The sequence below is a fragment of the Eubalaena glacialis genome, chromosome 1, assembly GCF_028564815.1.
Source record: "Eubalaena glacialis isolate mEubGla1 chromosome 1, mEubGla1.1.hap2.+ XY, whole genome shotgun sequence".
NCBI classification, from domain to species: Eukaryota; Metazoa; Chordata; class Mammalia; order Artiodactyla; family Balaenidae; genus Eubalaena; species Eubalaena glacialis.
In genome coordinates, this window is record NC_083716.1 from 32,346,689 (window position 1) to 32,463,779 (window position 117,091).

At 37.3% G+C, this 117,091-nt stretch overlaps 1 protein-coding gene across 1 annotated transcript; it reads right to left on the bottom strand.

Moving 5' to 3' along the window:
• Positions 1-11,580: 11,580 nt before the first annotated feature.
• On the bottom strand, positions 11,581-107,368 carry CC2D2B (coiled-coil and C2 domain containing 2B). Its single transcript, XM_061194873.1, is given in 34 exon segments — positions 11,581-11,769; positions 13,657-13,834; positions 15,674-15,732; positions 20,167-20,289; positions 20,686-20,820; positions 22,875-22,988; positions 25,595-25,684; positions 28,815-29,012; positions 29,155-29,337; positions 31,471-31,569; positions 40,199-40,295; positions 45,392-45,501; positions 46,270-46,390; positions 47,617-47,787; positions 52,279-52,370; positions 55,408-55,500; positions 61,118-61,321; positions 62,456-62,594; positions 66,522-66,669; positions 67,838-67,988; positions 70,657-70,834; positions 73,131-73,249; positions 73,445-73,553; positions 78,792-78,932; positions 83,380-83,477; positions 89,090-89,299; positions 96,509-96,637; positions 96,738-96,874; positions 97,205-97,403; positions 101,103-101,190; positions 103,860-103,933; positions 104,295-104,371; positions 105,621-105,681; positions 107,327-107,368. Coding segments are annotated over 34 exon segments (4,356 nt in total).
• Between the last annotated feature and the right edge of the window lie 9,723 nt (positions 107,369-117,091).

The window sequence follows — 117,091 nt, forward strand, 5'->3', positions numbered from 1 at the left end:
GAGCGCCGGAGAAATTAAAATGCTGATCATCCTTCCGTTGGCCAATCCGGTCATGCCTCTCACCTGCTGAGAACCTTCGATGGCTCCCCGATGCGGAGGAGCAAAGTTCCGATGCCTCAAGTTGGCTTTTTAAACCCTTATCGGCGTGGATTGAGTCGGCCTCATCTCGCGTTACAACAGCCCCGTACATTCGAGGGATGGGATTATCAGTCCCTCCATTTGTGCTTTACCCGTTTCCGAAGCCCCTAAAGTTGCTTTCTTTGTGAAATTCTGTCTCTTAAGTTCCACCTCAAAACCTATTCCTTCTAGAAACCTAATTAATCTCTTCGTCTTCCTTATTTCCTTTGCTTTAGAGATTCCCAAAGCTTTGAATGAAGGCGGTGAAGATTACCTTTAGTAACCTAGCTTGTCAAATCTGTAGCGGATGTAATTAACCATCTGCGGTCGTAAATCAGGAAAAAAAAAAAAAAACCCTGTGGAAACACTCCAATTAAGGTGATGTAAGACCTGAAGTGTGAAATCTAATCAATTGTACTTTAACTTGTTTAGTGGAATATCACAACAGAAGTAGATGGTCAGCCCAGGACAGTGATCCTCACTTCTGAGAATGTACATCAACCTCTTTAAATGTTAAAATATAAATCATGAAACCCTAACCCTTTTACTTGGAATCCTTTGTCCCAAAAGATGCATGATAAAGATCTACAATTAAGTGATGAATGTATGTTTCATGAATCTGAGTTTTAGTTATGACCTCTTCATATACTTGAAGAACAGCTACAAATATGTATGTGAGCCACGTGACACAATGCTTATGCTCAGGAGAGTAGGGCTTCAGGAACCAATGGCAAGACAAGGAAAACTCAGAAGCAGAAGTTGGCAGAGCCCAGTCTAGCCCAGCATCATTCGGGGAGAGGCTGTCTTGGCCTATCTTAGTTCCCTAGAGAGGAGATGGCCACATCAGGCTAAAAGCTTCATGCCATTTATAATGGCGTTTAAATAGTACCTACCTCCTCAGGTTCCAATTCATGTGCCCTAAGCAACTTTATGACAATAATTTGGCTTCCCAGTAACTTAAGTGTCCAGAGCCTATTTAAGAACACTTTCAGAAGAATGGGTCACAGGCTATAATAATCAGTTTAATATGTAGGCTGTCTCTCATGGCTTCTACTTTCAAGATGTTTTTCATTGGGAGATATGTGTTCAGAAATCATCCTCACAATTTCTGGATTTCTGGATATGATGAAAGGACTGGAATGTGTATGTGTATTCATTTTAGCGTGTGTGTGCATGTGTGTGTGAGAGAGTATATATAGATAGATAGATAGATAGATAGATAGATAGATAATTTTCCCAATGTGTCCCTAAAATGCAAAATTCAGGTTTATTACATTTCTTCATTAATTCCTTTAGGGCAAGCTGGATACAATTTAGGTATTTACTTAATTCCTAAATAAAATAGAGTCTGCTCCCTATATAGAATATAGAGTTTATATTCTAATGAGAATAAGTGAACAGCAACAACAACAAAGTCACATAGTGACAAGTGCTATGAAGAAAAATAAACATAAAAAGAGAAACGAAAGTAAGAGTGGCTGGACATTGTTTTATGATAAGTAGGGTATGCCAAGTCCCGAGGGAGGTTAGGGAGCATGCAGATATCTGGAGGCTGAGTGTTCCAGGCAGAGAGAACAGTAAATGCAAAGGCCCTAAGGAAAAGGCATGTTTGGAATGAACATGAAGGACAGGGTATGCCTGGAGTGTAGAGGAGATAGGAAGTCTTAAAAGCAGTGATCAGTAAAGGTATGAGAGGGTAGAAGTTAAAAAGGCAGAACTTCTACTTGATGAGCGTAGTAAGGAAACTGCAAGGAGCCCATGTGCCTGCAGCATAAGGCACAAGATGGGTTTGGCAAGAGATGAGAGGGTACCAGAGTCTGCAGGGTTTTTGTAACTCACTGAACTTTAGACAGTGAAAAGCTACTGATTTTAAATTGTTTATTTAAACAGTTCACTCATTATTCAAATGAATGCATGCAAAAGGTAAACCATTCAAACAGTAGAAGACTGTATCTGGCGACTAGCATTTCTCCCTCCCTCCCTTGATCCCAGTTCTTCCTAGAGGCAACATTATTACTATTTGCTTTTCTTTCCTTCCAGGGATATCCAGATATTTATAACCATGCATGTACATTATCTCCTTGCCCCATTTTGTCACAAATGGTAACACATTACACCGTGTTGTGTCCCTAGCTTTTGTCATACGATATATTCTGGTGAACATTCCATAAAGGAACATCCAGAATTCCTTTCAATGTCTACATCATATTCGACTGGATGCAAACGACTTGAAGTCAGAAGCCCTGGGCTCTGGTTCTTGGTTCTTGATTTGTTGCTTCTTAGTGGAGTGGCCTTAAGGGAGGTCACTGCCCTCCTCATCTATAAAGTGAACTAAGTGATGACTGAGATTGCTTCTGACTTTAACATTTTAGGTTCTTTGCTCTTGCAAAGACATGAGAGGACATTTTGCAAAGTCCTCTACAGTGAAAGAGGCCTAACACTCCCCATAAAGCTCTGATCATTATCCAGTGGTAAAGGTTTTAAATTTAAAGCATATCAGCGTGGCCCGAGATTAAGATGGTGGAATAGAAGGACAACGAGCTCCCCCCCTCCACGTACACATCGAAAATACATCTACACGTGGAGCAATTCTCATTGAAAACAAACTGAAGACTGGCAGAAAGACTCTTATACAACCAAGGCTGTAAAGAAAGATCCACACAGAGTCAGGTACGAAGAGAAGAGAATTGGGACCTGTGCCCCTAGAAGGGGACACAGAAGAGGAGGGAGATTACAAGGGCTCAGAGATCCTCCCTGGGGAGTGAACAGTTTGAACCACATATTGGGCACCCCAGCCCTGGGGTCCGACACCAGGAAGAGTTCCCTTAGCTGGTTTGAAAACCAGTGGGACTAACAGGAGGGCTATACGAAACCTAGACTCTGCTCAAGAAAAGTGCACCCATGCTTGTTTACTACTGGAAAAGGTGGAGGAAACAGACTCAAACTGCCCAGGACTCTGGTCAGTTTCCCATGACCACCCCAGCATGGGCCCCAGCCCACGCCAAGCACCCGCTCTGGCACCTCTACCCCCAGTGCAGCTCCCCACTAGGGTGAAGGCTGCTGTGCCCAGGAGAGTGGCCAGCTTGGACCCAGCACTGCATCTGAATGGGGCAAGGGTGGGCATTATTGGTGCCCACAGAAGTGGCGGATGCGGAGCTGTCCTGAGCTATGACTGGTGTGCTGGAACCACCCCAGCACAAGCCCCAACCTGCACCGGGTGCCCACGCTAGCCCTCCTTGCTCTAGTGCTGCTCCCCTCGAAGGTAAAGATGTTGCTGAGAGCAGGGAGAGTGCACACCTAGAGGGAACAGAACCAGCTCCTACCCAACCCTCAGGGCTTCTGCTCCAGTACCTTGGGACCTGCCATTGCCCCCACAGGGCTGTGACAGCCACTGAGGATAGGAGAAGCCCTGGCTCACACCTGGCTCAGGCTCTAGCCTCTCCCTCTCCAGCCCCATCTCCCACCAAGTGATAGCTGCCAGCACACTCTGGGGGGAAGACATGACCTGTGCTTACTTCAGATCCAGCTCTCCCACCGAATCCCACGTGTAGACTGCAGAGGAATGCTCCCATGCAAGGACAACACTTTAAGACTGGAATAGGTAACTGTTTCACCTAATTTTTTTTTAAATTAAATTTATCTATTTATTTATTTATGGCTGCATTGGGTCTTCGTTGCTGCGCGCAGGCTTTCTCTAGTTGTGACGAGTGGGGGCTACCGTTCATTGCGGTACGCAAGCTTTTCATTGCAGTGGCTTCTGTTGTTGTGGAGCATGGGCTCTAGGCATGCGGCCTTCAGTAGTTGTGGCGCACGGGCTTTGTTGCTCTGTGGCATGTGGGATCTTCCTGGACCAGGGCTCGAACCTGTGTCCCCAGCATTGGCAGGTGGATTCTTAACCACTGCGCCACCAGGGAAGTCCCTCATGTAATTTCATAGAGACAGAGGAAGGTAGGCAAAATGAGAAGCCAGAGGAATTTGTTCCAAACAAAATAACAGGAAAAAATTAAAAACCTGAATAAAACAATTAATGAAAAAGAGATAATTTACCAGATAAAGAGTTCAAAGTATTAGTAATAAGAATGCTAACTGAACTAGGGAAAAGAATAAAGAAACATACTGAGAATTTTAGCAAGGAACTAGAAATATAAAAAGAACCAATCAAAACTGAAGAATACAATAAGTAAAATAAAAAAACACACTAGGAATTAAGAGCAGACTAGGTGATACAGAAGAACACATAAGTGATCTGGAAAATAGAATAATGGAAATCACCAAATCAGAACAACAAAAAGAAAAACAAATTTTAAAAAAATGAGAGCAGTTTAATGGACCTCTAAGACAGCATCAAGTGTATGAACACTTGCATCATAGGGTTCCCAGAAGGAGAAGAGAGAGAGTAAAGGGCCAAAAAGTATTTGATAAAATAATGGCTGAAAAAAATCCCAAACCTAAAGAAGGAAATAGATACCTAGGTCCAGGAAGCAGAGAGAGTCCCAAACAAGATGAACCCAAATAAACCCACACCAAGACATATAATAATTAAAATGGCAAAAGATAAAGATAAAGAGACAATTCTAAAGGCAGCAAGAGAAAAACAAAGAGTCATATAAAAGGGAACCTCATAAGGCTACATCAGCTGGTTTTTCCGCAGAAACTTTGCAAGCCAGAAGGAAGTGGCATGATATATTTAAAGTGTTGAGAGGGAAAAACCTACAACTTAGGATACTCTACCCAGCAAGGTTATCGTTCAGAATTGAAGGAGAGAGAAAGAACTTCTCAGACAAGCAAAAACTAAAAGAGTTCATCAATACTAAACCGACCCTAGAAGAAATATTAAAGGATCTTCTCTAAGTGGAAAAGAAAAGGCTACAACAAGAAGTAAGAAGTTATAGAAAAGGGAAAATCCCACTAGTAAAGGCAAATATACAGTAAAGGCTGTGGATCAACCACTTAAATAAGCTAGTACAAAGATTAAAAAACACAAATTGTAAAATCGACTATAACCACAATAAACAGTTTAGGGATAAACATGAAAATGTAAAATATGACATCAAAAACACAAAACAGGGGAGAGAGGAGTAAAAAAATGTAGATCTTTTAGAATATGTTTGAACTTAAATGAATACCATTTAAAACAAGTAGATACAGTTATAGGTCAACATATATAAATCCCATGGTAACCACAAATCAAAACCTACAATAGATACCCAAAAACTAGAGAGAAAGGAACACAAGCATACCACTAGAGAAACCACAAGGGAAGAAACTAAAAGAATAGAGAAGAACTACAAAAACCACCAGAAACCAAGTAACAAAATGGTGACAAGTACATGTCTATCCATCTGTCTATCTATCTGTCTATCTATCTTCTTAATGATTTCAGTTTGCTAATATTTTGTTGAGGACCTTTGCATCTATCTTCATCAGAGATATTGGCCTGGAATTTTCTTTTTCTTTTTTTTAGTGTCTTTGTCTGATTTTGGTATCAGGGTAATGGTGGCCTCATAGAATGACTTTGGGAGTTTCCCTCCTCTTCAATTTTTTGGGGATAGTTTGAGAAGGTAAAGTATTAGTTCTTCTTTATATGTGTTTAAAGGGTTGGAACTCTCAGCCCTATTCCCTGACTTCCAGGGAGAGGAGACAGGTTGGATATTGAGTTAATTACCAATGGCCAGTGATTTAATTAATCATGCATTGGTTCCAGCCCCCATCCTGAAGCTATCTAGGGGCCCACCAAGAGGTACCTTGTTAGCATGAACTCAGGTATATGCTTGAAAGGGGCTTATGAATATCAAAAGATACTTCTCTCACCCCCATCACTCAGGAAATTCCAAGGGTTTTAGAAGCTCTTGTGTCAGAACTGAGACAAAGATCAAATATATATTTATTATATCATAATATCACAACTTCCTAATGTGGGTGGCCCTCATTCAATCAGCTGAAGGCCTGAATACAACAAAAAGGCGGACCTTTCTGTGAATGAGAAGGAACTCCTCCTGCCTGACTGCTTACGAGGTGGGACACAGATCTTTATCAGCCTTCAGACTCAAACAGAAACACTGACACTTTGAGGGTCTTGAGCCCCCTGGCTTTCAGACTGGAACTTATGCCATTGGCTCCCCTGGGTCTCTAGCTTGCCGACTGCAGATCTTGGGATTTCTCAGCCTTCATTATTGCATGAGACAATTCTTTATATTAAAAAAAAAAAAAAAAAAAAATATATATATATATATATATATATATATGGCATAAAGGCAGAAATGTAAAGAAATATATAAGGTGGATGGAAGCAACCTAAATGTCCATCGGCAGACAAATGGATAAAGAAGACATGGTACATATATACAATGGAATACTACTCAGCCATAAAAAAGAATGAAATTGGGTCATCTGTAGAGATGTGGATGGACCTAGAGACTGTCATACGGAGTGAAGTAAGTCAGAAAGAGAAAAACAAATATAGTATGTTAATGCATATTTGTGGAATCTAGAAAAATGGTACAGATGAACCAGTTTGCAAGGCAGAAATAGAGACACAGATGTAGAGAACAAACATATGGACACCAATGGGGGAAAAGAGGGTGGGATGAATTGTGAGATTGGGACTAACATATATATACTAATACGTATAAAATAGATAACTAATAAGAACCTGCTGCATAGCACAGGGAACTCCACTTCGCTGTACAGTAGAAACTAACACAACATTGTAAAACAACTATACCCCAATTTAAAAAAAAGAAAGGAAAAAGAAAAATATATATATATAGATGTCTCTGTATAAGTGAATCAAGTTACTGTACATCCAAAAGAAACACAACATTGTAAATCAGCTATACTCCATTATAAAATTAAAATTTTTTAAATATAAGGAAAAAAATAAAAACCTAAAAAAAAAAACATATAAGGTGGTAATAGCTCTACAATCCACTTAAAGTGGTAAAAAAAAAAAATTCTAAGTAGACTGTGAAAAGTTAAGTATGTATACTACAATCCTCAAAGAAACCTTTAAAAATATATACAGAAAGGTATAGTAAAAAATATAATAGATATATTAAAATGAAATACTAAGAAATGTTCAAATAACCTAATAATGTAGGAAAGAGAAAACAGTGGGACAAAAACAGATGGAACAAATGGAATACAAATAATAAAATGGTAGACCTAAGTCCAAACATAAATAATTGTATTAAGTGTAAACAGTCTAAATATTCCAATTAAAAAAGAAATTGTCAAAAGGTATTAAAAAAGAAAACATAACCCAACTATATGCTATCTACAAAAAACTCACTTCAAATATAATTATATAGATACATTAAAAATAAAAAGATGAAAATATATACACCAGGTAAACACTAATCCAAAGAAGCTGGAGTGGCTATATAAACATCAGATAAAATAGAGTTCAGAGCAAAGAAAATTGCTAAGGATAAAGAGGAACATAGCACAATGATAAATGGGTTAATTCAACAAGAAGACATAAATTCTAAATCTGTGTGCATCTAACAGCAGAGTTTCAAAATACATGGAGCAAAAACTGATAGAACTAAAAGAAGAAATGGACAAACTCATAATTACAGGTGGCAACTTCAATTCTCCTCTCTCAGTAACTGATAGAACTAGTATACAGAAAAACAGCAAGGATATAGAAAAACTAAACAACACTTTGATCAACTGGATCAGAAGCTATTCTTATCGGTAGGAGAATGATGAATAAACTATAATAGATAATATTCACAACCAGGGCTGTCACATAATATACAACTCCAGGGGTCCTTGCACATAAATTGTGAGTTGTGTGGCACACAAACTGCTTAAGTGCACGTAGTGGTCCTGCCCACACTTTAGAATAATATGGATCTTTTAAGAAGAATGAATTAGTTTACTTGGAGTATTTTCACTATTTTTGAAGGAGAAAAATAACATGCAGGAAAGCATACGCAATGTGGTCCCATTTTTATAAAACAAACAGGAACATATGCATATATGTATATATGTATACATGAGAATGTTGGTAAGTGGAAGATACATGTTGGTAAGGGGGTGGGTGGAGTGAATAATGTGGGTGGAGGAGGGGAGAATAGTAGCACAGGGACCCAAGCAGAAAAGGAAAAGGAAAAGAAAACCTGCACTTTAAAACATGATCATTTTTATGCACAAATAATAAGTATCTCCAAAAATAATTTTAAAGTATTCTCAAATATAAAAAAGGAAAAATACTACTTTATTCAGTTATCTAAAATCTTTCAATGATTGATTTGCTATTATACTTTAAATAAAATACAAACTCTTTACCATGACCTATGTGATCTGGTCCTTGTCTACCTCTCCAATCTTATGTGCTACTACCCTTCCCTCTCCATACAAGTCTCTTTCTGGACTAGAGGCCTTTGTAATTGCAGTCTCCCCTGCCTGAAATGCTTTTGCCACAGGTCTTTGCATGACTGGCTTCCTCTCAACTGTGGAAGCCACAGATGCCTACCCAATAGCCACCCTCCCCTACTTCCTCACCAACAGAACCCTGATTTTATTGGGAGAGCAATATGTCCATTTAAAATACTTGATCTCCGGCCTCTCTTGTGGCTAAGAGTGATGCAATTCTGGCCAATGGAATATAAGTAGAAGTTACTGGACACAGCCTCCCGGAAAGCTTTTTAAAAGAGCTAAACCAGCGGCCTTTTCTACCTCCTCCTTCCCTTTCTGCATTTTCTTGCCATGAAAATGACTGCGAGGCTACGGCCTCTGTGGTTCCCAGGTCAGCAGTATAAGTATCAACTGGGAACTCGTTATAAACGCAAATTATCAGGCCCCACCCCAGATCCCACTGAATCAGTAACTCTGAAGGTTAGGCCCAGCAATCTGTATTTCAACAAACTCTTCAGGTGACTCTTAGGCATGCTGAAGTTTGAGAGCCACTGAGAAAGAGGATAGAAGTCTCCTTAGAGATGGTGAAGAAGACGGATGAAGACTAGTACACTTCTGACATCACAGAGCTACTGCACTAGAGTTGGACTGCCTCCTCCGCACTTGGCAGTTGTGTAATCCCTATTTGGGTACGCTACTGTGATTAGGTTTCTGTTACATGCAACTGAATGCAATTCTATTTGATAAATCATCTTTTAAATCTCTGCTCAAACATTATCCCTGTGGAGAGGCCTCCCCTCACTACTCTGCTTATATCCTCCATCCCCTTCAAAGTCCTTCTCCATCATGCCAACCTTTTTGTTTCCTTTATAGCAGGAGTGCCCAGCCTCCCGTCAGTGGCCTGTTAGGAACCGGGCCACCAAGCAGGAGGTGAGCGGCGGGCGAGTGAGCAAAGCTTCATCTGCCGCTCCCCATCGCTTGCATTACCGCCTGAACCATCCCGCCCCACCCCCTCCACTCCCCCAACGCCGTCCGAGGAAAAATTGTCTTCCAAGAAACCGGTCCCTGGTGCCAAAAAGGTTGGGGACCACTGCTTTATAGCACTCATCATACCCTGAAATGATCTCACTTACTGTTTATTTGCTTATGATCTGTTTTCCTTGTAAGAATGTAAACTTCCCTTGTAAGAATGTCTTTTCACTACTGTCCTCCAGCACATATAAAGTGTCTGGTACATAATGGATGCTTTGTAATTATTTGTGGAACGATTCATAGAATTTTATAATTCCATGTTACATTTAATATCATGTATTTTTAAAACAGTAAAATGAAAAAAATGGTTCATTATAGACAATCACAATTTTTAGGAAGAATTTTTAGTTGAGAAACACATACACATATTTAAAAATGCATATAATACAGAATACAATACACACTTGCCTATGAACACTTTCTACCTTACTCTTAAGTGGCCTATCAATTCTAAAACCATAAACGATTAACAAAATAGCTATGTAAATATTCAGCGTGTCACAAAAATGAACTGCATGAATTCAGCATTTCTTTGGCAAACTTGCCTTTTCATAGATACAATTTTGTGCTACCCCAATCAGTGTGGGAGACTTGTTAATAACAAAACTTCCTATAGCATTTAAACACAAACATTCAAATAAAAACAAAAATTCTGATCATTTTTGTCATGCATGCCAGAGGACATACATAACTAGGTTTTAACCTTGCAGAGAAAGCATTCTCTTTACCCACATACCCACTCCTTCTACTCTTCTAGTAATCTTGAGTTTGGTCCGAGACTAACACCCTGCAAATAAATGAGGTCTTCTCTGGCATCAACCTATGCAGGTATATTGGGGGAGGGGATACAGATTGAGGGTTCCCTGAGGATGAATTTGGTATATCTGCTCTCTGCTTGTGGGAGTGACTCAAGAAGCCCCAGTGCTACCACAGTGGGAGAAGTGAATTTTCTTTTTCTTACTTTTACCTCATATAAAACTGCTCTCATCATACAAAACCTTTGGGAATCTGTATCTTCTGATTAAAAAAAAAATAAGTTGTTATGTAACATTTAAATAAACTGTATGAATACTCTTCTCAATGAAGCACAGAACAATCAAATACAAGAAAGTACAGTGTTTCCTACTTAGATACCTATCCACTCTTTCTTGAGGCCCTAGATGGGTCTCCTTGGGGCCACCGTTGTGAAAGAAGAGCAGCAGAAAAGTGCCAGAGGCAGAATGGGGGGCTCCTCAATAAGAAAAAAAGGAGCTCTGAGATCTGGTAAGACCATTTTCTCCCTTTCTCACAGAATCAGGAAAGCATTTAGGTAGTGTTTCCTGGGAGTCCCTTCCAAATACTTGGAGATGAAATGACTTCAGGTCAGTAGCATCTAAAGAGAAAATTTTTGAGAAGCCCCCAGAAGCTGTCCTCAACCCAACATGGCATATTTCCCTCTTATTCTTAACCAGTGAAATAATCTTTTATCTCATGAGAAGCAATGACCTTGGGTTTCTATTTGAATAACTTCTGCCTGGAATTCCATCAGAACCAGCATCAAATGTACTAGCCTCACTTCAGTAAAGACAACACTCTAGCAGGGTTCTCACTCTTAACTGGTCAAGAGAATTACCTGGGGAGTTTGTTTAAAATAATGTAGGTTCTGGAGCTGCACTCCCAGAGATCCCGATTCAGTAGGTCCTGGGTGGGATGTGGGATTCTGCATTTTCAATAAGGCTTTCCAGGTGATTTTGATGGAGGTGGTGTGGGGCCCCCAATTTGAGTAACACTGGCTCAGAGAGAAGCCAGAATTGCTTCTTTCCCAGAATAAGACCAACCGTAGACAGCGATCCAAGGCGCCAGACTTCCCAAAGTGTCCTCCCTGACGAGGTCTCCGGTGAGGCGGTCATTTATGCTTGTCCTCAAAGACTCAGGGAGTGAGTCTTGTGCCCAACTCTATAAGTGAACCAAAAATTGGGCTCACACTTGTCTGGATTTGAGGATAAATAGGAAAATCCCAAGTACTAGAAAAGTTTGGCTTCTGGTTGGGGGCCTATGTACAATCTTTTCCTTTTCCCTTATTCCTTTTCACTGATATCGTGCTAATGAAGCCAAATAGACCCAAACAGATAATATGTTGTTTGGGAAGGGGTGAATATACACAGCTAGAGCAAATTCTGTCTGTGGAAATTCAGAGGAATGAATTCCAGTTTGATACACAGCATCAATAACTGACTGTACATCAGTGTATGGCATCTGGATAGGAAATCCTGCGACCTAGACAAATGACAGAATAACACGTAAAACCACATTACAGTCACGTAGGTGATGGAGAATTACTGTATGCAAAGAGATTACAGAAGCCTCAAAGAAATGGAAGTCATAAAATAATAATAATAGTTATCATTTCATGGGTGCTTACTCTGTTCTAGGCACAATGCTAAATACTTCACATACATATTTAATCCTCAAACAACCCTATGACGTAGGCTTTGTTATAATCCCCACTTTACAGAGAGAAGAGCAGAACCAGGTCTGTCTAATGCCAGAGCCTGCACACTTAACATTCCATATATTTGCACCCTTTCTGGAATAGCAAACTGCCAACAAGGAAACCTTGATCCTATAAGTGACAGATTTAAGGGAGCATTTTGGAAGAATTTATTTAACATTGATTCAGTTTATATTTATTGATAACTATATGGCAGGATTAAAGGATACGGAACATGGTCCCATGTAAAAGTATCTATTTAAGAATATACAAAGGACAATCATTAGCTTCTTTCAAGACTTAGTTTGCTTGCTTCGGGAGGCTTTTCCTGATCTTTAAATCTGTTGCTGTGCTCTTCTCTTGTGGTTGCATAGGACACTGTCCTTTCCTAGCTTACTTAATAAAATATACTGCAATTACTCGTTTTCTGGTCTATTTCTCTAACTAGCCCACAGTCTCTGTGAATGCTCAAGATTGTATCTGTCTTGTTTACTGTCATAACCCCAAGTGTCTAGTACAATGGCTGCCACATAGGATACAAATTATAGTTAACATTTATTAAGTGCTGGGTGCTGTGGTTAAGCAGCTCACTTAATCCTCACCACAACCACAAAGCAGGTAACCCTTTTTATCCCTGTTTATCTTGAGCAGTGGGGTAGAAGGTATAGAGAAGTTAGGTAATCTGGTCAAATTTAATGAGTGGTTGAGCCAGGATTTGAACCCAAGCTGCAGGATTCGGTCTAGGTTTATGAATGTGTGTTATTGAATAGCAGATAATTTTACAAAGGAACTCCAACTTTTAAACCTTGGCTTATACTTAACTATGCTATGCTTATCTCTTTACCCCCTAATTCTATTAAAAAGAAAGCAAAACAAAACAACTTCCTCCCTATTCATGAATGAATAGTGCCTGCAGATCCCTCCCTGGCAGCCTGAGTATAAACTCCCAACAGATTCCTTCCTTTCTTCTCTTAGAGGGTTTACCGAGGAGACATCTTCTAGTCTATGGGATAGTAGGGGGAAGGAATATCACTCTTGGGAGGCTGGGGCTTCCAAAAACCCACTGGAACAATTCAGAGGGAAAAGGAGGTGAGAGGATTCCAGAACTAAGGATATCATAGGGGAAGAAAAGAAGGACCCTAACAATACACCAGATGCCCACCATGTTTGATTATGGATTTCACTGAGTTTGAAATGCCTTTCTACCATCCAGGATGATGTCAAATGTGCTGGTGAATATATGAGAGGAGGTCAGAAGTCCAGGCTGGATGTATAAATTTGAGAATAATTTGCATGTAGAAGATATTAAAGCTTGCCTGTAGTCCTCTTGCCCAGAAGCAAGGACATGGAACCCATTCTATTACTACCACCTAGAAATCATTTTTTAGTTTCTTAGTTGCAGGTGGTTTCCTTTTGGGTATCTCTTTCCAAAGTTTGTGGTTTATACATTAAAAAACTGATTCCAAGAAAATGTCATGCAATCTGGTCATGGTACTAGTTACTCATTACATTTGAAATTTCTCAGTCTATAAGTAAATGCATTTTAATGCCATAGCATGTATCACCTAAGATCAAGATAAAAGGCATTTCAGGGATATTTAAGATTAGTATCATCTGGCAATTAATAACATAGATAAAACAAATGACATTAATGCATTAAATCATATACAAACCCAATAAAATTGTAGCAGTCTTTCAAATTCACTCTCTTCTTCAGATGAAACAAAGTTTCCGGTGCCAAGCTCTAACTTAGGAAGGATTTGTCTTAAAATGAAAGTACATTGTCTATTCCAACGTGTTGGCTGTTTAGGTCGCCATTCCATTATTTTATATTTCAGAGTTCTTTCAATCCTAAGGTAAGAATGCAAAGATTATTTTATGATAAATTACAACTCATTTAAATAAATGTGAAAAAAGTTTTGTCACTTTTTCTCAAGTATGAGAATGATACTTTTTTTTTTATAAGCAGATATTCATTTTAAATTATTATTTATTTATTTATTTATTTATTTTGGCTGTGTTGGGTCTTCGTTTCTGTGCGAGGGCTTTCTCCAGTTGTGGCAAGCGGGGGCCACTCTTCATCGCGGTGCGCGGGCCTCTCACTAGAGAATGATACTTTTTTGATTAGGAGAAAACCAGACCTCTATCTATGGCTAGGGATATCTGCCATCATTCACATTAGTCAAGTCCAGGGGAGAGCAGGCTCTTGCTTGGCTTGAGAAAGCAAGACGCTTCCTGGGGTAGCCAGCAATTAGCTCTCAAAGGCACATCTTTTTTCCAGTTACCCGTATGTAGGCAGCTGCCTACTGGGTGTGATTTGCCTACCATCTGATTACTGGGTTGGCATTCCTATTCTCCAAGACCCTCCTTTGACATAAGACATTGTGTTTCCAAGAAATGCCTTTATAAAAATTCAGATATCTGGTCTGGGATAATGTTAGCAGGAATGGGGTAACTGGATCAGTTAATTCAGCAAGCAGAACTGGGAGGAAATGAAGCACTGGACTGATCGGTGTGATGAGCAGTTTCCCCTACCAGAATGGATGCTCCACAAGGGCAGGGAGTTTTGCCCACCTGTGCCGCCTCTAAAACAGTGCCTGCTGAGGAACTCTTTCGGGGAGGGGAGAAAGTGGAGCACAGTGTGAGTTGGTTGATGGAAGCTTCTCCTCTGGGCAGAATCATTGTGTGCTACAGAAGAAGCTGCTGGGCCTCTCCTCTTGGCTGAGTCTATAAAGTAACTAAGTGGTTTCAAGTTTGCAGAGAGTCTCAGTCACGGCTATACGCCAGAATCACCTGTAGGACTTTATCAAAATATTTCACTATCTTCCAGATAGTGATTCAACAGGTCTGGTCTTGGACTCTGGTACCTATATTTTAAAATAGTTCTAGAAGCAATTTCTGATAAAAACCAGAAGTTGGGGACCATTTTCCTAGTGCTTTTCTTCCTTTTTTTGTTAAGAGTTGGGGAAGAAGGAGGGGAATAAGAGGTGAAAGTTGTGTGCTAGTGAGAAAAGGGAGTGGCAAAATGATTTTTGTCATATTCTGTTTCAATTAGTTGGTAGCGGCTTACATGCCAGCCTGCTGTGTCAGCATGAGTCACTGGAGGTAGTCAGATCTAGAAGCTTCTGACACATCTGGAGTAGGAGTGAGGTCTGCTGCAAGGCTGTGACCCTTTGGGCTTGACTCAACAACTCCTCCAGACGTGTGTGTGTGTGTGTGTGTGTGTGTGTGTGTGTGTGTGGTGGGGGGAGGGGGAGGGGTGCCTACGAGGGACAGTGGTGATGTTGCTGCCACCCAGCTTGGCTGTTTTTACCACACACCAAGTTGTGGGCCATTTACCTTCCTGTCCTTGCAAGAAGTGTTAGCTACCGCATTGTTATTACTATACGGCTCAACAGGTGTCTGTGTTGAGAACTTCCTAACAGCAGCCCACAATGTTTTCCAGATGCAACCATATTTAACTTGGCATGTTTTTTCAAGGAGTGCCGTGGATAGCAGAGGGGCTGATTTTTGATGCATGCACCAAGAGACAGATGATTCAGTGGAAGTAACTATTATAATCTCCATTTCATCCTTCTGTTGCTGAATCTAATGGGTATTTTGAGAGACTGGGTTAGAGGACTGAAGGGTGGCTGAGTGAGAGATTAGAGAGAAAACATGATAATCATAATATATAAATAAAGATCATACCTGTTCTTTAGATCTTCTACCATGCTTTTATTAGTATCAGAATAAATTATTTCTTCAGGCTGAAATACAGAAAACTGAAAGTTAGAAAAGATTCTAGGGAGACCACCTTTATGTCAGTCGCCCCTTGGAGTGCTGATTATAATGAGGGTGAACCTAAACCAGTCTCATGTGGCAAAAACACTCAATAGTAGAGGCAAAGGTAACACAGATCACAGTGTTCCCTTTGATTTTAATACTACTTCACCAGGGCATGGAAGGGAGAATGGATTTACAGAAGATATTTTTCATGACAGAAAAAGACAGATCTGCTATCCCCATCTGTTTATTCAAACAAGCATTTGACATGCTTATTGATTCTACCAGATAATCTTGGAAGCTGCACTGGTATCTTCCACTTATTAACTGTGACCTTGGTGAAGTCACTTAACCTCTGTGAGTCTCAGTTACCACCTCTTTTAAAGAGGGACAATAACAGTACCTACTTCCCTGGGATCCTGCAAAGATTTTAAAATAAAGTAATACATGTAAAGCCTGGCACATACTGCTCAACAAAGATCACATACTGTTGTCATTATTACTCTTGTAACATGGTGTATCGTCTTCCTTCTTTGATTATTTGTTCCTTTCAGCAGGCAGGAGTCAGGTCTCTGTGTTTGCATGTACGCATGCGCACACACTTGCACATACACGCAGAGTCCATTTCAATCTCCCCGTCTCCAAGCCTTTGCTCCAGGCACCCCAGCAACAGCAGAGAGCAATGCTCTCCCATGTTTCCCCATGTTGCCCCCTGAGCAGGATTTTCTGGGAGGAGGAGAGGACTTCTCCAACCCCCTCCCCCCTACTTAACCCGTTCCCCCCCCCCCCCCCCCTGCAGGGCTCATATAGACAAGAGCGAGGGGTTGGGTTTAGACGGTTTTTACTTTGGATATTTCTGAGCTGAGAAATAGAGGAGCTATAGAGACACGGACAGATGTTTCCCCCTCATGAGTGGAATGAGGGTTGTACGAAAAGAAGGAAACATTTGCTAGGCCTCTAGGTCTTAGAAAATTTCAGGAGTGATTTGAGGAGGCTCAGTCTGTCAGGTGATGATCTAAGCCAGTGGCTCCCAAAATGTGGCCCCCAGACCAGCAACCTCAGACCCAGTGATTCAGGAACTCTGAGGGTAAGGCCCAGCAATCCATTTTTCCACAAGCCCTCCAGAAGGTTCTGATGCCTGCCGTGGTTGGAGAACCACTAGATTAGAGCATAGGCTCAAGCACAGTGAATTTCCCCACAGTGAACACGGCAGGAGACGAGAGGTACTGGAGAAAGGGAAGCATAAACGCCAGCACCATCTTACAGGGGCCACCAACTATCACAGACAGGACAGGTAAACTGAATTCCCTGAATGCTGTCACCAACCACTGTCTGCCTCCAAAACAATCCCCTGCACCCCTATCCTGGCAACTCTTATGGATTAGTTAGGCCACTTTCAGGCCTGAAAAAGAGGCCTGGGTTATGTTGACTTGATAAGTTTATGGAGTGTTAATCTATTTTCTTTTCAGGCAAAGGCCCCTTTCAGGGAATTCATATCCTTTAAAACTTCGAGAGGATTTCCCTGTTAACTCCATCTCTGAATACCCATATTCTCATCATACACACTCAAATTTGTGTTCTCAATTGTGATTAAGAAAAAAAAACCAACAGTGTTCACCACAGATAGTGGTTTATTCCGGTATGTGTGTGACAAGGCAGAAGATCAAGGGCCATTAACCCACAGGAAAGAAATCAGTAGGGATACAAGTCAAATGCAGCTATGAGTTTTATATTTATATATTCAACTTGACAAAGGGTTTAGTGGCTTTTAAAAATACAATTTTGATTATGGCTGCCCTTGCCTTGGTGATGTTGGCTTCTGATTGTCCTCTGCTCACTCCCTGGCAGCAGCCAAGCTGGTCTTTCAGCTCCTTGACAGGTCTTGATGCCTGCTGTTCCCGCTCTGTGCTGGGACCATTCTCCTCCTTAATTTTCACCTAGACCAGCTCCCGCTCACCCTTCTTCACTCTACTAGTCATCACTTTTTTCCCCAGGAAGCCCCTGCAACTCCCCTTCACCTCAGGTCTCCTGCTGAGTGCTCCCAAAAAGCACATTCATTTCTTCTATAATAGCATTTATCGCTCTGTACAGCAAGTGCCTGTTTCCTTCTGTTTCCTCCTCTAGAACACAAGCTCCAAGAGCACTGAGACATGTCTTTTTCCTTGTGGTACCTATACCTAAAACAGTGCTGGCCCGCTGCAGCACTCAGTAAGCATTACCTGAATTAATAAGAGAATGATTAATAGAAACAAAAAACCTCAACTCTAAATATATCATTCTCCCCCCTAGGAGGCAGCAATACTTTGGTCACAACTTTGGGATGGGAAAAGTAAGCAAGGTCTGTGGATGCCATAAATGTGGTTTGCTCTAGAGAGATAAGCACGTTTCCCCTTCCTTATAATGACTTTGCAAACATCTGCAAGGAGAATGTTCAGAAGGATGCACAAGAAGCTACCAACAGTGGCTATTTCTTAGAAAGTGGGAAAAAGATGTTGAAGAGGAGAGAAACTCTTCACTTTATACACTTTGATACTGTTTGATTTTTCTCCCCACAACCACCATTCCTTCTTTTTGATATTATGAACTATGTCAAACATTCTCAGATAAAGCACTGAGAATAATGTAATGAACATCCACCCAACATACGTACCACCAAGCTATATCTAATCTTTGCATTCTTCCATACTTGTTTTAGGTTTTTTTTAAAGATGTAAAACATTACAGATAGATTTGAAGTACTCTGTATACTGCTCCCTGATATCATTCTTTTTTTTCCTCTTTCCAAAGGTAAACTTTACCCTAAATTTGGTGTTTATCATTCCCATGCAAGCTTTTACACTATCACTATATATCTCTATATATGTAAACAACATATATTTTTCAAACTTCATATAAGTGTGTCATTGCACATATTCTTTACTTTGCTTAACATTACATTTTTTATATTCATTCATGTTGATAACAATGGCTCTAGGTTAGTAGTTCTCAACCTTGGCTGCATGTGGGATCACCTGGGGAGCTTTAAGTAATACCAATGCATGGGCTCTTCCCTCAGAGATTCTGATATAATGCATGTACAGCCAAGTTGAGAACTATAGTAAATTAGTTTCATATATTCTTTTTTTTACTGCCGTATAGAATATTTTATAGTATGAGTATTCATAACTCATGTGCCCATTTTCTGGTTGATGAATTGTTTCCTTTTATTTATTTATTTATTTTTTGCTATTTCAAGCAATTCAGTAATGACCATCGTGTACTTGTCTCCCTGTGCGTGTATCTCTAGGGCATATACTTAGAAGATGAACTGGTGGATCAAAGGCTGAGTTTCTTCAGCTTTACCAACCTTACCATACTGCTTTCTAAAGTGTTTATAGCAATTCACACTCCCACCATTTCTCTGCCTCTTTGCCAATACTAGATGTGATCACACTTTTTAAAAAGTTTTGCCAATCTTCTACATGTGAAATAGTGTTTTATTGTTTTAAATTGCATTTCCCTCATTATGAGTGACGTTGAGCCCTAGAGTTTCTGCTTCTGTGAATTGTCTTCTTCCTATTTTTCCATTGTTCTTTTTCTCATCCCCCTTCTCTTTCTTCCTCTGGGTCATAGCTCCTAGTTTTTGAATTTTGCAATTGCCTGCACACTGCCATACCATGGCTCTCAATCCAGAAACAGCTGTTGAAATGGAATTTGGGTGCCTGCCCAAAGCAGTAGTGAGTACATCATAGATCCCCTGGACAAGCCGTCTGGTGATTAGGTTGGTTCCTGATTCTCAGCTCTGTACTTTGGTCTCTTACCTCCTGAGCCCCAGGCAGTGAGTCTGCTGCTTTTCTTTCCCATCTTCTCTCAAGAGCAGCAAAGTAGGGGAGCCACAGCACAGTCCCTGGCTTCAAAAAGTGAGACTGGCTCTGGTTCTCTGGATTTCATGAAGCATTTTCAGACCTTGGTGCCATCTTCTTTGGGCCCCACTCACTGCTAGTGTTTCTGTCCTGTTTCTATTCCATGAGATAACTATCATGGTTTGGAGCCCAGATAAGCCTTCTGTTTTTCAATTTTTATACTTTATCATTGTTATGGATATGTAGTAGAAGGGCTAGGTCAAAGTAAGAACTTATTACACCATCTTGACATTATTTTTTATGTTTCATGATGAACATTTTAAAATTTTTATTTTAAAACCTAAATTCACAATTAAGATGATACCTTCTTCTCAATTCCTCTTTTCTGCAAGTAGAGAAAAAGGATCACAATAGCCCAAACCCAGGCTGGATGGCAGAGAAAACTAGGTTTTATTAATACTGCCAAATAATTCAATAAGCAATCAGCTGTATAAACATAATAAGAGCTGTCACAATTCCTAAGATTAGAACCAATGGTAACTTTCATAGAGACACACCTTGAAAAGTATAATTTACCTGTATGCTTTGTGCTTTCGCCCCTTGATAATTTTTTGGAAGCAACTGTTTCCAGAAACTTTCCTTTGAATAGTCAAAATATACAGCCCTTGGTGAATTATTTTGCTGAATATTAAACCAGACCTATTAATACAACAACATAAAATCAGTAGAGGCCCACAGGAGTACTAAGCCCATAGTGGGTTAGGACGGAGCAAAATTTTACAGTCCTACTCCCCAGTGAAGTGGCAGAAGCCAAGGATGGTTCTGAGGCAGGAGGTACAGAGATTCCAGGGGTGTGTGCACACTAGACTGCTCGCTGGTTCTCAACCTCAGAGGCACTGCAGAATCACGTCAAGGAGACTTGGGGAGAAAAGATTCCCCTGGTCCTACACCCCAGGGACTCTAGCTGAACATCTATAGCTTCTTCAAAGTTCCCACATGATTCTAATATATGGTCAGTGTAGAGAAGCACAGGTTTAACTCTTGAGGAGATAACTCAAGATCCACCACCACCCCCCCACCCCGCCATATACTTACATTTTCACCATCAAACAAACAATCTACACTTTGTAAGGGACAAAATGGGTCAAACTGCTTATGACATTGCCCAGTTAATGGATTCCAAAGCAAATATTCATCAGTTTCTGGCGTTAATACATAAGCCACATGCCCCTGTACGAAGAAAGAGTTAAAGTCATTTTTGGTGGATGATTGATTTAACTCATTTTCGTATGTGGAAATTATAGTGTAAGCATATGATATCTCTGATTTTTTAATAGATAATATTGCCAGTTACCTTAGTTATTCTTTATTCCTGTATTATTTATTTATTTATTTATTTGCCTTGCCGCACACCTTGCAGGATCTCAGTTCCCTGACCAGGGATTGAACCCGGGCCACGGCAGTGAGAGCCCAGAATCCTAGCCACTAGACCACAAGGGAACTCCCTGGTATCTCTGATTTTTAAAAGCCTTTTTTAGGACCTTTACAATTTTTTTGGAAAGGATAAAACCAAAGCAACCGAAATCCTCAGGCCCAGGCTAGCATGTGGATTCAAATGAGAGAACTTTTGAGCTACTGCTGCCATGTATGGTCCTGAAGGGTGTACCCTCATAGCAATAAAATATGTTGCTCTAACAAAATCAGTAATATTATGACCAATTCCCAATAGCTAGTACTAAAGGGTTTTGAGGTAGGGGCGCTTTTGTGTAATTCACACAAAGGTGCTATATGGATTAGCCCTGCTTTATGTAGAATATACTTGGAGACCAAGGGTGAACACCGTGCAGAGCTAGGGAATGGAATTTTGCCTAAGGCTCTGAAAAGCCAAGTGAAGTTGAAAAGCCATAAAATTAATTTTGTGAACAAGATACAGAGTTAGAGGCCAGAGAGAAATCATACAGGAAAGCATCTGAGGAATAAAAGTAGTCATTATGTTGTTATTTTGCTCTGCACATACTTTTGAAGTATAAACCTTTCTTACTTAGCAAAGAATAAAAATTTCAGGTAACAATAATAACGACTATTTAACATTTATTGAGTATTTCTATACCCCAGGTACTGTACTCAGCACTCACACTAATCTTCTCACATGAATTCCAGATTCTGTGAGGTAGGGATGATTATCATGCCCACCTTTCACGTGAAGAATAAGAGGTTAAGAGCTTGTCTAGGGTAACAGTAGATGGAATTACTCCTTTTCGGGGAGGAGATAAGTGAGGCTCAGAGAAATAAGGCTGAGATCGTACAGTTAGTAAACGTCATCGCTGGGTTTTAAAATCCTCTTTGACTTCCAAATCTATACTCTCAACACTGTGCTGTGTAGCCTGGCTTCCCGAACTCCAAAGCTCCTGCTCTTTAGCACTGTGCTCATCTTCTTTACAGTAAAGAGGTTTCATTCACCTCAACTGGTAGCTGAGGTGAAACGCACAGATGAGTGCTGCCACCCAGTGTTGACTCAGAGGTAAAACTGTAAAAATGTTTGTTGACATATTGTTGACCGTTTACTGCCATCTAGTGGCACTCAAAACTACAGCAGGGGGATCATATGGGGAAATTAAGGGAATATAGAGAAATAAATGATCATGACAAAAACCATAAAACAAGACTGGAAGTTTTTGACACTTATCAAGATATTAATAGTAGAAATAGAAACAGTCCAAAAGAAGACAGCCTTCTGGAGGTTTGAATGCAGGTGTATATGATTAAGTTGTAAAAATTTCAGGTAGGTTAACATAAATTTCTGGCCCACAATAAAAAATTGAGCAGTGGAAAACGGGAAGAAGTACTTCTTAAGGATCTTAAAATATAGTGTTAGGGACACATAAAGATGATCGTGGTGATTATGGTTAACAACCACTATAACTACCACTGTAACTATTACTACATCACCTACCACCACCATTTATTGAGCATTTTCCACATAAACCAGGTGCTGTTCCCAGTGCCATATACTTACTATGTAATTTAATATTTTTAGCAGCTCCATGAAGTAGCACTATTATCTGTACCACTTTATGAAGAAGAAAAACAAAAGGAAGTCATTCTTTACATTGTAGAAATTTTCATGAACGAACATTATCCTCCTAAGTAAATAATTGTTCGCCTAGGATATTTCCTAATTAGCTTGTGAAAAGAAGGAAACTTGGGGTTGAAGTCTTTGAAACTTGCAGCTAAAAGCTAATTAGTTTTGTTTACACTATTTAAATATTAAGTCCAACACTTACTTCCAACATCGAGGTTCCTAGGAGGACCAAAGCTTTCTTTCCAAAATACAGGAAGAAGTTACAGAGAAGTATGGCATGCTCCTCCTTATTTCCAATAGCCAAACTGATGCAGCGCTAAGGCAAAACAAAAGCAACAAGGACACAGAAAAGGAGGGGAGGAGAGAAAGTTGAGTAATGCAAGCATCCAACAGATTTAGAGTCCCTCCAAACCCTCACACACACATTCTTGCTGGGTCACTAAGATGACTGCAAAGCCGAAAGCTCCAGCACCCTTTGCCTGTTAAAACACTAGGGCATTAGAAAGAGAGAACATTAACTTGGAACATAAGGGTCACCTTTATCATGGGATAATTAATGTGGATACTGTGTAAGTGACCCAATAATTTTATCCTCCAAAATGGGGCATTTTTGTTTGAGACAAATACCCTGGGAAAACAGGGATATATTGGCTGATATTTTAAGGAACTTCACCTGATGGGAAATCACATAGTGTTTTTGGAGGAAGGGATCCTTTGGTCAATGGAGCTACACTCTGTCCTGTACCAATATAGTGCTCTCAACTGAAAGAGAGGAAGAGATCTGAGTTGGAGCCCAATCAGAAAGAGTGATGGAAACTTCTTTAATTGAAAGAGCTGAACAGTTGGGCTGGGTGTAATCAAATACAGGGTGCCTAGTAAAGCAGTGGTAGCAGGAGAGAAAAAGCACAGCGGAGGTGGCAGACCAGTGGTCTGTAACCTAGTTCTAGTTGATAGGTGTGTTTCGTTTGGCCCCGAAATGCTTTTAAAAATTGGAAGATCTCATATAAAACTCTGGATTTCTGGCTTGAAAAATCAAAGGATCTAATAAAATATACAGGCCCAAATGTTCATATGGCAATGATGTGTTATTGCTGAGTAGCGGCTGCACCATTTAGACTGCACATGTGCTTCCATTTCATTAGTCCCAGAGAAAGGGCTGTGGTGGTCAGGGAGCTTGGGGAGGGGGCGCTCAGGGAGCTCTTGGAGTGACTATTTACCAGTCTGGAAGCATTTCAATGTTTTAACAACTGATATGGCCACATCAGTACACACCGGCTGAATGTGATGGTGAGGGATGGAGGCTAGGGAGGATGGTAACGTGGCTCTTCTGAAAGATGTGTGTGAACAGGAGAATGAAGAGCAGATTATGAGTAGTCTTCAATGTCAGGCCAAGGAGGTTCCCCTGACTGGATTTCATAAGAGAAGGAGGGAATGGATGAGAGCAGGTAACTAACATACTGCGTTCCAGGTGCCTATCCTTTCAAAACCCCTGTATGACACAGATGAGGAAACTGAGGTCCAAAGAAGCTAAATAACTTATCTTAGGTCACACAGCTATCAGATGGTTGAAGTAGGATTTGAACCAAGGTTTGTTTGACTCCAAGACTGTATGTTGGGTAGGAGAAATAACTCTTGTCTTGTGACAATCTAATTAGTCATTCACTCATGGGTATCCCAAGTCCAAACAGTTCATGTCAATGGGAAGACATTAGGCAAGAGGAAGCCTATGACTGTGGTAACATGTTGATTATGGGTATTGTTTGGATTGGAGGGCACTCGGGAGCACTAGTATTTGTCTGAATGGTTATTTTATCGTTATTTTTAGCTACTTTAGAGGCTATCTTTCAATGTTCTGCAGGATCATAATATCCCTGAACACATTCTGATTAGTTTGAAGAGTCTAAGAAGAGTCTAGAGTTAACTGACACCTCTTTGAGCTTTACCAGATTTGAATCACTGGATCCTGAAACAAACCACGTGCTTGTATCTCCCTTATTCCCACTTAGCAGAAGGTAGGGTAGCTGACCTATTAAGTTAGTCCTGTGCCCCCTAAGTCCATTTCAGCTCAAAAATCTAACCTCTAAAACATTCTAGATAAGTGCCAGGACTATCACTTCCAGATGGAAAGTGTCCTTCTCTTAGGCTCCCATCATGCTGGTATTTTCCATTAAAAATATTGAATACTTGCTAAATTTAAAGTATGTACAAGTGATGAATATAAAAATAGATAAGAATCAAATCTTCCTTATCATTCAAGGAGATTAAACTTGGGATGTATATGTACAGTGTGTGGGTATAGGGCCAGTATATAAGCAACTAAATATAATTTAAGGTGGAATGGAAAATGTGTTCTAATTAGGGCTGCCACACTTGCAGTGTGGGGTGGGGCGGGGAATAGGATGCCTAGTTCAATTTGAATTTCAGATAAACAAGTAGTTTTTTAGTATAAATATGTCCCAAATATTGCATGGGGCCTGTATTTTACTTGGCAACCAGTCTAAAGACAATTTTAATCCAAGTGCCAAGGAAGAGCACTGCTATACAAGTTCTTCATTCAGATGTGGGAAAACTGGGGAAAGCTTCTGGGAAGTGGTGGTATTTCTGCTAGACTTCAGGGTCTGACCACCTCTATAGTGAACAACCATATTTCTCTCTGGAGAATGTCATAATATTGTACTCCTGGAATTCCTGTTGAATCTAAATATTATGAGCTACTTAAAATGTTGAATAAGAATTTTGGTCTTTAAGAATTATTTTTATGGGTTGTTATAGGGCTGAAAATGATGTATTAAATTATCAAATACCTTCAAATTGCACGAGGCAAATTACTACATAAGTGCATAATATTTTTTAAAAGTTTTCTTTAAAAGAAAAGCAAGTAAGAAATACTATACATTTAAATTATAAAATGTAATTTGTTACCTCTGATGTCATCCATATATCAAAACCATCATTTTCATCCAGTGCATCAGGCATAATAGGAATCAAAGATACAAAGCGAGCAACGAGGTCCTAAAATAATATTAACTAACATTTATTGAGAGCATACTATATGCCTATCACCAAGCACGTACACACACACATTTAGTGTATCCTACAGGCCTATGAAGTACACACTATTATTAATTTTATTTTACAAAAGAAGAAACAAGCTTAGAGTGCTAAGATAACTTGCTCAGGGTCACACACTAACACAATATATGGGTCTCTGGGAATGGGCCCAAGTTAGCATGACTTCAGAGCATGCATGTTAACCATTACATTTCATTGTAATAAATAAAAAATTTAAACACGATACATTACATGTATACTTTAAAGTATAACTGTTTAAAAAATGAAAAAAGATGTTGAAGAATAGCAAAAGTTTGATTTACTTTTAGGTTCAAAATCTATCAGAAATATTTTTATTAATAAAAACTAGTTATAAGTTGCTGCAGCAAGAAGTTATTGGTACAGCCTACTTTTTCCAACAACAGAAGTTCTATTGTGGATTGTTCCCCCTATAGGGCTGGAGATAAGGACTCGGACTAGAGTAGGAAAGAAGAAAGGAATACAAATAAACAATGAGCTAACACAGAAAGTTCACCAACATTTTCACTGATTTACAATAGCTACCATTTATGTATGCACTATTATGACTTCCTACACTGGTCATGTTTCTGACTTCATGCAATTAATTAAACATGGTTCACAATCCTTGAGAAGCAAAGGAGCTAGGATTTATGCTTTTTTAAAAAGGCAAAGATTGTCCTTGAAAGAGATCTGAGAGCATTATTATCTCCGTGGACTTTGGGTGTCAGGAAACAGGCAAGAAGAAACCCGTAATGGAAAAGCAGAGTGTAGCAAAAGGTGATTTAAACTAGGACTTTTGATTTTAGCTTAAAGAATCCAGGTAAGAGCTTTATACTGGGAAATAACATAAATTTTCTGAGAAGAGCCAATTGACTCAATCAAGCCTGAATAAATAAAAGGTATAAATGATTTTTCATAGATGCCCTTTAATCAAAGCTTATTTTTTCATGAAAATAAAATCTTTATTTTCAGTTATTACCCACCAATAAGAGAAAGTTCACAGTTTTAGCTCTTGACACAAAGTGAACTAGGAGGCAAATTTACATCCATCAGATACAACTAATGGACCAACTTTTGAAATCCAGGCTATCTTGAAAGCTTTCAACATACCAGATATTGCTGTGTATTCTCTAGTGACAGAATGCCAGCAATGGCTGACAATGACTTGTGAAGTGTTTTTAATAGCAGTGTTTTTTTATATGTTGCTAGAAATCCGGAGGTTTATAACACATTCGTGTCCAGAAATGAGTTAAGATACTTTAAAGTCTAAACACACTATGTATGAGTGTGTTTAGGAGTGTGTATGTTGCAGTCTCAAGAGGGGTCAATAGTCCATATGGACTAAATTAATACTTGCCTCTGGGTAGCAGGTATGTTTGTAAATATAAAATTATGTTAAACATTAGCACCAGTGCAGAACATGCTCAGCATCATAAGATCCAAAACACCAGCACAAGTTTATCCATCATTAAAAAAAACCAATTACCTCCTTCCTAAAATGTCAAACTAGTAGGTAACTAATCTAATCCCAATGAATGACTCTTGTACTGTACAATTTCTCTTTTAGAGGTATAGGGGAGAACTAATCAGCTAAACAGACATTTTATGATTTAAAGTCTTAAATCATAAAGTATTTTTAAAACTGGACATTACCATACATAGATAGAAAATTACTAATAATAGTGACAAAAAAGAGCTTTAAAACTGTAAATAAAACCCCTTTCCTGTTTATCAATAAATGTTGCAGAAGACTTAAAAAAAAATCCTAGAAAGCCTGTTTATTGATTATTCTCTCCATGTACGTTTTAGTAAGTGGTGATGCTCTTGATCAAGAAATCCATTATTAACCTAATTTTCTAATGGAGGAAGAGGTAAAAGATACTTATCACCTTCTGTGGAATCTATCAACTTAAGACCAAAATTAATAGCAATATAGGAAATTCAGAAACAGTAAAATTTGTGGTTTGTATTTCATGGATGGTGCTGCTGTTCCAACCTTATAAAGTAAAGCTGTCTGCAAAGCTTATTTTTTTCTTAAACGGGAGACTAGATCTCTGATTTCATATTTTCCTTTCTCAAAGTGGAAGAAGCTATATTCTCTTCTGAGTCCATAATGAATACAGGTACATGTCTCTTTTGTCAGCTGGTAAATAACAGATATGCATAAAGCCATGTAAGGATGGGGTGGGAAGTGTTATGTTGGCGGTTTACAGAGCAAAACGTAACATAGTTGGACTTCCCTGGTGGCACAGTGGTTAAGAATCCGCCTGCCAATGCAGGGAACACGGGTTTGATCCTTGGTCCGGGAAGATCCCACATGCTGCAGAACAACTAAGCCCGTGCGCCACAACTACTGAGCCCGCGTGCTGCAACTACTGAAGCCCGCGCTCCTAGAGGCCGTGCTCTGCAACAAGAGAAGCCACCGCAATGAGAAGCCCACACACCGCAACGAAGCGCAGCCCCCGCTCGCCGCAACTAGAGAAAGCCTGCGTGCAGCAACGAAGACCCGACGCAGCCAAAAATAAATAAAACAAAAAACAAAAAAACATCGTTTCTTCACTCCCACATACAACAAGAAGCAATCCTTAGAAGGGCACAACTCCTTTAGAAACATAACTTTTAATTTTGCCTGGAAGTCAAAGGAATTTTTCTGTGTCATTTTTCAAAGTTTGACAGAAAAGTTGTGAAGCTGATATGGTCACATGAACTGGTGTGGCAACAGTGACTCTCTAGTACAAGTGGGCAGAAGTGAAGGGGATCAGGAAGAAATGTTTTCTTCCATCTGGTGCTCAAGAGGACACATTGCAACATAGATGGTTTCTCTCTCAGGAAACTGTCTCTGAAGGTAAAGTAATTTTAATAAGAAAGCTATACTCAAAGTTAATATTAAAAAGTAAACAAGTTAAAATAAATATAAATTTGGAGTGATCAAAATGTTCTAAAATTTACTGTGGTGATGGTTGCACAACTCTGTGTATATACTAAAAGCCATTGAATTATATGCTTTGGAAGGGCAAATTGTATGGTAAACGAATATCACAATAAAGCTACTAAAATAAATATAACTTACAAGTGTTGCATTAGAATCATGAAGAAATATATCCAGGAGTTGTTGTGGTGGATTCAATGCCTTGATATATCTTGTTACTAAGATCTGTATCCCTTCATCATTAAAAACAGTAGTTGTGATTCTTCGTTTAGGAAATAATGCCTTACAATTTTTTTTAAAAATCTGTGCTCTCTCCAAAACATCTATTTGACCTGAAAACTAGAATCAAGTTTAAAATATTTCAACATTGTACTACATTGTCCCCACAGGAAAATATCAAGAACCAACATTCATTTTTGTCAGCTTTGAAATTAACACTTCTTTGATAGTATATATGAAAATAATTCAGTGTAAAACCTACCTTGTCTAGTTCTGGATTACAGATGGCATATGATATTTGAGGTTCAATAGTAGCAAAAATATTTAAGAAGGTAGATTCTTTTAAATTCTGTCCATTATAATCTTCTTTAGGAGACACGTAAGTCTCACTCCAAGTATACCCAAGCAAAACTGGTGGAATATTTACTTGAAATGTTCCACTAATCTGAAAGAGTAAATCAGTATAATGGATTCTGCATGATGAAAATAAACATCAGTCAAATATAGTATAGCTCAGTTCAGTCTTCTCCATTGCAGGAAACAGGCTTGCATGGGTTCATGCTGATTGTACTAATAGGTACTTGCACAAGGATGGTAAGGTTCTCCATGATGATTTGTTCACAGGCAACCTTGACACCCTGGGTCCCTGTCTAATATGTAGTATGTGGAGAAGGCAGAAGTAAGAAAGGGATGAAACAATGAAGCAAGTTAACAGACCAGAGTGATAAAAGCTCTTAGAAGATCTAATTTAAGCTCAGAGAAAATGCTAAAAGACCATGATACATTTTGCATTGGGTCTGGAAAGAGGAAAAAAAATGTAACAGCAGGAAGGATGACCCAAAGTCCACTGGAGGAGGGATCTTATGTGTGGGTGTGTGTGTGTGCGCGCATGTTTGGGAGGAGATAATTTACAATAATAACTAATAATAATACTAATATAACTAATAGTTATTGAGCACTTACTATGTACAAGGCATTCTGCCAAGTGCTTGATATAGATCATATTATTCAATGAGGTAGACACCGCTCTTATCTCCATTTTATAGATAAGGAAACTGGGGCTCAGAGCATGTAAGTAATTCGTGCAAGATCACACAACTAATGAGTAGTAGAGCCAGGATTACAACCCAGGTTGGTCCACCTTTGAAGCTCACATTCTTAACTACCTCTCTATCCTAGCATCTGGCCTGAGACTGAGAAACATCTGCAGGGATTTACAAACGTAGGAAGCCCTATACCTCCAACAATTTAAAATCTCCGTTGCTCTTTATTTGCAGCACTTGTATTTTCAACGTGCTCCCTCATGACATCCTGTGATTGCATAATACGCAGACGTTTCTATTCTCCTCTATTCTCTTCTCCTTTCTTACCAACAGTTTTAGGTGGTAACATGACAGCCATGTAGTGACCAAGTCACATAAGTAAAATGCGAGAAGTCTGAGAGGTTTTCTGGGGAAGTGTCTGTTTTCCTGATACAGGCACTGCCCCTTCTTGCTTCACTCCACCTCCTGTCTGCAGCATGAATATGAGGCTGGAGGTGCAATTATGAGGATGAAAGTCACATGATAAGGAGAGTAGAACAGAAAGACAAAAGTAGCTTGGATCCTTGATGATATTCTTGAGCAGATGCACTGGCATCTAGACTTCTTTTTTGTGAGATAAATAGACCTCTTACATCAGCCACTGTTAGTCAGGTTTTCTGTTGCATATGACTGAATACAGTACTAACTGATACACACATAATTCCTTCTGAGTCAAATGACTTCGTGTGCTTGATAAATGTATCTTTAGGGACTTGATTAAAAGTTATCTCCTCTGTAAATATTCCCCTGATCTTTCATCCTCCTCCTCATTCCCCTCTTACCTACCCCGAACCCCTCCGAACCAGGAAGGGTAGCGTACTCCTTACTCAGTGTTCTCATAGTACCAATCTCATGCCCCTATCAAAGCCCTACAGCATTAACATGTTGTACTGAAATGGTTGTTTTCTTCTATAGACAGTGAACTCCTTGAGGTAGAAAATTCATTTCTGAATCATCTGTAACTGGCATATCTCTGTAAGTTACAGGGCCCCAAATGAAATCTAGACTGGGGTTTTTATATTTTGCTGGCCATGTAGGCATATTCTTGCTGCAAAACCCAACAGCAGAGCCCTCTGGGGGTACCACAGACACAGATGCTAATCATCAGTCTCACCATTATCAATAAACAGCGTTTGAGGAGCTGAAACTCCTGGAACTCGTGGTTACAAAGCAATGTCATTAATCAGAATATTTATGAATCTGGTCTTACAAAACTATTATGAGCAAATATGAATGTTGCTTTAAGACCTAAGGCTACCTGTCCTTTTCTTCATCAATGAACACTCTAAAAATATATGAAATAAATTTGTGGGTGTCTCTTATTTCAGAGACAGCTAAAACCTTCAAATACTCCAACACCCATGGGGCAGTTGAATACAGGATCATTTTGACTGACTTATCAACCTGCCAGTCAGAATCTGACTCAAAGACACAGGTATTTCTATTAGCCAGAGACAAAAATTTAGAATAATTAGCAAAGAATCATTTTCTATTACCTCAGATTGTTGCAGGAGAGCAGAGAAAGGGAAGACAATGGATCCAAGCCAATTCTTTCTTATATATGAATGACCACTGCAGCTCTTGAAACAGTGATCCTATTAAAATAAATAATTTTTCTATTACTCATTCTATATCATGTGATAGATAATTTCACACAAACATGGAGGTAAGTATAAAAAATTCTCTTCCTTTTTAAAAAGAAACCAAAGAGTAAATAGAAAAGATTTTTTTCTCACTTTAAAAAATTTCTTTAAAAGATAATTGACTATTTAAAGCAATAATAATGACCTGCTGTGGCGTTTATGACATACATATAAGGAAAATGTATGATAACACTAACACAAAGCACAGGAGGGGAAATGGAAGTATAGTAATATCCTGTTCTTACACTATATATGAAGTGGCATAATATTATATAAAGATAGACTGTGATAAAGAATATATAATAAAACCTAGAGCAACAATTAAGAAATAAAAGAAGTATAGCTAATAAGCCAATAGTGGAAGTGTGATAGAACCACAAAAGAACTCTATTAATCCAAAAAAGGGAGGAAAAAAAGAAAAAGGAACAAAAAAACAGATGGGACAGCAGAAAGCAAATAGGAAGAAGGAACCCAACCAGGTCAATAATTACACAAAATGTAAATAGCCATTCATTAAAAGGTAGAGATTGTTATACTGAATAAAAAAGCAAGGCCCAACTATATGCTGTCTAAAGTAAACCCATTTTAAATATAAAGACACAGGTTGAAAGGAAAAAAATAAGAAGAAAAGAAAGAAAAAGATATATCATACATACAACCACTAATTAAAAGAAAGCTGGAATCACCATATTTATAACATACAAAGTAGATTTAAGAAAAAGAATATAACCAGGGATAAAGGTGAATATTTCATAATGATAAAGGAATCAATTCATGAAGAAGAAATACAATCTTAAAAGTATGTGCACCTAGCTGAACCAAGATGGCAGAGTAGAAGGACGTGCTCTCATTCCCTCTTGTGAGAACACCAGAATCACAACTAGCTGCTGGACAATCATCGACAGGAAGACACTGGTACTCACCAAAAAAGATACCCCACATCCAAAGACAAAGGAGAAGCCACAATGAGATGGTAGGAGGGCCACAATCACAGTAAAATCAAATCCCATAACTGCTGGATGGGTGACTCACAGACTGGAGGACACTTATACCACAGAAGTCCACCCACTGGAGTGAAGGTTCTGAGCCCCACGTCAGGCTTCCCAACCTGGGGGTCTGGCAACAGGAGGAGGAATTCCTAGAGAATCAGACTTTGAAGGCTAGTGGGATTTGATTGCAGGACTTCGACAGAACTGGGGGAAACAAAGGATCCACTCTTGGAGGGCACACACAAAGTAGTGTGTGCACTGGGACCCAGGGGAATGAGCAGTGACCCCAGGGGAGACTGAACCAGACCTACCTGCTAGTGTTGGAGGGTCTCCTGCAGGGGCAGGAGGTGGCTGTGTCTCACCGTGAGGACAAGGACACTGGCAGCAGAAGTTCTGGGAAGTACTCCTTGGCGTGAGCCCTCCCAGAGTCTGCCATTAGCCCCACCAAAGAGCCCAGGTAGGCTCCAGTGTTGGGTTGCCTCTGGCCAAACAACCAACAGGGAGGGAACCCAGTCCCACCCATCAGCAGTCAAACGGATTAAAGTTTTACTGAGCTCTGCCCACCAGAGCAACAGTCAGCTCTACCCACCACCAGTCCCTCCCATCAGGAAACTTGCACAAGCCTCTTAGATAGCCTCATCCACCAGAGGGCAGACAGCAGAAGCAAGAAGAACTACAATCCTGCAGCCTGTGGAACAACAGCCACATTCACAGAAAGATAGACAAGATGAAAAGGCAGAGGGCTATGTACCAGATGAAGGAACAAGATAAAACCCCAGAAAAACAACTAAATGAAGTGAGATAGGCAACCTTCCAGAAAAAGAATTCAGAATAATGATAGTGAAGATGATCCAGGACCTTGGAAAAAGAATGGAGACAAAGATTGAGAAAATGCAAGAAATGATTAACAAAGACCTAGAAGAATTAAAGAACAAACAAACAGAGATGACCAATACAATAACTGAAATGAAAACTACACTAGAAGGAATCAATAGCAGAATAACTGAGGCAGAAGAACGGATAAGTGACCTGGAAGACAGTATGGTGGAATTCACTGCTGTGGAACAGACTAAAGAAAAAAGAATGAAAAGAAATGAAGACAGCCTAAGAGACCTCTGGGACAACATTAAACACAACAACATTTGCATTATAGGGGTCCCAGAAGGAGAAGAGAGAGAGAAAGGACCAGAGAAAATATTTGAAGAGATTATGATAGAAAACTTCTCTAACATGGGAAAGGAAATAGCCACCCAAGTCCAGGAAGCGCAGCGAGTCCCATACAGGATAAACCCAAGGAGAAACACGCCGAGACACATAGTAATCAAAGTGGCAAAAATTAAAGACAAAGAAAAATTATTGAAAGCAGCAAGGGAAAAACGACAAATAACATACAAGGGAACTCCCATAAGGTTAACAGCTGATTTCTCAGCAGAAACTCTACAAGCCAGAAGCGAGTGGCATGATATACTTAAAGTGATGAAAGGGAAGAACCTACAACCAAGATTACTCTACCCGGCAAGGATCTCACTGAGATTTGATGGAGAAATCAAAAGCTTTACAGACAAGCAAAAGCTAAGAGAATTCAGCACCACCAAACCAGCTCTACAACAAATGCTAAAGGAACTTCTCTAAGTGGGAAACACAAGAGAAGAAAAGGACCTACAAAAACAAACCCAAAACAATTAAGAAAATGGTCATAGGAACATACATATCAATAATTACCTTAAATGTGAATGGATTAAATGCTCCAACCAAAAGACACAGGCTTGCTGAATGGATACAAAAACAAGACCCATACATATGCTGTCTACAAGAGACCCACTTTAGACCTAGGGACACATACAGACTGAAAGTGAGGGGATGGAAAAAGATATTCCATGCAAATGGAAATCAAAAGAAAGCTGGAGTAGCTATACTCATATCAGATAAAATAGACTTTAAAATAAAGAATGTTACAAGAGACAAGGAAGGACACTACATAATGATCAAGGGATCAATCCAAGAAGAAGATATAACAATTGTAAATATTTATGCACCCAACATAGGAGCACCTCAATACATAAGGCAACTGCTAACAGCTATAAGAGGAAATCGACAGTAACACAATAATAGTGGGGGACTTTAACACCTCACTTACACCAATGGACAGATCATCCTAAATGAAAATAAATAAGGAAACAGAAGCTTTAAATGACACAATAGACCAGATAGATTTAACTGATATTTATAGGACTTTCCATCCAAAAACAGCAGATTACACTTTCTTCTCAAGTGCACACGGAACATTCTCCAGGATAGATCACATCTTGGGTCACAAATCAAGCCTCAGTAAATTTAAGAAAATTGAAATCATATCAAGCATCTTTTCTGACCACTACGCTATGAGATTAGAAATCAATTACAGGGAAAAAAACGTGAAAAACACAAACATATGGAGGCTAAACAATACGTTACTAAATAACCAAGAGATCACTGAAGAAATCAAAGAGGAAATCAAAAAATACCTAGAGACAAGTGACAATGAAAACACGATGATCCAACACCTATGGGATGCAACAAAAGCAGTTCTAAGAGGGAAGTTTATAGCTATACAAGCCTACCTCAAGAAACAAGAAAAATCTCAAGTAAGCAATCTAACCTTACACCTGAAGGAACTAGAGAAAGAAGAACAAACAAAACCCTAAGTTAGCAGAAGGAAAGAAATCATAAAGATCAGAGCAGAAATAAAATGAAATAGAAACAAAGAAAGCAATAGCAAAGATCAATAAAACTAAAAGCTGGTTCTTGGAAAAGATAAACAAAATTGATAAGCCATTAGCCAGACTCATCAAGAAAAAGAGGGAGAGGACTCAAATCAATAAAATTAGAAATGAAAAAGGAGAAGTTACAACAGACACTGCAGAAATACAAAGCATCCTAAGAGACTACTACAAGCAACTCTATGCCAATAAAATGGACAACCTGGAAGAAATGGACAAATTCGTAGAAAGGTATAACCTTCCAAGACTGAACCAGGAAGAAATAGAAAATATGAACAGACCAATCACAAGTAATGAAATTGAAACTGTGATTAAAAATCTTCCCACAAACAAAAGTCCAGGACCAGATGGCTTCACAGGTGAACTCTATCAAACATTTAGAGAAGAGCTAACACCCATCCTTCTCAAACTCTTCCAAAAAATTGCAGAGGAAGGAACACTCCCAAAGTTATTCTATGAGGCCACCATCACCCTGATACCAAAACCAGACAAAGATACTACAAAAAAAGAAAATTACAGACCAATATCACTGATGAATATAGATGCAAAAATCCTCAACAAAATAGTAGCAAACAGAATCCAACAACACATTAAAAGGATCATACACCATGATCAAGTGGGATTTATCCCAGGGATGCAAGGATTCTTCAATATATGCAAATCAATCAATGTGATACACCATATTAACAAATTGAAGAATAAAAACCATATGATCATCTCAATAGATGCAGAAAAAGCTTTTGACAAAATTCAACACCCATTTATGATAAAAACTCTCCAGAAAGTGGGCATAGAGGGAACCTACCTCAACATAATAAAGGCCATATACGACAAACCCACAGCAAACATCATTCTCAATGGTGAAAAACTGAATGCATTTCCTCTAAGATCAGGAACAAGAAAAGGATGTCCACTCTCACCACTATTATTCAACATAGTTTTGGAAGTCCTAGCCATGGCAGTCAGAGAAGAAAAAGAAATAAAAGGAATACAAATTTGAAAAGAAGAAGTAAAACTGTCACTGTTTGCAGATGACATGATACTATACATAGAGAATCCTAAAGATGCCACCAGAAAACTACTAGAGCTAATCAATGAATTTGGTAAAGTTGCAGGATACAAAATTAATGCATAGAAATCTCTTGCATTCCTATACACTAATGATGAAAAATCTGAAAGAGAAATTAAGGAAACACTCCCATTTACCATTGCAACAAAAAGAATAAAATACCTAGGAATAAACCTACCTAGGGAGACAAAAGACCTGTATGCAGAAAACTATAAGACACTGAAGAAAGAAATTAAAGATGATACCAACAGATGGAGAGATATACCATGTTCTTGGATTGGAAGAATCAATATTGTGGAAATGACTATACTACCCAAAGCAATCTACAGATTCAATGCAATCCCTAACAAATTACCAATGGCATTTTTTTTGGAACTAGAACAAATCATCTTAAAATTTGTAGGGAGACACAAAAGACCCCGAATAGCCAAGGCAGTCTTGAAGGAAAAAAACGGAGCTGGAGGAATCAGACTCCCTGACTTCAGACTATAATACAAAGCTACAGTAATCAAGACAATATGGTACTGGCACAAAAACAGAAACATAGATCAAGGGAACAAGATAGAAAGCCCAGAGATAAACCCACGCACCTATGATCAACTAATCTATGTGCACAAAAACACAAACATAGATCAATGGAACAAGATAGAAAGCCCAGAGATAAACCCAGGCACCTATGATCAACTAATCTATGACAAAGGAGGCAAAGATATACAATGGAGAAAAGACAGTCTCTTCAATAAGTGGTGCTGGGGAAACTGGACAGCTACATGTAAAAGAATGAAATTAGGACACTCCCTAACACCATACACAAAAATAAACTCAAAATGGATTCGAGACCTAAATGTAAGACCGGACACTATAAAACTCTTAGAGGAAAACATTGGAAGAACACTCTTTGACATAAATCACTGCAAGATCTTTTTTGATCCACCTCCTGGAGTAATGGAAATAAAAACAAAAATAAACAAATGGGACCTATTGAAACTTCAAAGCTTTTGCACAGCAAAGGAAACCATAAACAAGACGAAAAGATAACCCTCAGAATGGGAGAAAATATTTGCAAATGAATCAACGGACAAAGGATTAATCTCCAAAATATATAAACAGTTCATGCAGCTCAATATCAAAGAAACAAACAACCCAATCCAAAAATGGGCAGAAGATCTAAATAGACATTTCTCCAGAGAAGACATCCAGATGTCCAAGAAGCACATGAAAAGCTGCTCAACATCACTAATGATTAGAGAAATGCAAATCAAAACTACAATGAGGTATCACCTCACACCAGTTAGAATGGGCATCATCAGAAAATCTGCAAACAACAAATGCTGGAGAGGGTGTGGAGAAAAGGGAACCCTCTTGCACTGTTGGTGGGAATGTAAATTGATACAGCCACTATGGAGAACAGTATGGAGGTTCCTTAAAAAACTAAAAATAGAATTACCATATGATCCAGCAATCCCACTACTGGGCAGATACCCAGAGAAAACCATAATTCAAAAAGACACATGCACCCCAATGTTCATTGCAGCACTATTTACAATAGCCAGAACATGGAAGCAACCTAAATGTCCATCAACAGAGGAATGAATAAAGAAGATGTGGTACATATATACAATGGAATATTACTCAGCCATTAAAAGGAACGAAATTGGGTCATTTGTAGAGACGTGGATGGATCTAGAGACTGTCATACAGAGTGAAGTAAGTCAGAAAGAGAAAAACAAATATCGTATATTAACGCATATATGTGGAACCTAGAAAAATGGTACAGATGAACCGGTTTGCAGGGCAGAAATTGGGACACAGATGTAGAGAACAAACGTATGGACACCAAGGGGGGAAAGTGGTGGGGGGGGTGGGGGTGGGGGCGTGATGAATTGGGAGATTGGGATTGACATGTATACCCTAATATGTATAAAATGGGTAACTAATAAGAACCTGCTGTATAAAGAAAATAAATAAAATAAAATTCAAAAATTAAAAAAAAAAGTATGTGCACCTAATAAAGAGTTACAAAATATATAAAGCAAAAATAGAGCTAAAAAATATGACACCAAAAGCAAGTTGATAAATTTGACTTCATCAAAACTTAAAACTTTGCTCTTCAAAAGTCACTGTTGTGAAAATGAAGACAAGCTACATACCGGGAGAAAATATTTGTAAATCATATATCAGATAAAGCATTTGTATATGGAATATGTAAAGAATCCTCAGAACTCAATAATAAGAAAACAAATAGCCCAGTTTGAAAAGTAGACAAAAGATTTGGACCGACACTTCACCAAAGAAGATATTCAGATAGCAAATAAATACATGGAAAAGTGCTGGCCATCATTAGTCATTAGGAAATACAAATTAAAACTACAATGAGATACAACCACACGGTTATTAGAGTGGCTAAAATTTTTAAGTCTGACCATTTGTTTGTAAGAATGTGAAAGAACTATTAGTCTCATACATTGCTGGTGGAAATAAAAAATGGTACAATCACTTTGGAAAAACAGTTTAGCAGTTTCTTAAATGTCCACTTACCATATGATCCAGCCATTTCACTCCTATGTATTTACCCAAGAGAAATCAAAGCATTTGTCCATACAAGAACTTATACACAAATGCTCTTAGCAGCTTTATTTATAATAGCCACCCCCAAAGAAAATCCAAATGTCCACCAACAGCTGAATATTTAAACATACAACAGAATGTATGTGTTCAATAGACTACCACTATACAATAAAAATTAATGAACTATTTGATAAATAAAACAACAGAGACAAATCTCAAAATAATTTTCCTGTGAAAGTTGCCAGACCAAGGGGAAAAAAGTGCATACTGTATGATGCCATTTCTATAAAATTCCAGAAAATGTAAACTATAGTTACAGAAAGCAGATCAGTGGTTGCCTGGGGTGGGAGGAAGGAAAGGAAGGAGGGAGGTATTCTAACACGGCAGGGGAAAACCTTTGAGAGTGGTGGATATGTTCATTATCTTGACTTTGATGATGGTTTCATGGGTATATATATGTCAAAACTTGTCAAAGTATACACTTTAATTATGTGCAGTTTATTATATGCTAATTATGCCTCAATAATCCTAGTTTTTAAATTAGAGAAAGTATGTGTAGTAAGGGAAGCAGGGACTAGACATAAATGGGTTTGGCATTTACCACCACGACCAACCCCACTGGCAGTACTCTATGATCATAATAGACAATTTTGTTAAGAATATCAAGAAAGCCATGGCATTCAATTTCCAAGCCCTGGGATTGTTGTTGCTATTTACCTGAATCTGGGGAAGGGCCGAAGTTTGAAAAAAGCTGCCAATACCCCAGATTCCTGCCTTCAGTTCATAACCACTGCTTTTGGATATCTTGCTACATGTCAGTAAACAATGTAAAGCATCTTAATGTATATACCTTTATCATAGTAAATATGCTTAGTGCAGCAAACCTTAAAAATACGCTAAAGCTTGGCTACCAGGAAGTTCACATGTAAATGTAACGTTCAATTGCAGAAATCTACTTTTCCCAAATTCTTGGTATATTTATCTCTCCTCCTCTTATATGTGGTTTATGATCCCTGTTATTTTTGAACTGACTTGTCATATGTCTGATTTTATTTCAAGTTGCCCCATATCCTTTTTAGAAAATGTTGGAAATAGATATTGTATCTAAAACCAAATTTACAAATATGTTAATAGACTTCATTCAGTCTGAACTTATAATTATTTCAACATGGATTATTATAATTATTTTACTTTACCTCATGTTTTTCAATAATCATTTCATCAAAAATGTTGATATATATATTATCTTTTATTTTAGATAAGCTTGAGACATTATAATCATGTCCTGGTAAGCTGTAAATAAGAAAAATATATGTAAATGCTTAATTGATTTTATAAAAGCATTATTCATAAAGGACTATAAAATTGCCTGCATTATTTTCTTTTATAAAGTGTAAGATAAGAAAATCTATGTGCTTTCAGGACAACTGCTATCTTTCATTAAAGCCAGTATCAAAATATCTACAAACAATAAATGCTGGAGAGGGTGTGGAGAAAAGGGAACCCTCTTACACTGTTGGTGGGAATGTAAATTGGTACAACCACTATGGAGAACAGTATGGAGGTTCCTTAAAAAACTAAAAATATAACTATCAAATGATCTAGCAATCCCACTCCTGGGCATGTACCCATAGAAAACCATAATTCGAAAAGATACATGCACCCCAATGTTCATTGCAGAACTATTTACAATAGCCAGGACATGGAAGCAATCTAAGTGTCCATCTACAGATGAATGGATAAAGAAGATGTGGCACATATATACAATGGAATATTTCTCAGCCATAAAAAGAAACGAAATTGAGTTATTTGTAGTGAGGTGGATGGACCTAGAGTCTGTCATACAGAGTGAAGTAAGTCAGAAAGAGAAAAACAAATACCGTATGCTAACACATATATATGGAATCTAAAAAAAAAAAAAGTTATGAAGAACCTAGGGGCAGGACGGGAATAAAGACGCAGACCTACTAGAGAATGGACTTGAGGACACGGGGAGGGGGAAGGGTAAGCTGGGACAAAGTGAGAGAGTGGCATGAACATATATACACTACTAAATGTAAAATCGATAGCTAGTGGGAAGCAGCCACATAGCACAGGGAGATCAGCTCGGTGCTTTGTGACCACCTAGAGGGGTGGGATAGGGAGGGTGGGAGGGAGGGAGATGCAAGAGGGAAGAGATATGGGGATACATGTATATGTATAGCTGATTCACTCTGTTATAAAGCAAAAACTAACACAGCATTGTAAAGCAATTATACTCCAATAAAGATGTTTAAAAAAAGTCAGAGGGATGCCATGAAAAAACCATGCAAATAGTCAAGAACCATATGATCTGCAGAAATTGAGGGAGCTGAACAAGGCTGGCAAGAGAAGGGGGTAAGGGCACCAGGAAAAGAGAAAGGACTTTGATAACAGATGTAGTTGATAGTTCTTTATATTCCTTTTACCCGAGGGAGAGCTAAAGATGTATAGGAAGTAACAACTGAAAATTGCTAATTGAGTTTAGAGAACAATTTTAAGTTCTACATTTTAAATTTGTCTTGATCAGTGCACTTTATTTTCAATTACAAAAACCTATTTATATAGCTTTAGCATCAAATATGAACCTTGAGAAAGAAGAGCTGGAGATCCCACTTCCTGATTTCAAAATACATATATTACGAAGTTACAGTAATCAAAACAGTCTGGCCTAAAAACAGACATATAGACCAGTGGTACAGAATAGAGAGCCTAGATATAAATCCCTGCATCTATGTCAGGTCAACCGGTCTTTGACAAGGGTGCCAAGACTACTCAATGAAGAAAGGACAATCTCTTCAACAAATGGTGTTGGTAAAACTATGTGCAAAAGGATCAAATTTGAGGGAGGAGATATGGGGATATATGTATATGTATAGCTAATTCACTTTGTTATAAAGCAGAAACTAACACACCATTGTAAAGCAATTATACTCCAATAAAGATGTTAATAAAAAAAAGAATCAAATTTGATCTTTATCTTATACCATACACAAAATTCAACTCAAAATGAATTAAAGATTTAAAATGTAAGACCTGAAACTGTAAAGCTTCTAGAAGAAAATACAGGGGAAAGTTTCATGACATCATTGGTTGTGGCAATAATTTCATGGACATCATACCAAAGCACAGGCAACAAAAGCAAAAATAAAAAAGTGGAACTATATCAAACTGTAAACCTTCTGCACAGCAAAGGAAATAATCGTCAGAGTGCAAGGGCAACTTATGGAGTGGGAGAAAATATTTGCAAACCATATATATTATAAGGGGGTTAATCTCCAACATACATAAAGAGCTCATACAACTCAATAGTAAAAAAGCTAAAAATCTGATTTTAAAATGTACTAAAACTTGAATGGACATTTTCCAAAAATGACATACAAATGGCTAATAGATACATGAAAAAACGCTCAAAATTGCTAATAATAAAACACTCAGTAATAATCAGGGAAATGCAATCAAAGCTACAATGAGATATCACTTCACACTTGCTAGGATGGCTATTATAAAAAAAAAATAATAAAGTAACAAGTGCTGGTGAAGGTGTGTAAAATTGGAACCCCTGCACACTGTTGGTGGGAATGTAAAATGGTGCAGCTGCTATGGAAAACGTTATGCAGGTTCCTCAAAAAATTAAAAATAGAACTACCATATGATCTAGCAATCCCATTTCTAGGTATTTATCCAAAAGAACTAAATCAGAATATCAAAGAGATGTTAGCACTCTTATGTTCACTGCAGCACTATTCACACAGCCAAGGTATGGAAGTATGCTAAATGTCTGTTGACAGATGAATGGATAAAGAAAATGTGGTATATATACGGAATACTGCTCACCCTTTAAAAAGAAGGAAATTCTGCAATATGTGGCAACATGGATGAACCTTGAGGACATTATACCAAATGAAATAAACCAGTCATAAAAAGACTGCATGATTCCACCTATATGTGGCATCTAAAGTAGTCAAATTCATAGAGTCAAAGAGCAGAATGGTGGTTGCCAGGGGCTGGGGGGAGGGGGAAATGGGGAGTTACTAATCAACAGGCGTAAAACTTCAGGGAAGCAAGATGAATAAGCTCTAGATCTGCTGTACAACATTTTACCTACATTCAGCAGTAGTATATTGCACACTTAAAAATTTGTTAAAAGGGTAGAAGTCATGTTAAGTGTTCTTTCCACATTAAAAAAGTCAGTAGACGTTGAGTAAGGCAAACTACCCTCTGTAACAGTGGCTCACGTGATTGTGGGGGGAAGGCAAGCCCAAAATCTGCAGGGTAAGCTGGCAGCCTGGAAGCCCAGGGAAGAGCTGCAGTTCAAGTCTGAAGCCAGTGTGCTGGCAGAATTCCCTCTTCCTAAGTGGGGTAAGTCTTTTTTCTATTAAGCCTTCAACCAATTGGATGAGGCGCACCCCTATTACAGAGGGTAAAGAGAGTCAAACAGATACACACACACACACCCTGTTAGTTCTGCTTTTATGGAGAACCCTGAAATGCAATGACACTCTGGAAAATGTAAAACTATGGTGGCAGTGAAAGGATCAGTGGTTGCCAGAGGTTCCAGGGGAAGGATGAACGGATAAATGTGTGAAGCACACGGCATTTTTAGGGCAGTAAAACTATGCTGTATGATAACTACAGTGGTGGATACATGTCATTATACATTTGTCAAAGCCCATAGAATGTACAACACAAAGAGTGAACTCTAATGTAAATTGTGGACTTTGATAATGTGTCAACATTGGTCCATTGATTGTAACAAATGTACCACACTGACACTTTAGGGAGGCTGTGTGTGTGTGTTGTAGGGAGAGGATGTATAAGAACTCTGTGCTTTCTGCTCAATTTTACTGTGAACCTAAACTGCTCTAAAAAATAAAGCCTATCGATTCGTTTAAAATGGAAAAAAAAAGAAACTCAGTCTCATTAGAAATCCAGGAATGTAAATTAAACCACAATAAGAATATCACTTCAGATCCACCGTATTAGAAAAATTAATTTTAAAAATACAAAATATTATTGAAGATGTGGCACAATAGGAACTTTTATATCGCTGTTGGGAGTATGTATTGGCACAATCACTTTAGAAAAAAATTTGGCATTAGCTAGTAAAATTGAAGCAATTCCATTCCTGGATACAGATCCTAGAGCAAAGGGTCTCAAAGTGTCCCCTGACTAGTAGCATCAGTAACACCTGGGAACTTGTTAGAAATGGAATTATGTATCAGGCCCTACCCCAGAGCTACTGAATTAGAAACTATGGAGTTGGGCCCAGAAATCTGTTTAAAGAAGCTGTACAGGTGGGCTTCCCTGGTGGCGCAGTGGTTGAGAGTCCGCCTGCCAATGCAGGGGACGCGGGTTCGAGCCCTGGTCTGGGAGGATCCCACATGCCGCGGAGCAGCTGGGCCCGTGAGCCACAGCTACTGAGCCTGCGCGTCTGGAGCCTGTGCTCCGCAACAAGAGAGGCCGCGATAGTGAGAGGCCCGCGCACCGCGATGAAGAGTGGCCCCCACTTGCCGCAACTAGAGAAAGCCCTTGCACAGAAACGAAGACCCAACACAGCTAAAAATAATAAAATAAATAAATAAATAAATAAAAAAAAAAAAAAGAAAACCTAAAAACTTTAAAAAAAAAAAAAAAAAAAAAAAAAAAAGAAGCTGTACAGGTGATCTCAGTGCACAAAATACTTTGAGAACTACTGTCTTAAAAAGAAACTCTTACATGTGTGTTCCAGATGACAAGTACAAGAATGTTCAGAGTAATACTATTTGCAATAGCAAAACATTAAAACCAGGCAAATCTGCATCAACAGGATAAAGTATAAATAAATTATGGCATTTTAATACAGTGGAATACTATACCGAAGTGAAAATAAAGGAAGGAAGGAATAGTTACAAGTACGAATATGGATAAGTCTCTCAAAATAAGAGTAAAGAAACAGATTGCAAAAGATCATTCAATTTACATAAAGTTGGAAAACATCCACAGGTAAATAAAACATAGCTAGGGATAAATACCTATGATTTAAAATCATAAAGAGAGGGAATGATAAACATAAGTTCATGGTTGTTACCTCTGGGGAGAAAGAAAGGGGATACAATTAGTTATTGGCACAGTGGAGCCTTCAAAAATATTGGTAATACTCCATTTTTTAAGCTAGATGGTAGATACACAGGTATTCATTTTATCATTTTTCCTCAGAACTTACATTTACATATACATTATATATATTAATATCTATGTAAGAAATACTTCATAATTTAAAAACTTAAAAATTAAGCCTATATCCATCATTATTTTCAATAAACAGCTCAAGAAAATAATTTTGTTACTGCTCTATTTTAGAAGCTGAGGAAAAATGGACTCCAACTTACATAAAATCTACTTTAATTTCTTCGTTCCAGCATGGATGAGATCCACTTGCAATACTGGTTTGGTACACAGTGTGCTGAAAGGAAACTTCCACAAAGGGGTGCACAGTATCCTGAAACACATAATTAACACTGACTAGATTTTTGTAATATTTTATATAGTTGATAAAAGGTAGAGATTAGTTACTGGCTGATAACTGGATGGCTTACTTTTTCCAGTTTTTCAAACAACCATTATTCATTCATTCATTCAATTAACATTTCTTCAACCTATTCAATATCAGGTACTACTTTGCTAGGATCCAAAAATAAATGGAAATCCTTAAGGATTTTTATCTTAAGTCTATCAGGAGAAAATAAACAGGTAAACAAATAATTGCAGTGAAATGTAAGAAATATATTCAAGGTATAATGGTTACTCAGGAGACAGAATGATTAACTCTCTGGGGTGAGGACAAGGAGAACTTCACAGAGAAAACATTGCTTGGGCTTGAGCTTTGAAACATTAAATAGTAGTTCATGTGGCCAATAACACGGAGGTATGGTGGCCATTCCAGGCAAAGGAAAGGGCATATACGGAGGCCTTCTAGAACAAGTAGTAGTATGATATGATACCGCTGTGGGCTGATGAGAAATGTGGTTGATTGGTATGTAAGAACCAGATCATTACAGAGTTTGGTAGCCATTCTAAGGAGCTACCATTGTAAGGAGCTTGCACCTTATTCTATAGACCCTGAGAGCAGGGTAGCAGAGAATGAAATAGTTAGAATTACATTTTATAAAGAGCACCTTCACTGTGTTATGGAAAGTAAACTAGAATTAGATGGATAGTCCAGTTAGAGGCCAGTTGCAATTCAGGGAAAACATGATCAAAACGGCACTTTATAGAAGTGTTAAATACTTATCTCATTTAAGATCTCATCTGAGGCTACGGATTTGATTGTTTCTTTATGTCTGAGGCGAGACGTGGATGATATCAAATAAGTAGGCATATCCAAGGCTCTTCTGAAAAACAATATAGAGATGTGCACTTTAATTAATTTTAATATTAGTTTTTGTGGGAGTAGCTGGGTTTTTGCTTATGCTTACAGAGATATATAAGTCAGCTACCCTGGATCTTACAGAGTTTGCTTTGGATCTTCATAACATAGGTGGTTAGAGATAAATACGTGACAATCACTACTCTGAAAGGGTAGCTCCTAAATGCTGAACTATGGATTGGAACCAGTCTGTGACAGAGTTTTCACTGACCCTCAGCAAAAGGAAAAAAATAGGGCAAGTAATACTTTGAGACTATATTCTTCCTATTTTTGGTGTTACAATAGTCTTTCTTTTACAAATTATTATAGAAAATGGTGGTAATTTTATAATGTCCTTATTTCACAAAACAGCCTTGAAATGTGCATTTGTTTTGAGAATATCAATTCTATCATAAATAAAGTCATATTTTATAATATAAAACACAGGCAAAACCTTTAAGAGGTTTTAACTATAGATTCGTAGCTAGTAAGCAAAATATTTGTTTTTCATATGTAGAGTTCATGGGATGTGGTAAACATAAAATAAGCAAGTAGAGCACATACATGTTAAATGTAGACAGAGAGGGATACTCGGTATTCCTGAGGCACCTGGGCACTAAATATTCACAATATATAAATTACACATGAGATTAAATATATGAAACACTTGATATTCAGGTTATACTAAATATTCATGAGTATTTAATATTCATGATGCCTTAATTTGGCCACTCTGACCCTACATATCCTCTGCCCAAGAAACGCAAATAAAACACACTGAGTGCCTGCAGAAGAGATAGGTAAGATCTGATTTTTGTAGAAGTCACCTAAAATGATAAATCCAAAAAGGAGCTTACTCTCTCCTGTAGTCTATATACTTCCAATACTGTGAGGGGACAGTGGCAGAGAACAGTGTAGTAAGCAATAGCAGCTTAAGTTTTCACAATAGGGAATAGGGACAGAAGGTATTTATTTGATATAGCACCCAAAAATATACATGTTAAAGGTACTTTAGGCATCTCAAACTTCTGAAAATTTGTAATACACAGCAATGACAGTAAGTTTGACTATCCAAACGAAGATTTCAACTTTCATTCAGTTTCTGTATATTGAGTATTAATAAAGTACAAAGTTTTATTACGAAGACAGTATAGAAATTTACATTTAAGACATCTTTTGCAACTCCAAAAATTGGTGCAATTGCCTTACCTATTAACTATTGCTTTCCTTGTAGGAATATTATAAGCCCTCAATATTCTGACAAGAATCTTAATATCTCCATCACAGATAGTCTGTGTTGCCACTTTTTTCCTTTCTTGCCTCTGAGGCTTTAACTTTCTTCGTCGTTCAAGAAGCTTACAAACTGCATGTGTCAAATGGCTAAAGAGTAAAAAATGATCAATCACATAGATACAAGATAACTTAAAATTTGAAAGATATCAATTTTTAAAATTAATTATTATAAATAAGGCCATTATTCTGAACCATGTTCTCTCCATTGTGGAGGGGAGACAAAGTTGTCTTAGACCCAAGGAAAGAATCTTTTCCTGAGCATAGAAGAGATGCTATGTTAAGAGAGAATGTGATTGCTCCACGTCATTTGGGTGTGTGGTCCAAGAAGAAACAAGGGCATGGAGAGGTAACTCCATGAAACATGATGTTATATCAAAGGATTATTCATTTTTTAGGAATCATTCTCTTGAAAGTGGTTAGATACTCAACTTTTCTACATGGTTCTGAATAGGAGTTAGTTATATGTGCTGCCAACCTTGGCAACACAAACCTATGCAATTATAGCTTTATGGTCACACCTATTTTCCTCCAAAGACTGATAATAAAACACAGACTTCAGACTATACTACAAAGCTATAGTCATCAAAACAGTATGGTACTGGCACAAAAGTAGAAATATAGATCAATGGAACAGGATAGAAAGCCCAGAAATAAACCCACACACCTATGGTCAATTAATCTATAAATACAACAAAGGAGGCATGACTATACAATGGAGGAAAGACAGTCTCTTCAACAAATGGTGCTGGGAAAACTGGACAGCTACATGTAAAAAAAATGAAAATAGAACTTTCTTTAACACCATACACAAAAATAAACTCAAAATGGATTAAAGACCTGAATATGAGACAAGACACTATAAAACTCTTAGAGGAAAACATAGGCAGAACACTCTCTGACATAAATCACAGCAATATCTTTTTCGACCCATCTCCCAAAGTAATGGAAATAAAAACACACATAAACAAATGGGACCTAATTAAACTCAAAAGCTTTTGCACAGCAAAGGAAACCATAAACAAAATGAAAAGACTACCCACAGAATGGGAGAAAATATTTGCAAATAATGTGACTGACAAGGGATTAGTCTCCAAAATTTACAAACAGCTCATGTGGCTTAATATCATCAAAACAAACAACCCAATCAAAAAATGGGAAGAATACCTAAATAGACATTTCTGCAAAGAAGACATACAGATGGCCAAGAGGCACATGAAAAGATGTTCAACAACACTAATTATTAAAGAAATGCAAATCAAAACTACAATGAGATATCACCTCACATCAGTCAGAATGGCTATCATCAGAAAATCCACAAATGGGCTTCCCTGGTGGCACAGTGGTTAAGAATCCACCTGCCAATGCAGGGGACATGCGTTCAAGCCCTGGGCCGGGAAGATGCCACATGCCGCGGAGCAGCTAAGCCCGTGTGCCACAACTACTGAGCCTGCACTCTAGAGCCCGCGAGCCACAACTACTGAAGTCCACGTGCCTAGAGCCTGTGCTCCGCAACAAGGGAAGCCACTGCAATAAGAAGCCTGCGCACTGCAATGAAGAGTAGCCCCCACTCGCCCCAACTAGAGGAAGCCCGTGCACAGCAACGAAGACCCAATGCAGCAAAAAATAAATAAATAAGTAAATTTATTTATTAAAAAAAAAATCCACAAACAATAAATGCTGGAGAGGGTGTGGAGAAAAGGGAACCCTCTTGCACTGTTGGTGGGAATGTAAATTGATACAGCCACTATGGAAAACAGTATGGAGGTTCCTTAAAAAACTAAAAATAGAACTACCATATGACCTAGCAATCCCACTATTGGGCATATACCCAGAGAAAACCATAATTCAAAAAGACACATGCACCCCAATGTTCACAGCAGCACTATTTACAATAGCCAGGACATGGAAGCAACCTAAATGTCCATCAACAGAGGAATGGATAAAGAAGATGTGGTACATATATACAATGGAATATTACTCAGCCATAAAAAGGAACAAAATTGGGTCATTTGTAGAGATGTGGATGGACCTAGAGAGTGTCATACAGAGTGAAGTTAAGTCGAAAGAGAAAAACAAATATCATATATTAACGCATATATGTGGAATCTAGAAAAATGGTATGGATGATCTTATTTGCAAAACAGAAATACAGACACAGATGTAGAGAAGAAACTGTATGGATACCAAGGGGGAAAGGGGGAGTGGGAGGAATTGGGAGATTGGGATTGACACATACACATTATTGATACTATGTATAAAATAGATAACTAATAAGAACGTGCTGTATAGCTCAGGGAACTCTACTTAATGCACTGTGGTGACCTAAATGGGAAGGAAATCCAAAAAAGAGGGGATATATGCATATGTATCGCTGATTCATTTTGCTGTACAGTAGAAACTAACACAACATTGTAAAGCAACTATACTCCAATAAAAATTAATTTAAAAAAAAGATGTTCAACATCGCTAATTATTAGAGAAATGCAAATCAAAACCTCAATGAGATATCACCTCACACCAGTCAGAATGGCTATCATCAAAAAATCCATAAGCAATAAACGCTGGAGAGGGTGTGGAGAGAAGGGAACCCTCCTACACTGTTGGTGGAAATGTAAATTGGTGCAGCCACTATGGCGAATGGTATGGAGGTTCCTTAAGAAACTAAAAATAGAGCTACCATATGATCCTGCAACTCGACTCCTGGGCATATACCTGGAGAAAAACATGGTCAGAAAGGATACATTCACCCCAATGTTCATTGCAGCGCTGTTTACAATAGCCAAGACATGGAAGCAACCTAAACGTCCATTAACAGAAGAATGGATAAAGAAGATGTGGTACATATATACAATGGAATATTAGCCACTAAAAAGAATGAAATAATGCCATTACAGTAACATGGATGGACCTAGAGATTGTCATACTGTGTGAAGTGAGACAGAGAAATAGAACTATCATATGATATCACTTATATGCAGAATCTAAAAAAAAAAGATACAAATAAACTTATTTACAAAACAGAAACAGACTCACAGACTTAGAGAATGAACTTATGGTTACCTGGGGGAAGGGAGGGGAGGAGGGATAGTTAGGGAGTTTGGGATTGACATGTACACACTGCTATATTTTAAATGGATAACCAACAAGGACCTATTGTATAGCACAGGGAACTCTTGCTCAATATTCTGTAACAATCTGACTGGGAAAAGAATTTGAAAAAGAATAGATACATGTATATGTATAACTGAATCACTTTGTTGTACACCCGAAACTAACACAACATTGTTAATCAACTGTACTCCAATAAAAAATAAAAAGTTTTAAAAAAATAAGTTTTCATCATTGACACACACACACTACTATATACAAAATAGATAGCTAATAAGGACCTACTGTATAGCACAGGGAACTCTACTCAACACTCTGTAATGGCCTATATGGGAAAAGAGTCTAAAAAAGAGTGGATATATGTATATGTGTAACAGATTCCCTTTGCTGGACACCTGCAACTAACACAACATTGTAAATCAACTCTACCCCAGTAAAAATTTTATTTTTAAAAATTTATTTATTTTTGGCTGTGTTGGGTCTTCGTTGCTGCACATGGGCTTTCTCTCGTTGCGGCGAGCAGGGGCTACTCTTCTTACGGTGCGTGGGCTCCTCATTGCGGTGACTTCTCTTGTTGCAGAGCACAGGCCCTAGGCACACGGGCTTCAGTAGTTGTGGCGCGTGGTCTCAGTAGTTGTAGCACCCGGGCTTAGTTGCTCCGCGGCATGTGGGATCTTCCCGGACCAGGGCTCTAACCTGTGTCCCCTGCATTGGCAGGCGGATTCTTAACCACTGCGCCACCAGGGAAGTCCCTACCCCAGTAAAAATTTTTAAAAAGTAAGTTTTCATTTAAAAAATGTGCCCATGAAAGAATTACTTCAAGGCATATTTTAGAATAGAACCCCCCCCCAAAAAAAATAGATTTCAGCATCCTACACCAATTAAAACCTTATGATTAATACTAAGAATCTGCAAGTGGCCCCAGGGCGGTTTCCCCAAACGCAGCATCCCTAATTCCTGTTCCTACCCTTAAGTTTCCCAGATAGGACAGTATGAGAACTGAGTTACTTCAGCCAAAGGCTCCCCCAACTGCTGCCTGTGGATCACAGAGCCCTTATATGGCTGAGGATTCAGTTTTGAAAGGGAGAGATTACAGGCTTAGTGTGTGGTGCTACCAGCAATGACTTTTCCAGTAGCAGTCTCGGGACAGGGAAATCTTAGGGCAAAACTAATTTGGGACAATGGTATTTTTTTATTTTTTTTCATCCTTGCCCTAAAAACTATCAATAAGCAGAGGGTTAAAATCTAAAATATTATACAATTGAAAATACAAATCATATAGTTATGTCCAAAATGCAATTTTAAAATGACCAAAAATATTTAAGTCACTGTATTTCATTTTATGCTTTGTAATTGCATTTTGACATTAACTTAATTAATATAAAAATAGAGAACTTATTAGAGGACTTTGAAGGTATTATCTTATAGCTTTATATTTTGTACTTAAATAATAATAATTTTAGTATGTACCTTGCAGATACAATTTCTTCATAATCAGCCACAATATCTGATAAGTTAAATTTGCTAACTTTGGCAATTCTTTTCATTATCAACCTTCTCATCTACAAAAAAAATTTTAGAATTTAAAGAAATGCACAGTTTATATTTTAAGATTAAGTATATACAATGCTACTGGTGTTACTATTTTTTACTCCTAATTTTTTCAAGTAATGAATGGAAAGGGGAATTAGATAAGTGAAAGTATGGTTCTGTTTGCTACCATTATTAAAATCATTCCTAACGTTCTCATTAATGTCCCTCTCATCTCTTTTTCCACCTAACTCATAGTATACGTAGACAGAACTAATCTTCACCAAAGGAGATGATTATCCTGTGAATGTGTTTCTACAACAGTCACTTGTACACACACAAATCTTGATCCACAAGGAAATGTGATCACATTTCTGTATTTCCTTTGAGTCCATTCTATTCTGACCTTAAGCTCTCATTCTGTCAGCTTGGTAAGATATTTAGTGCTTGAACACAGCCATTCCCCTAAGCCCTTGCTACTTGCAGAACCCACAGACCTTGGTTCCTCCAAGGACTCTGAAATTCTTCTTTTCAGTCTGAGGAAATCCCTCCCTTTCTCCTCTAACCCCATGCTTCACAACAGGTTTAGACTTTTAGAAATGAAACCAGGAAGAAGTGTGTCTGGAGGCAATTTTCTGCTTTCTGTCCTGCCACAAATCATCCCGGAGATAATGTAACCTAGAGCCTAATGATCTGCTTAAATTCGATAGGAAAATGGGGTGATAGGAGAATGGAAAATTATAATTCCTAAGAATTACCCTGCCATGTGGGGAACAAATTGTTTTCTTTGAAGGTGAACCACACCCCTCTTCCCTCTGACCCCATCATTGTGCTTGAGCCTTCTCACTTGTGCTTTCTCTCTCTGTCTTTCTCTCTTTCTCTCTCCCTCTCCCTTGCTCCCTTGCTATCACACAGACTGAGCTCCTTGCTGTTCCTCCCATAGGCCATGCATATTCCTTCCTCACAGTTTTCACATGTGGTTCCATCAGCCTGGAATGTTCTTCTCCCAAAAAAGCTCCATGGCTAGCTCCTTCAGTTCACTTCAGGTCTTTTGCTGAAGCGTTAGCTTCTTGAGGGCTTTCCTTGATCTAAGGAAGGCTCTCCCTTATCTAAAATCACACCCGACCCCCACCCCCATACACACTCCTGTCCTCTCTTCCTACTTCACTTGTCATGGCGCATATCACTTTCTAACATACTAACGTTCTGTTCATTATCTGACTTCACCCACCAGAACGACCTCCTCTAGGAGGCCAGGGATTTTAGTGTATTTTGTTTACTGCTGTAATTCCAATGTCTAGTATAATGACTGATTCATAGCAGGTGCTCAATAAGTATTTATTGAGTAAACTAATGTAAGGGACAGCTTGAGGAGAAGCACTGGCCTCTTAGATGCAAATATTTCAGCAAAACTTTATCTAGCAATCCTTGAGACTGCTGGGACTTTACTGCTCCCATCCCGGCCTCAGCCACCACTGACCCCAGTAACACAGCAGGAAGTGTAATGCATAAAACTCACAGTCCCTCCCACAGCAGGATTTAAACACCGATGGCCCTATTAGGGCCCTATTAGGCCTCCAGTGTCAAAGCAGGATTCCAGTACCTGTAATTAAAGTAATTATCCCTTGAACTTGTAGTTTTAAACTATCCTGAGATAGCAAAGAAGTCTTCACAAGGAGGCGAAACCCAATCACACAATGTTCTTAAAGCTCCTTCCCAGGATTCCTATATGAAGGTCAAGAATCCTCAGACACTTGCTCTCTTACCACCTTCCTGATCTTTTGCTGCCCTCCCTTCTGGGCTTCCTCATACACCAAAAAAAGAGAAGGCATAAGAAGGATACGTATTCTCTTTTCTTATAAGTAACAACACCTCTTTATTTCCTAAGACATAAATTTCATTACTAAATCACATCTCAAATTAAAAAAATATATATGGAGCTAATGAAGAAGGTGTAAGAGGGGCAAGAGTGAGTGGGAAAAAACGCCTGCCAGCGATAAAGAGAAGGTGCTCTTTCAGGCTACAATAGCTATCGTGGTCTGCGTTTCCGCCACACTTCCATAGGAGCAGAGTACAAACTAGCATAGCACTTGAGGTTCTATCTTATTTGCCCCTTACTTCAGAAGTAAAGCAAGGCAGGCATTTTTATTGTCTGTTTTTATAGAACAATAAAGCAGGACTCAGTGCATAGATTACCCGCTCAAAGACAAACAGGATGGTCAGAACAGGTCTTCACACACCTGCCTGGGGCTCTTCTAGTCACACAAGGTTGCTTCTCTCCTGTCTCCATGAGGAATTTGTATGTATCTCTTAGATCTTTCCATGGCTCTCTGCTTCTTTTCAAGTTACCCTAAAAGGCTGCTCTGGTGCCCTATAGCAAAGGCTATAGATTCTACTCTTGCAGAAGTCTTAGAAACCTCCTCAGCCTGCAATTTTATCCTTCACTTCATTAATTGTTCAAACATTTCTCAACATTTTCTGAGTGAAGAGCACTGTGCTGGGCATTATGGATCTATATATACAGTCCCTGGAGCGATGAGGGGTCAGTGGAAAGAAATCAGGGGTGAAATTCAGTGAGGGATTCCACCTCAAACCTGGTTTAGGCTTTGTTAGGGTGTTCTGTCTCCTAGTAGCTCCTCCATCCCTTTGTCCCGTGAACTGCTCTGGTGTACGGCATTATGAGTTATTAATAAAACTAGGGATTCTGGCAAAATGCTGGCGTACTTCCCAAAGTGAACTTTTAGGGTTAAAAAGAGATGGGAAGTCTTTAACGTTCATTTGTAAACTGAAACAGTTGGGATATGCTTTAATAATGAGTTTGCTGTCAATTGAAGTAACTGCTGCATCAACAATGTACATCAACAGTGTACATTTACAGATGGTCAGTAACTAACTCTGAAAAGGAAGTCTGAATAGAACAGAAAACCCCTCACTGATCAGAAAGAGGTGATGAGTAAGCAGGTCTGTCCATCTGACTCTCTGGGAAGAGTATAGTACTGTGCATCCAGCAGACCAGTTTTCACAAAAGTAAATTCAAACATATTGATAAAACTATTTTGTCGTTGTTACCTTTTTCAGAAAATTGGCAGAATTAATCCTTTGTGCGGTAATAGAATTCATATCTGAAATGGACATATCCTTCTCTATCTGACTTTCATATTCCTATAAACAGAGAATTAAATTAGTTTCACTTCTTGAATGTAACAGAGTTTAGATATGATACACTGCAATAAAATATTAACTACTCATTTCAGTTCATGTGTAGGAGATATTGGCAACGTTCTGGAATTGAGAGGAGAGAATACTTCTTTTAGATTCTCCCACTGAGAATTAGCTAAGAACACATATTTTGTTTGCTTCTAGGAGGAGGTCCATTCATCTTTTAAAACTGAGTAATGATTGAGAAAAAATTTGCGATTGAGAAAATTATAAGAAAATGTAAAGACGATTGAGAACTATTCTTCATGCATGCATTTATCTGGTAATCACTAGAAACAAAAGAAATGGAAAGTGGTAGAGTATAAGGGTCAAGAGAGTGGGCTTTGGAGGCCATAGTCCTGGATTCAAGTTGGCCCTGCCATTTACTAACTTTGTGGTTTGGGAAAAAGTCGATTAACTACTGCAGACCTCAGTTTCCTCTTTTGTAATAATTATAATATTACTGTTATTAATACGTCACAGGATTGCTGTGAGATTTAACTGAGACAATATCTATAAAGTGCATGGCATACAGTAAGTAGTCAAAATATGCTGACCATAATCAATAACTTTAATTTAACATCCAGCAGTTGGTATAAGATTATTTGTCAGGATGCTTCATCTATATAATTTAGAATAAATTGCATCTGTTATATCTGCATTTGTGGGATATGTTCCTAACTGCACACTGAAATCATTTTACATTATAGAGAGCATTAAAGATGACACAAAAATTATGAAGTATCTCTTATCTTAAGTAGATAAATTATCTGAAAGTAATTTATTTGTTTTTCTAATTATCCACAAGAAATCTTGAAATTAATCCTGTTGACAAGTAACAACTTTTTACCTAAGGATATATTATATTACTATTTCATATCACTTCATTTATTTTAAAAGTATTAATTTATAGGAGTTACTTAAATACTCTGGATATTTTTATTAATTAATATATAATTTGCAAATATCTTTTCCTAATCTGTGGGGTTTAAATTTTAATATTATCAAGTTTATTAACCTATTTCTTTATAATTTATACTTTTTGTGTTTTGTTTAAGAAATACTTTCCTGCCCAAGTTTAAGATATACATTTAAAGTTTTGCATTTCATGTGTAATCTTCATTACACATGGTATTTATTTCTTTTGTGAGGTCTGAATCTAATTTTACACCATTCAAAAATGTTTTATAATTCTCTCCATTAAGTTTTTGCACATGTTTTGTTCAATATAGTCCTATGAATCTAAGAGTTTTTATTGCTATTGCAGGGTGTATCTTTGTTAAGTTACATTCTTAGTGGGTTTTTGTTGGTGTATAGAATGCTATTTATTTTTTGTTTTTAATTTTTCCTCAAGTTTTTCAAACATACAGAAAATTAGAAAGAATGTTAAAATCTATGAACCTACCTTTTAGATTAAGTAATTAATATTTTGCCATATTTGCTTAATCTGTTTCTTTTGTTTTCTTTTTTTTGGCTAAAATATCTCAAAGTATAAATTACAGACACCATGACACTTCATTCCTAAATAAGTACTTCAGCATGAATCTCCAAAAACTAAGGACACAACCACAGTGCCATAATCACAGACAACAAAACTAACAATTTTCCAATATATCTACTATTCAATTATCAATATTACATAATAGTCCAATATCCAAATTTCACCAATTGCTGTTTTTTCACCATATATATATATTGTATATCTCCATATATATATAATATATATATTCTTTTCAGATTTTTTTCCCATTATAGGTTATTACAAGATATGGATAAAGTTCACTGTGCTATAGAGTACGACCTTGTTGTTTATTTATTCTATATATAGTAGTTTGTATCTGCTAATCCCAAACTCCTAATTTATCCCTCCCCCAACCCCTTTCCCCTTTGGTAATCATAAATTTGTTTTCTATGTCTATGAGTCTGTTTCTGTTTTGTAAATAAGTTCATTTGTATCATTTTTTTACATTCCACATATAAGTGGTATCATATGATTTTTTTTCTTTCATCTTATTTTATTGAGAACAAGCTTTATATGAGACAGCCAAATGATGGCTTTACAAAATTCTAGAAAATTGCTACTGATTCCAGCCTGGAAATTCCTAGCAAACCTAATACCATCAAGGGATGTATGTGTATGAGCACATAATTGCACAGCTCTCTTTTTAAGACTTTGTAATGCATTTCCTAAATTGAAGGTGATATCATATGGTATTTGTCTTTCTCTTTCTGACTTACTTCACTTAGTATAATAATCTCTAGGTCCATCTATGTTGCTGTAAATGGCATTATTTCATTCTTTTTATGGCTGAGTAATATTCCATTGTATACATGTACCACATCTTCTTTATCCATTCATCTGTCAATGGACACTCAAGCTGCTTCCATGTCTTGGCTATTGTAAATGGTGCTGCTATGAGCATTGCGGTGCATGTATCTTTTCGAATTAGAGTTTTCTCTCGATGTATGCCCAGGAGTGAGATTGCTGGATCACATGGTAACTCTATTTTTAGTTTTTAAAGACCCTCCATACTGTTCTCCATAGTGACTACACCAATTTACATTCCCACCAACAGTGTAGGAGGGTTCCCTTTTCTCCACACCCTCTCCAGCATTTATTTAATTTGTAGACTTTTTGATGATGCCCATTCTGCCTAGTGTGAGGAGGTAACTCACTGTAGTTTTGATTTGCATTTTTCTAATAATTAACAATATTGAGCATCTTTTCATGTGCCTGTTGGCCATCTGTATGTCTTTGGAGAAATGTCTATTTAGGTCTAAAAATGATGACTTTTTAAAGAGATCAAAATGCAACAGAGAGAAACAGTTTTACTTGCTAGCCAGTTGGCCCACATTCCAAATTTGTCTGATTGTTTCTTTGCGGTGCCATTTAACTTGTTCCTTTATTCCTCATATTTCTTGTAAACAAATTAGAGGAGGAGGAGGAGCGGGAAGAGGAGGAAGCGGGGAGGAGGACGAGGTGGGGGGAGTAAGAGGGAGGGAGGAGGAGGAGGAGGGGGACAGGCTGAAGACGTCTCCGGGCATGTGGGATCTTAGCTCCCCGACCAGGGATGGAACCCGCACCCTCTGCATTGGAAGGCGAAGTCTTAACCACTGGACCACCAGGGAAGTCCCTTGGGCATTTAAAAGGAGCATATTTTTTCCTTTCTTAAGTCTGTTAATGTGGTAAATTATATTAATAGATTCCTTAATTAGATTAGCTTAGCTCTGTTATCTGGAAATAAACCTTACTAGATTATGGTGTATAATTATATATTTATACATAATATATTGCTTTTTGATTTGTTAAAATTTTATTAGTAATTTCACATCTATGCTCATAAGTGAAATTGACCTAAAATGATCATTTTTTGCTTTCTTTGCCCAATTTTGGCATGAAGGTCATCAACCTCAGAAAATGAGTTGGGTTGCTTTCCCTCTTTTTGTGTTCTCTGAATAGTTTGTATAAGATAAGGAAAGTTAGCAAAGCCCCTAGTTTCAGAAGCAGAAACGATTCCTTTTTTATGATGTTATATCCTCAATTATGCTGAGCATTGTGCTTTGCCCATAGTAGTTTATGGAACTGTAAAATTGAATTCAATCATTGAGAGAAGCAGGAGGAAACTGAATAACTTTTCAGCCATTCTAAGCCAAGGCCTTCCCACTGCAGTTTACTAACTGAAATTCCTAAGGTCTCAAAATAGATGAATCACAATTAAAAGTTGAGCAATGCTTTCCAAAGCCAAATATCAATTGGTCTGTTTGTGAATACATATATTTCTACTCACCCATGTTTGTGAAAATAATGAATAATCTGCAAATCCTATGACTATAATAGTCATATGTGCTAACCGGTGGTGCCATGATATTATCATTGAAAAATCATTAATTTGCATTTCCTCTTTCACCTCTGAGCCACACCAAAAGAGATTCTCAGACAATCCACTTGGTTCAGCCATGACTGTCTTCCCACTATTACTTGAGTTTTAAATGTAATGAGTCCTGTATAGTTTTGTTTGTGTCTCTTCTATATTAGGGTATAACAGCTAAAGGATGGCTGAGTGGCAACAACAAGAAAAAAACATAAACCTTTTTATAAGTAACTTTTACTATTTTTAATATTAAGTGGCTTGCTGCTATTTCCCTTCAGTCCAGAATCAAATGAAAACAAATATCAAAAAGTTTATCCGTTTTTTATCAATTGATAATAATTCACCAGAGTTAAATTAATAAACCTGCTGTAACAATTTTAGTATAAGGCATTCACTCTTTCTGACTCATAAGATGTATAAACCTCAATATCCTTCATCAGCATCTGCTATCTTTAAGCTGGCTGACATCACCCTACAGTGGTAATTCTACTACACAGGCATTTTCTTCAGAGATGGAACACTGGTTTCTTTCTTCTTGAACCATCTCTTTGCAAGCACAAGTGTTAGGATTAGTACAATTGTTTTTTTCTACAGGAATTAGCTCTTATAATTCCATTCTTTTAAGCCTAGTGGAGTGCTGGTAAATGTTTAACAGCCAGTTCTCTGGGAGTGGGAGGGGAAGCCCCAATTTGCAGCATTTGCTGATTTATGGTGTAGACATTCTCCCAGCAATACATTTAAAGCAACCAATATGAAATCACTGAAGGTGGAGCTGGGAAGAGATGCACACAACAGGCTCTTACCAGCTGGTGCCAGCAGGCTCCAGCACGCCATCACTACACAGCATAAGATGAACTTTTCTTTCTTTCTTTTTTCCCCACATTTCAAAGTTTCTGACATTGAGATGTGCTTTATAATCAAGTGTAAGTTTAACGTGGTAGTGTTTCTCTCCCTTATCCCCGAAAGTTGCTATTAAATTGGTGATACATTTTACGATAAAAACCACAATATTTACGTAAATTTATAACATACTTAAAGGAGTCTGGTTGTGAAAGAGGTTGTTGGGACAACTAAGTTGCAAAGTTAAGCTAAGGACTTTCTGAAATTTGGGAGAGCTATACATTTTTAATGCCTAAAGAAAAGGGGATCCCAAAAAAATCAAGAAAGAAAAATTCCCATGAAACAAGCTCGACTTAATTGTGAAAGAGAAAGTATTATCAACATGGACATGACCGTTGCCTATCCATGTCCAACATGTTGCCTAATATGTCCAACAAAACATATTGTTTCAAACAACTGACTATAACAACAAAAAAAAAGAGACTCACAGATATAAAGAACAAACTAGTGGTTACAAGTGGGGAGAGGGAAGTGGGGAAGGGCAATATAGGGGTAGAAGATTAAGAGGTACAAACCATCAAATATAAAATAAGCTACAAGGATATGTTGTACAACACAGGGAATATAGCCAATATTTTATAAATAACTATAAATGGAGTATAACCTTTAAAAGTTGTGAATCACTATATTGTACCCCTGTAAAACATATATAAATATTGTTCATCAACTATACTTCAATTAAAAAAAAATTTTAAGAGGGGAAAATTGTTCTCTACAGATTATCAGTTTAAAAAAAATTAAGATAGATTTAAAGCAGCAAAACATTAACTTATCATAGAATAAACTATATTCAAATAGAAACCAAGTACCTGGAAGAGTAAATCTGGAATCTCTCTGTCATAGAGGGGCATTTGCTGCAGAAGGAAAACATCTAATTGACCTGCATTTCTAAGTTGCAATAGCTGGAAACGTTTACTCTTTTTCATTTCCTCTTCAGAAACAAAGTTAAATTCATCTTGCAACTGTTTGAGACGAAAATACTTTGGAATATCCTGTTCTTTATGTTTCATGTACTATAAAACACAAATAATGTAAAGTCTTTACTTAAAATATTAATTTTTTAAAATTCAAGAATTATTTCAAAACAGTTTTTCCCCCTAACTGTGAGATATGAGAGTTGCAATAGAAATAGGAAATGGAGCAACTGAATCTGTACAGAAAATCTGAAAAAAAAATGCAGAATCCGGCCTATGCAGTTTCTCAGCCTTTTCCTGGTCATGATTTATACAGAAAATGAAAACATGTGTACTGCACAGTGGGTTAAAAGATGAGAGTTTTTGTGTCTAGTTGCCCTATGAGTCAACAGAGGATCAATATTTCTATACACGTGTAATCAATTCAGCACATCAGTTGAGAAGCTCTGATCTGAAGAAACTTAATTGCAATAATCTATGCATGCACTGCTTTATTCAATAAATGCAAATGTGAGTACATGGTACATGCAAGGAAAAGTGCTAGCTGCCATAAGAGAGACAAAGATTTACTAGTTGTAGTTCCACAAGGAAAGATAAAGCACATGGACGAATAACTAAGGTAAAAGGCAGAATGATATTAGAGGCATAAGAGTTTATAAAATGAAAAAAAGTTAACAGGAGGGCAAGGAAAGAAAAGCCCATATCTAACTGTGGTTGCCAAGGAAGGACTTACCAGACTTGCAGGGTGGGTAAGACAGCTGCTATAGGTGCCCTTCTAAACAGAGGGAATGACATGAATAAAGGTATGAAGAAAGCCTGTTTGGAGCACACAGAGCAGTTCAGTTGGCTGTAAGGAGGAGTAGGAGAAGTGAATAGATAATAGAGTCTTTGAGGGAAGGAGTGTGTCTATAAATCATCTTTAAAATCCTCAGCATTTAATAATATGGCTGGCATTCAGTAGGTGTACAATAGAAGTCAGCCTGGATGCAAGATGCACCAAGCAAGGGCTGCTAAATAGTGGCAGAGTACCAATCATCAGGCCTAAAGTAGTAATTATTTCAGTTGCTGAATTTCTAACTGCCTTACAATACTATAAACTGGCTGAAAACTCTATCTGTCCTCAGATTTACTTTTAATGCCTCGAAAAATACACTGCAAACTGTGGAGGAGTATAAGAGTGTAGAGCTTAAGAAATAAAATATATTTACAGTACAGATATTTGCTATAACTTACCATAACAAATTCCATTAAATCAGAATATTCTGGATTATTTGGGTCAATTCTGACCTCATTTGCCCATTCAAAAAGCTTCTGTGCATTAATAAGCCATGGAATTCCAGGAACACCTCTTGCATCTATATTCCTTAACACACTAACATAAAGAAAAATATTTTGTGAATTTGTATATAATATGCAGGTGATAAATCTGTTATATGGGGTAAAACCTACCCATTCCAGGTATTTAAAGATAAACTTATCCTGTGTTTAAGGATAAAATAGAAGGTTTAGATGTGATATCTTTCCTGGTTCTTCTCACTTTCTAACTGTATCATAGCTTTTTGATAAATGTCTACCCCTCCCTTAAGAGACAAGTAAGCTTCTTAAGGGTAAAGTCTGTAAATATTCATCTTTGCTATCTAAAGTCCACAATATAAAAAAGAATCTTTAGGCTATATCTTTACAGTTGAAACATAATATAGAGTATGTAATACAATTAACTGGGAAGTATGGGCCAGAAGAATATCTTTGGTCATATGAGGCCATCTTCAGAAGTTAAGAAAGCTATAAAAGATAGGCTAGACTCATAATGCATCCTTAGTGACCTCAACTATAGGCTAAGTGCAGAAGGAATTCAACCCTTAACAGTAAGGGTTTATTTTCAGCCATCAATTATCCCAGTTATTTAATCTCTCTCTTCATAGATAATTTGTTTCATCATGTAGAATTAGGGCAATTTGGACTAGAAGATTTCTAAGATCCTTTCTGTAAAGTACTCAAGAAAAATTCCAGTCCATAAACTAGGATTCCAGAAATACACTTCTGACTCAGATTCAATAATGTCAACCCAAACATGGACATACATTTTACACTGTCTACTTTCCATCAGTATCTATTCATATTTTTATGATGAATCTTTGGAAGCTATTGCTAACAAAGCCAATGCTTGGTATGATAGGATGTTAAGCAAAATTACAAATAGGTAAAGTTTGAGTATTCTTCCTTTCTTTAATTCCTATGTCTGCCCTCATATTTAAACTGTTTTAAAGTCTTTGTCATAAAAGATATCTAGGGCCTGACACCCTTAACACCATCATGTAACAAATTTTCCTTCTCATGGGAAGATTCTTAGCCCAGGTTCCCTAGAGAACAAAGGCTGAGGTACAGTTTAAATGTCAATGAATAGATTAGGGAGAGAAACTTATCCCATTACAGCCTAAAAAAATTAGGTTGTAATTGTATTTCAAGGTAGTCTCCAGATTTCTGCCTCAGGGGAAGTAATAAAGACCACAGAACATCTCCTGCCCTTGCTATAATGATTCCCCCAGCTGGCCCTACAGGTGTTTAGCTGTGGGCTACGGCAAAATTCCTCAGTCATCTGCACCCCCTCCTTCACAACCAAATGCTAAGCAAGTAATATAATTCAGTGATATTAAGTATACCCACAGTATTGTACAACCACCATAACTACATACTTCCAGAATTTTTCATCATTCCAAACAGAAATTCTGTACCATTAAACAATAACTCTCCATTCCTCCCTCCCCTCAGCCCCTGGCTTTGTCTCTATGAATTAAGCAAAAAATTTTAACGTTACCAGGGAGAAAAGACAATCTACAAAATACTAACGTTTAGACTGATGGCAGACTTTTAAACAGCTATGATAAATCCCAGAAGATAATGCAACTATAGCTTCAAATAGGGAAAATAAATATCAGCCTCAAATTTTATGCCCATCTAAACAATTATTCAAGAAGGAGGAAAACATAAATACATTTTCAGATATACAAAGACTAAACAAGCTTGCTAGCCATGAAAACTGAATCATTAAAGGAGCAACTTTCAGCAAGTAAATCCAGAATGAAAGTTGTGGGAGGTAAGAAATGAGGGCAAACATAAAAGTCAATTAACCACGTCAGAAAATAATTAACTAGTGAGTGTAAGAAAAACTGTTTTATGTTTTAAAAATGTATTAAACAAAAACTCCAGACAACATGGGATTGGAGAGGTGTGCCTAATGTTATACTGAAGCATTCTAAGATCTTCTTTTCGTTCACTTCTTTGTCTCTGGCTCTGTCAGTAGTTGATGAATAAATGAATGAATGAGTGAGTGAAACAGTGAATGAGCATACTTTCTTTCTGCTCTCCTTTGGCTCCATGCTCTGACTCTCACAAGTCAATCTTGCCTTGTGGAGCACCCATCCCGTTCCTAGAACCACTGCTCCTCACCAGTCCTTGGGCTCCCACAACTGTAGAGGAGGAGAGTTCTGTAACTTCCCTCTCTGATCTCAGAGGCCCCAACTGTAAAGTTTTACTTCTAGTTCACTTTAGAAAGGACTCTGAACTTTGAAAACCTCTCCTGCAATTCATTCCCTGTTGAAACCTGTCATCTGTTCCAATCTTGCAGAATTACTCTCAATCTTTTATAAACTTGAGTTCCCAACTAACTGGAACTGTTAAGTGCAGCATCACAGAAGCCATGAGACAAGAGACTTCAAGAAGCAAAATGAGGAGGACGGGCCAATGAATATGTCCAGAAGGTCCCTGGTAGCCTTCAGGAACTGAGTTGGGTTAAGGATGACATGTGTGAATTAAGAGTGGAGGCAATGTATGCAGACCAGTAGACCACCCATATGAGGACTCGGGCGGGAAAAACAACCAGAAAGAGTTTTCAGGGTTTAATCAAACGCTTGGATTTTTCTTTGTTTCAAAGCACAGGCTTCTTGGATACAAAAGACTTATAGCATAGGAAATGGAAAAGTTGAAGAAAAGATAAGAAAAGGATAGAAATATGTCAGCAGAATCCTAATGGAGATGAAGGAAAGTTCCAAATTACTTGTATAAAAGCTAGCTTTAGAGTGAGGAGAACAAACATCTGAGTCCAAGAAAAAGGCAAAGAATAGTATGATGAGGAAAAGATGAAAAATAGCTGTAGTGGGGACTGTGCTAGGGAAATACTAAGAAACACAAGAAAATAATGGTCCAGTGTATTAAAAGCTTATTCACTAGTTTCAAAATGAATTACCCTTATTAATTGTCCATTTTTCTCCTAAAACACCCTGCACAGCCTACCTCACTATCAACATCCTACACCAGGGTTATAATTTATTATGTTTGTTACAATAAAAGAATTGCACTTTTTATAATCCATGAACCTATGCTGACCCATCATTATCACTCAAAGTCCATGATTTACATTAGGGTTTACTCTTGGTGTCTTACATTATATGGATTTTGGCAAATATGTAATGACATGTATCCACAATTATAGTATCATACAGAGTAGTTTCACTGCCCTAAAAATCCTGTGTGCTCTGCCTATTCATCCCTCTCTCTTCCTAACCCCTGGCAACCACTGACATTTTTTACTGTCTCCATAGTTCTGCCTTTCCCATAATGTCATATAGTTGGATATAGCCATGTTTTTTTTAAAACATATGTGTTTAGATGGGGAGGGGAAAGGCTATCTTCTTGTTATCATCATTCACTAATTTTTAAATGATGGGATCTTTTGGTCCTTTATATTTACCATTTTACTCAAACATAGCACAATAGGTAAGCCAGCATTATCATCGTTTTTATAGAATTTTACTTTACTTCTAGTAATCCTGTTTGTGGATGTGGTCTAGCAGTTAATCCCAATTCCTCTAGGAAGTCCTGGGATACAGATGAAATTTCTATGTCTGGCAATTTCTTCCAGCAAATTGATAATGCAAAAAATGATTCTTTCATAATCCAGAATGATTGGGAGATATAAAGGTCCCAGAAATAAAATCTTTCAGTCTTGGCCTTTGCCTACAATTTAAGGACTGTGGAACTGCCTCTCTCATCATCCATGTGGCTCTAATCCTAAGCATTGAAGCATACATTCTCTTACATACAAAGATACTTATTGTCTTAGTAGAGTGATAATAAATAAAATATATAAATATTTTACATATTTATAAATACAAATAAAAAATAAAGCAACATCCAAGTAAACTAAACTGTTCCTACTGTTTCTAGAGTTTTCCCTTTTGTAGGTCTTGTGTGATGCTTTGCTGAGGACTGGCATTATTTTTCAAGCATAAACGTTTATTACCTGCAGCAAGCAGATCTTAATGACTGTGACATAGGTGTCAGAGGAACACCATTTTCATCTAAGGCCCATGATAGAGAATAGCTTAGTTTTCCTGAAGTCAAAAGACAAAGTTCTTCAGTTCCGTTTCCCTCAAGAAGAAAGGGCACATCTATTTATAAAAGGCATTAAAAACAAATGAATATTTGAGCACATTACAGTTTTTTTTCTAGACTTTTACTTGTGGAACCTCAGGAACACAAAGTTTATGTTGACCACAGGCTCTAATCTTAGAGCTCTCCCTCACCTCACATCTAAGATCCCTCAAGGTAGACTGCTTCAAACAGACTACAAAAGAGAGAGGAACATATTTATCTGAACACAGAAGTTTTTAACCATTCTTTCTGGGAGTGGCTGACAGCAAGAAAAAAATATTGGCAGCAGAAAAAGAGTTACTGTTTTTCTCCTTTCCTACATTCTTGAGTGTTCCCCCTCTCCTCATCTTCTTTCTGTCTCCAGAGAGCTTAACGATACTCCTTGAAACTTCTGCCAAGTTCCTAGTGCTCCCTAAATTTTTCACTCTTAAGTCTTTTCTCCTGGGTCTCCACAACCCTATTTTCTGCTTCATCTGGACTCTGTCTAAGCAGACTACATTCCTCCCTAATTTTCTGTTCTCCCCTGGTTCCTTTGCCTACTTATTTTCTTCTCTCTCCTCCTTGCTCACTCATTCATACGCCCTTTCTTTTTACCAGCTGGATGCAGCAATTGCAAAACCCCTAGGAAGGTGAAAGAGAAGGGAGCTGGGGGAGAAGAGGGGAGAGGGGAGAATGCTGTAAGACAGCATTCTGGCAGACATGCTAACTTAAATTTAATTGCAGGAGGAGTAAAATCAATTGAACAACAATAAACAAAAACATCACTTCTTCTTTCCTCTCTCCTTTACCTCTTCCTTTCTCTCTCTTTCTCTTCCTCCCTCCCCTATTCAGTTCAAAGATGAATCAACCTGTACCTGGAGCATCTTCAAGATTTACTAAAGGAGAGGCAGAGGCAGAGCAGCCTACCCATTCAGGAGTGGAGCTCACATTCCAGAGAGCATAGCGCCCTTGTCTCATATGTCCTAGGTAAAGCAAAGGGGCTAATCCCGAATTTTAGATATCCCAAAGATCTGATTCAAGTCAAAGTTTTAAAAATTAGTTTAATGTCTGGAAGAAGAACTTAATTCATTTTTAACCTAATACTGTAAATATAGGATTCTTTATTCATACAAACGACCCAGGGTCATTTAGGATATGGAACTCATGAAGAAAATAGGAGGGAAGAAACATTTTTAATAAACTTACTGCTTCCTACTTCTCCATATGCAGGTATGACCAGCTTATCAGAGCTAAATTCTACATATTCCGAAACAGTTTTGCTTTTTAGCTCTGTGTTTTTAGGTAAGGGTAAATATAGTTTTGCCAATAAGCTTGTCCTTTTACTTATTTCATAAACCTAAATATAAAAGAAATGGTTGATAAATCACTGAAAGTACAAAATAGAAAAAGAACTAAAATAAAGATCATCACTAACATAATGCTTTTAAAAATACTAGAATGTAAAATAGGTATAGCTCTATAGCATTTGATCCACATGATTGTGAGAAAAGTAGATAATCCTATGTGTTTAAAAGTATAATGCCTTTTACTGGTTTCAAAGAAAATCAATTGAATAAAAGGATTACAAATACAGTTCTGTGAATATAGTACATATAACACAATACCCGAATAACTTACTTTTGTGTAGCACTTTTAAAATTCTTTATCTCATTTAAACCTGATAAAAATTATAGGAAATAGGTATTATTCTTCCCATTTTGTAAACGAAGAAGTGGAGTCTCTATATGAAACTATATTAAATTTTATTAAAAGTGATAGAAACCCAGGTGAAGTGCTTAAGAAAAGGGGAGATTTGTTGGCTCATGGAATCCAAGGACAGGTTAAACAAGCTATGGGGCAGGGAAGGGAGGAAAAGTCCCAGAAGGAGTAAGGGAGGTGCTGAGTAGACTGTCCCATAGATGTCCACTGGGTACTAACCCAGGTCTTCTGATTCTGTATGCTGTGCTTTCTACTATAATTCCATCAGTGCCATAACTACAAACCTAAATTTTTTTCAATAGAAAAATCTCATTTTGACTTATACTGTGTTATCAGTGTTTGGGGAAACAGTGATATGTGTTCTAAGAAGAAGGAAATCAAGGGGGGGTAAATGCCCCGTGAAAGATAAAAAAGAATGTACCAATCAAAAGGATAGTTGATTAACCAAGAAAGCAGGGGAAAAGGAAAGACAAAGAGGCAAATATTTTTCTGGTCATCTAAATACTGTCCCTGTAAGAGTGAATTTAACCCAACACATTGGTCCCTTTGACAAAGGCATCCCTAATACAGAAAGGTTTGTAGGGGTTATAGCTAATGGACTTAAAGTATTTAGGTCTGTGAAAAAATTTTCTTACTGTAAATTAGTAAATTGACTAACTGAAGTGAGACAATGAACTGATAAATATATTCAAATATTGAATTGGCATTCTGATTTTACACATCGTCCTTGTAAATTTATTTAGGGTATGTAGATGCATTCTCATGGAACTGTTAAATCCAGTTTCTGAGGCTGCAGAGCTGAAGGCCAGATCCTGGATGGTAGCAAATGTAAAGGTAGAGAATTCTACCTGGAATCTCCCCAGAGACAGACTTGTCTCCCAATGGAAGCTATCAACACCACTGTGTGGCTGAGATGGAGTGTGAAGAATGAAAATAGGCATTATAAGTGGAGAAACTAGAATATTCAAAACTCTAAGTAGGAAATTGCAAGAATGTATGGAAAAAACAAGCAGTTCAGTTTGGCTGAAGTGAAGAAAGAGTAAAGAAGAATAGTAAGAAGAAAATTAGAAATGTAGGTTAGAATCTGTTAGTCTAGGGCATATAGATTTATTTAGCAAGTTTTGCACTGCTAATGGTGCGATTTATCCCTAGATAGATTCCTTTCTTTCCCTGCCTCTTGTTTTGTTAAGATCATGTGCTAATTCATGGGATGATGAGGGATTCAAAATACACACTTATCTACTTTGGGAGGGGGCAGATTTTAAACTTCAAGTGGTTGGATTATTATATCACAATTTATTTTAGGTAAAATAGTAGGAAAGTGTAGTCAGTATATTTTTTAAATAGAAATTTCAACAGAGGTACATTTTAAGATGATAGTAACTTGACAGCTCAGATGAACAAAATGAATACAGCTTTTCATCAGGGATAGCACAAAATTATTTTAGGCATTGAAAAATAACTCTGATTTAGATTTGTAATAATAATCTTCTCCCCACACCTCAAACTCCACCCCCACACTCACATACACAAATCTTTTTATCTTTACTTTTATTTATTTTTATTTTTTTGTTGGGGTATAGTTGTTTTACAATGTTGTATTAGTTTCTACTGTACAGTGAAGTGGAGTTCCCTGTGCTATACAGCGGGTTCTCATTAGTTAACAAATCTTTATTCCCTCCTAACTTTTCTTTCAGCTCTAGGTGCAAGTTTAACCCTTATACTAACCATCAAGACTTCTTGCCTAAACTCCTTTACTGTCTCTAATTTTTCTCCATCATCCTATTTTCTTCTTCTTTTAGTGAAGGGATTCTTATGGTGGGGTGTTTGGGCAGGAATCAGGGGTCTGCTGTATGTGTGTTCTTTCATCAGATTCTTAAAGGGATCCAAAATTTTTTAAAAAGATGAACAAATATATCAAGAGACTGAAATCACCAAGTCAAGGTTGGGGCAATTTGGAGAAATCATTCAACACTTACAATAGCTATACTACTCATAGTTTAAACAACCCTCTTCCACCTCACTAACAAATGAATAATAATGCTGCACATCTAGGGTTGGCAAGAATTTTAGCAGGAAAGAAGTATTTAGAACAACTACAAATCAAATAATTTGGTACTTACAGCTATTAATAAAAGACTATTGATGAATTATAAATATATTATTTATAAATATCTTGTCTACCCATATAGATCAGTCATCTCAATATAAAAGAACTTACTTATCACATATAACAGTAGCTAACAAGAAATTTAAAATTATGTATGTCATAAAATAAGATACAAAATTAAATGACAATGGCATACCTCCAAGCAAATTGTTTCAGGCCAATATATTAACTGAATATTGAAAATTTGTTGAAACATGACTTTAAAATCAAACTGTAGGGGAGATACTGAAGTGCAAGAAACCTGTTTATTGTTGTATAATATTTTAATAAAATATTTAAGCTTCTGAATTTTGGCTCTCCTCTTTTGTTCGTGCCTAAAAATTAAATAAACCTTTAATGGACCCTTGAAAAGCAAACCAGATATAAAATATTATTCTTTTCAAAATGTACCTCAACATGTTAAAATATGATCATTTTAGAGTACAAATAACATTTGAGCCCAATAACATTTGCCTATATGTGGATAAAAGCCTTTCCTACTCGTCAAATGTTTTTTTAAAAAGGCATTTACTCAAAAATACAAAAAGAACTAAAATTAAGGTACCATAAATCATTCAGCTATTTTACTAAATTATAACTTAAAGAGATTATAGCACTTACCCATTATAAGATGTCTTATGAGAGGAGAAAGCTGAGGGACTTAGGAATGGGGGTGGGGAGCTTGAAACGAGAATTCAAAAATATTTTCTAACTTTTAAAAGACACACACACACTCACACACACCATGTTTTCAATAACCTCAAGGAGGTGGCTCTAAGTCAATAGGCTTGCTGTGTCCTCTTAAAGGTCTTTGTGAATCTCTTTAGGCTTTAGGTTGCATACCTTTTTTCCCCCAGGACATTGTTTCTCTGAACCCAAAGACAGGGAAGCCAGAGAGTTTACTTTCCTGGGGTTGCTATGAAAACACTTTTTGGGGAAGAAATTAATCCACTCAATGATATGAGACTACCAAAGAGAGTCTTCAGTCCATCCATTCATTTGTTCACTCAACCAACATTTACTGAATATCTTCTCAGCTGCAAGGCAACTGACCTTATGATATTTAAGACTTGATCCTGCTTTTCAGAAGGTAGAAGACTAGTTGGAAGATAAGCCATAGGTTGAAAAATAAAATCCCCTTCTGTTCTCCATCCTAATCATCCTGTAGGCCAGTATCTCCCTGCCCCCATATCTGCTCATCTTCTCTGTAACCTTCTCAGAGGATTATGGGACAAAAGATTACTTATTCTTCCTGTCTCCCTGTAGGTCTTTTTTGACCTTCCTCCCAATTACCTTTAAAGAAATAGTTTCATAAAATAAGTCCTCTGAAAGTAGTTTAAATAATGAGCTTATGAACTGATTATGAAAATTTGTTAATTCGGGATTATATTTATCCTCATGAAATCTTGCCTTTTTCTTCACCTGTAAACTCTTTTTAATTTTTCTTTAATCCCTGTACTCCTTTCACCTCTATCCTTGACATCAGTATATTATTGTTTTCTAGAGAATCAATTCTTATTCAACTAGACATTTTAAATGGATAATGACAGCAATGCCACATGACAACAATAGCTTTGAAAAGATATAAAGCATTATATTGCCTTTTGCCTTGACCTCCACTAAGTTTTAGCCCAGGCTTTCCAGCACAAATATCTTCCTCCTTCTCTTTCTCCTTTTTACTTCCAACTTCCATTTTATGGCTATTCTCTTGTCCTCATTTAGATGGTCCTTTTGCATGGGTGTCTTACATAATAAATCATCTTGGGCCCTTTTTGGAAGTAGGTGTAGAACAAATAAAACATTGCTTCACTGCTGCACTTCTCTAGTCAGAAAGAAGGTAATGATAATTGTGCCTTTGTGTTTGCTACTCTTTATGTTCATTTAAAAGTTTAACCACCTATTCATTCATTTAATGAAGATTAGTATTTATTGGGCACACACTACCTTCCAACACCATGCTAAATGATGCACATTCACAGTACTCAGAGATGAATCTGTACCAAGTGTTCCATGGGACAGAGATGTTGGAAAGTTGTACCTAGTTCAGTGCTCTAAGTTGCTACATCCTCTTTAAGGGAGATGAGATCCAAAGGCTTAGAGATGGGAGAAATGGGGATCGGCATGACATCTGTTTATGCATGGATGTCCTAGGAGTAGGGAGAAAACCTTAAAGCTCAAGGAAGAAGTCACAACTGAGAAGGAAAGAAGCTTGCATTGTCAAAGTAGAAAATTGTCCAGAGGGCCCTTTCTATACCAAACACTTTCTATGAAAGCCAGGAGGTCCTTCAACAAGCAAGGGTGACCATATAACCTTATTTTTCACAGTGGGTTTATATTCCACCTCTCTATACCTGAACAAAAATTACTACCATAGCAAAACAAAAAACAATCATCAAACTAAACTGGGTTATGCCCCACCTCAGTCATGAATTAGAAGTGTGACCCCCATCTCTAAGATGAAGATAATACCATAGAGCTATGGTGGCAATTAAATGTGCAAATATATTTTTTAAACTCAGCATGCTAAGTGCCTGGTATATGGTACTCACTCAAGAAATCTAACGTTATTAAAAAAACAATACAATTACTAGACAATATATAATGAAGAAATAATCCTTTAAAAATGCTTACAGTGAACATCTAGATAAGTTTGTTAATTCTGCTGTGAAAGAAAGTTGTGGCATCAAGGTAATTGGATTTATTCTTTCAATATCTATTTCTTCAAATTCTGAAGCTAAATATGAGAAGCTCTAGAAACAGAAAAATAAATATATAATTTATAATGTAAGTTCATTGCTTAGGACAATTATTCTTAAAATTAAACTTTCTTTCTTATATTTGCCATTTTCTTGGGTAACTGTTACAAATACCAAGATTTCCTATTCTACCAAACAAATATTATAACTAGTTAAGATGAGTTGAATGTTATTTTGCAATATAAATACCTCCTGTTTCTCCCCATTCTTAAATGCTTTTCCTTCAGTTTTCTTCTGAGTCTCAGACATTTTTGACAATTCTTCTTGTTTTTGTTCATCACATTTGTTCATTTTCATCCTAATTAATAATAAATAGAATTATTTAAAGCAGAAATAATGGATTTGAGAGTTGTTAGAGATCTTGCCAACACACACACATACACCACAATTTCTTACATAAAATAATTTTACATCCCAAGGAAATCATCAGTATGATACACACACATATATATGTATATACATAAAACTTCATAAACTTGTTCTTAGTTTTCACAGATTTCTCCCTACTTAGTGTCTTCAGCCTTTTCTAAGGACATCAAGAAACCTCTCTGGTGAGAATAAGTAACCAAGGGGGATGGAAGATATAAATTTAAGGGCACATGCCATGTTTCCTCTCATTTTGCTTCCTCTCATATTTTTAAAAAAATTTTTGGCCGTGCCACATGGCATGCAGGATCTTAGTTCCCCGACCAGGGATCGAACCCGTGCCCCCTGTAGTAGAAGCATGGAGTCTTAACCTCTGGACTGCCAGGGAAGTCCCTCTCATATTTTTTAAGCTGTGAGAACATGAGCATGTGTAAGGGCAGGACACTATAGGAATATTAAGTGGTAAATCTCAGTTATACTCCTTGGGGTTTATGCATAAACAGTAAGCAGTTCATGACATTACTACTACCACTACTACAACTACCACCACCACCACCACCACTAACAACAACGACAACTACTACTATTACAACTAATACCACCACCACTAACAACAACGACAACTACTACTACTACTATCACTACTACAACTAGTACCACCACCACCACTAACAACAATGACAACTACTACCACTACTGCTATCACTACAACTACCACCACCACCACCACTAACAACGACAACTACTACTACTACTACTATCACTACTACAACTAGTACCACCACCACTAACGACAACTACTACTACAACTAGTACCACCACCACCACTAACAACAATGACAACTACTACTACTACTATCACTACTACAACTAATACCACCACCACTAACAACGACAACTACTACTACTATCACTACTACAACTAGTACCACCACCACCACTAACAACAATGACAACTACTACCACTACTGCTATCACTACAACTACCACCACCACCACCACTAACAACAACAACTACTACTACTACTATCACTACTACAACTAGTACCACCACCACTAACGACAACTACTACTACAACTAGTACCACCACCACCACTAACAACAATGACAACTACTACCACTACTACTATCACTACTACAACTACCACCAACAACAACAACGATGACAACTACTACTACTATTATCACTACTGCAACTACCACCACCACCGACAACTACTACTACTACCACTACTACAACTAGTACCACCACCACCACCACCACTACCACTAACAACTACTACTACTACCACCACTACTAGTAGTAGAAGTAGCAGCAGCAGCTAACTTTTACATTGTACTTACTAACCACATGCCAGGCAATATTCTAAGTACTTTACACATATTAACTCATTTAATTCTCACAGCAACCCTATGAAGTAGGTATTACTATTATTCCTCTTCTATTAGTAGTCCAGCAAAACCCCAGTTCTCTGGAACCCTTTCAGAAAATGATTGGTCTGGGAGTTGACTTTATTCTTTTCAGTTCAAAGTTCAGTTTTTTATTTTTAATCTTTTAAAAAGGAGATTCTTTGATAAGTATTATATGCTCTGTTGGGAATAGAAAATGGTGCAGCTGCTTTGGAAAACAGTTTGGCAGTTCCTCAAAATGTTAAGCACTGAGTTACCATATGCTCCGGCAATTCCATTCCTAGGTATATACCCAAGAAAAATAAAAACTATATCTACACATATGAGGAGTGACTTCTAATAGGAAGATAGTTCTACTGTGGGGGGGGTGCCTAAAATGTTATAAAATGTTAATTGTGGTGATGCTTGCACAATGCTGTGAACATACTAAAAACCATTGAACTGTACACTTTAAATGGATGAACTGTATGGTATGTGAATTATATCTCATTATCATTGTAAAATATCATATGCTTTTTGCCTTCTGCAGTAAAATATAGGGAACCTAGTGTAGACACTATCTATATGGGCTAGAGACCAGACTACCTGTGTTGAAGCCCAGACCTATTACTGACACTATGGAATTTGGGCAAGTTACTTAAGTACTCTATGCCTTACTTTTCTCATCTGAAAATTGGGTTGTTATGAGAAGTAAATGCACTAATTCATGTAAAGTGCTCAGTCCAGTGCTTGGAGTATAACAAACACTCAACAAATATTATTATTATTTTCCTCTGATTCAGGGTAATCAATATGAAAGTCAATTAACTTATTGTTCAATCCAATGGCTCTCAAACTTTGTCACATATTAAAATCACCTGGGGATATTTTTAAAGTTCCTGATGCCCAGACCATACTTCATACCAACTAAATCATAATAGTGGTTTTTAGATCTCTCCCAGGTGATTCCAGTGTAGAGTAACTTAGGCAATGTAAAGTATTTAGACAATAGGTGTTTTAACAGGCAGTCTCTTTTTGAGGAGATCACTGAGACAGTGATCTTGGTTCCACAGCTTCCTCCTTTCTATTCAGTAGCTCTGGGAAATGACATGGATTTTCCTGCTTGAATAGCTTGCTCTTTCTGTATCTTTTAAAAGCCCCTTTGACAGTTATCTGGATCCCTTCCAGGTAAGTAGGAGCCTAACAGAGAACACAGGTGAAGACAATATACAGGAATCTGGGTTCACCGTGCTACTTACCAGTGCTGTGGTTTGGGTTCAGTAGCCAAAATACAACAAGGTCTGTGGCTGCTTACCCAGGCAGTTTCTCTAAGTTTAATGTAGTGTTGGTAACGTCTGACAAGGAAAATTTATTGCCTGAATGAGAAGACAGGACTATATCCTCAACTTCCTGCTATTTTATTCTGCCACCATCACTTCATAAAACCTGCTCTAATTTCTCAATCAGTAACCTCCATGTGAGGAAATCCAATGAACATTTTTAGTCCTAGACTTAACTGATTCTTCAGAAGCATTAAACACTATTAACCCTCCCTCCTATTTAAAATATTCCCCTTTCTTTGCCTCTGTGGCAAAACACTCTAACTGGTGTTTCTCTGTCCCTCCTCTGGTTTCTCCTCCTCTATCAAGCCATTCAAGGCAGTTTCTCAAGACTTAGCTCTCGGCCCTCTTTTCATCTCATTCTCTACCCTCTTCCTAAGCAGATTCATGCACACGCATGGCTTCAATTACTATTACTCTGCCACAAAATTCAGCATTTTTCTTTCTAGTACAAACCATACATCCAGCTGCCCATTCAGTTGCTTTATTTAGGGATGTCTCAAAAGCTTATCAAATTCGATATGCCCAAAACCAAATATATGAAGAAAAGATAACCTGAGCTCAGTGTCTAGGTCCCAGGTCTTCCTGTCATAAGTACTGTCTTTCACATAGGCCTGGCTACAAGCTTATTCAATTAGGGTTTACAAGGTGAAGGCCTGTGGTGAGGTTGCTGGTGATACACTTAGCCTGGAAACAGAGTTCCCAGGAGCATCTTCAAACATCAGCTTTTCTAGTTGATCAGAATGATACTTTGCTCTTTGTAGTGAGGTGGATGGACCTAGAGTCTGTCATACAGAGTGAAGTAAGTCAGAAAGAGAAAAACAAATACCGTATGCTAACACATATATATGGAATCTAAAAAAAAAATGGTTCTGATGAACCTAGGGGCAGGACAGGAATAAAGACACAGATGTAGAGAATGGACTTGAGGACACGGGGAGGGGGAAGGGGAAGCTGGGACGAAGTGAGAGAGTAACATTGACATATATACACTACCAAATGTAAAATAGATAGCTAGTGGGAAGCAGCTGCATAGCACAGGGAGATCAGCTTCGTGCTTTGCGACCACCTAGAGGGGTGGCATAAGGAGGGTGGGAGGGAGACGCAAGAGGGAGGGGATATGGGGATATATGTATGCATATAGCTGATTCACTTTGTTATACAGCAGAAACTAACACAACATTGTAAAGCAATTATACTCCAATAAAGATGTTAAAAAAAAAAAGAATGATACTTTGCTCAAGTGAAATGCCCCATTTTAGGGTAGCTGGGGCTAGCTAGTCCTGTTGCGGCCAAACTCATCACTGACACTGTGGGGTTTAGTTCAGAAGTCTACAGGAGCAATCTGGAGAGGCAAACCCAAGCCAAAGTCCACTGGGAAAGTTGAATGGTAAATGTCAGAAGGAACAAATGCAAAGGGCCTCAGGTGGGATTGGAGTTTAGTAGAATAAGAGTAGGTGGTGAGCAGGCAATATTGGTCCAGAGCTACTGTTCTGAACAAGCTTATTGCATCTGTGACTCTCCTTTTCTGAAGAGGGGTTCATAATGCACGAGTGTATTAGACCGGTTTAAAAGATGAGAGGCAAGTCAGCAAGTTTACATGAATTCAGGAGCCTAAGATAAACAAAGTCCATGCTGGGTTAGGTTTAGAAACTGTCAGAAGCACTTTTGTTAAAAACTACTACAGCAGGAAAAAAAATCAACAAAGCTAAACATCTTTCTTAATTGCCTGAAATTATACTAATCTTTTATAGTTTTGAAAAACAAAAGACCCAGGACAACGGCTTGTGGGAGAGAACCAGTTATTTCACTGTGGGTTCACAAACAGCTTAAGAAGTGATTAACAAGCAAAGTTTTTAATTTGTAACTATCTCCTCCACTAGATATGTTTTTGTGACTTACATGTTCCATCTAGAAATATGATTGCTGGGTCTATGTTTAACTTTATCAAAAAGTGCCAAACTGTTTCCAAAGTAGCTGCGCCATTCTGCATTTCCACCAGCCATCAGTGAGAGTTCCTGTTGCTTTGCCAGCATTTGTTATTGCCTTTTTCTTTTCTTTCTTTCTTCTCTCTATTCTCTTATTTTTTTTTTTTTTTGGATTTTAGCCATTCTAATAGGTGTGTAGTGTATCCCATTGCAGTTTCAGTTTACATTTCCCTATTGACATAACATAATGTTGAGCATCGTTTCCTGTGTTCATTTGCCATCCATATACCTTCTTTAATGAAGTGTCTGTTCAAATATTTTGCCCATTTTTAAATTGAGTTGTCTTATTAAGTTGTAAGTATTGTTTATACATTCAAGATACAAGTTCTTTGTTGACTATGTCAAATAGTTGACTAGCTTCTGGATTTTCTTTTCCAAGTTACTGTGAATTCCCAGTTATTCGTGGGCAGCTCCTCAGGAGACCTATACGAACAAATAGAGCAGCCACTCACCTCTGAAACTGCAACTTTATCGAGGTGCTTGTAAACCCTTGGCGTTGTCGAAGGGATTTCATCTGTTTCCAAGTCCATAATATACTGTGTAGTAGGGAGAAGTCCTTTTCCTTTTCTAAGTCATAGAGCTGTTTTGTATTACTACAATAATGTTAGATTAAAAATATGTTAGTGGGGCTTCCCTGGTGGTGCAGTGGTTAAGAATCTGCCTGCTAATGCAGGGGACATGGGTTTGAGCCCTGGTCTGGGAAGATCTCATATGTCGCGAAGCAACTAAGCCCGTGAGCCACAACTACTGAGCCTGCGCTCTAGAGCCCGTGAGCCACAACTACCTAGCCCATGCGTCACAACTACTGAGCCTGCACTCTAGCACCCGCGAGCCACAACTACTGAGCCCGCATGCCACAACTACTGAAGTCTGCGTGCCTAGAGCCCATGCTCTGCAACAAGAGAAGCCACCGCAATAAGTCTGCACACCGCAATGAAGAGTAGCCCCTGATCGCCGCAACTAGAGAAAGCCTGCGTGCAGCAACAAAGACCCAATGCAGCCAAAAACAAATAAATAAAATAAATAAATTTTAAAAAATATGTTAGTGGATTAGAACTACAGTACAAGTCATTACAAATGGCCTGGAAGAATGTATTGTACTAACTCTTCTGGGCCCTCTCACCCTTCCTTTTTTTTTTCATTTTACCCACATCTTGTTGTAGAGAATGAAATTCCATTTAGAGATTCATACCTCTTAAAGATTTTTCACTATTCAAAAGTGCTCTGCTAACATCCATGTATTTCCAGATTTTCTGGACATTCTGTAGTATATTTCTTATACATTTTTTCAGATTAACAATTAGAACCATTGCTTCAAATTTAGAGGTACTTTGCCTGATGGGTAGTGAGCGGATTATTTGGATGCTGAAGTAATATACTATTACTGGTTTCCTGACTTTGCAAACACACTATAGTATGGCAAATTATGCTGATTGACTTTCTAATATTAAATCATCCTTGCATTCCTGGAATGACCACAGTTTAGCTATATTATTTGATAAAATTCTGTTTAGTTATTTCATAAATGAAATTGGGTTGCAGTATTTTTTGTATTGTTGTTAGGTTTTAATCTCAAGGATAAGATAACCTCATAAACTGAAGTCCCAAGTTTATTAATTTTTTATCAAACATCTGGATTTGTTGATTCTATCCTAGCTTTCTTATTAATTTCTGTTCTCTTTATTTCATTCCTTCTATCCTTTTCCCTAGCTTTCTAAGAAAGATGCTTAGCTCATTAATTTTCAACCTTTCTTTTTCTCTAATATATGTATTTAAATAATCAGATTTTCCTGAGAATTATTTTAGCTGTATCTCACAAATTTTGATACATATTAGTTTTTTATCAGTAAATTCAAAATATTTTCCAATGATCAATATGATGTCTTCTCTGGCTAACAAATTATTTAGACCTGTATTTCTTAATTTCCAAACATATGGAGATTTCCTAGCAATATTTTTTGCATTTTTGTATTGGGTTTCTGCACTAAATGATTTAAATCCTTTGAATATACTGAGACTCTGAGATTTGTTGAGATAACGTAAGGTCAATTTTTGTAAATGTTCCATGTGTTCTTGAAGACAGTGGTATTTTGCAGTTGTTAGGTACAATATTCTACAAATACACCAAGTCAAGTCTATTAAGCATGTTGTTCAAATCTTCTATATCCTTAATGAGATATTTTGGTTTATTTATTCCATCAATTACTGAGAGGAATGTGTTAAAATTGCCCAATACATTTGTGAATTGCTATTTTTCCTTATATTTCTGTCAAATTTTGCTTTATATATTTTGAAGCCATATGATATGCATATATGTATATGTCTCTGTGTGTGTGTGTGTGTGTGTGGGGGTATGCACACGTGTGAATTAAACCTTATATTCTGATGTGGTCCTCTAGCTCTAGTAAAGCTTTTTGCCTTAAAGATCTATTTTATCTTATACTAACTTAGCTATGCCAGCTTTCTTTTGTTAGTGTTTATGTGGCATATTTTTTCCATTATTTTATTCTCTAACTTTCTATATCCCTATGTTCTAGATAAGTCTCTCCTAAATAACATATAACTGGATTTTTAAAAATCCAATTATTGGGCTTCCCTCGTGGCGCAGTGGTTAAGAATCCACCTGCCAATGCAGGGGACACGGGTTCGAGCCCTGGTCCAGGAAGATCCCACATGCCATGGAGCAACTAAGCCCGTGTGCCACAACTACTGAGCCTATGCGCCACAACTACTGAGCCCATGTGCCACAACTACTGAAGCCCATGTACATAGAGCCTGTGCTCCGCAACAAGAGAAGCCACTGCAGTGAGAAGCCCGCGCACCGCAACGAAGAGTAGTCCCTGCTCGCCACAACTAGAGAAAGCCCGCGCGCAGCGACGAAGACCCAATGCAGCCAAAAATAATAAAAATAAAATAAAATAAAATTCAGACATAACTGCCACAAAGAAAAATTCCAGAAAAAAAAATCCAATTATTTTAATCCAGTCTAGATAAAAATGGATCACTTAACTCACTTAGATATATTTAGGTTTAACTCCACCATTTTCTTTTACGCTTTCTCCTTGTCTCATCAGTCTCTACAGTCCCTTTTCTCTCTATTTTTTTTTTTGCCTTCTTTTGGATTGTTTGAGTATTTTCTTATTATCCTATTTTCCTCTTCAATTGATTTGGAAGATATATTTAATTCTCTTTCTTTAGAGGTCACAAGTTAAAATCTAAGTCCTTGATTTATCAAAGTCTAATATTAAGCTTTACCTTTATTCTCCTAGCCAATGCAAATATCTTTAATTACAGTAACCCTTCTCCATTCTTTACTCCATTCTAAAAGTTTTATATTTTAACTCTCTCTGTATTTTTATACCCTGTAAGACATCATTACATCACTACAGGATTGTTCATTGAGACTTACCCACATATTTACCACTCTCTTTGCTCCTCAATCCTTCCTTACTTGCTCTGTGTTCCTTATGCCAATGACTGTTCTTTGCCTTAAGTTGTAGTTAATTTTATAAATAACACTAGTTTGTTTTGTAAATACTGAAGGTTTCTGTTCATTCACTCATTCATTCAACTAACATTTATTGAGAGTTCACTATGTGCCAGTACTTGTACAAGGCATATGTCAACTTCCTCAAGTAATATTGTTTGCATTTAACTAGGTTATTCTAGGAAACCAATTATTTAAAACAACTTGCCTCTAGTGGTTAAGAACTTGTAGAGCCATTTCAGGTCAATGGGCAGAGAGTCAGGGAAATTCTTTAACTATCAAATCACTCTCACAGTTGTCATATCTTTGTGCATAGTTTAACTTTCTACCCAATAAGTACCTCCCAGAGAGCGTTCCTGCTTTTGGAGATTCCTTGACACATAATCATGTGTTGACTTGAAATTATTTTTCCAGTTATTTTATTCTTTCCTAACTTCTCTTCCCAACGAGTCTATCAGCCAATGATTCCCAACTTGTAGATCACGTTTTTTTACAGGGGTCCTTAACTCTATATACTATCTGAGTATTGTTTTTAGACTGAATTAATAATATATCTTGCACATATGTGTATGTGGACTAATTCTCAAACATATACAAACACTTGAGATAAATACAATCCAAGTCAATTGAAAGGTATTAATAAGCTCATAGTAGTTTTTAATCAACATGTATTTTTTTAAAATAGACTGTAAAACTACAACTACTTTCATGTGACACTTCTATGAAATATTCTTACACAAAAATGAGTTTTTACAAAAGGTTGGAACCATTTCTATAACTGCCTAAAGACTAAGGATCTTCAGCAATCCCACTCCTGGGTATATACCCAGAAAAAATGAAAACTCTAATTCGAAAAGATACATGCACCCCAATGTTCATAGCAGCACTATCTACAATAGCAAAGATATGGAAACAACCCCCAAGGGCCCATCAACAGATGATTGGCTTAAGAAAAAAAAATACACATACATACCCACACACACACACTGGAATATTACTCAGCCATAAAAAAGAATGGAATAGTGTAATTTGCAGCAACATATGGACTTAGAGAATATTTTACTTAGTGAAGTAAGTCAAAAGGAGAAAGACAAATACTATATGACATCACTTATATGTGGAATCTAAAAAATAATACAAATGAATCTATACACGAAACAGAAACAAACTCCAGACGTAGAAAAGAAACTTATGGTTACCAAAGGGGAGAAGGAGGGAAGGAGGAACAAATTATAAGTATTGGATTAACAGATACAAACTACTATACCTAAAATAGACAAGCAACAAAGATTTACTGTATAGCACAGGGAATTATATTCAACATCTTGTAATAACCTATAATGGAATATAATCTGAAAAAAATACAACTGAATCACTTTACTGTACACCTGAAACTAACAAAATACTGTAAATCAGCTATACTTCAATTTTAAAAAAAGAGTAAGGATATTGTTATTTTCTTATTTTATATCATCCATAGCATTGTACTATACTCTGTCTAAAGAAATTACTTAATAAATGCTTGATGAATACATGAATGGCCTAAAACCTACCTTATCTGCCAATAATAATCCTGTAAAGAGTTTCTGGTCAGCTGGCTTGTTTCCAAATTTTCATTTGCTAATTTGGTAGCATGCTTCAGTGCTTTAAGCTACAACAAAGAAAAGAGCTTTTTTGGTACATTTCATCCACTTGTTACCATCACGCCAATTCACCTGTAGGTCTAGGTATGAGCAGCAGAAGCACAAGTGTATGACTTTTTGTGTATTACTGTCTTGTCTTCCAAAATATATTTTATATAAGCACCTTGGGGCAGAACTGAGAAGAGCCTCAATATTTGTCTAAGAAACAAACATTATACCTTGAAACTTCTAAGTAATTAGTTTATCAATTAATATAAAGAAATGCCAATCAATCAAGATGGCATATTGAGCACAGGAATCTATCTTATCTTCTATCTAAAATCCCATGGTTACAGAAAAGATATCTCTCTCTCTTTATCCATATCCACTACCATCATCACAACCATACCTATACATCTATTTTATAAATTGTATATACACATCTATATTTCACTATAAGAGAATAAGTGTATAACAACATAGGATAACAAGTAAAATAAAATCAGCAAAATATACGGAGGAAAGTATAAAACAGACAGAAATATCCACAGAGAATATCGACAGAGAAATAAAACCAGAGGAAACAAAACCCTAAAGCGTGCAAAAGTTGTCTATCGCAGTTAGAGACAGTTTGTGGCAACTCCAAGACTAGAGTCAACTGATATAAACTTTTACTGGCAGACATGAGAAGACCTCAACAAATGTGAAGACATACTACATTCCTAGATGAGGAAACCCGATTTTTTATAAAGATAAAATTTCTTTCAAAATTAATATAACAATGCAATTACAATAAAAATGGTAATACGATCTTTTTAAAAATTTTTATTGGAGTATAGTTGATTTACAATGTTGTATTAGCTTCAGGTGTACAGCAAAGTGAATCAGTTATACATATACATATATTCACTTTTTTTTTTTTAGATTCTTTTGGTAATAGGATCTTTATTTTTTTTAATTTATTTATTTTATTTACTTATTTTTGACTGCTTTGGGTCTTCGTTGCTGCACGCGGGCTTTCTCAGAGGGGGCTACTCTTCGTTGAGATGCGTGGGCTTCTCTTGTTGCAGAGCATGGGCTCTAGGCGCGTGGGCTTCAGTAGTTGTGGCTCACGGGCTCTAGAGCGCAGGCTCAGTAGTTGTGGTGCACGGGCTTAGTTGCTCCGCGGCATTTGGGATCTTCCTGGACCAGGGCTCGAACCTGTATCCTCTGCATTGGCAGGCGGATTCTTAACCACCGAACCACCAGGGAAGCCTTGGTAATAGGATCTTTAAAATAGAAGTTGACAAGCTAATTCTTAGGTTCATATGGAAGACCAACTCTATAAGAATATGCAAATACATCCTAGGAAAAAAACAATGAGGAGGCACTTGTCCTTACACATCATGATTTAACAATTAAACATAGTAATTAAAACAGGGCAGAAACAGACCAATATGTCAGTGGAGTAGATAGTCCTTAAATCTATGTAAATATGTGAAGCTGGTTTACAATAAAGGCAGAATTTTAAATCAGTAGAAATGTTAGGCTAACCTTTTAGGGGAAAGAAATTGAGTTGAAGCCCGACCTCACAAAACACAGATATAAGCTCTAGATAGAATAAAAAGCTAGAAATTACATATCACACACACATTATTAGGAGAATATATACACTTTTTTTTTACATCTTTATTGGAGTATAATTGCTTTACAATGGTGGGTTAGTTTCTGCTGTATAACAAAGTGAATCAGCTATATGCATACATATATCCCCATATCCCCTCCCTCTTGAACCTCCCTCCCACCCTCCCTATCCCACCCCTCTAGGTGGTCACAAAGCACCAAGCTGATCTCCCTGTGCTATGCGGCTGCTTCCCACTAGCTATCTATTTTACATTTGGTAGTGTATATATGTCAATGTTACTCTCTCACTTCGTCCCAGCTTCCCCTTCCCCCTCCCCATGTCCCCAAGTCCATTCTCTACGTCTGCGTCATTATTCCTGTTCTGCCCCTAGGTTCATCAGAACCTTTTTTTTTTTTTTAGATTCCATATATATGTGTTAGCATACGGTATTTGTTTTTCTCTTTGTGACTTACTTCACTCTGTTTGGCAGACTATAGGTCCACCCACCTCACTACAAATAACTCAATTTCGTTTCTTTTTATGGCTAATATTCCATTGTATATATGTGCCACATCTTCTTTATCCATTCATCTGTCAGTGGACACTTCGGTTACTTCCATGTCCTGGCTATTGTAAATAGTGCTGCAATGAACATTGTGGTACATGTCTCTTTTCAAATTATGGTTTCCTCAGGGTATATGCCCAGTAGTGGGACCGCTGGGTCATATGGTCATTCTATTTCTAGTTTTATAAGGAACCTCCATACTGTTCTCCATAGTGGCTGTATCAATTTACATTCCCACCAACAGTGCAAGAGGGTTCCCTTTTCTCCACACCCTCTCCAGCATTTATTGTTTGTAGATTTTTTTGATGATGGCCATTCTGACCAGTGTGAGGTGATACCTTGCTGTGGTTTTGATTTGCATTTCTCTAATGATTAGTGATGCTGAGCATCCTTAGAAAGGCATCTTTATAATTTTGGTTTGCCAGACACTATTGGTCGCCCTTGAATACTCATTTCTCTTGGTAGGCAGAGCCCCAATTTTGTTCAGTTGCTCAATCTTCTTCCATTTATTTTAGACGTAAACCCTGATGAGTCTAGCCATTTGTAGCAATGTCATTCTTCTCACTAGTGACTGGTTTAGGCATGATAATGTGATATAATTCTAGGCAATGAGACATGAGGGGAAATCTGCTATGGTGTAAGGGAAAGGTTGGAGAGGGCTCTCAAAGTGAGACTCTAGGCTGCATATTGTGTGTCTGGCCAGCATGCCTTCAGCTGGAGCAGCCACTCTGTTAGTTCCCATGAGAAGAGCTAACCAAGTCAACTTTCTGAAGATGAAGATTAGAAAGAGAGAAAAGCCAGGGTTGTTGATGATATTGTTGAGCCACCAAATTAACCAACTGTAGAGCTGCCCTAACTTCAGACTTTTGATACAGAAGGTAATACTTTTTCCCTATTGTTTAAAGCAATTGAGAGAGAGTTTTCTGTGAGTTGTAACCAAAGGTATGCTGATTGATACAAATCTAGGAAGCTTAGTAAGTGAACAACAAAACTTAAAATCCCCAAAGAAAAAAACTGACAGATTTGACTTCATAAAATTTTAAATATTTCCAAGAGATAAGAAAAATGAAGTTAAAAAAGCAAGAAACAGAATGGGACAAAAATATATAAAACATATTCAAAAGACATATATCTTGTATGGACTTACATCCAGTGTGTGTGTGTATGTGTGTACATGTGTATATATGTATATGTGTATATATATGAAAACTCTTATAAAGATACACAAAGCTACAGAAAAATGGGCAAATAATATCAACTACTGGTTAGGACTCTGGGAAGTGGGGTCTGTCCTGTACTGTCAGTGGAAATTCAAACTGAAAACCTTTTTTGGAAAGGCAATTCATTACTCTCTAATAAAATTTAAACTTCACGTACCCTTACCCTTGACCAAAATATTTCACTTCTGTGAATCTAGCCTAGATTTCACTTGTGTAAAAGAAGTTTTCACTTGTGTGCTCGAATATATGGGTACAAGCATGTTCATTGCTTTATTATTTGTAATCATAAAAAGATGGAAATGACCTAAGTGTCGTGAATGGGGAGTGATTAAACATATTAAAATACAGGTATATTATGGGTCTATATATAGTGATATGGAAAAAGCTCCAAGATGCAGAATTAATTTTAAAAAACGAAGTTGCCAAATAATACATATGGGAAGATCCAATTTATGTTAAATACTATCAAGGCATATGTATACACACAGATACATGGAAAAGAGAACTTTAAAGCTGTAGTTCAAACCAAGAGGTGAAGATTGAAGTAGGTCTTTCACACTTTGAAACTTCTACACTGAATCATTTACAATGAGAATGTACTCCTGTATTATTTGTGTAATTTTTAAAAGACTAGAGGGAAAAATAGCAGAACGCTGCAAAGCTGAGGATCCTTTCTACTCTCTAATACTGTCTGCAGCATTTCTCCTTGTTCTTTAAGTGAGATTCATACTCATATAAAGGGACATATTCCAGTTTCAGAATTCCTTGGACATCAGTGAGTTTCCCACTACTTTGAACTTGGTTTGAACCCACTGAGAACAAGCAGAGCCATATATTTCACACCAACGGACTAAAAGGATACATACATTATAAATCAGTATTTTGGTAAGAGACCAATGGACACACTCTGTAACACTTGGCCTTTTCTCCTCCTCCCTACTGTTCTTCTCCTCTTTCATTTTAGAAGGGCATGTACATGACCTACCAAATTTCTCTTTTTACAATTTACCAGGAAATTGGAGAAAATGTTTATGTGCACATAAAAGAATAAATTGAAGAAAAGTAAAAATCAGCTAAGAAATTACTTTGGGCTCCTAAGAATCAAAATAATAATAATAATAAAAAACATGTTACAAATAATGATCCCCAAATGTTATTTTATACAGAGAGCCACGCTACATGAAAAACAAATGTAGAGTTTTTATGTACAGTAGTAGATAGTACTCCAGTGAAATATAATTGATATTGCTACATCAGACTTCAAAAATTACACAATACTGTTGGAAAACTGTCTATTAAGTAGAAATCTATAAATCAAGTCACTTTTTCAATGACCTACATCTTAATTTCAGAGTTGATTCCTTCATTTATAAAAACAATGGTCATATTAAACTAAAAGTTAGAATATTCAATATTTGTTTTAGGAAATATTCTGACCTTATTAATTCATGGTCTTCATCTGTTAAGTTCTCCCACACAATTGCTACGTGAAAATTCAATCAAATGGATTAAGTCCTGTAGTTTTTGCACTTGTATTTTAAAAAGCAGATATATTAAGGTACAATTAATTTCCAGCTTATTGGAATATCTTGGTGACTCTATTAGGTTTGAATATTTAAATAAATACCTCACTAAATATTTATTTTTAACTGCATTAAGTAGCTGAATGAGACCTATCAAAATATCTTTTCAGAGAGAACACTAGTTAACAAAATGCTCATGTATCAAAAACTCAGCGCAGAGTCTAGATGAAAGATGCAAATTCATAAAAATAATCAGTGGGTACTCCTTCGATTTCTCTTCAGATTTTATGTACCCTTTATGATGTCATTAGATGACTACTTGGATTAATCATTCTCAGACTAACACTCTTCATATTTGATGAGAGATTCAAGGTCACTAATATTTTTATCAAAAATACACTCTTACAAGATTGAAAACAGCCATTTGGCTCTTTTAAACAGTAATGATTTCAAATATTCTTCTCGAGTCATAGGACCAAGAATACCATTGATTAGCAAACATTTATAGATGCTAAATATCCTGCAGGATATGTTTGAGGCTGCCTCCCTGGCCAGTTAATTCCTAGAGTTTCTTTTCAGGAAAACTGAAATCAACCATTCTTTTATTTGATTAAATATTCAAAGTGCTAAGGGAAAATATTCAATGATAGCTTGCTCTGTACTAAGAAGTCTCTTTTCTCTTTCAATATTAAAAGTTCAGCTCTGTAAATATAATGAAAAACATTCTCACCTTCTCATAAAGCAGCTGAGGTAAATTCTGTTGCTGCCTGTCCTGAAAACACTCATAAAGTTGGAGCAGTCTAGCACATAATACTTGTTCTTGATTGAAGAGAGGATGATGACTGAATTGCAAACCCACAATGTTGAGATCTAATTGGTACCTTTCCCTTTGACCTTCCATTTTGTTCCTAATAGAGCTTTCTAGATCAGATTTCACTGCCTTTTAAAGAAAAATATTTATAGGATATTAATTTTATTCTATTTCTTTTGAAATTACAAGTAACTTCTTAAAAAAGTAATATGTTAACTGTAAGAAAATTAAGAGATACAGAAAAGCAAAAAAAAATTATTTGCTCCTTCTTCCTCAAAATTGATTATAGCCCTTGATTTCATAAAATATATTTATATTGCAGCATTTTAATCATCTTGCTATAAATTACTGTCATCTACCTTACTATTGTGTGCTGGTAGAGGTTGAACTTTCAAGTTATAAGCTGCTAAATAATTTCCTATAGGAGCACTATGAAAAATGGTGTTTAGAACTGGTGGGTCAATAGTTCGCTATGTGATGTTCTAACAGTCATCTGTGGCCAGAGTTAAATGACAAACCCTTATTAAAACATTGTTCCTAAGTGAATATGTTGGTAATTCCCTGGAAAATTCCCAGGAGGGGCCTGGACTCTCTAAGCAAATGTTACCTTATAAGGAGACCGTCTTTCTTTATACATGAGACTGTCTCCATTTGTAAACCAGATTGTCCCTAAATTAGTTGAAGTCCATAGGCCTTAGATTGTATTAAAAATGATTCAACAGTGTTTTAGTACACTACTTTGAATTTAAGTACTTATGTTTGAATATTCATGTGATTAGTTTTTAGTGATACAATTTGAGAAGATTAGTGGGTTACTTAGCACGTACAGCTTAATTCATGAATGGCTAGCCACTCCTGATATAAGCCATGACTGCAACCACCTAAAAAAAACGGCATGAGCTCTTTCTGGATCAATCTGTAGTAGTAGAACATACCCTCCAGTCTGTGTCATTGCTATTACACCTGTTATTATACTGAAAAAACTGCTGTCCCACCCCTGATCTGATGTGGCATATCCAGTGCTTCTCAAGGACTGTAGGTCACCAGGATGATGCCTACATCTCTCCCTCCCTCCTCTCTCCTGAGCTAGGAATCTCCTCCTTTTTCCTCTTTGGGTTGAGGGGAGGCAAGAAAATAGTCATAAAGCTTGTTTTTGTTTTATCCTTGTCTTGTAAGTCTCTATTCTCAATGTAAAGGCCAACTCAGAGAGGGAAACCTGCACTGAATTCCACCTATAAAATTTAGTAATCAGTAGTAAATTGTTCATTAACCAGGCAAAACCACCAAGGAAATAAACAGTTTCCATTTTAAACAACCAAATTATAACAGAATAATTTTGGAAATTCAAGTTGCTAAGCTAGAGATGCCTGTCTTATTAAGCAGATTCAGTACTGGACGAATAACCATGTTGCTTACTTGCTTTGGGTTTCTACTGGAATAACACAAGCCTCTGCCCTTGGTCCTGTCCTATTCAATACCTACTGATTGTGGTGCTCAGATGCTAGAGAAGGGTAACTGAGATGGCGGAATATCCAACAATAGTCAAAGGAAGCAAGTTTAGACTGGAAAGCAAAAGCTAAAGGTGGAAGTAGGCTTCAAATATTTGAAGAGCTGTCACATAAGTGAAGTAGTTTATGAGTTCTTTATGGCCAAAGTCAAAAGAGCAATAGTGATCCAGGAGGCAGATTTTAATTCACACAGAAAACAATAAACAATTGGAACTGCCTAATACTGAAATGAGTTCTCTTGGGAGATAGTAAGTTCCATGACACTGGTTAAAAGCAGCAGTTGACTGAAGGAATTATGTGAACTTCTAGAACTAGGTAAGTGTGTTAGACCATAAGAACAAAAATCTAGGCAACAATGAATCAAAAACCAGATGAAAGTACAAAAACATCCATGCTGTTACATGGCATAACAAGTTAAAAAAACAGATTTTCAGAGACCCAGATATTGGAGTTTGATCAGATATGGACTTTAAAGTAGCTATTATTAATGTGTTTTAAAAAGAGTAAAAGATAAAATACATGAAAAGATGAGAAGATGAAAACATGGAGCATTCCACAAGAAAACTGGAATATATACAGAAGAATCAAATGTCAAATGAACACTTTAAAGCTAAAAATATACTGAAAATATCTGAAATTAAGAATTCATTAGATGGGTGATTCTGGAAATATAGTGGCCATATAGTTTTAGATCCGGGCATACTTCATTTCATTGTACCTTGCTTTATTGTACTTCTCAGATGTCGCATTTTTTTTACAAATTCTTTAATTTGTAAAAATTGATTCATGGCAACGCTTTGTTGAGCAAGTCTGTCAGCACCATTTGTCCAACAGCATTTGCTCAATTCCCGTCTCTGTGTCATATTTTGGTACTTCTTGCAATATTTCAAACTTTCTCATTATTATATTTGTAATGGTGATCTGTGGTCACTGATCTTTGATGCTACTACTGCAAAAAGGTTATGACTCCCTGAAAGCTCAGATGACAGCATTTTTTAGCAATAAAGTATTTTTTAATTCAGGTATGTACATTGGGGTTTTTTTAGACATAATGCTATTGAATACTTAATAAACTACAGGGTAGCGTAAACGTAACTTTTTCATGCACATGTATAAAATCCAGGTAAATGTATAAGAGGAATGCCAGAAGAAGGAGTAAAGGGCATATAGCAAATAATTAGGCAAAACTAGTCAACAAAAAACAAGCAAATATGACCTGGGGTAATAGAGGTATGACAGAGTATTAAAGTACCTGGCCGAGGCAACAGCAAAGAGAGGATTCTGATACTCAGGGAGCTATTATCTCTGCTTCAATGGCCCTTATGTTATTTTTATTCCAGTGAGAAACCCCAAATGAACCTTGCCTCCATGGCTGGCTGAGCAGAGTAAAAAATGTAGAGAAGATAGAAGGGAAAGGCAGGCAGAGGCATTTGTGTGACACTAATTTGAGAACATTACCTGCTAAGGATGCTGCTACAGAATGAATTTTAATACTCAGTTTACATGCTTGGTGAAGTGACATTTACATTTATTGCCAACTCTAAGAACCCATGAAATACTGAAATTAGCTTGGATGAAGCTAGAACAGACGCAGTTGAGGAAAAATTACTTGTTCAGCCCAATGGTTTCCAACTTGGGATTCCAGATGGTTACAAAGGTTAATCTGGATAGTGGTTAATGTTTATCCAAAAATTATATTTTCTGCATTATCCCCACTCAATATGCCTAAAAAGTAGAGGAAGGAACTTTTCTGGAAGAAGATATGATCTAGAGTTTCTACAACTTTTCATATATAATATATGGAATATAATAAAAAAAATACCAACTATAATAAAAAACAGGACTAAAAGCGCAAAATCAAGAGAGAAGAACAAATAATAAAAACAGATTTTCAGGGACCCAGATATTGGAGTTACCAGATATGGACTTTAAAGTAGCTATTATTAATGTGTTATAAAAATAGAGTAAAAGGGGACTTCCCTGGTGGCACAGTGGTTAAGAATCCGCCTGCCAATTCAGAGGACAAGGGTTCGAGCCCTGGTCCGGGAAGATCCCAAATGCTGCAGAGCAACTAAGCCCATGTGCCACTACTGAAGCCCGCACGCCTAGAGCCCGTGCTCCGCAACAAGAGAAGCCACCGCAATGAGAAGCCCGCGCACCGCAACGAAGAGTAGCCCCCACTCGCTGCAACTACAGAAAGCCCGCACACAGCAACAAAGACCCAATGCAGCCCCCAAAAAAAAAAGCCAGCAGCTAAAACTGTTAGAGGTTTTGTCTACTCCAGTTATGGGTTACAGCAAGGAATTCTGAAGCAGCTAGGGGAGCCTACTCCCTAGAAAGTTTTATGACAAGGCTTCACACTAAAGAGAAACTACTGGAAGTGGAATAAAACTTGAGATGGTCAGGGACACCACAGAGATTAATAGAAGGTACAGAAAAAAATCTGGGAAGGAGAATACAGCCACTATATTGTTTAACACTACACAAAAACAACAGAATTCTGTGACATCAGAAAAGTTATCTGAAACAAGCTTTTTTCCTAAAATTTCAGGAAAACTAATTTAATATAAGAATGAACAGCAGAAAAGGCTCAAGATTAAATCTATACAAAGGTTCTATAATAAAAATGAATAAACAGTAATATAATATCCCCACAATCAAAGCATACCAGAAAGACATTCAAAAACATAAAAATAGAAATGTGGTTTACAAAACAAGCCAAAAGACATTAAGAACATTTTATGACATTAAAGAACACAAACCAGAATTTGGAAAACTCAGAAATGAGGTAACAATAGAGTAATAGAAATAATTTAAAAATTTAAAAGTATTTAGATATTAAGCCTAAACTAGAAGGAACACAAAAACAAAGATCACAGAATGCTTTTTCCTTAAGGTAAAAAAAAGAGAAATCTTTTCAAGTAAAAAATAAATGAAGAAGGGGAAATAATTCGTTAGATGGATCTAACAGGAGATTAAACACAGTAGAAAGTTAGCTAAGTGAACTAGAAGACAGGGCAACAGACAATATTCAGACTAAACTCAGAGGGGAAAAGGGATAAAAACAATGCAAAAGCAGAAGATAAAATGGATATGTATACTTGAAGTTCCAGAACACAAAGAGAAAGAGATTAGGGCAGAAGCAGTATTTGCTAAGATAATGGCAGAGGATTTTCCAAAATGGATGGATAACATGGAGGCATACATTAAGGAAGCCCTAATAGCCCAAAGCAGGATCAATATAAAGAAAAAGCATACCTTAACATATTACAATGGAAATCACACCTTAACATATTATAGTAGAAAACCAAAGACAAAGAGAAAAACTGAAAACCACAGTAAGACTTTAAGCTGACTTTTCAGTAGAAACAATGAGATTCAGAAATAAGTGGAAAGTTATCTTCAAAGTGCTAAAAGAAGAATAACAACCAACCCAGAATTCTAGACCATTTACTTCAATGGTGTGCTGGAACTTCTCCACTGGACTCTCAGAATTCCATAATGGCAGTCTTGTCCATGGGTGATTGTCAAAATCAGTGTTCTCTGGAGAGAAAGATGGTAGAAAACTCTTATTCTGACATGATGATGATGTCACTCTTCCAGTTTTGCTCTTCTCTATCAAGATTGTTTTGGCTATTCAGGGTCCTTAGAAGTTCCATATGAATTTGAGAACTGTTTTTCTATTTCTGTGAAAAATACCATTAGGATTTTGATAGGGATTGCATTGAATTTGTATATTGCTTTGGGTAGTATAGACATTTTAACAATACTAAGTCTTCCAATCCACAAACACAGGATGTGCTTCCATTGGACAGTCTTTTATTTTTTAAAAAATATGTTTATAATAGAAAACATTCCCACAAATAAATTTCCAGGCCAAGATGGATTCAGCAGTGAATTCTCCCAAACATTTAAGGAAGAAATAACACCAATCTTATACAATTCTCCCAGAGAAGAGAAAAAGAGGGAACACTCCCCAAATTGTGTTGAAGCCAGTGTAACCTAGATGGAAATCTGACAAGAACATTACAAGGAAGAAAAATCAAAGAAAAAGTTATCTCAGGAACATGTATGCAAAAATCCTGAACAAAATATTAGAAAATCAAATTCAGTAATACATAAAAAGAAAAGGCATCACAAATGGGATTTATTTCAGAAATATTTGAAAATCAGTGTAATTCACCACATTAAAAGTTAAGAAAATACTATTACAATACTTAATAGGCTTAGAGAAAGCATTTGATAAATGTCAACACTCATTCATGATAAAAATCTTTGTATATGTCTTTAATTTTAAAAGTAGGACAATTAATTAAAGCTTAAATGCATTTTGCATGGTAAAATGGTAAAAGATTTTCTTAGCAGCAAAAAGTTTTGGTGTATTTTTAGAAAATCCTGAAAGAAATTTATGAGTGGTATAAGGATATAAAAAACATATTACAACATAAGGAAGACTTTTTTTTTGATTTTCCAGTTTCTCTGGGAAAGAAATAGAAACTGTGGAGAAGAAAAGAGAGCATATATCATAAAGAAAGAAGATCCTCACATGTTACAGAAAGAGAAAGAGACCTCCAAAAGTATAAATCTCTTCAGTTTAGGGAGAAATCTCATTTCCTATGGAGGCTGAGAAGTAACAGCCTTATAAGGAACTAAGTGCTCTTGCTGTTAAAATGTTGCAGCTACTGGAATATGCAAGAAACACAGAACTGCAACTGTAAAGAAAAAGCATTAACTACAGAAGGCATATAATTACTAGAAGAGGAGAAGTAACTCACAGGTTTAAAGCAACAGAGGGAACAGAGAATGAAGTCCTGTTAAGTACAGTTGACCCTTAAACAACATGGGTTTGAACTGAGCTTGTCCACTTATACACAGATTTATTCAATAATTACAGTATCTATATTTTCATTTTACAGATCTTTAAATTAACTAAGTGTGGGGAAAAGTTGGTGTTCGATTAGAGATCACAATGTGTGGAATCAAAAGAACTAGGGTTTGAGTTCTCAGTCTACCCAAACTGTCTCAGCTTCCTGCCCTTGAATGAGTAATTTATTAATTTCTTTATTTTTGAGGCAGAGAGAGCAGTACGCAGATTTTTGACTGCACGGAGTTGGTGCCCCACCGCTGCATTGTTCAAGGTCAACTGTATTTTTAGGAAGTATTATTTCCACTTTGTATCTACCTACAGCCATATTTCCTATATATGGAATGGTTAATGCAAGTGATCGAGCAATTAGGTTTTTGTACAAAATTCTTATTTAAATTTTTTCAAGCCAAATTTTTAACATAACTATTTCTGTCTAAATATTTCTTCTCATTAGGTTAATGGACTGCTAATTTTCATAATGTCTTTTGGAATACACATAAGTTAGTTTAATTATAAGTATAACATATATTCATTTCTGAAATTTAGAAAATAGAAAAGAGTATAACAAAGAAAATAAAAATAATCCTATGTCCTACTATCCAGAGATAGTTATTAACTATGATATATTTTCTAGTCTTTTCATCTATATACACATATATGTATGTACTTATTCATTCATTGATAAATTCATTCATTCATTATCTATTTTCATAAAATTAGGATCATATGAAATCTTGCATTCTGCTTTTTTTAACTTTAATTTTATTTTGAGCACTTCATATCATTAAATATTCCTTGAAAACATAATTTTAATGGATATTTAATATTTCGTCATAGTTTTGCCTTTACTAGACTTACTAATATCTTTAAAAGGTGAATTAACACCACAAAAATAAGTATATAAGTTATAATTGATATTACAAGAATTCTAACCATAATCATAAATAAACTGTTGTTGGTTACCTTCCTGTATATGGTCTTCAGTGCTGGATTTAAAGGTTCCTTACTTATGTTTAGTCTGAAATTCCATGACCATCTAACAGGTGAAGGTAATGACATTATTTCTCCACTTTCTTCAAACCAACACTTCCCCTATCAAAAATATTTAAGAATATAGTAAGTAAATATTACACTAAAAACAAATGTCACACACCATCAGTGAGTGGTTTCCCTTGTTAGCTAGTGAACTTGCCTCTTCTAGTTTAAGCAGGCGATTTTCCATTTTGTTGCAGGTCTTTTTATATATTTCTGGCTTTTTGTGAACATAGAATCCTTCTTCTTCTAAAATGCGTGGCATCATATCTTTTGGCAGTTTAAGTTGGTTGATCACTTAATAACAAAACCTAGATATTACTTTAAAGTCCAAAATATTAAACTGGTATTGACCAAACAAGAAGCAAAAGGGAACTATCATATACTCTACCACTAAAGCCTAGCAGAAAGTCTATACACACACACACACACACACACACACACACACACACAATGAATGAGCTCTTTAAGCCAATTCCCTTTAACTCAGAGAAAGCATGAAGAACAAATATAGAAAAATTTCTATAATTTTAAATCAGTACTTTTTATCTATCCAGCATACAAAGAAGCTATTATCCTACAATATGATTCATTAATGACTTGAATATTTTCTTGTTAAAACTTTACCCGGAGAATTGCTTGGAACAAAAATATTTGCCTGTTGTTTTTTTACTTGTTCTTGATCATCTTCATAATCGGCAGCCTTTACTTCAAGTAAATCTAGGGAAATGACTTCCTCCATAAAATCTTCATCTTGGCCCTCAGCAAAGTTTTGTACATTATCACCAAGTGAAAAGTGTTTGTGGTAACTATCATTTACTGACCTCTGTTGAATACCAAAAAGAAAAATGATTAACATGCAGATAAATGAAAGGTACTAGAATCTTGCTGTGAAGTCTTTCTGATCTATGCCACCCAGTTCAAGTTCAAGCTGAAACTGTGTGACAATGAACTTTCATTGAACACAGAGGAACTCATTTAAGGCTTAATATTATAAAATATGATTTTTCTATAGCCCTTCATTGAAATTCTCAATGAAAGACTACTGAAAAAGAACTACAATTCAAGTCTCTCCTCTCCTATGGAAAATGTTCTGAAATATTGGACTATGATATTTCAACTGTTGAGAATTCACAGTGTAGGGCAAAGTCTAGAGACATCAAGCCATGTGGTCTTCAGCCCCATTTTTTTCCATCATTCAGAAAGAAGTACTACCTAAGGTGATGTGGAGTAGGCATGCTGTTTTCTGGATGATATTTAAGAAAGAAAAGTAAAGATACAAATAGAAGTCTGTGGCAGTGTGATTGACTAAGATACATTTCTGAAATATGATATATAAAAGTTACAAACAATCTGAATGTAGGTATTGAAACAGATATATTGCTAAATATAAAAATGTATACTTTTATATCATATCAGAAATTTTATATGAGTCTCTTCACAAAAAAAATCACCAATTTATTTTGGATGACTTTAGTTGTCTAACTTAAAATCTACATATATTGAAAGAGAGAAGGAGAGTATGTGAGTCATGCAAATAAAAATCCCTTAATTTTCAAAAACATACATTTAGGGGTAAATAATTAAATAAAAAGAATTAATAATAGAATTCCATTGAATAGATAACCGTAGATGGCCTTGATCAACTCTGACAAAATTAAGTGAGTAACATGGTTAAGCATCACCTAGGTTCATATCAAGTCATCACATCATCATACCTTCCCTATATCCCCGTCATGAAATCAAGAAAGTATTTTATATCCAGAAATCTTTCTGGCATCATTTTCAGAAGTCAAACAAGATATGACACTGATACCTAGGAGCAAGATTTGGGGGATCTTCACATAGGGGATCTCTTTGAATATTCCAATCATAGACAAAGAGGGGCTCTTTGCTCCTGCTGTAGGTCCCATTACCAAGCTACTTTCACCGCACCCCTGGTGTGGGCCAGGGCTTTCAACCTGCCTTCAGAGCTGAGGTCTGCCCTGATGGCTGAGTCATGTCAGGCTCTCACCTTGGATCCCAGCCTTTTATTTATGACCATGTAGGTCTCTTTCATGAATCCTACCCCACTACATCTACCTATATTTTTAGCCTGAGACAAGCTATGATCTCAACCAATATAATCACCTTCCTGGTCTTCACTATGCAGCTCACAGCAGACCAGTGTCTGTGCTGTTAGCTGTTATGTGACATGAAGCATGAGGTCAGAAGGCAACCACCTAATTTCCCATGCATAAGTCTAAATGAATGCACCTGAGTATGGTGTGGTAAAAAAAAAAAAAGAGAGAGAGAGAGAGAGAGAGATTCTCCCTTTTCTCCTAGTAGGAAGGAGCCACAGTCACACTCAGCCTCCCACAAAACAGTAGCTTTCCCTCCCTGTGATGAGGACAGTAGATTCCCATTGTCCCCAAACTTACCAGGTGCAGGGCAGATGGCTTTTCCAAACAACTTCTCTAAACAACCCACATCCAAGCCTGGACTTCCTTGTGCCCAAATAGTCTACTTGCCCCACTGACCTAATTTCTCTCATGTCTTCCCTGTAAGAAGGAAAAGCAGCCATAAGCACAGCGCTTTGCCCTGGTGCACTCTGCTGGGTGGACCTTCTCTTGTTTCCCCTGAAAAGTCCATTCCTTAACCTATATCATGGGATTCTGGGATATCAGGTGACTTGACAGAGCATGTGCATGTTTGATACTCATTTATTCAATATTCACTCAAATATGGAGTGCCTAATATGTTCAAGGAAGAAAATAAACAAAGAGACAGAAATACATGTGAGGTGGTGATAAATGTCATGAAGAAAAATGATGCAAGATAAGTGGCTAGAGAATACAGGGATGGGGGGTTGGGGGGTACTATTACATAAGGTTTTCAGGCACAGTATTTTTAATTATGTGTCATTTGAACAGAGACCCAAAGGTAGTGAGGGAGAGAGCATAAGGATAAGAGAAGAGCTTTCTAGACAGTTAAAAGGTACAAAGTCCCTGAGGCAGGAACAGGAAGGAGGCCAGTATGGCCGGAGTTGGGTGGGAGAAGGGGAAACTAGTGAGAAAGGAAGTCAGAGAGGTACTAAGGGGGCCGTGGAAGCCCCTATAAGGACTTCAACTTTTTTTTGAGTGAGATAGGAAACCATTAGAAGGCGTTAAAAAAAATGTTCTGTCTTAGATTTTAACAGAATCACTCTGACTACTGTATGGTATACCAAATAGACTGTTGGGGCAATAGTAAAAATAAAGGGAGACTATGGCAATGATCTGGATGAGAGGTTACGGCCGCATAGACTAGGCTGTGCCAGGGGAGGTGATGAAAAGTGGGCTAGGTTCTGGAAGTGGGTTGGATACTTTGAAGGTAGAACCAACAGGATTTGTGACAAACTGGATATGAGGCATGTGAGTAAAAGAGGATCCAAGGATGACAGCAAGGTTTGGCTGAGCAATTGGAAAAATGGAATTGCTATACTGTGATTCTATTTATATAAAAGTCTGTGTGTGCATATATGGGTATAAGCATAGAGAACAGTAGGAAAAAATGGTAATAGTGGTTTATCTCAGAGCAGTGGGATGTCACATGATTTTTATTTTCTTCCTCATGGTTTTCTGCATTAAGTTTTTATAATGTATATACTAAATTTGTTAGATTTTTTAAAGATAAAGCTCTTTTCTGTGGAACAAACAACAACAACAAAAGGAATGTAAAGACTGGAGCAGGATACAGGATACAAAGAAAGGGGAATGGAAGAGACTGAGAAGTAAGTAGAAAGACAAAGGGGGGCCCAAGAGAAATTCAAAAGGAGGACCTGAAGGATTTGGAAATGACTGGGAGGTGTCAGAAGATACTGGGTAGAACTCTGGAAATACAGGAGGGGGCTCAAGGAAACTGTAGAGAGATCTGAAGGTAGAGAGGAATGGAGAAAGTTGAGAGGAATAGGAGCAGAAGGGAGACCAATGAGACTGACAAATCAGGAGATGGGAAAGACCAGTGAGACTGATTAGGACTGGAGGAAAGGACGGCCCGAGAATAACAGTGGGCTGAAGAGTTTGGGAAGAACTGACAGAAATTAGAAGGGTCTGGGATTGTACAAGGAGGGATGAAGAATGGGGAATCAATGAAGAGTAATAGAGATTATGGAGAACAACGTGGGCACTTGGAGAAATGAACAGGAAGAACGAAAGAAAACACAGGCTTTGGAGCTGATAGCCTGTACTTCCCGGCTCTATCAATTCTTACGCCTGTGTGCCTGTTTCCTCACCTATAAAACAGAGATGATAATAATGCCTACCTCACAGGGTTATTATGAGGATTGAATGAGACAATCCACATTTAAAATTTAGAATATCACTGGGCATCCAGTAAGCACTCAATAAATGTTAGGAATTATTATTATGAGCAGCTTCTCAATTCAAAGAGAAGGCAGCTCAATAATAAAAATTTCACCTCCCATCAAGTATTTCATTCTATGCCTTTAATAAAGAGTTATTTTTCCTGAGAATGAGAATGTAGGAGGAAAGGAAACAAATCCAACCTGCTCTGCAGACTGGCCTAAAGTTGAGTCTTCTTCACCACTCAGAATAAAAAACGAAAGACCTTCATCCAGTGAGACTTCAGTCTGCAGGTTAAACAATGGTAAACCAGTATTCAGTGTTGAAGTGAAAGCTTTTTCTGCGTTTAAGGGAAAGAAGTAGTTTTCTGTAATATGGTAATAGTAACTGTATCTTATTCAAGAACCAAAAGCAGTAGGAGAGATAGTATCAAGTTATATTTAACTTTGAGTCTGTTTGGCTCATGAATTATTTTTGTATTTTGTTTTGTTTTTAAGGTCCGGTAACTGTGGTTTAAAAAAAAAAACAATAAAATTGCAGCATTATTTCCAATAGCCAAGATATGGAAACAACTTAAGTGTCCATCAACCGATGAATGGACAAAGATTTACACACATACACACACACACACAATGGAGTACTATTCAGCCATAAAAAGAATGAAATCTTGCCATTTGTGACAACATGGATGGCCCTTGAGAGCATTATCCTAAGTGAAATAAGTCAGACAGAGAAAGACAAATACCATATGATCTCACTTATTGGTGAAATTTTTAAAAAGCAAAACAAAAAATCAAGCTCATAGATACAGAGAACAGACTGGTGGTTAACAGAGGCAGGGGGTGCAGGGGGCAGTAGGCAAAATGGGTGAAGGGGGTCAAAAGGTACAAACTTCCAGTTATAAAATAAGTAAGTCTTGGGGATATAATGTACAGCATGGTGACTAGTTAATAATGCTATATTGCATATTTGAAAGTTGTCAAGAGAGTAAAACTTAAAAGTCCTCATCACAAGAAAAAAACTTTTTTTTTGTAACTACGTATGGTGACAAATGTTAACTAGACTTATTGTGGTGATCGTTTCCCAATATACGCAAATATTGAATCCTTATGTTGTACACTTGAAAGTAATATAATGTTATATGTCAATTATATCTCAATTAGAAAATTTTTTAAATTAAAAAATAAAAATATAGGGTCCAAATCTTCTCCATCTTCCCAACCTATCTCTTCACTCTAGTCAGAGTATTGAGAGCATTACCTTATAGTTAGATCAAAATGTGGACTCAGGGCAAACTCTTTTTTCTCTCCCTGTTTTTGGGTGCTCTCATGTATGAATGCACTCACATACAAGTATCACCCCACCCCACCAATAATCTTTTGTGAACTTAGAGATCATTAAAAGTATTAAAAGTGGCATATTCTTAGTGATGAACTTGCTTATAAATAGCCTCTCATTTTTCAATACTGTAAAGTCTGAATCTTTCAGATATAAATCACCTATCACTTCTTTGTCACACACATTTAAATGAACTGTTTTTAGAGAGGTTTGGGAGAGGAATCAGAAGGAAGGAAGGAAGGAAGGGAGGGAGGAAGGGAGGAAGGAAGGAAGGGAGAGAGAGAGAGAGGGAGGGAGGGTGGGAGGGAAAGAAAGGAAAGAAGGAAGGAGGAAATCTGCTAGTTTCTAGGAACCGAAGAATTCAAAAATATGTAAAATACAAAAGCTTATCCTACATCCTGTTTGTATCTACAATATCGCTGTCCCATTAACTTTAAAATTTATGTACCTTTCAACAATACTGATATATAAATTGTCCATATATACTTTTACTTCCCTCTGTCTCTGCTCATTGCAAAATCATTTGCTAAAATCCTCAACTTCCTGAGCAGATATCCCTTCCTAGCAGTTTGTAATGGAAACTCTTAGAAGCCAATTTCTCTTCCTTTTTACCTCTTTTCTTGATATTCAATGGACTTATCTTGACAAACTTCCAATTTTTTACTATTCACAGTTAAATTAAATCCAAGTTAGGCTCACTTTTATTCATTTGCTGAATGAACAACATGTATACAATCATCTTTTTTTAGTCTGCTTTCACTATTAAATTTAATTAATTTTTACTAAGTACCCAAGAGGGACCCTGCGGAGAAGACGAAGATGAGTTTTTTAAAAACCCGAAATACAATCCTTACATTTTAAAATTTGAGAGTATTTTTAAAATACTCTCATTGCTTATGGCAGAAATGACTCGTTGTTCATTGCTGTCTTTTCTCCCATTTCTAATAATAGAACTTACTTTTAGCTGGATACAGAGACATTTTTTCCCACGTTCCTTTTAGTGGAAATAATGTGTGCAATTTTCAGGTCTTGTCCTGTAAGAGATCAATCTGCAATCCTATGGCTCTCTTCCTCCTCCCTTCCCTTTGGTTAGCAAATGAAGACACAGGAGCTTTGCCATTGGACTCAGAGATGGAAACTAAGTGTTGAAGATGGCAGAACTCTCCTAGTAGCCTGGACTACTTATCTATTACACTAGAGAGAAATAAAACTTCTATCTTAATTAAGACATTTTACTTTGAATCTTTTTGTTAAAGCTGCTTAGCCTTTACTCTAAATAATGCAGGTTCGCCCAAGATGTGAGTGATTTTGTCATTTGAAGTTTCAAATATGTGATTACACATTGTATTTCAGAACAAAATCTGTAAGTCGGGGATCACCTATAATATTTTATTATAATTTTTTAAGATAAGAAATAATGTCAAGTAGAAATAGAGCGTGATTAAATATTGGCATGAGAGATCTTTTTGGAGTGACAAAATGGTCTAAAATTGGATTATAATGTTGATTATATATTCTGTAAATTTACTAAAAATCATTGAATCATACGCTTAAAATGGATGAATTTTCACTATGTAAAGTACACCTCAATAAATCTGTTCTAAAAAGTTTTTTTAAAAAAGTTATTCACCTTAGACCACTGATACATCTTATTATCAATGAGCAGCTGAGTTGAAGATTTTTTGCCTTGATTAATCTGAAACACAATGTAAATAAATAGTATGGAAAACTTAATGTTCACAGATATAGACATAATCGTGTTCATAAGTCTTTTGCCCAAAATGGATAAAAACAAAGACTTCTCAATGTTTTTCTTTTAAAAAGTATATACATGTTTTCTCCTGAGATGTCAAATTTAGTTACCATAACCAAATCACTTAACTTTTCTTGGCTTCAAGTTTGGAAATAGAAAGCATGGAAAATAACTTGAAGCTTTTTGGATTTAAGGAGCTATATTAAAATAGAATTTTAGCTCTTTTTTGATAAAGAAAAGTTTATCATGATATATGTTGATTTAAACAGTAAATGTGAAAATAGGAAAGAAAAAATAATATTACCTTGGCATTTTTTAGCTTTTCTCTTACTTTGCCTCTCAGAGTTTCTATTATGTTTTGATTTTCTTCCATATTTAAATCTATCAAGAAGCCAACATAATATGGAGTTCATGACACTTTCTTTTAATATAATTAAACAGCAATAGCATCAAAAGTACTTATTAAATAGCATGCATTTCTTTGGATCATGACCATTATGAAGACTGGGTCATTGCCCCATGAGAGCTTAGAACCTAGAAAATAAAGCTTAGAAACTTCCCCCTTTTCCATCTGGAATAAATACTCATGCATGGTCAGGACTGAATTTTGTAGTCAGGCTAAAAAAAAAAGGTTCAGATAAGCAAACCTTTATCTTTGTCCTTTTAGGGAAAAAAATCCATGAAAACAGTAATATTCTATATAAACTGCTCTACAGTCCACAGAATATACAAATATCAAAACCAGTTTACTTCAACTTGATTAAAGTGAAGAGGAAGGAATCTGAAAAAAAGAGAGGTAAGTCTCCAAGCACCCATTTTAACTACTTATGTCAGTTTTGTAAATTCAGTATAATACTGCCAGCTCTTAGAGGAAATGAAACAGTCTTGCTGGGTATAAAGAAGGCTCCAGCTGTTATGTGTACTCCAAGCCTCATGTTATTTTCTTCTCATCCACCGGATGATCTACTGTATGGATTGAGAAAGACAGGGGTTATGCAGTCCTAGGTACAATAGAAAATGGAGGACCTACTGGTCATTTTGCCTTGTATTTTTCTTTTTCTTCTCCCTGCCTTTGAGTAGTTAAAGGTTAAATAGAAAATGGTGGAAATAAAGGGTAAGCATAAAGCTAAATCAGTATGGGTCATGAGAATTTTCATTCTTAGTTGCAGTATTCCATGATAAAATTTAAAAATTATTAGTTGGTTTGTTTATACTCTATTCCCAGAACTTAGAATGACAGATGGCACATAGTAGGCGCTTAATAAATATTTGCTGGATAAATGAAGCAGGAGTCAACCATTATTTATATATTTTTCTCCCTGAGACCTGGAAACTTCCTGAAACAGGTTCTGTATCTCTGTATCTTTATGGTCTAACATAGCCTGAAGAACGAAAAGATTCTCCATGTTTGCAGAGAGAGAGAGAGAAAACAAAACTTAGTTTTATTACATGCACTGACTTTACCATTATTTCCTTATACCCACTTGTATTATATAGGAAATTTAGTTTCTGTTTGAACTTATCCCTTAAGAAACTGTTTCCAAATGAAACCCTGGGATAGAATTAGTCATTTACATCTTTAAAAAATAAAGTCCAACAGTATTAGAGCTGTGGTATACTTATTGAGAACCTTTCTGGAGATACTTGTCTACATTTTCTTCTACTGCAATGTTATCTGTGTCTTCTGACATCTGCAAAAAAAGGGGGGAAGGGTTACCTTGTATCTTTTTGTTTTGGCATTTAACATCTTTTCATAGGTTTATCAGCCCTTTGAAAGTCATCTCCTTTAAAATGACAATTCATATCCTTTGCCTGTTTTCTTAAATTTCATCCTTTTATCAATGGGTATGAGCTCTTTATATACAATAGATTTTTAAATTAAAAAATTGCTCTCTGTAATATCAAAAAGAACCTTTTAATGATAAAATCCAGTAGATAGTTGTTAGTGTTCATATACTGCCTACTTCATATACCTTTTAGGAAGGTCAAATGAGATCAAACATATGAAAATACTTTGAAACTCAACACTATATCAATGTTAGCTATTACCTGAGTACTCTGTAGCATCTGATAACTTTCTAAAAGCTTTCTATATCCTTTTCCTCTACCCTTCTACCTCTCTGGCCACTTATTCCTTGTATCCTTTCTTGGTCACACTTCTCCTCATAGCCTAAATGTGGGCACATTCCAAGCATTTGGAGAGTGCATGGATTCCCATGGCTTCCCAAATCTGTCTCCAACCTTGACTGCTCTCCTGAATACCATATTTCTAGTTGCCTACTGGTATTTCTAATTGAATGTACTACTATTATCAAAAATTCAATATTTTAAAATGAGCATTTATTTCTTTTACCACTTTTGAAAACTCAATATTCTAAAATTAAACCATACTAGCAATGTTAAACGTTTTTTTTAGAACAATATGGATGTTTTTCATTTTAAGTTGAAAAAATAGAATAGCAAAAGACTCCTTAAATAACAACTGTACATGCTAACCAAATTAATGTGCAGTTGGAGTGGGAAGAGCAAGCAGACACACATCAGATTTCCAATCACAGTAAAAACATGGATTCGTGTCAAAAGCCAAAGCAGGGTATACTGACATGATCACTGTAAGAGCTTAGTCTATAGACTTTCTGAAAGAACTCCAAATCCACCAGTGGTTCCTGTACCACACTTAAGAACTACCGAGTAAGGTCAGTATGAACTAAGATGTTCTGTTCTTACTAAACCTTCAGTATTTTCCTCAACAAAATTAAAAATACCTAACTTCACTCTTGACCAAGGAGACAGCAACCCTTGAAGGTGTGATGGGACATCAACCCCAGCAAGTGACTGATAGATGTCTCCTTCAATTCCCAATAATCTCACCCAGCATTCTGGATATACTTTTCATAACTTCCCATCCCCATCTAGAAGGCAGGAATAAAATATGAATCTTAATTGGAGTTACTCTAGGTGACACGTAGATACCAGTCCTAAAAATGTTTCACTCATTCATTGATTAAAAAAAGAAAAACTTTTTTTTTTTTTTTTTTTAAGCAAAGCAGGAAATGGATTGTTGGCTGGTTGAGAGAACAGAGAAATAAATATTTAAATAAGGGAATAAATAAATAAATAAATATATAAATAACTCACCTCTAATACTCTTTATTACATAATTGACAGACCAAAGAGTATAATTCATCTGTAAACTCTCTTATTATTTTTTTAACATATGAACTGTACGATTTGTATATAGAACCAAATATATCACATTTTTTCAAGATTATCCTACATTTACAATTGAGCTATTTAGTATAATCAAAATCCTTACAAACTCCATTAATACCTTACTTTTCTAAAAATATCTTCTTTTCTCTTTGAAATCTTTTTCATGATGGTTCTTTCATTTCCACTTTCTAAATAAATAAGAAATATTTTTAAGAATTATATATCATATTACTGAGAGAAAACAATTACTTTGATACTTGAGATAAACATGCTATTTAAATTTTTTAATTTAATGAAAAATTGAACAAAGAAACACACTATTGCCTTTAGTATTTAGTTGTTGATCACCTTTAGTATTTAACAGAAATTCTAGTTAGTCCAATAAGACATGTAAAAGAGTTAGAGGTAAAACTATTGGAAAGGAGACAACAGACTGATTTTTTTGTAGAGGGTAGGTTTTATACATAGAAACTCCAAGACACTCAATCAAAAAACTTTAGAAAAAATGAGAAAGTTGATAAGTGGCAGAATACAAGAGAATGTATGGCAAAGTTAACAGCTTCCCTATATGCTAATATAATAGAAAAAAATCACTTTCATAACAGCAATACAAAACTTTTTCAAAATACATAGGAATAACTTCAGTGAAAATATTTGGGACCCCCCCCAAAAAAAGTATAAAACTTTACAGTGAGAAAAAAATCTGATTAAACAAAGAGATATTCCCTGGAGGCAGGAAAACTAGCTAAGAAGCCATTATAATAGTCCCGATGAGAGATTCCGGAGATCTGAATCCAAAAGTGGAAGCGGGAATGGAAGATGGAGATTCAGTTAAGAGGCAGAATTCACAGAATTTGGTGAGCAACTAGTTGTGTAGGACAAAGTGAGGGAGGAATCAAGGACTCTAAGGTTTGGGCTTGAGTAACTGAGAGGTAGTATCATTCTGAGTACTGTCGAAGATAATTGGGGAAGGGGTTAAAGAGTTCAGTTTTCAGAGGCTGCTTATGGGACATTAAGGTGAGAGGTCCAAAAAGTGATTAACAATACTGAACTGACTTGGAGCAGAAGAGAACCAGGTCTAAGTTAGCTAACTCCTTTGTTTAATCAGTAAAAAAAGCATTTAAGAGATTGATTCCATGACTCTTGAAAAGAATCAACACCTTTAAGATTTTTCCCACCAACATACCAAGAATGGACACAACAGGAATAGAATGCTGGGAAAAGAGAATTTTGAATTTACTTTCCATTCTGCAAGAACTTCTAAAATGAACTTCAAATCAATACCTGGCTTACTGATGCCTACACCTGCAAATTTTATCTGCTAAAGCTAGGGAAAACATTAGCAGTGGCACATTCTATAGATAGTTAAATTATAATAAATTATTAAATAAAAATCTTATTGTAGAAGAAATCATTAATCACGTTTTTTGCAGACCTGTAGATGTTTCTAAACGTTTATTTATCGTTTCATAAATACTATAAGATAAATAAATGATTACAGACAAAATAGTAGATAAAATTGAAGATCCAGATGAAAATTGCATTTGCCCTATTGAAAAATCACATGTGGAAGTAAGGAAAAATTATGACTCAGACTTCCACCTTCTTACAGAAATTCAACTTTCTGTGTTAAAAAACTGGCTCCAACAGTTAAATCCAATATTCTCTTCAAGGATATTGCTAATTTACAATTCTTGTAGTTACAGCTTTTTCTAAAAGATAAGGAAATTGAAGATTAGCTATTTTTGTATCAGATGAACTGGAGGTCCACAGTCAAAGCCTGAGAATTAAAGTGAAGTAATTCATTCAACCTTTTCTGGTCCATACCAAACAGAAGGCAATTTTTATAAGTGTTTTATAAGTATAAATGTTTGCCCCTCGCTTAGCATTTAGAAATCTCTGGGTTCTGCAAATACATCCAGCAATGCCTTTATCACTATGGTGATTCCTGAAATAAAAATTCCTAAAGCCTATTCTATGTTGTGTGTAAATTTAACATTCAACCACCTGCCACTTGGTTTCAGGAGTGTTAGCAGAACAAAATTATAGGAAAATCTCTAGTGTATGAAATGGTCACAAAATGCATATTCTGGTATCTAATAATATTTCTTTGGTTAAGTATAAACTAACTAGAAATTTGTTTTTCCTTCAGTTTTTCCCCAGCTCTTGTTGAAAATAACTTCAAATGTATTAATCCACTTTTCTTCCTTAGCAGAACAGAATTCAGTCCAAAACCCAGTTTCATCTTTATCTTTGTTCATTTATTGTCACATAGTATCATGAATCCTTTCTGAACTCCCTTATAGCAATGTTTGACAAATCATGTTCTCCCAGATTTCTTTGATTTGAATGGGGATGCTATGCGAAAAAATTAGTCTCATTCAAAGTTATGATAAAATTAAAGCAATGGATAGCACTTTTTCAAAATAAAAATTTATTAAATACATGTCACCAGCTACCCTTTACTGGTACTGGGATATGGAAAAGGTGGAACTTAACCAAAATATTCCACAATTAAGTGTGACACAGCATTATTTCACAGTGTTTCACAAAAAGTATCAAGATTTCCAGGTGTTCCATTACCTAAGTTTAAAAATTAATATCTTTTAGTTAACTGTGATCTTATTTTCTAAAATGAAAACCTAGGAACCAAAGGTCTGACAAAGAATTTTCTGATCTGTGAATTTGTACACGTCTTTGAAAGGCATCAAAACTAAATCATCCATTGCTCTCAGGACTAAGCCGGAAATCATCACAATCTGCTTCTGTAGGTCAAGAAAGACTGGGTCCACTTCCCTTGAAACTTGTGGTATATAAAAATTGAGGGCTTCCCTGATGGCGCAGTGGTTAAGAATCAGCCTGCCAATGCAGGGGACACGGGACTCTATCCCTGGTCCGGGAAGATCCCACATGCCGCGGAGCAACTAAGCCCGTGCGCCACAACTACTGAGCCTGCGCTCTAGAGCCCGTGAGCCACAACTACTGAGCCCACGTGCCACAACTACTGAAGCCCACTCGCCTAGAGCCCATGCTCCGCAACAAAAGAAGCCACCACAATGAGAAGCCCACGCACTGCAACGAAGAGTAGCCCCCGCTCGCAGCAACCAGAGAAAAGCCCGCGTGCAGCAACAAAGACCCAATGCAGCCAAAAATTAAATAAAATAAATTTTTTTAAAAAATTGAACAAGTGACAAAACAAATTATAAAAACTGTAGTATATTTTGAAACATTATATCCAACACACAATGCAATGTAATTTTGCTACCCACAAGTTCATCATAGGATTGATAAAAATGTATTAATTCATAGAGCAACAAGGGCCATGAGGTCCAGAAACTGGACACAAGTAAGTCCTGTGTTGTTATCTTTTATTTAAACCTGAAGATGTATCTTGGGTGCCTGTACTTATAGTCTCCACTGGAGAGAAACTCAAAACAAAGGCCCTTTCTGTAAGTGAGGCCAAAAGACGCTTGTGTCCACTTCCCCACCTAAGCCCTGCTCACCACTCTCTCATAAACCTTCAACTATACCCAGACCAAACTCTTCTTTATACTCCCCGCCAATTCCATCATTTGATTTTTCCAGCTTCTCCCGTAATCTAGAGCATTCCACATTTCAAAGCCGGATTCAAACCCCACATCTTCCAGGAAATTTTTTCTGACTCTGGTCCTTCTGTGACCTCCACTAGCACTAATAATACGTAGTTTTTGTTCAATACAGTCTACCATACAAGGCCACTTGCTGCTTACCCTACAGTGGGCTGGGGCATGAACTCATCTTCTACCCTCCACCAATCCTAGCAAGGTGTTCAGCACACAGTAGGGACTCAATAAATAATACGGACCCGGATTCGAAGCAAATCAACCACTGCTCTCGAAAGCTATACAATGGAGTGGTTCTCAACCCTATTAATTCCCAAGGGGATGACTAATGGGTGGGCCAGGTCCCGGGGACTACAAGTCCCAGTGGCCCATGCGGGTCTGGCCCTGGTAGCCGGGGAACCCCGCTGGCTTTTTCCACAGAGCCGGTCTCCAACCAGACAAAATACTGGAGCGTCTGACGGGGAAGGGTGGGGAGGCTTTCTGAGGCAGAAAGATATTCACCTGGATGGACTGCACTTTTGCTACGTCTGGGCAGCGAAGGCAGGACGCACCGTTCACCGCATACTCAGAGGTCACCAACCGCCCGGCAGCGCTCCCGACGTCCGCTCCACAAGCTAGCCGGGCTCTTGCTCCTCGCAGCTGAACTTCGAGGCGGTTCGGGAGCATGCGCTGTGCGGCCCCTCAGCCGGTCGGGCCCGGCGAGCGCGAGGAGCCGGTGCCTTCGGGAATCTTCCGTGCGCTACGTCTGCTCACCCGGCTGCGTGGGCTTGGGGCTCGGCCCGGTCTCCGCCTAGAGCGCCCGGCGGGAGCCACGGGCTTTGATCACCCGCCGCCTGCGTCTGTGCTCCAGTGGCCGCAACTGCCCCGGCGGCTGTTCTGGAAGAGATCTGAGAGCGGGGTGGCCTGGGTCGTGAGAGCCCCGCACTTCTCGCGTTGTGGTGAAGAAGAACCGTTATTCCCAACGGGTGAGTATCGGCCGCGCGCTCCCCGGCCGGCGCAGGCACGCGGTGACCACCGGAGTCGCCTCTGAGCGGGTGTTCCCGGGGGAGGATGCTCCCGAGCCCGCCGTGGAAGTGCGGTCGCCCGCGCTGTCGAGATGCGCCCCGGAGCCTGTGACCCGCGTGCGGGGCGCCGAGGAGCGCGAAGACCCGGGTCGCCGGCGAGACCTGCCTCTGCCGTGCCCTGAGGAGAGAGGTTCTTAGAGTTCAGGTGCTTTGGGTGTGGCATCTGAAAGAGCGCCCCGAATATGCGAGGGGTTCTTTTTCTTTCCAGAGCTTGCTATTAGTGTAACCAATTGAATTATTTTGCACTCTTAAAATAGGGCATGCTGGACAGGCGCACTTGTGACATGTCATCTTCGCTTAATGAAAGAAACAACTTACATTGGTTTATTTTCTTTTCCCAGTGACTCACCCCGTGTTAAAATAACGAGTTAAATAAAATGTTCCGTGGTTGGAAACTTGTCCTGGGAAACTCTGGCGGGGGCGAAGTGAGGAAACTTGCTAGTATGGAAAGCGGCACAGCAGTGTTATGTACGCTTTCATTTATTCAAACGTTCAGCAAATGTTTAATGGCCGCTTTCTGTGTGAGGCATTGTGCTTAGTGCTTTAATCCTAGAGAAATTTAGAAAGTGTTTAAAACTTCTAACAAACCTTGTACATTTGGGGAAGGGGAGATGTGGAGTAAAGAAACTGCTGCAAAACTAATGTTCCAGGTTACATTGGTACATTATGGCATAAGTACAAGTAGAACTGAAGTTCCACTCACCTTATAATCTGAAATAAAGCATACGGATAAATGTGTCCAAACCTTGAAATCATTTGGCCAAACTGTCATACTGAATAAAATCCTTGCAGGGTCTCCCATCTTTCTAGGGCTCTTCTGGTATAAGAATTTAGGAACAATGAGAGTGGAGAAAGAGAAAATGTCTAGAAATATTGGGTCGGCCAAAAAGTTCCTTTGGTTTTAAAGTAAAAATAAAAGATACATATTTCATTTTCACCAAGAACTTTATTGAACAACGTATTCACCGTTTTGTTCCACTACCTTCTGCCATTTTTCAGGCAACTTCATAATTCCATCTTCCCAAAACTTGTTATCTTTTTGAGCAAAGAACTGTTCCAGGTGCCTTTTACAGTCTTCCAGGGATTTGAAATTTTTTCCATTAAGAGAATTTTGTGAAGACCTAAATAAATGGAAATCCGAAGGTGCATACGGTGGATGAATCAGAACTTCCCAGCCAAGCTGTAACAGTTTTTGCCTGGTCATCAAAGACACATGCAGTCTTGCGTTATCCTAATGGAAGATTATGCGTTTTCTGTTGACTAATTCCAGACGCTTTTCGTTGAGTGCTGCTTTCAGTTGGTCTAATTGGGAGCAGTACTTGCTGGAATTAACCGTTTGGTTTTCCGGAAGGAGCTCATAATAGAGGACTCCCTTCCAGTCCCACCACATACACAACATCACCTTCTTTGGATGAAGACAGGCCTTTGGTATGGTTGGTGGTGATTCATTTTGCTTGCCCACGATCTCTTCCATTCCGCATTATTATACAGTATCCACTTTTCATCTCCCGTCACAATTTGTTTTAAAAACGGAACGTTTTCATTATGTTTAAGTAGAGAATCGCATGTGGAAATATGGTCAAGAAGGTTTTTTTGGCTTAACTTATGTGGAACCCAAACATCAAAGCGATTAACATAACCAAGCTGGTGCAAATGATTTTCAGTGCTTGATTTGGATATTTTGAGTATGTCGGCTAGCTCCCACGTGGTATAATGTTGATTGTTCTCAATGTCTCGATTTGATTGCTATCAACTTCAACTAGTCTACCCAACCATGGAGCATCGTCCAGCGAGAAATCTCCCGCACGAAACTTCGCAAACCACTTTTGACATGTTTGATCAATCACAGCACCTTCTCCATACACTGCACAAATCTTTTTTTGCATTTCAGTTGCATTTTTACCTTTCTTGAAATAATAAAGCATAATATGCCAAAAATGTTGCTTTTCGGCAACATTTTGCATTTCGGCAAAATGGCTACACAAAAATTCACCAATTTTGATGAGTTTTTTTTAATGCACACTGATATGACTGTTGTCACAATACAATCTAACAAAATTGTTTCAAATGAAGTTAAAAACAACTAAGTGCTACCAGAGCCATCTTATGGAAAAAACCGAATGAACCTTTCGGCCAACCCAATACATCTCTTAAATAGCAACATTATAGAGTATGTGTGCATATGCAAATGATATGTACTCTGTGGTGTTCCTTAAGTACACCTAACTCCTGGAATTATTATTATACAGTGGTACATGTTTTTAAAAATACATATAGCATGTATTTACTGAGATGCATTATTATAACTACACCTAATTGTTATGAACTATATAAGCCCAAATAATGAACAGGCTAAATAGAGGTAGGATTTGAGCTCTAATCGTAGACAAAGTTCAGAGGGGGGAAAAAAAATCAACCCTAAATATATTCAAGTTTAAAGAGCATTATGTGTTTTGGGGGGAAGAAGAGGGAAGCAGTATCAGTCCAGCGGATATCTCAAACTAGTGGGCCAAATCTCACTTGCCAAAGTGTTTTGATTCAGTTTTTTGTTTTTTGGTTTTGGGTTTTTTTAAATTTATTTATTTATTTATTTATTTTTGGCTGTGTTGGGTCTCCATTTCTGTGCCAGGGCTTTCTCTAGTTGCGGCGAGCGGGGGCCACTCTTCATCGCGGTGCGCGGGCCTCTCACTATCACGGCCTCTCCTAATGCGGTGCACAGGCTCCAGACGCGCAGGCTCAGTAGTTGTGGCTCACGGGCCTAGTTGCTCCGCGGCATGTGGGATCTTCCCAGACCAGGGCTTGAACCCATGTCCCCTGCATTGGCAGGCAGATTCTCAACCACTGCGCCACCAGAGAAGCCCCAGTTTTTTGGTTTTTTTTTTTAAGTTGCTGTCATTTGAAGGTCAGGAGACTTAACATAAAAGTCTATATTTCTTGAAAAATCAGATTTAGAAAAACCAGATCTGTACATGGCAGTCATCCAAGGCAATAGTCAGTTGTAAGTGATTTGCAGCTCTCTTCGCTATGAACAGAAAGCCTCTCCAGTTGTCCAGTCCTCCAATTTACCATCACCCCCCTCTGGCCTCTTCAGCACCGAGGCTTAGTGTAAGTTACCTTTTCATTTTATCGTTTCTTTATTTGGGGCATGTTTTACTTAGGTGTGTCATCCTGCCTGGCGTTTGAATTTGCAACTCCATCTATATAGGGTAAGAGGGAAGAAGGACCTTAATTTATATTAATTGTTTCCAGAATAAAGTGTCATATCGAGTCCTCCAGACAGTGCTGTGAAGGACTGTTTTGTCAAGAGGTGCAGTTACCTTCCGTGATGTCAGCCTCAGAAGATGAATCTGCCTCAGATATCCCTAGAGTCCTTTAACTCAGTAAACTGCAGTTTTGTCATCTGAACAACCTGGATGATCATAATATTCCCTCTCCTGCCTGCCACCTGAGATTATGGTGAAATGTGACCATGAAATATGAATGTGCTTTGTTAAATGTAAAACCATTAAACAAATTAGTTGCAATAACTCTAAAGCAGCAATTTTCTTATCTGGAGGTACAGATTTACTTTTACCTCCCAGTGACCTCTCTTCCCAAAGTGGGGGAGGGGGAGGGGAAATATATGGCCACAGACAAGAGATACTCTGATTGGGGTTGATTTAGAAAAGAACAAAAAAAATGTACAATTGCCCTTTTAAATTATAGAATATTTTGACATGAGGGGTTTTTTGGGGGGGAGGGGGAGGGGGAGAGGGAGAGGGATGATGGTAGTAAAAGAGAGAAGATGAGAGAGAGGTGAGAAATGACCTTTGCTAAACCCTGCTGCTTAACGTACTTTGATCTCATCAGATATGAACTATTATAGTCATCTAAATTTGGAGACAGATGGTCTGCTTTTGTTTTTTGAAATAAAAATTCATTTTCCCATGGATTTCTAAAGTTTTTAGAAATGTATTTCAGAGATGTTCTCTGTTTATTTGATCCAAATGGAAAACTCTTTTATTAAGCTCTCTGCCTTATTTCTTTACTTTGAGAAACTTTCCTCATATGAGAGCAAGTCCTGGTAGTTACACTTTGGATCCACTCTCTTTCCAAGTAAAATTCTGTTCTTTGCTCTATTTGTATCCTAGTGGGATTATATATGTTGTAACAGAATAACCATACTGAGTTCCATACTCATATCCAAAACAGTTGGGATCTTCAATTCCATACAGCTGTGTCTCCCTCTTACTCTACTTATTTGCCCATTTTTCAGAGCTTTTCTGTCACAAAACCAGAGGGTCTGCCATGAGAAGGGCAGTTGTAGCCCTGTATGGGGATGAGGGGGATGAAGTCCCTGAATCCTGAAAATTGGGAACAGAGTACTGTCATACATGATTCTTGCCAAACATTGGGTGAGTTTAAGCTGGGACCTCACTCTCTAATGTAAATATTCAAAATTGATTTATATTTTTAAGTAGTGTTCTATAAATGTACTATCTAGAGTTTAAAATACTGTTTTATGTTCCAAACTATACTCATGCTTCAAGGGGTAACCTTTAGTTCTCCTTTGAAATTTACAGTTATCTTGTGTGAGTCTCTGATGAGTTTTTAAGCTTTGATTTTATTTTCTAAATGTATATATTAATGACAGAAGAGTATAAACATTATTAATCTTTTTATTTTGAGATTCATTAATTGCCTGAGTTTCTTAGAGTTTTTATCTTTTAATAGTATAGCCACCAAAACTAATACTGATGTTTAACCTTAATAACCAAATAAAGTCCCAATGTCTTTGGCAGCTCGGCACCGAAACAGTATTATGAAAGTTTCGTTTAAGATCCAGAGATCAGTAAATCCTACCCTGCCTCTAGTTTCTGTCATACTTGGTAAACACCCAGAAAACTTCATGTGTATCACAGGTTCAGCACCCCAAATTCCCTTAACTGACTGTCTGCAGGACCATAACATCTAAGACTGTTCAATATTAAAAATCCTAGAGTCTGACCTTCTCCTCTCCTTCTTCTTCTCTTCTCCTTCTTCATCTCTCCCTCTCCCTTATTTTTCTATACTTAATCCCTCACCTCATGAAGACCCTGTCTCTTGACTACCATTTTATCATCGGTAGTCTCTGTCAATAGATTAACTTTCTTCCTTGTCTAGCCACATTACTTGGTTTATTATTTATTCACACCAGTAAACTTTCCTTGCCTTTTGTCTTTCTTCCACTTTTTCCCAGCATA